A 131,628-nucleotide genomic window follows, 5' to 3' on the forward strand; every position below is an offset into this window, starting at 1 on the left:
TCCAGCTCATCAGACACAATATGGGCCATTATAAGATTCAAAATTTGATATGACGGATCACCTAGAAATCTTAATAACATTTTCTCTATCTAAGAAACCATTTGAGTCCATTAAATATTCCCATTTTGTAAAATTTTTCAATTAATATATAAGCCGAATTTTACAATCGAAATGATGAATATAACCTTTGAAGATAAATATATTTCCTTATAGGGTAGAAGAGCTTTACAATCGAAAAAGTGTGTGCGTGTGTGTCTTTTCTTTAACCTATTTAAAAGCGGTCCTGATCATTGAATCGTTTCAATGGTTTAAAACATTGTCAAAAACCGACTAGTCTAGCCAATTTGGTTGAGGCCATGTCACTTGAACCTATTAGGGGCCCTGAAGAAACACTAAGTGACCCCGGCAGATTACGGATAATCTTAGGGTTAAGTAGATGTTTCCCACGAGGGTTAGGTCCGGCAAAGATGGTTATTCTTCTTAACCTGCAAAACAGACACCGTGAGCTCGTCACTGAGAAGGGGGGGGGGGTTCCTCCTTGTGACCACCCTCCGGCGTGAGAATCAGACTAGGTTGCTCTGAATATAAGTGTATATTAAGAGAAATAGCTAGAGAAGATAAGATGATGATACCGTTCCAAGGTGTTGGAGTATTTATAGCCGAAGGTAGGTTTCCAAGCAGGTACGGCCAGCTGTATAATATTCATTTTCCACCAACTACGGGCTATGTACGTGCCACGATGGGAGTTGGTGGGTAGGCAGCGGCTGATAGTGACATGGCCGACTGTATACTGTTCCTTTTCCACCAACTACGGGCTATGTACGTACCACGATGGGAGTTGGTGGGTAGGCAGCGGCTGATAGTGACATTTTGTACTAGAGCGTGCTCCTCCTCGTACTTTTGTCGGTGAGCTGTCACCCTGTGATTGGTTTATGGGCTGCTTTGGTCAGATCTTGTCTATTTTGTCCATACCTTGGCAGGTATAGTACAAAAGATCTTCCAGAAACGAACGGACTGGCTCTTTTGGGCGGGAATATTCCCGCCTTGCTCATTCCTTCTTCAGGTGACATTGCTGAAGTATGAGTTAGTGCCTTATGCGTGTAGCCTTACCGTTAGTGTGGGTAGCCTTCCTTCTTGGCTTGTACCCATAGCTTGCGGGAACAGGCAGGGTACTGTACCAAGGGAGGCTTTCCTGCGGGAACAGCTGGCTTACTGCGTGTAAGGTCTTCATCTCTGAGCATGGTGGGTCCTGCGTTACCAGTTAGTCTTTGCGCAGACGTACCTCTTCAAGGTGTGCCTTGCGGGTCCAACTGGGCTTTGCAGGGACCTACCTCTTCAAGTCCCCCCAGTCCATTGTTCTTCTCATGAATTGTTAATGAGGTGAACTTTTGGACTTTAAGCGAGGGGTTTTAAAGAGGTTTTTGTTTAAGGTTTTCCGTGGGGATTCTTCCCGCGGATTTCCTAATGTCACTTGCAGAAATTCCCGACTTCTGCCTGGTCTTTGGTTATGATGCGGATAGGTGTTTAACCTCTTCGCAAGTCGGGAGCGTTGAATTTCACTTGTATAGACTCTTCACGAGGTTTTGGTAGTTTTGGACATAGTGATCAGTTATGTTAAACTACCAATTCCACCTTGAAGTTTCAATCTAGTTCTCAACGTTCCCGGCATGCGGAGGTGTTATTTCCCTTTCCGCAAGCATGGCCCATAAGATCCTTCTTGGCTTCAATTCCCTGCAAGTGCTAAGTATGTGAAGGGTTTCGCCTTGACACTGTACCCGCACTTGTCTTATGGTTTTTTGTTTCCCAAGGTAAGGGGGTATATTCCCTCTTATTTTTGAATCTTTTTAAATCTTTTTGAATCTTTTTGAAATTCGAAAAGTTGGTGAAAGGATAAGAACAGTCCAAACGGCTGAAGGGACGTCAGCGTCTTCTGACGGTTTCAGGACGTGCAGGAAGTTATGGCGACGTGACAGTATATGGTCATTCCAGACGCTTTTTCAGGCGCGTGGGGGCGAGTTTTCGGGCGCGTGGGCGCGAATTTTACGGCACGCGTCCTTTCGACAGCTATTGCCAGCTTGCGCTTTCCACGTGTCGCCATTTCATTGCACCTGCGCTCCCTCTCTCATCCGCATTAAATTCATCGCATTCATTGCGATGAGTATATAAAGGGGGGGAGAGGGTGCATTTCAATTCACACCTTCACTTCACTCTTCTTCTTCTAAGCGATTTCCGGCGAATACTCTAACTTCTCTGTCGAGCATTCTCCTAAAATCGTTCTCTTTTCTACCTTAAAACATGTCTTCCGTTCATGATCCTGAGGTTACTGCCGAAGAGTCCGACGTATATCCTGAGAACCCGATGTCCACGTCTGACAAGGACGACAAGAGTACTGCTGGCGAGTGCCAGTGTGCTCTTTCTGTCGATTTGTATCACTACATCGTCAAGAAGTTCATGCTCGAGCCCTACGAGCCTGAGTTTCCAGAGCCTCACCAGACGGTGTATGATGCCCCCAAGGGCAAGATAGGGGTTTATGCCTCATTCTTCATGTATGGGAATCTCAGATTCCCATTAACGAAGTTTTTATACCGTGTTTTGGAGAAACACGGTGTACACTTGACGGAGGTACACCCAATGGCGATCGCTAAGGTCCGCCATTTTGAATGGGTGTGCCACATTCTGGGCATTGAGCCCCGTGTCGACCGCCTGATGACCTTCTACTCCTGGAGGTGCATCCAGGGCTGGTATACCTTGGTCACTCGGATTAAGGGTTTGAAGATCTGCGCTACCGAGCGCAGTCTTCGGTCTTGGAAACGGGAGTTCTTCTACATCTCTGCCCGCGTCGTCCCCATTGCGATGGCGTCAAGAACGGGAGAGCACTCCCCAACCTTCACGCCTCCAACTATCAGGAGACGGAATGGTTTACCAAGATCTCCCAGATCCAGACTCTGGTTTACCGCTTTGCGGAGTCGGGGATGGTGATGCTCGGGATGAGCCGGGTATGGAAGGATGCCGGTTCTGGGACGCCGCAAGTACCTATCATCCTCGAATACGGTTTGAATTCTACTCCCTACGGTATGCTCCGTCTTTTTTGCTGATTTAGGGTTTTTCTTCTAACTGTTTCTTTCTTTTTATTTTCAGAAGGAAACAACTTACAATCGCTTCTGCAACCGCGGAATACTGGTGGTCCCGCTCGACTGGGTACTCGTGATCTTGATGAGAACGAGTTGCACATTTTGGAGCAAACGGCGGATAGGTTCGCGGAGGTCTATCCGCCGGGCCACGAGATTTTGAGCGCCACGCGGCCAGGTAAGGGGTTCTTTAATCCTCGCCCTCTGCATGCTCAGACTTCTGCTGGAGTTCCTCTAATTTTGTCATCTTCTGAGGAATCCGCAGATAGGCCTGTCTTCGTGAGGAAGAAGAAAGCTGCCGCCGTGAAGGGCAAGACGAAGATTACCTCCGCCGTCGACCTAGGAGATCAGTCTGACTCTGAGACTGAAAGCGAGGGGGCGGCGGGGAACCCTGGTGGTGGTGAGACAATTGTCTCGGAGGTTGAGACAGCTGTCACCTCTGAGCAACCAAGTTCTACGATGGTGGCTGGCGTGAAGAGGCCACTTCCATCAGGTTCATCCCCGCCCGTCAGAACTTTCAAGATTAAGAAAACCCGTAAGTATACTTTTTATTTATCTTTCCCGCATTTCTTTCCGCCACTGTTTTTATATTTTATTCTTCATGCAGGCGTGGATGCAACCGCATTCCAAAGTGGTGCTGGAAGGAGCAGTTCTGGACCCACGACGGTAGGCTTGGTCAACTTACCCGAGGCGATGACCCAGGCGGCTACGCCTGTTTGCAGTATTGGTTCAGTTGTTCATCCTGTTGAGCAACTGTTCCAATTGTGACGTCATCTCCGCCGGCTGTCAGTGCCATCTTCACTGCATCCTTCACCGAGCTGGCGGTGATTTTTTCTGCGGGCTCCTCCGCAGCGGCGGCCACGGTTGTGAGTTCACCTCTAGTGAGTTCACCTCCGATGGTCTCTACCGCAGCGGCTTCTACCATGCCTCCTCCGGCACCGGCGACTGCCTCGTCCATGGCCGGTTCCTCAGGTATGTCCAGGGTTGGGGCTTCTAGCCAATCTTTGCCTCCTTCCCATCTCTTTGACCTCTTGGATGGATATCCCTTAGGTTCAGGTGATGAGTTTGGTGGCTACCGGCCTGTTACCGACCCTACAGGTGCGTGGGGTTATTTTGGCCTATCATTTATTTTTATCATTTTTTCTTAACTGTTTTTTGCTTTTGCAGTTTCAGATTCCAATGAGGTGTATGTTCCACGGTGGAACATCCGCCGGGGAACAACCCTTCGAACGGCTGTGGACTGCGTCGAATGGGCGCGCCACGCCGCCCCAAGCGGTGCGTTGGGGGAGGCAATGGCTAGCTACCAGGAGGGTAGGCTAACCAATGAGCTTCGGATTCTCCTTGCTCAAATGCAGCCGCGCGTCGAGTTGCTTTGTCGTGAAAACGACAACTTAAAGACGGCGCGTAGCCTGGAAGTGGTTCAGGCGTGTGCATTGCGGGAGGAGAACAAAAGGCTTGCCATGATTGCTGCGGAGAAGGAGAAGGCCTTCAAGGACCTTGAGGTCGAGGTCCAGGCCAGGCATGAGGCCCGTTCCAAGGCTACCCAAGCTGTTAACGAACAACTTAGTAAGGAAACTGCGCGGAACGCGACCGAGAGGGCCACCAAAGCTGAAGCCATTGCTGAGCCTCTGCGCGCCGAGAATGAGGAGCTTAAAGCCAAACTAGAGAGGCTTCAGCAGGCTCATGATGCTTTGGCCTTAGAAGATGCCAAGAAACTCCAAGAGCTCCTGGACCAGAAGGGTATGCTTGACCGCACTGAGCGTAAACTGAAGGGCGTTGAAGAGGCTGCTGCTAAGGATGTGCTGCTTGCCAACCTTAACAAAAATGAAGCCGAACGCGCCCGTGATCAAGCTCAAGCTGCCCTCCAGGAAGCTCTGATCACCAAAGAATGGCTTCTACGAGAAGCGTTGTCGCAGGTATGCGTAATTCCGTAATTTCTTTACGCTTTTCTTCATACTTAGAAAAGTTTTTGATACATACATTTTTATTTTGTAGGTTGTGCGTCGGATTTTCACGAACACATCATATGACGATGCTATGAGCGCAGCCCTCAACGCTTCTCATGAGGATGGGGGCTGGTTTCCTGCTTGGTCTGGGGTTTGTTGAGAAAGGCATCCCGCCTTCCAACTTCCCTCTTTATGACGTGGACACTGAAGCTGCTTACGACCAAGCAGTGAACCAGTATGCTGCCTTCTCACATCCGGTGGTGGAGAAGGTGAACGAGATTGTTGCTGCTGATGATGGGCTAACTATTCTCAAGGCTTTCCTTGAACCGCCACAGCCAACTGATGGTGCGGGTTCAAGTGGGTTTGGAGGGAGTGGTCCTGAAGTTTGAACCTTGAGATCCCTTCCCATCATTAGGATAGATTTATATATTTGTAGGCGGGTAGATACCTAGCCATTCTTGTAATGTTTGAATTTTTATGGAATATAAATGTTTTGTTAATGCTTTGCCTTGTAAACCTTATATGTTGTGCTCATGCATATTTTAGTTTAACTTAGCAATTTTCTAAGTGTTTTGGATAAGTTAACCTGTCAACGTGGTAGATAATAAGTTCAAGTTTTGCTTCCTCTATCATGATTGTGCGGGTAAGACCGTCACTTTCACTTAATAGGATGGCCAAGCTTTACCTATATCTAACCTTCGTGAAGGTTTTCCTCATATTTTCCTTCGAAATTTTTACCGTTTTTATGTTTATGCGGGTTCTGCCGCCTTCCACACGCAACGACTTACTTCTTTCCACACTTATTTATGCGGTGAATACCGGCATATCAGTCTGGAAAGTTCATAAGTATAAAGGTAAGGCTATCAACACAATGTGATAGAGGAGAATCATTTCCATTAGAAGTGGCTCTAGGCCTTTTCTTTACAAGTTTGGAATTGATCTACATGTAACATTTGCGTAATTGAGCTCCATTCCATGTTCTTGGGATGGGGGTGCCATCGAGCCTTTCGAGCCAGTATGCGCCTTTTCCCAAAACTTCTTTGATAATGTATGGCCCTTCCCAGACCGGGGCCAGCTTTCCTGGGCGCTCTTGGTTCGAAGCCTCGTTGTTACGCAGTATGTAGTCTCCGATATTGAAGCTGCAGAGTTTTACTCGCGTGTTGTAGTATTTTTGCATTTGTCGCTTGTAATTCTCTTCACGCGCTGCGGCTAAGTCTCTGCGTTCTTCAGTTAGCATAAGGTCTAACCGTCTTTCCGCATCATTGTCTTCTGGTTGAGTCAAGACCCTTGGTGAGGGTAGACCAATTTCGACCGGGACCATGGCTTCAGTGCCGTAGGTGAGGCTGAACGGGGTTTCTCCCGTACTTGCCTTTTTCAGCGTTCTGTTTGCCCAAAGGACGTGTGGAACTTCGTCCACCCAGTCGGATCTATGTTCCAAGAGTCTTTTCTTTATGCCGTCGACGATGCTCTTATTTGGCTTTTCCACCTCACCATTACCCTGCGGGTGCGCCACTGAGGTAAAGGTGTGGGTGATTTGAAGTTCTTCCAGCCACTTTTGTAGCTTCTTGTCAGCAAAGTTGGTGCCGTTATCGCTCACCAAGTTCTGTGGAAGTCCAAAACGACAAATAATAAATTCCCAAATAAATTTTTTGATATGTTTTGCGGTTGTTTGTGCTAAGGGTTTTGCTTCTATCCACTTGGTGAAGTAATCTATAGCTACCACTAAGAACTGAACGTTCCCTGCTGCTGTGGGAAATGGGCCCGTCAGATCGATGACCCACTTCTGAAATGGCCATGAAGAAGTAACTGGAACGAGTTCATTTTTCGGGCGATGCGTGTTGGGTGCGTAGAGCTGACAGTACCTACATTTTCTGATGTATGCCAGCGCATCCGTATGCATCCCCGGCCAAAAGTATCCCGCGTTGTTTAGCTTAGCTACAACAGCGCGTGGGCCTGCGTGTACTCCACAGATGCCTTCGTGTACTTCCTTTAGGAGGTAATCAGCATCTTGGTCGTCCACGCATCTTAGGAGTGGGCCAAGAAAATTACGCCTGTAAAGTATGTCATCAACGAGTTGATAGTTCAGTGCTTTACAGCGTATCTTTCTTGCCTGTGTTTTTGACTCTGGTAGTATACCCGCCGCAAGGTAATTTATGATTGGTGTCATCCACGTTTCCGTGCCGGTTTGGATGACACAAATTTCCTTGTGCGGGACTGATGGTGTTCCAAGGAGTTCAATGCGGATGTCCTTTCCCAAGTGGGTGAAGGCTAACGATGCAAGCTTGCTTAACGCATCCGCAGATTTGTTTTCGCTTCGCTTGATGTGCATGACTTTACAATCGTTGAAATCGCGCATAAGGGTTTTTGCTTGTGCGAGGTACAGGGCCATTGTGTCGTTCACAGCCGTGTACGTCCCGTTTATTTGGTTGGCTACTAACATGGAATCCACGTGGGCTTCCAAGTTTTTCACTTCCATCTTACGCGCAATTCTCAATCCGGCCAAGAATGCTTCGTACTCCGCTTCGTTATTCGTACTTGGAAAATCCAGTCGAATAGCGTAAGTGTACTCTTGGCCTGCTGGGTTAGTTAGTTTCAACCCTGCCGCCTGAACCCTCGTTGTTGGCTGCTCAATCAGTATAGAGTCGCCAGACATTATCAATGTCTTGTGCTGGAGAGGGTTGAGCCTTTTCCTGGCACTCTTTTTCCCGCGAAGCGGGGACTTCGGCAATAAAGTCGGCCAAGACCTGCCCTTTTATGGCTGGTCTTGGCTTGTACTTTATCGCATGTTCTTCCAATTCTATTGCCCATTTGGCTAGGCGTCCTGACAACTCGGGTTTGCGTAGGACGTCTGCAAGTTTGAAGTTGGTGAGAATGGTGATTGGGTGACCTTGGAAATATCGTCTTAGACTGCGTGAAGCCTGTACGAGCGCTAAGACTAATTTTTCCAAAGTAAAGTACCGGGTTTCTACGTCTGTTAAGACGCGGCTAACATAGTAGATGGGCATCTGGATGCCTTTTCGTTCTACTAGCAGGACTGCCCCGGTTGCTCTATCTGTGGCAGAGATGTATAGGATTAACTCCTCCCCCGCTTCTGGTGCTGTGAGCGTTGGGAGTTCGATCAAGCGTGACCGAATCTCTTGAAAAGCTGCTTCCGCTTCTGGTGTCCAGCGGAAGTGCGTTTTCTTTAAACAATTTCTCAATGTTGACACGAATGGGAACGACCTATCCGCATGATTCGCCAAAAAGCGTTAAGTGCGACTAGTCGTCTATTCAGTGTCTGAGCTTGTTTGATGGTAGTAGGTGATTCCATTTTGATAATGGCTTCGACCTTTTCAGGGTTCGCTCTGAAGCCATCTTTGGTAACGATGACTCCTAAGAACTTCCCTTTTTCCATTCCAAAAGAACACTTGCACGGGTTGAGCTTCATGCTTATCTTTCTGAGCGTGTTGAAAGTTTCCTCGATGTCTTTCAACATCGCTTCAAGCTCAAGGCTTTTGATGACCAGGTCATCCATGTAGACTTCCAAGTTCCTCCCAATTTGGGCATGAAACTCTTTGTCCATCAGGCGTTGGTATGTGGACCCGGCATTCTTAAGTCCGAATGGCATCATTTGATAACAAAACGTGCCATCGGACGTCCGAAATGCGGTTTTGTCCTGATCGTCAATGGCCATGTGGATTTGATGGTATCCCTTATACGCATCAAGGAAGCATTTAAGGCGAAACGGTGCTAACGAATCTACCTTAAGGTCAATTTCGGGTAACGGGTAACAATCTTTGGGGCATGCTTTGTTTAGGTCTTTGAAATCTATGCACATGCGCCATTGTTTGTTAGATTTCGGTACCATGACGGGATTTGCAACCCATGTTTGATATTTACTAACGCGTACGATGCCTGCGTCAAGGAGTTCCTTGACTTGGGTTCTACACGCGTTAGCCTGTTCTGCTCCCATTACTCGACGCTTTTGTATGACCGGCGTAAAAGCCGGGTCACACTTGAGCTTATGCTCTGCCTTACTTCGAGGTACACCAGTCATGTCAGCTAGAGGTGTTCAAAAAAACCGGTTATAGAACCGGTTTGGTCGGTTTAACCGAAAACCGGTTAATAGAAAAACCGGTTATTAAAAAACCGGTTAGACCGGTTATTGAACCGCCGGTTAGTACTTCGGTTACTCATTCGTGGACAAAAACCGGTTATTGAACCGGTTAGTAAAAAAACCGGTTAAATTTAAAAACCGGTTATTAAAAAACCGGTTAACCTAAAAACCGGTTAACCGGTTAACAGTCAAAAACCGGTTAACCTAAAAACCGGTTAACCGGTTTTTAGGTTAACCGGTTTTTGACCGTTATAAAACGGCCATATGACCGTTTGGGTCCTTTTTTGCCCGTTTTTTCTTGATTTCTAGCCGTTTTTTTTAACATTTTACCCCCACAAACAACTATATATAGTTTAGGTTGGGTAGGTTAGCTCACACTCGATTATACAACTCTACTAGCTCTAAACGTTTATTTCATACGCGATTATTTTGTTATCTCACACTCAATTATACCACATTACCACTCCATACGCTCTTATTTCGTAGTCGTTTATTTCATACTCGTACTCGTTTATTTCATACTCGATTATACGCTCTTATTATCATGGCCTCCCAAAGTGCTGCTTCATCCGTCAACATGGGTGCCTCGAACACAGACATAACGGTCGTTCGGATCATCCCCACGAAACGAAACCAAGATGTGTGGCAACATTTCGACCTATGCGAACTATCTAACGGTCGCCAAAAAGCTCGATGCAAGCACTGTTTGAAGTTCTATGCCAAAGATGCAAACTCCACTTTAAAAGCGCATATACAACAACGCTTTTGCAAGGCCTTGAAGGACGAAGCGGGAAGTAGTTCGCAGCCGGAGATGACGAATCAAGGAGGGGTGTTTACGTACGACGTTGAAGCGGTACGTCAACAGTTTTCAAACTTTGTGATTCAACAAACACTTCCTTTCAACCACTTCGACAACCCTCAATTCACGGAGATGATGCAAAACTATGTTCAACCACGCTACCAACACGTAAGTCGTTCGACCCTTAGAAGAGATTGTCTTAAAGCATGGAAAAACGCTAAATCCGAACTAATTTCATACTTTTCAAACTTACAAACTGGTGTAAGATTTACTAACGGTCCAAGCTTCCACGGTAGCTTCGGAGTCTGCTTTTTCTGTTTCTGGCAGGGTTATATCGATTAGGAGGACTCGACTCACTGCACCAGCTATAGAGATGTCGATTTGCTACAAGGATTACTTGGACTCTTTAGATAGGGCACAACATCAACGCTCACTCGAGGGGGAAATGGAGTATGAAGCGGGCTTGTATGAAGACGAGGTCAATGAAGGACACACTCAACCAATGACCGATGAAGAAGCCGCGTACGACGATTACCTAAGAAATAGCTCGGGATCGGGTAGCGAAGAAAATTAGTTAAAGAAACAGCAAACATGGAGGCAAATCATGAGTAAGAAACAGCAAGTTGTTCATGTAATCGTGTCTAAGCATTCTTTTTACTAATATGTGCTCTTATTTACTTGTTGATTTGGATTTTTCTAATTTAGTTAAAGAAACAGCAAACATGGAGGCAAATCATGAACAAACTGCGATTGGGAACAACAGGAGCATCTGCTAGTTCACGATTTAATGTTTGTATTTTTGAGTTAAATCATGAACAACAGTTCTTGGCAGAGATTTCATCAGTGTTAATGATTTAATGTTTGTATTTTTGAGTTACGAATATGCGATAACGATTTAATGTTTGTATTTTTAATGTAAAAACTATAAATGAAAGTTATGTGTTTTTAATCTTTGGTTTGTTGAAAACACATTCACCAACACACACTCATACTCATCTTCCAAGCAAAGAACCCTAACAACGAAAGCAAAGAATGGCTTCGGTCAGTCCGTTTTGCCTTGTAGTTACCGGTTTGCCTTGTAGTTACCGGTTTGTTTATACTGTGAAAAAATAATGGTCTTCATTAAGTACAAAATATAAAAAACAAATATTCGTATTTGAAACCGCGAAATTAAAAAAAAAAAAAACGGTTAATAAAAAAAACCGGTTAATAAAAAAACCGGTTTATTAACCGGTTCTAACCGGTTTCTAAACCGGTCCTAACCGGTTAGACCGGTTAGGGTTTTGACAGAAAAAAACTGGTTATTAACCGGTCCGGTTATTAACCGAACCGGTTTTTTTCCGGGCCAAAAAAAACCGGTCCAGTTAATAACCGAACCGGTTTTTTTAAAAAAACCGGTTTGTGCACCTCTAATGTCAGCCGGTGTCCATGCTAAGATGTCAGCGTTTTTTGCAGTAAGCGTTTGAGTAAGGTGCGTGTGGGGTCGGTGATTGTTGGGCCAATGGTAACAGCCTGGTCAGGGTATTTGCCATTGAAGGCCCATTCTTCTGGTTCGGTAATGGTTGGTTTAGCCATCTTTGGTTTGGGTTTAGATAAGACAGATGCGATGCATACCTGGGGAATACCGGTGATCATTGCTACACCCTCAGCTGTTGTCCACCCCATCATGCCGTTGACTGAAGACACCACGGCATTGAATCTTATCATCCCGTCTCTCCCGAAGAGAATGTCGTATGTGTGGTGTGGCTTCCTCATTACGACGAAGTCCACGTCTTCTGTGCGGGAGTGTTTCCCGTCCGTGAGAGTGACGGGGAAAGATGGGATACCCAAGGGGGTGTTTGTGCTGCCATCGAACCCTTCCATCGAGGTGTAGACTGTTTCCAGGCGTTCTTTGTCTTCGTCGTCTAGCTTGTCGAAGAACTGCCTGTACATGACCGTTGACGAAGCGCCGTTATCAGCAAGAGTGCGGGAAGTGATGTAGTGCCCCAGCTGGCTTTTGATAACTATAGGGCCTTCTTTGTTGGGCCCTCCTGGCACTCGCGGGAAGCGCACTTCGGCTTCCTTCCACGCACACGGTTCTGTCGTTCGTCGTTTTCTTCCTCTGACGTTTCCATGAACCATGTGGATGCTGATGTCGACGGGCTTTCGTCTGTTGCCTTTGTACCGATTATCATTTCTCCCTCCATTCTTGATTGATGCCACAAGGTGTGTAAGTTTTCCATCTTTGACGAATGTTTCGACAATATCCTTTAAAGATGTACACTCCCCAGTGGTGTGGCCCTTTGTCCCGTGGAAGTCACAGGATTTGCTCTGATCTGCATTATGGCGCTGTCGGATCATTGGAGCTTTTGGCCATGGGAGTTTCTCGGTGGCAAATACCTCTGTGACGCTTTTGGTGAGTGGCGTCCATCTAGGGTTCCGGTTTGATGAGTGCGTGTTATCCCTTCCGCCTAATAGAGGGCGAGAGCTGGATGAGGTGTCAAAGTTTACCCTGACTGCCAAATACCAAGCTTCCTCTTTTTATTTTTCCGGGCGGTACGGACGTTGTTTTCTCTGGTCCTCTGCGTGTAGAGGTTTGTACTCTGGGGAAGATTCCTACCCAATTGCTTTTCCGTTTCGACAAAGCGCTTGGCTGCCGTCATGATGGCATCCCATGTGGATGGCATGCCGTCTTTACCCGTCAGCGTGCGGATAAGCTCTGGGTATTCGGTGCCCTGGATGAAAGCGGCGCGAACAAGATCTTCACTTATGGTGCCCAGACTCAGCTTCTTTGAGTTGAAGCGAGTGATGAAGTCTAGCAAAGATTCATCCTCCTCTCTAACGCAGTTGAGGATCGTCAACTGCTCTTCAGTATGTTTTCTCTGTTGACTGAAGTGTTGGCTGAACTTGTGCTGGAAGTCCGCCCAATCGTAGATGTGGTGGACCGGCAGACGATCGAACCACGCCCTGGCCGCTCCGACTAGCGTCATCTGGAACATATAACACCACGTGGGTTCCGTCCAGTTGCTGACGGTTGCCCCCGCTATGAATCTGTTCAAGTGATCGTCTGGGTCGGATATGCCATCATAAGTGCCGATGTTGGACATCTGTTTGGCATTTTTCAGGGCGATTACTTCCGCAATGTCCCTTGCAAACTTGGATGTTCCCGCATTTGCAACAGTTGGCCTGAAGGTTTTGGAGAAGTCACGTGGGTTTCCCCCCGCGTTCCTTGGTTTAAAGGTTTATCCAAAATTTCTTCTCGGCTGGAAGTCCGTTTCTTTACGCTTCTCTTTCGCCCTATGACGAGGGTTTGCGTCGCTGTCGGACTCCTCCCAATCATCGTCTAAGTACTCGCAATCGTTGCTCATGTTTAGCTGTTGTCGAGTGCTTCCGAATTCGTCATTAGCCTGTTGGAGTGAACGTAAACGTTCATCCAACTCAGCTTGGAATTCTTTCTGACGTGCTTCTGCCCACGCTTTAACTTGATCAAGTGTTTGGCGGGGGAGCCTCGTCTGTTGTTTCTCCAACTGGGTATCAATGAATTCCAGGGGAGGATTGTTTACTGCACTTGCCCCGGCTTGGGTAACCGGGGTAGTGTTCGTAAAAATTGTGTACTCGCCGGTGTTCCCCCCAGTAGCTGGGGTTGTGGTTACCGGAGTTTCTTGGTCACTCGTTGGCCTTGGCATCGGAGTAACCTTAACCATCTTTCCAGAGGTTTTGAAAAAACCGAGAAAAAGAATTAGTTCTAGCTTTTATGCACGGATGGCGCCAATGAAGAAACACTAAGTGACCCCGGCAGATTACGGATAATCTTAGGGTTAAGTAGATGTTTCCCACGAGGGTTAGGTCCGGCAAAGATGGTTATTCTTCTTAACCTGCAAAACAGACACCGTGAGCTCGTCACTGAGAAGGGGGGGGGTTCCTCCTTGTGACCACCCTCCGGCGTGAGAATCAGACTAGGTTGCTCTGAATATAAGTGTATATTAAGAGAAATAGCTAGAGAAGATAAGATGATTATACCGTTCCAAGGTGTTGGAGTATTTATAGCCGAAGGTAGGTTTCCAAGCAGGTACGGCCAGCTGTATAATATTCATTTTCCACCAACTACGGGCTATGTACGTGCCACGATGGGAGTTGGTGGGTAGACAGCGGCTGATAGTGACATGGCCAGCTGTATACTGTTCCTTTTCCACCAACTACGGGCTATGTACGTGCCACGATGGGAGTTGGTGGGTAGGCAGCGGCTGATAGCGACATTTTGTACTAGAGCGTGCTCCTCCTCGTACTATTGTCGGTGAGCTGTCACCCTGTGATTGGTTCATGGGCTGCTTTGGTCAGATCTTGTCTATTTTGTCCATACCTTGGCAGGTATAGTACAAAAGATCTTCCAGAAGCGTACGGACTGGCTCTTTTGGGCGAGAATATTCCCGCCTTGCTCATTCCTTCTTCAGGTGACATTGCTGAAGTATGAGTTAGTGCCTTATGCGTGTAGCCTTACCGTTAGTGCGGGTAGCCTTCCTTCTTGGCTTGTACCCATAGCTTGCGGGAACAGGCAGGGTACTGTACCAAGGGAGGCTTTCCTGCGGGAACAGCTGGCTTACTGCGTGTAAGGTCTTCATCTCTGAGCATGGTGGGTCCTGCGTTACCAGTTAGTCTTTGCGCAGACGTACCTCTTCAAGGTGTGTCTTGCGGGTCCAACTGGGCTTTGCGGGGACCTACCTCTTCAGGCCCGTTTCTCAGTCTAATCAACCCGACCGGCTAGTTTTATTCAATTTTAACAATATTATTATATACAACTGATACATAATAATAATCATCGGTATTTAAAGTTTAATGTTAGGGGTCCGTTTCATAGCCTTTTATATTTTAGTTTGCATGTAATAGTATGATACGTTCCTGCCATCTCCACTTTGGTGGGATGGTAAAGGCTTAGGCCTTTGGGTGAGAGGTCCAGGGTTCGATCCCTGGCAATGGCGGTTTATTGTAAATAGTAGGAGGCAAGCTTAAACATTCAAAAAAAAGTATGATACGTTCTTATATATTACAAAGTTTAATGTTATTCTTTGAATAAACGTAGTCTCAGTTTTAAGAAATCGAACAAAGTTTATTTATTTATATTTATTTGTGTCTTTATATATATATTTTTAAATAAATCACTAAAATACGAAACATGATAGATTGATAGAGAACGCGGATTGTAATTATTAGTGCAAAGAATAAAAAATTATCACGTTTTCTTTATAGATAAATTAACTTTATAAAAAGCAATAATCACACAATGATGCATGATCAAATCGATTTTTTTTCTTTTTGTTCCTTTAATAAAACAAACAATATAATAGATAGTGAATATAAGACAAAATGTACAAGGGGACAACACACTAGTGAAGAGGATGTGGATAATTTTAACGTTACCCATGATTTCTATTATGGTATTAGGTGAGAAAATTAATAATTAAACATGTATACATATATAAATAGAGTTAAAAAAACATGGTGTTCGTGTAAATTGATCAAATCGTTTAAAGCTAAGCAGGTCGGCCGGTTCACGGTTCAAATGGTTTGGTTTTGATGGTTTGCCGGTAAAACATTAAAACTTGAAACAAGCCATGTAAACCGAGCCAACAATGTAAACTTTATAACTTTTATTACGAATTATTGTTTTGAAAATAAAGTAAAAAAATTGGTTCAAAACGTTAAACAACTAGGTCTAACTGACTTGACCATCTAGTTTGGGTTGTCGTTCCTTAAATAGTACTACTAATTAGCAGTTCAGTCTAAACTTTTTAATGTAACCGGATCAGACGGCAAACTCAGTTTTTTAACAGATTTGCGATTTAAACACCCAGGCTAATAACTAAAGATACAGAAATACAAAGAAAAATAAGTCTAATTCATGACAAAATGTCGTGTGTGAGCCAGAGTTTTACCATTGTGTGATTTTGGACGGTGAGTTTCTCTTAGAAATTATGGCCAGTCGAGTCATCAGTGTTGTTTGCTATCGCGAACGTGGGTGACCTTTTGATAATGGTGTATCCGGGTGTCCGGACTTTGTTGGTCGTTCAAAAGATTGTAATAGACTAACATCGTCGAATTGTAATTTGTATAAAAAATGTTGTATGGTATTTTTAACTTTTTAAGCCGAGTAATAAAGCTTATGAATTCATGAACAACAGTGAAACAAATGACAACATTTAGAAAATGTTAAAAATATATTAAGTTATTAACATTTTGAGTAATGACTTCAAACATAAAAGCATACCTATAAATATGAGTGAAACAAATAAAAAAAATTAAGAATAAATGTAGTAAAACAGAAAATAAATTATCTCTACGTCAAATCTAATTAATAAATTCATTGACGTAACCACATGGGTTCTGTTGACTAATTATATTTGACATTAATAGGACATCTAACGTTATTTAGTGTAGTTTGAAATTATTGTCACACCAATAGTCAAAACTTAAAAGTTAAAACAATCATATATAACCTTTTTATTGTGGCTTTTGTTAAAAGGTTTAGCTTTCTTGAATTATTTTTTATTTTAATCCCATATTAATTATTTAATAATATTTTTAATGAAGCTTTTGAGGGTCAACGTCACCGCTCTCAACGGTTCTAAACCAAGAACTAATAATACTGAAACTAATTTACATAAACGGTCCTTTGAATATGTACAAGTTTTAAACTAATTTTCTAATTTCTATAAAAAAAGAATTTTACTGGTCTATTCGTTTTTAACATATGCTCTCTGATATTTAATGCGTTTCGGTTCTATATATGTAACTCCTTTTATACATACAAATAAAATATTAAATTGAACGATATTTATTTATCATTGTATTCACACTTTTTAGTAACTGATGTTAAAATGTAGAACTCCAGCTGTCACGAGCTAGCTCGAGTGGTCAGGGGTTTTTAATAAGTTTTCCGTATAGGGAGGTTCTTTTTGTTCTCACCACTGTATGCCACTTACTGGGGAGATTAGAACTGTAAGAGGATTCGAACTCCGATAAAAAAGCGGTTGATATATAAGATTTCTTTTAGGGATTTGTCAGCCATACTAACGCTTTAAAAAAATGTAGAGATCCAAGATCAAAGAGCAGTTTAAATTGCATAAAATATATTTTTCTCTTTAAAATTATTATTTTTTATATATTATCACGCCATTTATGTGATTTAGAATTTAAAACATTGTTTTTAAAAAAAAACAACTGACCTAATTTAAAATTACAGTTTAACGTGAACGTAAGGTTGAAATTCAAGTTTCGAATATCACTTTATCTGATAATAAAACCACTTTCCTAACACAAATTTACGAATCTAATGACCTTCTCTTCATAAATGTTTAAGATTGACCAATTGGTACCAAAATCCATGTATTCAGATTTAAATCCAAATAACAACACGAAAAAGAAATCTTTACATAACCAACAACTTTTAGATCCTGTTAGGCTTAGCCCCCCTCCACCCGAGTAAACCCTCGATCCATCAACACCATACTTACCGAATAACAAAACACCTCATAAATCAAAATCGTGACGAACCAGAAAACACAGTATCATTAACACCCGTTTCCGTAAACAACCAAAAACCACAAGGACTTCACTACAATTTCCAACTTCCTACTTATATAATTTCCATTCCTTATTATTGACACATATATATACGATATATAGATATATCTGGTTTTATTACTCCCATTATTATTATTATTATTATTTCTCTCTCACCTGCAAATAAATACACATTCATATAATCGTAACTCATTACTGATTCTACCTATAGTTTTGCTGTCCGTGAGATTTTACTGGGTATGATTGATTGATTGATTGTAACTCATTACTGATTTGAACAACCACCACGGATCACACCACCAATCAACCAATCTCCGCCACCGGAATGCCATATTCCGGCCACCAATCGGCCACCGGTTCACTCTAAAGTACACTCATCTCACCGGTTCAATTGTTTCTCACTCCAAACCCTAGTTTCTCTCTCTTCTTTACTTTTGAATGTGAAAAGTGATAACAGAATCAGATTCTCTTGTTTTGACTCTGTAATTTCACTCTGTAGTTGCAGCTTTTATCGGATTTATTATCTGATTAATTAATTGATTAATTGTAAAGATTTAGGGTTGGTTTAAGTGGACTGAAATTAGGGCTTTTTTTTGGTTTCAATTGATTTGTTAATGATGCTGTTTTGTCTGTTTGGATGTGTTAATTGAATTATTAAAAAAAATTAGATTTTTTTTGATTTTGTGATTTTTTAGAATTTTTTTTTGGAATCTTAGTTTTAAGTGATGACTGCTTTTGATGTGAGGTTTCATGTGAGTAACTGAATATGCTGGAAGAATCTTGTACTGTGTTGAAGTGTTGTCATTGTTATTTATATTATCTTGCTTTTTAACTTTTGTATTATGACTATTATCCTATCATATTCATGTATTTAACCTTTACTGAATCAGTTGATGTTTATCATGTTATCACCAGGTAGATGTTTTTGAAGTTTTCATTTTTTTTAATTTTTAACTTGATTTGGGATTTGTACTGTTTCTAAATCAAGATACTTGTTAAGATTCTTGATGATTTAACATCATGTTATTCTTTAAAGTTTAAACTTTAAACCTGCTTGTTGTTGATTGATTTGATCTTTCATAAGTCATGTATTCTTCTTGTTTTTTGTGGTTTGTAATTGTAAGTTTGTAACTGTAGAGTGTGATGTTTACAGGTGTAAAAATGAGTTGGATTCAAAATGGGAAAAAGCAGAGTCCTGAAAATCCTGTTTCAGGATGTTTGGGAAGAATGGTGAACTTGTTTGATTTGAATACTAGTGTTGGAGGAAACAAGCTCATTACAGATAAACCGCATCATGATGGTAATTTTTTTACTAACTTTTCACCTTTATTTTATCCTCTTTTCATTGAGATTGCTATTATGAACATGAAGCTATTTAACTTTGATTTACGACAGTTTATATGTAAGTTGTTTATGACAAAATATGAAATTTAGCAGGTTCTTCATTCTCTAGTAGGCAATCGAGTCTAGTTGATGATCAAATGGATGATAAAGTGGTAATTAGTTCAAATTATGATAATCTTGACTAATTTTTTATAAAGTATTAAGTATATACTGATTCAATGTTGGTGTGTGCAGATTGCATCTGACTTAAAAAAGTCTCCAAGTAGAAAGTCAAATGGAACACCTATAAAGATGCTTATTGCTCAGGAAATGTCAAAGGAAGAGGATTCAAAGCAAAGTCCATCTAACTTGGTTGCCAAACTAATGGGCCTTGATGCCCTGCCACATCAGCATCAGCTTGATTCCGCTTCACGCAGGAGCCAATCAGGACCCTTAGAGTTTTTGCAACAAGAACATGGAGGATACAAGGATGTTTATGAAATACAACAAAATGATTCACCACAAAAGGGAAAAAGTCGTGAAAAACAAAAGATGGATCTCGTTCGTGAGAAATTCATGGAAGCAAAACGCTTATCAACCGATGAAAAGCTTCGCCAAACAAAACAGTTTCAAGATGCATTAGAAGTTTTAAGTTCCAATAAAGATATGTTTCTCAAGTTTCTTCAAGAACCCAATTCTTTATTTTCTCAGAATCTTTACAATTTGCAGTCGGTCCCACCACCACCAGAATCTAGAAGGATCACGATTCTTAAACCGTCTAAACTGGTGACTGATGAAAAACAGGTTTGGAACAAAAAAGGTTCTGATATTTTATTTTCACCAGAATGTTGCAAAGTTGATGATACCCCTAACAACCAGCCGACTCGCATTGTGGTACTGAAACCTAATAATATCAAAGTTTCTTCATCGCCTTCAAATTCAATGTCACATGATGATGTTTTGAATGGGGATCAAGAAGAGATTACAAATGAGATTTCTGAAAGTTTAAGTGGGATTAGAAGAGATGAAACGCCAATGTCTTCTGTTTTTTCAAACGGTTATATTGGCGATGATAGTTCGTATTGTAAATCAGAGATTGATTATGCAGCAGGAAATCTTAGTGATTCTGAAGCTGTTTCACCGGCTTCTCGACACTCGTGGGATTATATTAACCGTTTTGATAGTCATTATGGCGCATCATCCAGCCGTACATCTTATTCTCCAGAGTCATCTGTTTGTAGGGAAGCTAAGAAACGACTTTCTGAAAGATGGGCGATGATATCTAATAAGAATGTTCCAGAACAAAGAGAAATACAAAGAAGCTCAAGTACATTAGGTGACATGCTTGCTCTTTCAGATTTGAAGAAACCAGTAAAACCTGTGGAAAATCATGAAACTAGTGATTTGAACCGAGGTGAAGATGCTGATAAAGGTTCCAGAAACCTTTTGAGGTCAAAATCTGTTCCGGCCCGACTTGGTGTAGAAGTTTCTGGTTCCTTAAAAGACAAGGCAGATGATAATACTAAAGATGTTGTGAAGGAGAAGCTTGTGAAATCATCATCTTTCAAGGGGCGAGTGTCAAGTTTGTTTTTTTCCAAGAGTAAGAAGTCTAGTAAAGAGAAGTCTCACCAATCTAACGATGTACCTCAATCTACTGGATGCTCCCCCAAAAATGCTGGTGCCGATGGATCTCTATGTATTAGTGACGTGGTTATTGAAGAAGCATCATGTTCTGGTCTGAAAAAAGGCATAACTTTACCTGAGGTATTGCTTCTTTTCTTAAGTTATATATACTTATTTAGGGTTCTTAAGTTTGATTTGAGTTGATTTTTAACTGTTTATTACAGGCGGGATTTTCTTTTATGAAACCTGACTTCATTGGAAACCACATTACGAATCAGGATCAACCGAGCCCTATTTCGGTTTTGGAACGAAAATTTGAAGATGACCACATGACAAATTGTCTTCAAAATTCCAGACCGAATAAATATGGTAATTTTTATAAACTACTCGCTTGTAGACGTGAAAAAACATGTTTGTAGCTACTTTTCTAGTTTTATAAACTATGATTACATCCTGCATTAATTAACAATTCTTGGGACATAATTAATGTTTTTTTTGTTATAATAACAGGAATGGAGCCTATGAGATACAACTTGATTGATAAATCGCCCCCGATTGGATCCATATCCCGAACTTTATCGTGGGATGATTCTGCAGGGTCAGCCACACCATACTACGGTAAATCCTCATCCACACCTCTAAATCCCGAGGAAGAAGAGCGAGAATGTTTATCCTATGTTCAAGCCTTATTATCAGTCGCGGGTCTCAGTCAAATTCGGTCAAACTCATGTTTAGGCAAATGGCATTCACCTGAAAGCCCGTTAGACCCGTCGTTAAGAGACAAGTACATGAGCCTAAGTCAAAAGGAACCCATACTTAGTCAAACCAAACTAAGACATCAGAAAGCAATATCAAAACTCGTGTTTGACTGCGTCAACGAGTCTTTGATGGATATTGCGGGCCGTGGGCCATACAGCGGGGCCCATAACAATGCGGGTGATATGGCGATGTCATCAACGGTGTTGGAGGACCGAGTGTGGGGTCAGATGAAGGAATGGTTATGGCGGGAGGAGGTGTGTGATTGGGAGGAAGGTGACTGTGGCGGCAGCGTGGCGGTGATGAAGGAGGTGGTGGGGAGGGGGTGGGTGGAGGGGTTGAGAATGGAAACTGTTAATACAAGAATGGAAATTGAGAGGAAGTTGCTAGAGGAGTTGGTGCAAGAGTGTGTGTTGGAGTTGACTGGTAGAGTTTGATGAGGCTTTTGTGTTTTTTTGGCTTCTAGTAATGATTTATAACATGTTCGGATCTATTATGACATAGCCAGGAGGCGCTCAACGGACCTTTTGGATCTTATAAAAGCCTTTCTTTATATTGCTTTATATTGATACAAAAACTCTTTTTTTTGCAACCTAGTCTATTTCAGATATCAATTAAAAGTTCTTAGCTGGAGCTGCTTCATGTTTTTTAGATAGAGTACATGTTTTTTAGATTTAAATAGAGTAATAGTACTCTATTCCAAATCACGCGAGCAGACATTAGCTATTACTAAGAAATTTTGATATATTCATAGTGATTCGAAGCCTTTTTGATTAGTTTTAATAGTCTTTTTTTTATAGAAAAAAAGAACGACAAGAAAAAATATATTTTGTAAGCTATCCATGTATCCTTTAGTCCTACAAAATATCATACGAAATAGAACGCTTAGAAGTTATTTATGTACCATTAATTAAACACTACTATTATAATGTCTTGCTAGTTTCCAAAAATGGTACTTATTTTATTATACTACTACATGATTAGCCTTTTGTTCTTTTCACAAGGGTTGAGTGTCTTCTTTTTTATTACATTAGTTGCGATCTTGTGTGCCATATATGGGACAATACCTAGACTTTTCTACAAGTTGTTGATTAATACGTTAAATTATTTAAACACAATAATAATACTATTAAACTTAGATAGAGTCCATGTGATACACGGGTGATTAAAAAAATACAACAAAAAGTTAAATTTAATAATCGGTTTATTGGATTTTAATAATCCAAACTTTGGTCTATTGGCCGATATTAATCTCAACTTAAGAAATTCTCTAGAATAATCCCAACTTTCACTCTACTGGCCTCAACTGAGCCTTTTCTTAACATGAACTAATCCAGTTAGTTTTAGGGCAAAAGATGTCATTTCTACAAATTGAGGGGGACAAACAAAAAATGTAAATTAACTCAATGACACAGGCGCCACCACCACCGCGGTCGCCGCCACCGACACCACGACCCTCGACACCGACACCGCCACCACCACCACGACCGCCGCCGTCGACACCGCCATTACCACCGCGACCTCCGTCATTGCCTCCACCGCCACCACCGGTGGCGGAGGCCGCAATGGTGGTGGTGACGATGTCGACGACGGCGGTAGTGGTGGTGGTGGTGGCAGTGTCGAGGGTCGCGGTGGCGGGTGGCGGCGACCGCGGTGGTGGTTGCGCCCATTTCGTTGAGTTTTAAGTTAATTTATATTTTTCATTTATCCCCCTAAATTTGTAGAAATGACATATTTTGCCTTAAAACTAACTGGGTTAGTTCCTGTTAAGAAAAGACTCAGTGGAGGCCAACAGAGTGAAAGCTGGGATTATTCTAGGGAATTTCTTAAATTGAGATTAATATCGACCAATAGGCCAAAGTTTGGATTATTACAATCCAATAAACCTTAATAATATACATAATAACAAATCTTATGAATTTATATAAAATATAAATAATTTTCTAAAATATATAAATTATTAAGAATAATTTGTATTTATATTTTAAAAGAAATTAAAATAAAAGGTCGTGAATCTATGTTAATTATGAAAAATAGGTCAACATAATTCAACATAGTTGAAAGAAATATGTATACATCATTGTAGGCTTGTAGCACCCTACTTGTTTATTCATGGTTCACACAGAAACATTATCATATGGTAATGGTTATTAGAGAGAGATGGGTGGATGTTCCATGTGGCTTTTATGCATGTATGGTCCTCCCAAGTCACATTATATTGTTATTGTTAGATGGGTGTTACAAGACTTCAATAAGGCCCTAAATAATACATATATTTTTAGTTGTGCTACTTTTGTTATTTTAATAAAAAAAGATACATCTATTTTGGTTTACGTCTTTCTTTTAGGTGGAGTCTTGCTACAATGATGGTTGATTCGACTCCATCTAAAAGAAAGTTGTTTGACGAATACTCAAGTCCCACCGTGAAACACAATAGATCTAGAAGCCAACTTATAAGCATTTGTACAACTCCACGTATTGTCAATATACTATTCTTGAGCCGCGCATGATAATGAGATATTGAGATTGAAATTTATGCTAAAAAGACCTTAATTCACTTAAACGACTACAAACCACAACTCGTCTATCCACCGACAACTATTAGTCTATTATGTACAATGAATTACTTAATAATTTAATACCATTTTTTAATAATATTGGTTCCCAATCACAATCAAAATGAAATTATCAAAAGAATGAGACCCTACTATATTAATTAGGGGTTGGTATCTTAGATAATAGCCATATATAAAGAATACCAAACAGTCACAACAATGATTTCAAAATACTCTTATTTTAACATGTCAAGATCTAAGTACATCATTACACATCCAAATCAAACAACCTTCTTCCTTATTAAAAATTGACAATGCATACTCTGTTTTGTCCATTAAGGGGTCACTTTTTATCTTGATTTGGCTAAGTGGTGGTGACTATATTGTTTTCATATTAATTGTGAGTGTCTTTCTTCCTTGTTAAGCATTAATTAATAACTCCCTTAATTTCATTTTTAACTTCTAAGAAAACACACACTAGCAAATTGAAACAACAAATAATCCTAAATATAAGTATATATGTATCATGTCCTAAGCATATGATAGATGAAGAGTTATTATTCATTATGAATGTTAATCTAAAATTTTATAGACAATTATTTTTTTTACGATAAACTAACAATTTGAATAACATAACTGAAGAGGTATGCACCCGCCTTAACATCGAGCGGGGCGGGTCAACCCACAAGATATAGACAAGAGGCTTGAAATCAGGATGTCATAAAGACACAAAGCCAAAACCTATGCGCGTGGCGCATATCACATATGTTCACGCATCACATATGCTCACGCGTATCACATATGCTCACGCATCATATATGCTCACGCATATCACATCTGCGCGTGGCGCATCTGCGTGTGGCGCGTATCACATATGCTCACGCATCATATGCTCACGCATATCACATCTGCGCGTGGCGCACCTGCGCGTGGCGCATATCACATATGCTCACGCATATTACATATGCTTGCGCATATCACATCTGCGCATGAAACATCTGCGCGTGAGAATAAAGAGAAGACCCCGCGCATCCCCAGGATAGGCGCATATCACACATGCACATAATCAACCACGTCCTTATCCAAATCAGGATAAGGACAACCATGATTGTGCTCATCAGACAACCTTCCAGAAGGTATCCTTTAAGGAATAAAGAATATGCTGATGTTGACAGCTGCCAATGAAGGGTGGACAACTCAGCAAAACCCATGTGCTACCACGTGATTGCACATGGGTCAGGTGAAAAAAATGTTTGGAGATTATTCACTGATGGAGCTTCAAACAACGAAGGGTCCGGCGCAGGCCTCAAACTGGTGGATCCAGAAAGTCATGAGTATACTTACGCAATCAGGTTGGATTTCAAGAGCACCAACAATGAAGCTGAGTATGAAGCCCTGCTAGCTAGTCTGCGCATCGCGCACAAGTTCGGAGTTAAAAAGCTAGAGGCTCATGTCGATTCATACTTGGTAGCAGCACAGGTCAATGGCCTTTATGATGCCAAGGAGAACACTATGCCTCTGTATTTAGAGCAGGTGAAGAAACTCACCGAGCAATTTGACTTCTTCAGAATCATACATATTCCGTGCAGTGAAAACAAGTCTGCCGACGCGCTGAGCAAGATGGCATCAACCAGCTTCGATCACTTTGGCAAAGATGTCAGGGTGGAAGTAATGAGCAACCCGTCGGTGGGAGCGAAGTCTGTCCTTGTAATTCATACAACACCTTCATCATGGATAACTCCATTAATGGAATTCTTGAAGGAGGGAAAGGTACCGGACGATCGCGCACAGGCGAGGAAGATAAGACACAAGTCGCAGAACTACGAACTGCTTGATGGTACGTTATATCGACGCTCTTATCTTGGACCGCTCATGAAATGCCTGGATGCCGAGGAAGCAAGCTATGTGATCAGAGAGATACACGAAGGAATCTGTGGAATACATGCTGGCCCGCGCATGGTGGTTGCCAAGGCAATGAACGCAGGTTACTATTGGCCAGGCATGTACTTGGACGCGTTAAAAGAGATCCAAAAATGCAAAGCGTGTCAGAGCTATGCGCCAAACACCATGCGGCCAAAGAACAACTTGATTCCGGTGACCTACGCATGGCCTTTCCACAAATGGGCAATCGATATTGTGGGTCCCTTACCACAAGCGCAAGGGCGAGTAAAGTTTTTGGTAGTGGCAGTAGACTATTTCACAAAATGGGTTGAAGCCAAGCCACTAGCAAAAATCACAGCCGAGGCAATGAAGCAATTTATTTGGAGCCACATCATATGCCGTTTTGGCCTGCCAATGGAAATTGTGAGCGACAATGGCAAACAATTCACTGACAGGAAGATATCCAGTTGGCTCAAGGAATTGCGCATCAACCAAGTCTTCACTTCAGTATACCACCCTCAAGGGAATGGCCAAGTGGAGCGCGCGAACCAAAGCTTGCTGAATGGGCTGAAGAAAAGGTTGGAGGGAGAATCCCATGCATGGGTCGAGGAGTTACCTAATGTCCTGTGGGCGCACAGGACATTAAGCAAAACCAGCAATGGCGAGTCCCCGTTCAGCCTAACCTATGGAACGGAGGCTATGATTCTAGCAGAGATTGGATGCCCATCCTATAGAGTGCTCATGATGAGTAAAAAGACAACGAGCAAGAAAGGAGGTTGGATCTCAACTTACTTGAAGGGCGCAGAGAGGCGGCTATCATCAGTGAAGCCAAATACAAGAAAAAACTAGAAAAATATTACAATCAGCGCGTGAAAGAATGCCACTTCAAGAAGAATGATTTTGTCCTTCGGAACAATGAAGCTAGTCGCGCAATACCCCCGGGAAAGATGTCTCCCAACTGGGAGGGACCTTATCAAGTCTCGGAAGAATTGGGAAAAGGCGCATACGCTTTAAAAGATTTGAATGGAAAGAATATCCCGCGCACATGGAACGCAGCACAGCTTAGAAAATGTTTCATGTAAAAGTTGTCAAGTTTGTAATAAAGGCCCTTTAAGCCATTATGAATAATGATGCGCGCTATTTTCTCTTAATGTGTGTTCTATTACCTTTTGCATACATGTTTCACACTTCCCTTTATTAATTTTGAGCAATATGACAACATTGTATTGACATCAAACTAAAAATAAAACGAAGTAAAGCATACATGCGCGAGCTTCAAGCTCAAACGCGTAAACGAGTTTTAACTCTAAAACGTCAGGGCCTTAGCCCAATAATATGAGCCTTAGCTCAGGGCCTTAGCCCAATAATACGAGCCTTAGCTCAAATTACTCACAACATCCATCCTACATGCTGCGCAGCTAAACCATAAAAATACCTAAGCACAGCTAAGGCAAAGCACATGCCAAAACATAGTTGTTAAGGTCTCAGGTCGAGGTCGCGCATGGGATTGTAATGGATATCAGAGTAACACATACTGACACGTAAAGGCTAAAAAACTCATTCATAATTCCCTATAATAAATGCGCGATAACGTGGCGCAAAAGAGGAATAATGAAATGCCAAGGCACGTGTCAGCATATTCAGAATATTGCAAAATAACTTGAAATATGACAAGGATTAAGTAAAATAATTTCCTTACAACCTTGTTCAAGTTTCAATGTGCAAGCATATCTTATATTTAACAAGCTAACACATGCAATATAAAGAGATGAATTGGGAATGCGCAAGATGCGAATAAGGGAAAAACAAAATTTCATTCCAAAACATAGAAGTTTACAAATTTACAAAATGATGAGATAAAAACTACAAACAAAAAAAAAAACATGAAGGGCTTCTCAAGTCTCTATATCAACATCAGCCTCTTCATCACCCTCATCATTACCTCCTCCATCAGCATCTGGCGCAGCCCGCTCCTCGTCATCTCCAAATTTACCATAATCAAGCTGTTCGTCTTGAATGGAGTCGTCTTCTATCACGATAGTGTCAGGAGTAGGTCTTTTGGCCACGCCAGAGCCGCTAGCAGAGGCAGCATTGCCTGCGCCATCATCGCTGCCACCAGTTCCTTCACATTCGTCAAGTAATTTCTTTAGCGCGCCAAGATCGGGCTGGTCAGCAAGCGCGGCTATCTGCAAGTCACAAGGAAAAGTATGAGTACAAAAGATTAGGAAAATAAGTCAAGATAAACTCATTAAGGTTAAAATACCTGCTCAAGGATGGGAATGGGAGTATTCAAATACTTCTCCCCCACCTCGGCCATGTTAGCGCAGACAACGTCGAGCTGATAAGGGTAGTCGGATGGATTCTTCTTCAGCATGCCATATTCATAGCCATCCTTAAACCCTTCAGCTCGACCCACCAAGCGCGACGCAGCATTGCAATCCATCACAAGGGTCTGAAACTCGTCTGAGTATTTCATCGCGTAAGCGCAACGAGTCACACCCTGTGAAACTAGCCATTGACGATCCTGCGCGAGGGAAGAAACAGACGTCTCAAGAGCAGGAATATGAGAGTTTAACAACTCAACAGTTTCCTTGGTTTGTTTTAGCTCTTCTCTGTCAGACGCTGCCGCCGCCAAGGCTTCATTCTTTTCCGCTCACGCAGCATCGAGCTCTTCTCGGCCAGACGCTGCTGCCGCCAAGGCTTCATCCTTTTCTGCTCGCGCAGCTTCGAGCTCTTTCTTCAGGCGCGCAACCTCACTCTCTAATAAAGATTTGTCAGTGTTAGCCTGCACAAGAGTTTGATCACGCGCCTCTGCCTCCAACTCCAAGTCACGCGCTCGCCGCGCGTACCTGGCCGCATCCGCTTCTGCCGCTTGCAGCTTCTCCCGCGCAGCCTGCAGCTCATGCCCGCGCTTCACAAAGGCAGCGTTGGCACTTGCTCGGTTCTCGCTAAGTTCTGCTTGGAGTTTCTCAGCTCTCTCTCGAGCGTCAGAAAGATTCCAAGCAGAAATCTTAGCCTCTTGCTTGGCCTCCACAAGGGCATCACACACTTTTATATAATCATTGCGAAGCTCTTGGGAGGCAGCAAAGAACGCAGACCCAGCAAAAAGGTGGTCGTTGAGCAAGTCCACGCGAGCGCGGTCCTCCTGAAACCTCATTTCAGCCGGAGGCACAGAGTGAGCCCAGAAGTCTTCACACACGCCCATGGATTGAAATGAGCTATCTTCATTAATATTCCAGCTCGGGCGGTATATGTGATTGGCTTCCTGCAAACACAAAACCACGCAAAAGCAACGTTTTAGTCATCTAAACACTAATCTGGAAGTCCGCACAGCGGAGCAAAACAAGCTTATACCTGCGGAGAGCCGGCAGAAAAGTCAGCGCCAGCCCCACGAGAAGAAGGCTGCGCCACGAAATCTCGTGGCGCTATAGGGCTTGCGCGGCCACCATCGGAATCTTCAAAATTGACCTCCTCATCATCCTCTGTAACAGGTCTTTTCTCCTGCGACTTGAAAAATCAAAAACAGTCTCACGAGGAGGGCTGCGCGCAGGAGGAGGTGAGGGAGGTCTTGACGCCGCTAGATCAGCACGTAAAATAGTCTCCTGCTCCTTAGTAATCCCAATGAGAGGAGATTCAGTGCTTGTTGGAGCAGGAGCAGAACTAACGGCAGCTTGTGTGCCAGCGATAATTCCTATGAAAAAACCAAGGAGAAATGATTCATGACTTGATCTAAAGGAAAAAAGTCAGAAAATCAAAGCGCAATAAATACCTTGGCGCACCGCTGTCCGCGAATTGAGCATCGCCATGAAGTCCATTTTCCCCCTTTTCGAGGGTAAACAGGGGACTTCAAAGCAACCTTCGGCGCAGCCTCGGTACCTTGCTGCGCCTGAGGTTGAGCCACCAAAGTCGCCGGCTCTACAAACATTTGAGTGAGCAAAGATTCATTAATAACTCTATCGGAATCACGCTCATAAAACCACAAAATATAAACAAAGTATACCTGTTGGAGAAGATGAAACAGCAGGCGCAGCGCCGCTTCCCTTGTCCGCCGCGCGAAGAGATGAGGTGGCAGCACCATACCTCGTGTGGACAGGAGGATTGCCCACACCTCGAGGCAAAGAAGACGAGGAAAACTTGGAGGTAAATCCCTTGGTTTTCTCAAGTCCCTTCGCTTGGGTAGGAAGATCCTGGGCAACAGGGGCATCATTTTTCTTCTGTTTTTTACTGGCCCCTGCGCCAGTTTTGCCTTTAGCTTTGCGCTTGAGTTGTGGCGCCTCAGCTTCTTCCTCCACCTCCTCTTCCGCAAGCTCCAACTCATAGTTCTCGAGCGCATCTACAATACGTTCAACAGAAATGTTAACCAAATTTGGCATTCTAAAGGCATAAGCATAAGTACAAAGGCTTACCAGGCGCATCGCTGTCAAAGCAAAATTCTAAATCGACAGGGATGAACATATCATCGAAGCGATCGGGGAAAGCAACTTCCCCAGCGCTCAGCGCGACAGAGCCGCCCTCCATATGCTCGTCATAGGCGGCGTGGACGTATTCCTTGCTTACTGCATAAAACAAGACAAATAATATCAGCAAAACGAATTATATTCGCGCAGAAATAATGCAATGAGCTAATAACTCACCTAAGCCATCAACTTGGACGACAGGCTCAGTCGCGCTGTTGGCCCACCTCTTGCTCATACCAACCCCCACCAGCGCCTCCTCGCAAATATTCTTGGCGGGGGATGGTTCAGCAGTTAACTTGTTAACCCATGTGCCCGTTGGGTTCTTAAGAACATTCTCATCCGCGGGCGCAGAAGTGATCGCGCGCATGGTCATGCGGATGGGAATCACACCAGCCTTAATATAAAAAATTTTTTCAGACCAGTCATGAAGGCTTTTGAAGGAAACAGTGCAGCACTTAACCTTCTGACTGCGCGGTATGAATGAGAACCAAGAATCTTGGATTTTTGGCTTGTAAAAATATTGAAAGCGCCGAGGGGTGGGCTCCTCGCGCTGAGCTTTGCACATGAACTCAAAATGAGTCATGCGCACTAGTCCACAAGGATGGACTTGGGATATGTGAATCCCATAAAACTGAAGGAGCGCACCCATAAACCTTGTTATCGGAAGACGAAGGTTACAGTGAGTGAAAAAGTGAGAGTATAAAGAGATATAGCCGGTGGGCGGATCTGCCGCCGTTTGCCCGGCCGCCGGGAGCAGACAGCTGTACTCAGGGAGAAAACCCTGAGAGGCGATGAGATTGTCGAAATCAGACTGTTTCAATTTGCAGGGAATCTCATCCCATCTCTTCACTGTTTTGTTCTTCCCCACCTCCTCCGACGAGGCCTCGGCAGCCCGTTTACCCTTGTCGGTCTTCTTCAAAGTGGACATAACTAATGATTTTACACGGCGTTTGCTGGGGGAAATTGTGGTGTCTGGGTTATCAGACATACAAGGGTGAATCAAACAGCGGTTACTTTAAGCACGGAAATCTGGAAGCAAAAGACAAAGGCTCTTAATCGGAATGAAAATTGAAGGAGAAAGAGCTCTGAAATAACAATGAAGATGAAGAAAAACCACTCAAAAGGCTTGCTTTTATAGGCCCAGGAGAGAGAAAGAAACATGTACTGATCAGAGTTACGCTCACGCGCCCCCACTCGCAGGTGCAGGCCAACATGAGCGCGACACGTGTTCCTGACACTGTATGAGGAGACATGAAAGGCCACTGTAGCACCTCGAGCACACGAAAAGTCTGACACATAACGTCTCCATCCTTGACGCATGTCAGCACCAACCAACCACGTACATGGACGATTCATTTCAACCAAAAGGATAGAATTTCGCGCAACGCACATATGAGAAATAAAAAAGAAAAGACAAACCCTATTAAAAGAGCAAACTATTAAGTCTAATATCTATCTTACCTCGCTCGCGCGAGACATGACACACATTAGACTGGGGGGGCTTGAAGAGGTATGCACCCGCCTTAACATCGAGCGGGGCGGGTCAACCCACAAGATATAGACAAGAGGCTTGAAATCAGGATGTCATAAAGACACAAAGCCAAAACCTATGCGCGTGGCGCATATCACATATGCTCACGCATATCACATATGTTCACGCATCACATATGCTCACGCGTATCACATATGCTCACGCATATCACATCTGCGCGTGGCGCATCTGCGTGTGGCGCGTATCACATATGCTCACGCATATCACATCTGCGCGTGGCGCACCTGCGCGTGGTGCATATCACATATGCTCACGCATATTACATATGCTTGCGCATATCACATCTGCGCATGAAACATCTGCGCGTGAGAATAAAGAGAAGACCCCGCGCATCCCCAGGATAGGCGCATATCACACATGCACATAATCAACCACGTCCTTATCCAAATCAGGATAAGGACAACCATGATTGTGCTCATCAGACAACCTTCCAGAAGGTATCCTTTAAGGAATAAAGAATATGCTGATGTTGACAGCTGCCAATGAAGGGTGGACAACTCAGCAAAACCCATGTGCTACCACGTGATTGCACATGGGTCAGGTGAAATACCTTGGTCAGAGAATAATCAATGAAAAAGCACCAGGTGTCCTAAGGACACGTGGCGCGAAGCAATAGGAGGAGGCCAAAAAGGCCCTAATTGGGTCTGAGCCCAATCATTGGAAACCCTAACACTATAAATACCACAATACCTACACAAGGGGAGGTAAGCAAGAAAATACATTCTAAATCCTTACTCACTTTTAGATTATTATCTTCTCCTACAATATCTTATTCTCACACCGGAGGGTTACCCCAAAGAGGACCCCTCTGTCCCTTTCTGAGGGGTAAGTTCACGGTGCTGCTCGTTTTGTAGGTGGAAGAATTCATACTCCGGAAAACCATCGGTGATATAGCACACTCATACCCGAGGAAAGTTGATCGTCTACTAGTAAGTCGATCCACGTTTCTTCAATAACATTAGAATTTGATAAATGTTCTGAATGAAACAAAGTCTTAATATAACTATAAGTGCACAAAATAGCAATAAACTTACAAAATAAATAACGAACTTATATGGTAATACAAGTGCGAAAAATAACAGCAAACTTTTAATATAATAAAAAGTAGTTACTTGTTTTTAATTCAATTTAGCAACATAATGAACGGTTAGCATTATGTCTCAGAAAAACTCACTCGGATATTAGAGATAGTTTCAAACGTCTTTAAACATAACGATGGTAACAATTTATATCCTAAGCAGGTGACTAGTCAAGCTTTAAACCAATGAAACCTTTACCTTTTACCTTTTAATAAAAAAATATATTAACCCCAAAAGGCAAAAAGATCAAACAGAAAGTGCCAAAGTTGAAAAATTACAATTTCAAATCACAAGGAAAGCAAAGGTAAAAGATTCTTCCATAAAGTGTAGTAACTGGTTACTAGTGATGATGAACATTGAGTAAAAAGATAGCAAACATCAGAAAATATTCCTGGCATCTTACATGTAATTTGGGATTAGGAAAGAGCCAAAATAGTATGAAGTGCAAGGACTAAAAACACATAGAAAACAGATCTTGTGACAAAATTCAAAATAATATTGATAATTGAGTGCACTTAAGTTTTTCAAACAATAAATAGTAGAGGGTGGGGCTTGGGAGGATCAGTGAAGTGGGCTGGGCTATCAGTTGAACTTCAGGTTGAAATGGGCCACTGTTAACATGAACGGAGATGGGCCGTTACCGGAACTAATACCCATATTCATTTTTATAGTTTTTCATTGACGTAAAACATGGATCTAGAGGTGCACAAAAAACCCGAATCCGGAACCGGACCCGAAATAAAAACCCGGAATCGGTTTTTTTAATACCCGGGTTTTTAATACCCGAACTCGTACCCGGCCCTACCCGTAGGGTACGGATATGGTATGCATTTCGGTACTAGAACCCGAATCCGAACCGGACCCGATTTTGTACCCGGTAATACCCGAAAACCCAAACTGGTTCCATACCCGGAACCGGGTTTTTCCAATATGATCGATGTCGAAAGGTTAATTAAAAATACTTATAAATACCTTTACTAGCTAGGGCATGTAATGTGTCGAATCCACATGAAACAGTGGAAAGTGCAAGTGAAACTCAATTTTAATTATAAAAATACTTAAAAGTGGACATGCGATGTCAAGCGGTTTAGTTGATTAGTTTGTAAACAATTATGTAAAATTAACCAAACTTCAGGGTTCGGGTTTTGCAGCAATTAAGGAATTGATAAACTTCTTTGGATGGTTTCTTATAAAATATGTAAATCAAAAGACTGTGTTGATCATCAGAACTGAATCCGAACAATTGACACAACTAAATGAAAATCTAATTGATAATCGGTTTTATTTGTTGAAACACAAAATCAATAATATGGTTAACGATAAACGGGTCAATGACGAAAGAACTTAATCCTAATTGTTGATGACCACAAATCAATTAACTGACAAAAGATTAAGTAATCAATTAATAAAAATCGTTCAAGCATAAAAGCAAACACAAAGAATTGATTAACCGAATGATTAATCAATTACAAATCCAAAGTTAAAGTATAGAATAACAAAACCTAACACGCAACTCAACCCTACACCCGGAGATGGTTATTGTAAGGCCCCGTTACCGGTAGCCCAACTTTCGTGTTGGATTTACTCATAAACGCAGTTCTAAATATCAGAGTTAATTAAAACATTCGCGGAATATAAAAGCTTTCATAAAACATTTCATAATAAAACACATCTTGTCTTAAAACGTCATCTTGTCTTTCAAAATAAACAAAACATTAAACTTAAACGTCTTGAGCCTTTCGATGCCAGCCTCTTATTCAGTGCCACGTGTCTCCTCAAGCGAGCTGCCTCATCCTACTCACCTGCGTGCATACTAAAAGTCAGCTACGCTGAATGAGTTCTAGTTAATCACATAATCATACAATACCTTCTTATATTTCATACTTAACCTCTTAACTTTCTTTCATACACACGTAAGTGTATATACTTTCATTCTTACCTTCATACTTTCTTTACATACATAATCATACGTTTTAAAGAGCCTTTCGCCCTATAACCTCACAGATATTATAAGGGTCTGGTCCCTAACATCACAGATATTATAAGGGTCTGGTCCCTAACATCACAGATATTATTAGGGTCTGGTCCTTAACATCACAGATATTATTAGGGTCTGGTCCTTTTGTTTCGTGTAACTGTACCGTACCTGTTCATACATACTTTCCTTGACAATACGTGCAATCTCCGAAGAGTGTTCACGTACCATCATCTTAACATACATACATTATGCATACATCATATATTCATACATACATCTTATCTTTCATCATACTTATCAATCATATCTTAACTACCACCTGAGGGTACATGCAATATCCGAAGATCGTTCACGCACCTTCAAACAATCATCATACATAAATCATACAAGGCATACACTTACCACTTAAGATAAGTGTATTAACTATCACATCGAGTATGCACACAGTCCCGAAAACATAACAAGGAAGTGGGGCTAGAAACTCACCTCAAGGCGGTTGCGTTCACCGTTTACGGTTATCCCCTTCTTTAGCTGTGCGCGACTAACTGTATAATAATTATACGTATCAATAACTATCACCACACATATCGTCTTTCTAGTTTAATTATTACCCTCAACGAACGGGGGTCTGGGGGCAGCGCCCCTGGCAGCGGGGTTCTAGGGGCGGCAGCCCCTAGCGGGGTCCAAGGGGCAGAGCCCCTGGCTGGGGTTAAGCTGCCAGGTCAGCTTGAAAAAATTTTATTTTCATTAACTGTCTTAACACATTTTCCATTAGCATTTCGAATCATTAAATAATATGCTACTTAAAAATTCAAGGGCTTATTTGTAATTAAATCATTCTTTTCTAAGTCCAGGGACCATTCTGTCATTCTGTTAAACTTCTAATTCGTCCCAGTCCTTTAACGAATGAGGTTCATAACGAATGAACCCATTCGTTACCTTATAACGAATCAGGCCTTATTCGTTTGGTCTGTTTAGCGAATCGTACCCTAGGACGAATTGAACTCTTAGCGAATCAGTCCACATAACGAATTAGTCCATATAACGAATTAGACCTTCTAATTCGTTATTTCTTTTAACGAACTAATCATAACGAATCAAGGGTAATTCGTTGCCCTTTTCCCTTAACGAATCAGAGGCGAATCATAGGCGAACTAGAGCTAGTTCGCTGTGCCTCCTTATGCGAGTCAACTAGCGAGTCAACTAGCGAATCACCCTCAGTTCGTTAAGTCCCCATAGCGAACTAGGGTTAGGTCAGGGAATGTCAGAACATTCCCTGACATTCCTTATTCTCGTACTACTATTCCGGCGCCGCCTTTGCCGGAAAGCCGCCGGAAAACCGCGAACACGTCGGAAAAAACGAGTTTTAGCTCGTTTTTCACCGTTTTTCGTCTCGTTCGATCCAGATCTGAGCTAGGGTGATCCCTAAGCTCATCATAGGTTCGGTTTATACCCGATTCCACCCGGATCTCGTGACTTAAACGGTTTAACGGTGTCGGCTCGTCGTTTCGTGACCACAACTAACGGATTTAAGCTCACACAACAAAATACTATCATACCTTGGGTCGGGATCCATTTCTCCTTCTATATTTCGGCTAGAGTGAGAAAGAAACTAGAGAGAGAATCTTAAGTGTGTGTTTTGGATGGTGTAAGGGATATGTGTAAATGAATTAAATGGAGGATTAAGGGTATATATATTTTTGATCATGGGCTTAAGCCCATGGTCTTTCCTTCATTCCCCCATAACCCAAGTCCATAACCCATATCCATTTACCCAACACAAGTCCATCTCGTATTCTATTCAACTAAACCGATAACGACTCGCTATAAAATAAACGAACTTTATTTTATTAATATAACCGAAAGTAGGACGTTACAGTTATGAAGTCTTTAGGCTTGCATCTTGATCTTCATGCTCTTGATTATGGTGTGGAAGAAGGTGTTCATAGATCAATTGTGTGATTAAGATGTGTTATGATGGTGTAAGATGGCCTCTAAGAAGTCCCAAAACTGATAATAATTGAATAATATCGACCATAGGGTTTAATGGCTTTATACATGGAAGAAAATCACCAAAATCCCCTTTTCCATCAGACCAGACCGTAAGCTACGGTCCCCAACCGTAGCTTACGGTATGTGAACCGTAGCTTACGGTTAAGCCGTAAGCTACGGTTTGTTTACTCTGCTTTACGGGCATCAGCAGGCCGTAAGCTACGGCCTGGAGAGCGTAGCTTACGGGTGGTCCTTCTCCAAAACCTTGTTTTCTCGTTCTTATTGATTCTCGAACGTCTGGTTAAGCTCCCGATCGCCTCTCTTCGTATAATCTCGATTCTTTCATCCTTAAATACTCCAAATGAGCTCTGATTAAGATCCTTTAAGCTCCGCACACCTGTAACCATAAACACACTCAAAGTAATCGTGTTCACAATATATAACTAATCAAAACACACGGATTTGCACACTTAACACACATATTTTTACCCACACATCACAATACCTGAAACTGGGTATTTCAAATACCTGATGTATACCCGAAAAATACCTTAAAAATACCGAGAAATACCCTAAAAGGTGCAACCTTTTAAAGAATCCAATCTATACCGAAAAATACCCGAAAAAAAAGCCCGAAAAAAAAGCCACAAATAGGGTTTTTTTTCAATACCCGAAAATGTCTTATATTCGATTTGAATGAATGAATTCCAAAACGAGGTCCCAAGACTTTAATAGTGTTAGCCCAGTGTAATAGGGAGGCTTTCGCTACCGTCACGTTACTGCCACGTAGGCGGAAGAACATTTACTAAATAAACCATAAACAAGCATAATGTTTTAACTAAAACACAATTATTATTTAATGTTTTTTTAATATAAAGATGAGTGAAGGGAATGTGATTGGTTGGATTTGTAGTAGCCCCACACACTTGAGCTTGTCTCGTTAACCGCCGGCGAGAAAAGTGTAACATCCCGTTTAGCGGATTAAATACATATTTGAAATTTATATTTCAAATATTATTAGAAGAGTAACGGATAAAACAACATATTGAAATGTGAAGTGTTTAAATGAGCGTTCGATGATATCTACTATCGTGTAAAAGATATAAAATGGCATTAAATAATAAGAATTAATTAAAAAAAAGCAAGAAAATTGGAATGAAAGTGAATGTGGACGTGAACGTGGTTGGACATGCAAATGAACCCTACTCGTGTAAAAGATATAGAATGCCATTAAAATGTTTCCAAGAAAAACACACTTAGAATGTAAGCTTCGTGGACGTGGCTGGACAGGCAAATAAACCCTACTGGTGTTTAAAAGTTTACTCACCACCCTTTCTCAAACTCATTTATTATATCCTTAGCACAACAAGCCCAATTTCGCAGGGTCGTCTTCGAAAATCATGAGAAAATTTTCTAAAAGTTTTATATTAGTTGAGTAATTGAGTTTAAACATTAAGAATACATAATTTTTTTTTTCAAAAAAACATATACTCTCTTCGTCCCTTTTTAAGTGTCATGGTTTGAAAAATACAAAGTTTAAGGTAGTTTGAATGATTACCTTTTTTGCTTACCAAATGATAATCATGCCCATGAAAATTGGGTCAATCAGTATTGTTTATTAATGTTAGCTGTGTGTGTTTAAGGGTAAACTTGGAAATTGACTAATAAAATTTGAAAGTGGACAAATAAAAAAGAAAACATGGACACTTTTAATGGGACGAATGGAGTATAATTAATAAAAATTCAGGTCTATCGGGGTGTCAGGCTGGAGTTGGTCGACCAACGGACCCGCAAGTCCGAATTGTTAAAAACGAGCAATGTTGAATAGGGAGGTACGGTCCGATCTCGAGGGGTGGAAGGAGGAGATCACTAAAGTTCAAGGGTCATTTAGTTTATTTGTTTTAGATAATGGTCAGATTCAAATTAGTGTTTGAGTTAGGTTCAAATTATTTTTCTTTTCTTGTAGGTCAAGTTAGAAGAAGTCTTTAAATAGTTGGTTATTTTCTTTAGTTTGTATCTTACTTTCTCTGATAATAAAAAGTGTCGAACAAAACAGTTTGTTCAGCCCCTGTGTTCGCGAGTTGTGTACTCGATTAAACTTGATCATCATCTTGCAAATTCAACACGAATATCCATACATTTGCATGTTAACAAGCATCTCGTCGTGCTCTCAGTCCCGGTTTTTGTTAAGTTGGGTGTGAGAATCAACGGTTTTAGACACATCATAGCTTATTTCGAAGCTATCATCAAGAAGAGAGCACAAACCTATAAGTTTGTTACATATAAGTGATCAAAGTTACTGAAATTTTATATTTCTTACATCACAAAATTGTATATTATTTATTAAATAAATTTCATTTAAAAGAAATTGTAAACCATGTTTGGGTTTGACATTTCTAAAAATCATGGATCCTTTTTTGTCAATTTAAGGCGTGACTGTATTCTTTGTTCGTGTTGTTAAGGAGTTTACTTCCAAGTCGAGTTGTGACCAAATACATACATGCGAACCATGTGAATAGAAGAATTTTACCAAAAGTCACAGTAGTGGAAGACTTGTGACCACAGATACATTAGCCATGCGAATAAAATAATGTTATCTAATATCAAATAATGATCTAGATCTTTTAGGGTATATGTAGTGGAGAGACTACAAAACAGGGCGCTTTACGCCATGTGGCGGCGTGACGCTTAGTCAGCAAATGATGAGTTTTTGTTTTAAGGGGGTAGTGGTGTTGTATCTCCTATATATGTGTGTACATATAGCACTCACATATTAATATAATAATAATAAAAGTAAAGAAAGAGTGGGTGAGAAAAAACTGCCCCCTCCCTATCACCCCTAAAATCGCCCCGGGGGGTGGGGGGGTGGGGTGGGGGTGGTTGTAGCCCGTCGTCGCCCCTCATCGCCCAAACAATCCGCCCACTACGGATGACCTTGGAAGTTAGCTTTATAACAATTAAAACCATCTAAATCAAATTTGTTAATAACATCAAACTTTATTTTCATAAATCCTATGGCGAATGCTATGGTCGTTATTGAACACTTTAAAAAAATAGACTTAATTTAAGAATTATGAAATAAATTTTTTAATTTATTTGATACATTTAAACTCTATAAAGTTTCCAAAAAAAGTATTAGTGCTTTTCTGTAAAGCATTATATTCCTTATCTATTCATTCATTTTCTTTTAATGGAAATTTCCTTGGAACTTTGTTGACTTGTTCAAAGACTTTGTGTTTCAGTAAGCTTAACGAACAAGAACAAACAGAGTCCGTATCCGTTCAATTGTGTTCGTGAACGTTTGGTAATGTGTTTGTTTTGGTTCATTCCTTAACCTTCGTAAACGCTCGTTCAATTATGTTCGTTTACATATATATTTTTTTAATTACTAGTTTTTATATGTTTGTTTATTATTTACTTTTAATATTTTGATAAATTATGTATATGATTACTATGCTAGGGTCATGTTATTCTAGAAAAGAAGACAAAAATATATAAGATTGTGGCCTTAAAATGAATCCTAAAAAAATAATTAAAAAAATTATGACTCAAAATTAATAAACAAATAAAATAGAAAAAACTAAAAGGTTTCTCCTGTATTCCTCGTTAAAAAAAAGACACGATGTGGAGGAAAAAGATTATTGTGTCTTTTTATTTATTATTGTGTTTTTATTTATTTTCGTCATTGACTGTGTCTTTTTTATTTGACACTGTGTTAAATTTTGCTCGGCATTGTGTTAAATTTTACGGTATTATGTCTTTTTTTATTTATCATTGTGTTTTTTGTTTATTTTCGTCATTATGATTTTTTTCCTCGAAATTGTGTTTTTTTTGAACGAGAAAGGCGGGAATAACATTAAGTTATTTTTTACTTTTTTCGTTTTTTATTTTTATTTTGAGTTATAATTTTTTTATTATTTTTCTTGAAAATTTTTTTGAGGGGTTTTTTAGGTCACAAATCACACTCACATTTCTCACACTTTATTTTGGATATTATATAGCGTATTTATTGGATTTTTGGCTGATTTTGTGTTGTTTTAGCGACTAGCATTCTCAAATTAATACATGTTCATTCGTGTTCGTTTATATTTTGTGTTTGTTAGTGTCTTGTAATGTTCGTTTGTGTCCATTTACAAAATTAATGAATATAGACGGATGAACACGAACAAACTCAATGAACATAGACACAAATTTTCATTCGCAAAGTGTTAATGAATTGTCTTTTTGTCCGACAAAAGCTCAACGGCCTAACATGAACAAGGTCTCGTCTGGTTCAATTCGGTTCGTTTACAGACCAAAATGGAAAAAGTATGTATATGTGGATACAAATTGACGAATTGACTTCCAAGTCTTCCATGGCGTTGATTGCGTTTCTGTTCATTTCTATATCTATAATGAACTAGTCATGTTATTCTAGAAAAGAAGACAAAAATATATAAGATTGTGGCCTTAAAATGAATCCTAAAAAAATAATTAAAAAAATTATGACTCAAAATATAGACAGAATTACAAATTTTGTCCTTTAAAATAAGACGAATTACGGTTCGTGTCCTTTTCTAAGTTTCCTTGCAGGCGGTGTACTTTAAACTTTTTTTTCCTACAAGTTATGTCCTTTACGCTAACTGGGTTAGAAAAACTCTGTTAAATCCCATCACGTGAGAAGCATGTGAGGGTAGTTTTGTCTTTTTGCCTACCCTGCAACTTCTTCTTCTTCTGTTTCTGTGTCTATTAACACACACTTAGATTAACAATCTAGGGTTTCACCAAGGTATCACCACCGCCACCATAGCTCCGCCACCAGCCACCGTCTCCATCTCATCTCAGATTCATCACCACTCTCCCGGCCACCATCACCCCCGCCACCACCTGCAAGGCTGCAAGTCTGCAACACCCAACATCACCACCGCTTATCCCCACCAACAAGTGTCACCATCTCTGTGACCACCATTAGATCCGACCACCACTTATCCCGACCACCCTGCAACACCAAACTGCTTAGAACCCACAAACCCAGATCCAACTCGCCGGAGAACCCATAAACCCAGATTCCGGTCAAACTCGCCGGAGAAGACACAAACCCAGATCCATCTTCCAGATCCAACTCGCCGGAGAACCCACAAACCCAGATCCATCTTCACCGCCGCCACCAACCACTCCGGTGATACCTTGGGTTGAATTAGGGTTGGGTTGAATTAGGAAACCAAAATCAACATTTTGTTCGAACGAAGTTTATAAATAAAATGAACGGTTGACGTCAATACCTTACGAGCGTAGATGTCAGCGAGCATGGCGCCCCAACCGTCATTGCTGAAAATGAGCTGAACAATTGACGATCCAAAGAGGACAAACTGTGGCCTCTGTGGTCCGATCATGGCTGAATTAGAATGACGTAAATGTGGATGTTGATAGATTTATTTATAGATGGAGGTTAGGTGATGGGTGGGTACAGTGGCGTAGGGATAATAGGAGAAGAAGAAGGAGGGAGATGTTTTGATTTTATTATTATTATTATTATTATAAATAATAATAATAATTGTTAATAGATTAACTATTGAATCTGGGTTTGTGGGTTCTCCGAGAAGATGAATTAGGGTTTTCAATGGGAAGATGAAGATGATGATGGAACCATACGGAGGTGTTTGCGGAGATGGCGGTTGGAGATCGGATGGTTGTGGTTTTTTGGTGGTGGTGGAGGTGGTGTTCATGGCTGTTGGTGGTGGATGGAAAGGGAGATTAAAGAAACATAGGGAAAGAGGAAGAAGAAGTTGCAGGTACAGGTGAAAAGACAAAAATGCCCTCACATGCGCCTCACGTGAGGGCATTTAACTGAGTTTTTCTAACCCAATTAACGTAAAGGACATAACGTGTAAAAAAAAAGTTTAAAGTACACCGCCTGCAAGGAAACTTAGAAAAGGACACGAACCGTAATTCGTCTTATTTTAAAGGACAAAATTTGTAATTCTGTCCAAAATATATAAACAAATAAAATAGAAAAAACTAAAATGTTTCTCCTGTATTCCTCGTTAAAAAAAAAGACACGATGTGGAGGAAAAAGATTATTGTGTCTTTTTATTTATTATTGTGTTTTTATTTATTTTCGTCATTGACTGTGTCTTTTTTATTTGATATTGTGTTAAATTTTGCTCGGCATTGTGTTAAATTTTACGGTATTATGTCTTTTTTTATTTATCATTGTGTTTTTTGTTTATTTTCGTCATTATGATTTTTTTCCTCGAAATTGTGTTTTTTTTGAACGAGAAAGGCGGGAATAACATTAAGTTATTTTTTACTTCTTTTGTTTTTTATTTTTATTTTGAGTTATAATTTTTTTATTATTTTTCTTGAAAATTTTTTTGAGGGGTTTTTTAGGTCACAAATCATACTCACATTTCTCACACTTTATTTTGGATATTATATAGCGTATTTATTGGATTTTTGGCTGATTTTGTGTTGTTTTAGCGACTAGCATTCTCAAATTAATACATGTTCATTTGTGTTCGTTTATATTTTGTGTTTGTTAGTGTCTTGTAATGTTCGTTTGTGTCCATTTACAAAATTAATGAATATAGACGGATGAACACGAACAAACTCAATGAACATAGACACAAATTTTCATTCGCAAAGTGTTAATGAATTGTCCTTTTGTCCGACAAAAGCTCAACGGCCTAACATGAACAAGGTCTCGTCTGGTTCAATTCGGTTCGTTTACAGCCCAAAATGGAAAAAGTATGTATATGTGGATACAAATTGACTAATTGACTTCCAAGTCTTCCATGGCGTTGATTGCGTTTCTGTTCATTTCTATATCTATAATGAACTAGTCATGTTATTCTAGAAAAGAAGACAAAAATATATAAGATTGTGGCCTTAAAATGAATCCTAAAAAAATAATTAAAAAAATTATGACTCAAAATATATAAACAAATAAAATAGAAAAAACTAAAATGTTTCTCCTGTATTCCTCGTTAAAAAAAAAAGACACGATGTGGAGGAAAATGATTATTGTCTCTTTTTATTTATTATTGTGTTTTTATTTATTTTCGTTATTGACTGTGTCTTTTTTATTTGATATTGTGTTAAACTTTGCTCGGCATTGTGTTAAATTTTACGGTATTATGTATTTTTTTATTTATCATTGTGTTTTTTGTTTATTTTCGTAATTATGATTTTTTTCCTCGAAATTGTGTTTTTTTTGAACGAGAAAGGCGGGAATAACATTAAGTTATTTTTTACTTTTTTCGTTTTTTATTTTTATTTTGAGTTATAATTTTTTTATTATTTTTCTTGAAATTTTTTTTGAGGGGTTTTTTAGGTCACAAATCATACTCACATTTCTCACACTTTATTTTGGATATTATATAGCGTATTTATTGGATTTTTGGCTGATTTTGTGTTGTTTTAGCGACTAGCATTCTCAAATTAATACATGTTCATTCGTGTTCGTTTATATTTTGTGTTTGTTAGTGTCTTGTAATGTTCGTTTGTGTCCATTTACAAAATTAATGAATATAGACGGATGAACACGAACAAACTCAATGAACATAGACACAAATTTTCATTCGCAAATTGTTAATGAATTGTCCTTTTGTCCGACAAAAGCTCAACGGCCTAACATGAACAAGGTCTCGTCTGGTTCAATTCGGTTCGTTTACAGCCCAAAATGGAAAAAGTATGTATATGTGGATACAAATTGACGAATTGACTTCCAAGTCTTCCATGGCGTTGATTGCGTTTCTGTTCATTTCTATATCTATAATGAGCTAGTCATGTTATTCTAGAAAAGAAGACAAAAATATATAAGATTGTGGCCTTAAAATGAATCCTAAAAAAATAATTAAAAAAATTATGACTCAAAATATATAAACAAATAAAATAGAAAAATTAAAATGTTTCTCCTGTATTCCTCGTTAAAAAAAAAGACACGATGTGGAGGAAAAAGATTATTGTGTCTTTTTATTTATTATTGTGTTTTTATTTATTTTCGTCATTGACTGTGTCTTTTTTATTTGATATTGTGTTAAATTTTGCTCGGCATTGTGTTAAATTTTACGGTATTATGTCTTTTTTTATTTATCATTGTGTTTTTTGTTTATTTTCGTCATTATGATTTTTTTCCTCGAAATTGTGTTTTTTTTTTAAACGAGAAAGGCGGGAATAACATTAAGTTATTTTTTACTTTTTTCGTTTTTTATTTTTATTTTGAGTTATAATTTTTTTATTATTTTTCTTGAAATTTTTTTGAGGGGTTTGTTAGGTCACAAATCATACTCACATTTCTCACACTTTATTTTGGATATTATATAGTGTATTTATTGGATTTTTGGTTGATTTTGTGTTGTTTTAGCGACTAGCATTCTCAAATTAATACATGTTCATTCGTGTTCGTTTATATTTTGTGTTTGTTAGTGTCTTGTAATGTTCGTTTGTGTCCATTTACAAAATTAATGAATATAGACGGATGAACACGAACAAACTCAATGAACATAGACACAAATTTTCATTCGCAAAGTGTTAATGAATTGTCCTTTTGTCCGACAAAAGCTCAACGGCCTAACATGAACAAGGTCTCGTCTGGTTCAATTCGGTTCGTTTACAGCCCAAAATGGAAAAAGTATGTATATGTGGATACAAATTGACGAATTGACTTCCAAGTCTTCCATGGCGTTGATTGCGTTTCTGTTCATTTCTATATCTATAATGAACTAGTTTTGTTTGTGCAAGAGCCTATCACTTCATTGTAAGAATTCATCTTTACATTCCAACTTTTTTAATTACTTTTTAGTCGGGGTTGTGGGATCAAATAATGGCAAATCACTGGTGTTTGGTGCTCCATTTAATTTCTGTAACTATATTTTTGGTTGCAACCACAAATACTTATTTGGGTGCTCGAAATGCCACGGTTGTTTGCTTTGAGCATGAGCGACTAGCTCTTCTCAAGTTTAAACAAAGTGTCACAAATGACTATGGTATGTTGTCATGGGTTGGAAATGACTGTTGCCGCTGGGAAAGAGTCACGTGTGATAGTGTCAATGGAAATGTTGAAAGCCTTCATCTCAGAGGTAATGATTATTCTTCTGCTTTTTTATCCAAATACCATAAAGAGTTGAGCACTTCTCTAGTAGAGCTGAGCCATCTAAAATACTTGGACTTGAGTAATAATGTTCTTCGTTGGTCGATCCCTGAGTTCATTGGTTCTTTGAAGCAACTTACTTACCTTAACCTGTCCTGTTCATCTTTTTATGATATTATTCCTCATCACATTGGAAATCTTTCCAATTTAAAGGTTCTTGATCTCAGTGCAGACGAATATTCCCAAGGACTAATCGCAGATGATATGACTTGGATTTCTAGCCTTTCATCACTCGAATATCTTGATTTGAGTTACGCAAATCTTAGTGGTGCAAAAAGTCTTGACCTTGTGCTTTACACGATTCCGTCTTTATTAGAGCTCCGTTTGAAAAAATGTAGCCACACAGGGACACATCTATCTCATGCTCCTCACAATTTCACCACCCTTTCTAACATCCAACACTTAGATCTATCTAATAACCAGTTAATGGGCTCAATTCCGGTATTTACCGGGAAGCTTACACAACTTGATCTTTCTTTTAATCACCTTGATGGCTCAATTCCAGAATCCTTAGGAAGATTAAGATTGCTACAAGTATTAGATCTTTCTCATAACGAGCTAACAAGTCTGAAGAGGTAGGTCCCAGCAGAGCCTAGTTGGACCCGCAAGACTCACCTTGAAGAGGGACGTCTGCGCAGAAACCAACTGGATCCGCAGGACCAACCATGCTCAGAGACGTGACGTCCTTACGCGCAGTACGCAAGCTGGTCCCGCAGGAAATGCCTCCCGATGGTGAAGGACTCCGCCTGTCCCCGCAGCCTCGGATACAAGCCATCAGGGAAGGCCACCCGCGCAGCAGGGCTACACGCACAAGACACTTAGCTCTCAATCACTCAGTGTCACCTGAAGGAATGAGCGAAGCCGGGAACTATCCCGCACAAGGGCGGGAGGGGGAATACTCCCGCCCAAATAAGCCAGTCCGTACGATACAGGAAGATCTTCTGTACTGTACCTGACGAGGTATGGGAAAAAGATCTGACTAAAGATACGACAGCTTATTGACAACAGTATGGCGAGCAGCATGCTCCTGCACTGTATGTCACTATTAGCCGCTGCCTACTCACCAACTACTGCCATACCACGTGCGTAGCCGTCAGTTGGTGGAACAGGAATAGTATACAGCAGGCCTGGTCGCTATCAGCCGCTACCTACCCACCAACTACCAGCAGGGCACGTGCGTAGGCTACTGTTGGTGGAACAGGAACACTGTTGCAGCCGGCCATACCTCTTTGGAAACCTACCTTCGGCTATAAATACCACAAATGGTATGACCATCTGATCTTATCATATCTTACTACATTATCATCATATTATACCTGATATCTGCTTTAGCAATCTCTTAATATACATTTATATTTAAAGAGCAATCTAGTCTGATTCTCACGCCGGAGGGTGGTCACAAGGAGGAACCCCCCCCTTCTCAGTGACAAGCTCACGGTGTCTGTTTTGCAGGTTATCAGAAGAACCATCTTCTCAGGGTCTCACCCCTCGTGGCCAAAGCCTCCAATAATCCGACATCGTCACGATGCTGATCGGAGCAAATACTGTGACTTTCACAAGACAAAAGGCCACAACACTGAAGAATGCACAGATGTAAGACATGGTTGAAGCATTCGTCAGAGATGGGACGCTCGCGCACCTCGTGGCGCAATAAAGGCTGAGCAGGCGGGTGCGTGTAGAACCTCAGCTGGGGAAAACATGAATAAAAGTTACAGCTTCAATGTCGAGACTACATGCTGCGTAAAGAACGAGATCCCGAACCAGGTGCGTATCGGCTCGATGGCACTCCCATCCCAACATGGAAGGGAGCTCATTTACACAATTTGCATGTAAATCAATTCCAATTTGTAAAGAAAAGGCCAAGAGCCACTTCTAATGGAAATGATTCTCTTTAAGAACATCGAAGCTGATGATTTTACATTTATACTTTTCTGAACACTAATATGCCGGTTTTCACCGCATAATTACGTGAAGTCATTGCGTGGGAAGGCGGTCCTACCCGCACGAACCCAATAACGTGACAAACCTTCACGCAGGTCAGTTGAAGGGGATAAAAGTTCAGCACCCAAAAATGAAAGTTCCGGTCTATCCGCACCAATCATAACGAGGAAACTGAATAAAAACCTATCAACAACTGCGCGTCGAACGGTTAAACTATGCAACACTGGCGACGGCACACATTACGTGAAGTCGTTGCGTGGGAAGGCGGTCCTACCCGCACGAACCCAATAACGTGGCAAACCTTCACGCAGGTCAGTTGAAGGGGAAGAGTTCAATTATCCCATTAAATGAAAGTGCCGGTCTATCCGCATGAATCATTAAAGGAAACTGAACACTAACCTATTGACAACCGCGCGTCGAACGGTTCAAAACAATTCTTAAAAAGGATGAGGAAAACCTACACGCAGGTCAGATAAGGGTAAAGTTTTGCCATCCTACTAAGTGCAAGTGACGGTTCTACCCGCACAATCACGAAAGAGGAAACAAAACTTCACACCTATTATCAACCACGTTCAAAGGTTAACTTATCCTCAGGATGAGGAAAACCTACACGCAGGTCAGATAAGGGTAAAGTTTTGCCATCCTACTAAGTGCAAGTGACGGTTCTACCCGCACAATCACGAAAGAGGAAGCAAAACTTCACACCTATTATCAACCACGTTCAAAGGTTAACTTATCCTCAAAAGATGAGGAAAACCTACACGCAGGTCAGATGAAGGTTAAAGTTTAGCCATCCTACTAAGTGCAAGTGACGGTTCTACCCGCACAATCACGAAAGAGGAAGCAAAACTTTAACCCATTATCAACCACGTTCAACAGGTTAACTTATTCTAGACACTTGGAAAATTGCTAATCTAAACTAAGTATGCAAGTCATAAGTTTATAAAGCAAGGAACCCAAAGAAGGAAATAACAATCTCATACGCAAAAAGATTAATATTTCACAAATGAATTATTACAAGAATGGCCGGGTAACTACCCGCCTACGAAAAGAAAAATAAATACATCCGTACAAGACTATCCTAGCAATGGGAAGGGATCTTCAGGATCAAGCCTCAGGGCCGCCTCCACTTGGACCCGCTCCATCAGAAGAACGAGGCGGTTCGAGGAAGGCTTTAAGGACAGCTAACCCATCATCAGCAGCAGCTACTTGGTTCACCTTCTCCACCACTGGATGCGGGAAGGCGGCGTATTGATTTACTGCCTGGTCATATATGGCTTCAGTATCAACATTGTACAAAGGGAAGTTGGAAGGCGGGAAGCCTTTCTCAACGAACCCTAGACCAAGCAGGAAGCCAGCCCGTTCCCCATCCTCGTGAGAAGCATTGAGGGCTGCACTCATAGCATCGTCGTAGGATGTCTCTGAGAAGACCCGATGCACAACCTACAAAGAAAATACAAGTGTCAAACACCTTTTCTATGTACAAAGGAAAGCGTGAAGACGTAAAGCTAAAATACCTGAGGCAACGCTTCTCGAAGAAGCCATTCCTTGGCAACCAGGGCTTGGGTGCAGGCGCGTTCGGCTTCGCTTTTATTGAGGTTGGCAAGTTGCACTTCCTTTGCAGCAGCCTCTTCAACGCCTTTAAGCTTCCGCTCGGTGTGGTCAAGCACGCCCCTCTGGTCCAGGATCTCTTGGAGCTTCTTGGCATCTTCCATGGCCAAGGCATCATGAGCACGTTGGAGAGCCTCTAATTTGGCCTTGAGCTCCTCGTTCTCCACGCGTAAAGGCTCAGCAACGGCCTCAGCCTTGGTGGCCCTCTCAGTTGCGTTCCTCGCAGTCTCCTTAGCCAGCCGAAGCTGTTCGTTAACAGCTTGGGCAGCCTTGGAGCGGGCCTCGAGTCGCGCTTGAACTTCAACCTCGAGGGCCTTGAAGGCCTTCTCCTTCTCCGCAGCAGCTGCGGCCAACCGTTGGTTCTCCTCCCGAAGAGCCCGCGCCTGAGATACGTCCTTGGCGCGAGCTGCTTTCAACTTGTCGTTTTCACGACAAAGCAGCTCGACGCGCGGCTGCATCCGGGCTTGGAGAACCCGAAGCTCATTGGTTAGCCTACCCTCCTGGTAGCTAGCCATGGCTTCCCCCAACGCACCATGGGGAGCAGCGTGGCGAGCCCATTCCACGCACTCCACAGGGGTACGAAGGGTTGTTCCTCGGCGTATGTTCCATCGCGGAACATACACTTCATTGGAATCCGACACTGCAAAAAACAAAAAAGCAGTTAGGAAAAGATGATAAAAATAAAAGTGAAAAAAGGCTAAAGGAACCCTACGCACCTGTAGGGTCTATAACAGGCCGATAGCCGCCGAACCCATCACCTGAACCCAAAGGAAACCCATCCAAAAGGTCAGGCAGATGGGAAGGTGGCAAGGATTGGCGAGTACTCCCATGCGTACCTGATGAGCCGGCCGTCGGTGCCGGTGGCGGGGGCATGGTGGCAGCCGCCGCAGTCGCTGCCGCAGAATCCGCAGCAATCGTAACCGCCGGCTCGGTGAAGGACGCCGTAAAAATCGCACTCACGGCCGGCGGTGGCGTAAACTCGGCTGGAACAGTCGGCTCAGAGTGAGCAACTGAACCAGCGGGACCAGGCGCAGGCGCCTGGGTCGACGCCTCAGGTAGGCTGACCAAGCCTACCGTCATCGGCGGAGAGGTACTAGGTACTTCACCCTGGAATGCGTCAACATCCACGCCTGCACAAGAAGATAAGTGTTTAAATAAATTTAGTAAAATCTACAAAGATAAGGATGTTTGTACTTACGGGTTTTCTTGAGCCTGAACGTACGGACGGGCGGGGACAAGCCCGATGGGGCCGGTCTCTTGACGCCGGTCACCGTCGTCGTTGGTTCTCCGGAGGTAACAGTCGTAGCCTCCGGAGCAGTGGTCTTCTCACCACCGGGGTTCCCCGCCACCTCTTCACTATCTGACTCGGTGTCAGATAGAAGCACCGGATCAGCTGTGGAGGCCACCTTCTCCTTCCCTTTCCCGCCGGCAGCCTTCTTCTTCCGCACCAGCGGAGGACCATCTGCGGATTCCTCAGAAGAAGACAGGATGTAAGGAAATCCAACAGCAGGTACAACATTGAGGGGTTGAGGATAGAATATCGCCTTACCTGGCCGCCGGTGGCTCAGGATCTCTTGGCCCGGCGGATAGACCTCCACAAACCGATCCGCCGTTTGCTCCAGGATGAGCAACTCATTCTCGTCTAAAGCACGAGTGCCCACCCGCACGGGACGGTCAGCTTCCCGCGGGTACAGGAGCGACTCCAAGTCATTCCCCTCTGAAAGAAAAGAAACAGTTAGAAGACAAACTAATATCAGCAAGAAAGACAAGACATACCATAAGGAATAGAGTTCAAACCGTATTCGAGAAGGATGGGAAACCGAGACGCCTCCTTCCATACCCGGCTCATCCCCAGCATCACCATCCCGGACTCCGCAAACCGGTAAACCGGAGATTGGACCCGGGATATCTTCGCGAACCATTCCGCCTCCTGGTAACTGGAAGCGTGAAGGCTCGGAAGCGCTTGACCCTTCTTAAACTTCATGGCAATGGGGATGGCGCGGGCAGAGATGTAGAAGAACTCCCGCTTCCACGATCGGAGACTGCGCTCGGTCACGCAGATCTTCAAACCCTTAATACGGGTTGTCAGGGTGTACCACCCCTGGACGCACCTCCAAGTATAGAAGGTCATCAGGCGGTCCACGTAGGGCTCAATACCCAGAATCCGGCACACCCACTCGAAGTGCCGGACCTTGGCAATCGCCATCGGATGCACCTCGGTCAGGTGCACACCGTGCCTCTCCAGGACACGGTACACAAACTTTGTCAATGGGAACCTAAGGTTCCCATAAACAAAGAATGCAGCATATACCCCGATCTTGCCACTGGGGGCATCGTACACAGTCTGGTGGGATTCAGGAAACTCAGGCTCAAGAGACTCAAGCATGAATTTCCTCACGATATACTGGTACTGATCGACAGGTAGAGCACACTGGCACTCGCCAGCAGTACTCCTATCGTCGGCTACAGCTTCAGCATCATGGGAAGACATTTTGCAGAAAGAAGAAAGTGATTTCGGGAAAATGCTTGCCTGAAAAGGGGAGTATTTGCCGGAAATCACTAAGAAGAAGAAGAAAGGTGAAAGTGTGGATTACAAAGAGGCCTCTCCCCCTTTATATACTAATCGCAATTAATGCGGTGAATTTAATGCGGAGGAGAGAGAAATCGAAGGTGCAATAAAACTATGACACGTGGCAAAAAGCAGGCTGTCAACAGCTGTTGACAGGACGTGTGCCAGTAATTTCGCGGCCACGCGCCCGAAAAATCGCGCCCACGCGCCGTAAAAAGCGTCTGGAATGACCATATAATGTCACGTCACCATAACTTCCTGCACGTCCTGACACAGTCAGAAGAAACTGTCGCACGACGTTTCAGAGGTTTGGACTGTTCCTATCTTTCCACCAACCTTTCGAATTTCAAAATTCAAAATTTAAAAAAATTAAAAAGTAAGCGGGAAAATACCCCCTTACCTTGGCAAACAAGTAACCGTAAGACGGATGCGGGTACAGTGTAAAGGCAAAACCCTTCACATACCTAGCACCCGCAGGGAATTGAAGCCAAGTAAACCTTGGCAAACAAGTAACCGTAAGACGGATGCGGGTACAGTGTAAAGGCAAAACCCTTCACATACCTAGCACCCGCAGGGAATTGAAGCCAAGTAAACCTTGGCAAACAAGTAACCGTAAGACGGATGCGGGTACAGTGTAAAGGCAAAACCCTTCACATACCTAGCACCCGCGGGGAATTGAAGCCAAGTAAACCTTGGCGAACAAGTAACCATAAGGCGGATGCGGGTACAGTGTTAAGGCAAAACCCTTCACATACCTAGCACCCGCAGGGAATTGAAGCCAAATATTCCTCGGCAGCCAAGTAACTATAAGACGGGTGCGGGTACAGTGTAAAGGCAAAACCCTTCACATACCTAGCACCCGCAGGGAATTGACGCCAGGAATACCTTGGAAGTAAAGTAACCGTAAGACGAACGCAGGTACAGTGTTAAGGCAAAACCCTTCACATACCTAGCGCTCCGCTGGGAATTGAAACCAAGAAGGATCTTCTGGGCAATGCTTGCGGAAACGGAAATAACATCCCCGCATAGCGGGAACGTCGGGAACTACGTTGTTTGAAGCTCCAGGATGGAATTGGTGGTTTTAACATAATTGATCACTATGTTCAAAACTACCAAAACCTCATGGAGAATCCACACAAGTGGGACTCAACGCTCCTGACTTGCGAGGAGGTTACAGACCTGCCCGCATCATACCCAAAGACCAAGCAGGAAACTCGGGAATTTCTGCAAGTGGCAAGGACTTCCGCGGGAAGAATCCCCATGGAAAACCTTAAAAAACCCTTTTCAAAACCCTCTGCTTAAAGTCCAAAAGTTCACCTCACTTTATTAAACACTCATGAGAAGAACATTGGACTGGGGGGACTTGAAGAGGTAGGTCCCAGCAGAGCCTAGTTGGACCCGCAAGACTCACCTTGAAGAGGGACGTCTGCGCAGAAACCAACTGGATCCGCAGGACCAACCATGCTCAGAGACGTGACGTCCTTACGCGCAGTACGCAAGCTGGTCCCGCAGGAAATGCCTCCCGATGGTGAAGGACTCCGCCTGTCCCCGCAGCCTCGGATACAAGCCATCAGGGAAGGCCACCCGCGCAGCAGGGCTACACGCACAAGGCACTTAGCTCTCAATCACTCAGTGTCACCTGAAGGAATGAGCGAAGCCGGGAACTATCCCGCACAAGGGCGGGAGGGGGAATACTCCCGCCCAAATAAGCTAGTCCGTACGATACAGGAAGATCTTCTGTACTGTACCTGACGAGGTATGGGAAAAAGATCTGACTAAAGATACGACAGCTTATTGACAACAGTATGGCGAGCAGCATGCTCCTGCACTGTATGTCACTATTAGCCGCTGCCTACTCACCAACTACTGCCATACCACGTGCGTAGCCGTCAGTTGGTGGAACAGGAATAGTATACAGCAGGCCTGGTCGCTATCAGCCGCTACCTACCCACCAACTACCAGCAGGGCACGTGCGTAGGCTACTGTTGGTGGAACAGGAACACTGTTGCAGCCGGCCATACCTCTTTGGAAACCTACCTTCGGCTATAAATACCACAAATGGTATGACCATCTGATCTTATCATATCTTACTACATTATCATCATATTATACCTGATATCTGCTCTAGCAATCTCTTAATATACATTTATATTTAAAGAGCAATCTAGTCTGATTCTCACGCCGGAGGGTGGTCACAAGGAGGAACCCCCCCCCCTTCTCAGTGACAAGCTCACGGTGTCTGTTTTGCAGGTTATCAGAAGAACCATCTTCTCAGGGTCTCACCCCTCGTGGGAAACATCTATCTAACCCCCAGGTTACCAGTAATCTGCCCGGGGTCCGGTTAGTGTTTCTTCAAAGTCCCATTCCGACATTCAATGGAAAGCTTAGGGAACTTGATATTTCTTATAATCACCTGAACGGTTCAATTCCAGAATCATTTGGAAGATTAGCAAATTTAACATCGTTGTCTGTAGAAAACAATGAGTTAACGGGCCCCATCCCAACGTCTATTGGAAGACTTATTTCATTACATTCATTTTCAGTGTCTTCAAACTTCTTAACTGGGCCTGTTCCGATTTCAATTGGGCAACTCTCTAATCTTCGTTCTCTATTAATCTCTCACAATTCTTTGGACGGAGTAGTTTTTGAAGCCCATTTTGCTAACCTTTCAATGTTGGAGTACTTGAATGCAGCTTATAACACTAAGTTAGTATTCAATGTTTCACGTGAGTGGCTTCCCCCATTCCAATTGGTCACCGTTGATCTCACCTCTTGCAAGATCACAAACGGATTTCCGCAGTGGCTTCGAAATCAGAGAAAAGTTATTAGTTTAGTGTTGTCTAATACATCCATTTCAGGACCTCTTCCCACATGGTTGCGAAAGATGCATATCATTCCTTTCATAAATCTCTCTCACAACCGCCTCAGCGGACCTTTGACCAATCTTCCCATTGGTGGAACTTATGACGGTGAAGAACTTACGGCTTTATTTTTGCAAAACAACCTTTTCAATGAGTCAATTCCAACGTCACTGTGCAAAAGGACGGATTTGGAATATCTTAATCTTTCTAGGAATAGGTTAACGGAAAAATTCCTAACTGTCTTCAGAATATGAAAAGCTTGCTTGTCATTATGTTAAGCTCAAATGGGCTGAGTGGAAGCATTCCAAGTTTTATAGGGGAAATTTATCAATTGGTATTGCTAAACTTGAACGACAACAACTTTAGTGGTGAAATTCCTACAGAATTAAGTAATTTAGTTCAGTTAGGCATCTTAGACTTGGGTGACAATGCGTTCTCTGGAACAATACCAGAACGGATTGGAGAACATGTTTCATCATTGGTGGTTTTTAGGTTACACAAAAACAACTTCACCGGAGGAATTCCTCGATCTTTATGCAAAAACTTGAAGCTTCAAATTTTGGATGTTGCACACAACAACTTCACAGGAACCATCCCTCATTGTCTAGGAGAATTGTTTGTCAAGGCTCACTCTCTTGATATTTATGGACCTAATGAATCTGAATTGACGTTGATTCAAGTATTGAATGGTGTTCCTCGTGAATTTACGAAAACGTTGCAATTTGTCATTAACATGGACCTCTCAAGCAATAAACTTGTTGGAGAAATACCTGTAGAGTTAACTGCACTTCAGGAATTGGTGGGTCTCAATTTGTCCAACAATCATCTTAGCAGAGGCATTCCAGACAACATTGGAAACATGACAGCATTAAATTCTCTCGATCTCTCAAGAAACAACTTGAACGGGTCAATCCCTTCAAGCATTGCAGCTTTGACTTTCTTGAGCCATTTGAATTTGTCAAACAACAACTTATCAGGACGAATTCCAACAGGAAATCAATTGCAGACCCTCACAGATCCATCAATATATGCTGGGAACAAAGACCTATGCGGGACCCCGTTGAACCTCTGTGGACCTCCATTGCCTAAGAATTTTTCCCATCATAAAGACAGAGCTGCAACGCCCAAGAACAAATATGGAGCAACTGATGAACACAACAAGGTATGGTTTTATGAGGACATAACATTTGGTTTTGTAACAGGGTTTTGGGGTGTTATTGTGGTTTTGATGTTGAGGAAACAATGGAGACATAAGCTTTTTTTGTTTGTTGAGGGGATCATGGACAAGATACATGTTGTTGTCGCGGTAAGAGTTAACAAGATGAAGAGAGGAAGAGAAGCCATATAGGTCCTCTTGAATGCAAATAATTCACATATATATTATCATTAATTGTTTTCCATTTTAATACTGGTTTCAGGATCTTTTTTTTCTTTCTTCCACTGGTAATAAGGCATTTGTTATATGGTGTCGGCGTGTGCATGTGTTTGTATTGTACTTATCCCATCGTATTTATATAATTTTAATTGTTTCCAATGGTATCATTCATTCACATTAATATTAATGTATCACAATTAATTATGTTTCAGAAAGAAATTAACAAACTGTAAAAATATTTTCAATGAACAAAATATAATAGCACGACAAAAAATAAAAATAAAAGAGGAACCAGATCGAACGATTTTATCAGGTGCTCTGTTAGAGTTACCAGCTTCATCAAATTAGTTAGAAACTTAGAAAGGGTGATGATGGTGGTGATTGTTTTTGGATATGGTTGATTTGTTGCTTCTCATATCTTAGCATGCTAGTATTAGTTTAATTTCAATAAGTGCCTTCTGCTCTACCATTCATATTGTGAATCCTTTTTATTAAAACTTCTCATTTCAACCCAAACCCATTTTCATTAAACTCGGTTTTGATCCAAACTAAACCCGTTTCTGACTGATCAACCTGTATGACCCGTTACATGATCCTACCCGACCCACTCATATTGCCACGCTTAGTTTAAACCAATTCTTATCTCGAGAAGCCTCAAAATAAGACTTGGTTAGTTTAAGCAATAAAATTTCTAAGCTTAAATTTAAGTTAATTACAAGTCTTTACCATATAATATGAAACCAAATATTCTTTTTGGATAATGAATAGTAGAGATGATGTGTGACACCAACCTACTTGAAAATTAAAAATCATAGACCTGGTTAGTGATTTCAACTCTCAAGGTCTTGTCTACACTTAGAAAACAAAAATGTTAATATATATATATATATAGATTAGAAAAAAGAATGCCAAAAATAAGTCCCTTAATAGTTAATTTAAGCTCAAATATTATTGTTCTAACGATTTTCCACACATAACAAATAGCATAATAGTGCTAGAATTCACCGTTTAATATCCAGTTTCAGAAAGCTGGAAACAATTTGAGTAACATTCGTTTGCTATAATCAAGAATTTTTAATTAAGTAATAATGTTATAGTAACACACATACGGATGGATTCTAGGATTTTATTTCGTGAAGTAAAAATTTATATGATTTGTAAAGCGCCGTATTAATTATCCACGGGCCATCCTGTCTTACTTTTGTGTATTGGTATTAAAATCACTGTGTGGACAGTGGACTTATGGAAAAAAGATATAAAGATATTTAGCATTGACGGTACTCACAAGTTGCGGTATTGACTTGTGTGTTCGACTTATGCAACATATAATTCAACTACATTAATTTTCGAAAGAAAAATAATCCGAGCGGGACACATCATAACCCATCTATAAATGAACTTGTTTGTTAATCTTATGAACCCATCAAAATAATCCATCTTTATACTTTACATTATACACCAAATTAAACAGAGTTGTGGGGTTGAATAATGGGAATTCAGTGGGGTTTCGGGACTTATTTGATATTTGTTGTAACTACTTTTTTGGTTGCAACCACAAATATTTGTTTGGACGCTCGAAATATCACTGTAACTTGCTTCGAGCATGAGCGACTAGCTCTTCTTGAGTTCAAACGTAGTGTCAAAGACGTGTTGATCAGTTCTTCATGTAAGTAATAGAAAACATGATAAATATTAAACCTATGAACATGTTACAGCAGGGAGAGTAGTAACCGCAGCAGGGTATGATGTAGTCGACATGCTTGTCATCTTGATCGAGTTCCCCTTTAGGATGTATAGTTAAGGATGGTTAGGGTTCTTGAGAGGAACCCGATTTAGAAGAGAGAGAAGACACATGATTTTTTTATGTGTGTTAGATTAGGTTATGATGTTAATTTATTCTCTCTCTATATATACACCCAAGGGGAAACCCTTTATTAGTTATTAAGAGTAATATGGCCCATCAACAATTACCAAGCTAATATATAATAAGGTATAATTAATTATTTTGATCTATTATTATATAAATGATAACGATGACCATATAAATAAATATATATAAAATATATTTATTCTTACATTCTCCCACTTGGCCGAGTAATCATTTATTATGAGTATTAGAAAGCCTGATCAGGAGTTAACACTCATTTAAGCTTTAAACTTAAACTGGAGCAGAGAAATATAGTCATTGAATTGAACATCAGCTAAGCCCTTTAAACGTTTGATTTGTATAATAATTGTCTATATGTCATTATGCATGCAAAACATATTAAGAGACATACAAATCAAAACTGATGAGGAAATTTAATAGTTAATCATTCATAGTTTGATATGCAGTTGCGCATAGTCATCAATAACCCGTCATTATTATAAGCGCTTTTATAATATTTGTGGGTGAGACTTTTATTTATCAGATCCTTAAGCATATCATGAGCGAATAATTAATTTCATATTAAAATTTAATGCAGCACCTCTCAAACTGTTACTGTTTGAGAAAACATGGTAGCTGACTTTATCACAATAAGTTTTCAATATATAATTTATATGGAGTTTAATAAAAACTTATGAGTCCACTAATAAATGTTCAACAACATTTATTAACAACAACGTTGTAATTAATCAACATATTATGTCGTTATGACTTAGGTTGTTGTTATCAGTTCATTATGACTCCTCCATGAAATAGATTTGTCTACTGACAAAAGAATATATTCCGAAAATTACATTTTCTTATCTTTGAATATTACAAAGTTTAGAGTAATCTATCGGTTTGAATTCTCACTTCTTCTTTTAAATTAAGTCTTTCGTTTCTTTTAAAGATATCTTAGTACTCTTTTAGATGCTTCACATTAATCTAGACATATCTAGTGTGTTGCAATTTTGAGTAATATCTGAACGAGCATAGATCTAAACGAGTATAGACTTGAACTTATATAAGGCTTCTACTTAATGAAGCATAAGGAAATAATTTATGTGTTCCTATTATCCTCTAAAGTAGAGCAATATTGTTTATTACATGTGTAAGGAATATCTCTGAGATCTATAATATCAAAGTATGTGTGAAAATGCTCTGACTCATGTAACATATACTTGTCAGAAGAATGTCATCTATATAAGGACAAGTTTGTTTTTAGTTGCTCCCACTCATCTTGAGGTAGGTACATTAATCCACTTGTTTTTGATGAAAATAATTGTATAAATATTTCATCATATTTTGATGTTTGCATTAACCCATATATATAAATATGGATTTTATTGACTTATAAACTAAATGTTCTTTGACCTTCAGTTTATAACTTTTAGGTTGTTTTATGAACAAATAAGTATGTAAGCCGATTTTTAGGGAAAGTTGTTTTAATGCTCATCTAATGTAGCTCTTAATTATTATAAGCTACTAGAACAATAATGATACTTAAAGAAATCTTTTGTAATAAAGGTAAGAAGATTTTTTATAATTGTTTCTCCTTGAAGATAACCTTTAACAATCAATCGTGCTTCTTACTGTCTTAACGTTTCGTATTGTAATTTAGTTTAGTTATGAACACTCTTAGGTGATTCAAACAAATCTTAAAACATTAGCCTGATTTATGGAGTCAATTATGATTGATGCTAATTGTTTAATTATAAGGGGTAGTATCATTAAACTTTCCAACATCCATTTCAACTTTAGTTAGGGAGGTTACATAATCATCAATTTTTGTAGGCTTTAAAACTTAGATGGTCTCCTGAGTTGATTATTGGGTAATTTTAAAAGTCTCGGTTTTAAGGATTAGCTCTTGGTTAGGTTGCTATCATTTTCAGGATTCTAAGTGTGTAAGAGTTGGTGCAGTGTGGTGTATAAGAGGTGTAATTGGAGTTAAATTTGGAGTAAAATTTAATGACTCTCTTCTCCCCGCATCTTGTACTTTTAACAACTCATGATAAGGATTTTTACTGCTTCCACTAACCTTAGAAACCTTTGGGAAATTAGCATGCTTAGGGTCGATATTTAAAGACCAATAGATTCTAGTAGAGAAAACGTTAATGATGTAACTCGTCGTAGTTTCTCTTGTGAGGATTATTTTAGTAAGAAATCTGAATTTTCCCACGTTTAAGCAACAATGAAACTTTTGTAATGTTGTGATTAGCAAATCAAACATAAGGAGTTTCTAAAGAGATAAGTTTTGATGAAATAATGTTGTGATGGGGTCGTGTCTTGTACAAGAGGTGCAATTGAGATAATATCAAGTTTTCACTTCCCCACCTCTTGCAAATCTTGTAAGTTATGATTGAGACACTTAAGGGTCCCACTAATCTTTAATATCTCTAGAAAAACTACATAAGGAGTTTCAATGATGTACGTGATGTGGGAATTTCTCATATATATGTTAGACTTGATTTGATTTCATTAACGTTCATATGTCATAATAAACTTAAGGACATATTTAGAAGAAATCTATGTATATATGAATGGATCTCTTTAAAACCATGGACTATAGAAGTCAGATTAAATACAAGTAAATAGCTTTTTAAATGATAAAAGAATTATGTCTGAATATTCCGTTTGAATAAGTTCCACGAATGTACGTGAAATATAACTTCTGGTGGACCCATATATATTTCTTAAGCCAAGTAATGTTTAGGACATCTAACACATGATTTAAAATCACTAAGAATGAGATTATGAAAAATCACCCTCATCAACCATGTCATGATTTCTCATGAAATTTGGTTTTAATGGATGAATTTTATTGGTCTTATTTGTCTTTTGTTAAATTTGTATTTGCATGATAACAAAAGTTATGAAGTACATAGTATCATCCTGTTCTATTTTATAAATGTTTCAATCTGGATATTGATAACCAATAATATGAGAGTTTAAGGTAAGAGTGACTTTATGTTGGCTATGCAAACCTCATAACGGTCATAATGTAGCTTAAGTATTGATACTAAATTCGGATTAATCTCCAAAATATTTAAGGTATCATAAAGCGTAATTAGAAGACAGTTAATCATGGTTCTAATAACATTAACATTTAAATTTGTCACTAACACTCATGTTAGTTATGTGTTGATTTCGGGTAAACATGTAGAACTAGACTCAACCAATCATGTGTTAATGGGAATATTAGGATTAGCAGACTTAAATATAATTAATATACAACTATCAATTTTAGCCAGTTATTCTTTTTAATTATGGATAGTCTTGTTGCTTATGCCTAATCTAATGACAGATTTTTTGAAATGAGACTTCTCCTTAGAGAACTTAGAGCTAGAAGTAATACTTGTATTTTGTCTATGAACCTTAGAATTATCATCTTTTTGGTTTTAGTGGTAGTGAGTTGAATAACATCTTATTTTCAGTACCAGACGTTTCTTTTCTTGTACACATGTTGCTAATCAACACACTCATTTTCCTTTGGTACTTCTGAGTGTTATAGTTGATTCCTAAGGCACCAAATTGTACTATTGAAAATTTAAGTATGCAATGTACTAGAATATTGTACTTAATATCATGTGTAAGCCCTTAATATATGGGTCATGATTGTATATTATGATGTATTCAATAATACCATTAACCTTATAGTTAGAATTTTTAAGGAGTGCATGAATCTTGGGAGTTATTTTGATTAATCTTAGGAAAAACTAAATCAAGAATAAATCTAGTGATAGCATTTATTTATATAAGTTCTTGATTATCATTATCGAAATAGACATTATGATTGACTCATTTAATTTGTTAGGCTCTAGTTTTTAATGGAATAATTGTTATTAAAAAGAGCAGTAGGATAGTCATATCATGTCTTAATGGATAATTAAAATTGAGAAGAGCTAAATGTTATTAAAACTCTTTATGAGACAAAATTCAATTGTGTTTTAAGATTAGAGTGGATGATTTGGATGGGATAGCTATTTATAGAAGAAAATTATAGTGAGTAATGATTATGGGATATTAAGATAATACATATTAAAATTTATGATCATTAGATTAATGAATGATCATTAATGTAAGAATCATTATATTTTATTGAAGATGTGATATGTCTATTATTAACATCAAACTAATAGACTATAATTAAAAGTTCTACTTAAACAAAAAATAAATCACCTTTGGGCAGAATTAAATTTATTTAAGTATGTGTGCAAAATAATTGTAACACATCACCTTTGGGCAGAAGTGAGACAATTATTTTAATTATGCACATGCTAGTATTGCTGAATAAAAATGTAACACATCACCTTTGGGCAGAAGTGAGACATTTATATTATGTTAGGGGGAGATATGGTAAATATAACTCATCACCTTTGGGCAGAAGTGATACATTAAAAGTTCATTCAAGTTAAGCCTTTATGTTTTGTAAAATTTTAATATATATAAGTATCTACAAAACATTTTAATGGGTTAATAGTAAAAACTTTTTGGGTAAAATTAAGGATTTCGAGAAATAACGTTTTCGGGTAAATTATAGTTTTCGGATGACATGGGTTCTTGGTTAATATGTTTTAGAGTATTATGGGTTTTTTGGTAAAGTAATGAGTTTTCGGAAAATTAGCGTGTTTACGGGAAGAAGATTGGAAAACCATTCCAAAAAAACCCGTATAAAGCGATATAATTTAAAATCCGAGAACTCTAAAATCCAAAAATTAATATTATCCTAATTAAACTGAAAACACAAAAAAAATATTAAAACCCATACAAATAATTCCGTAAACTAGTTGATCCCTAAACAGACTTCGAAAACTAAAAGGATAATAATAAGATTTGGTTCAATCATTTAAGGATTAACAGTTAAATCTATTTCCAATTTTAATGGGATTCAAATTTTTTAAGAATATACCAAAACTTTTAATTAATTCAAGATTTGAAAAATTATATCCCTAAATTAACTTTAACAGATTTTAATCCAAATTTGAACCAAAATATGCTATAATTTTCAAAAAATTATGATGAACACGAAGAACATCGTTGAAAATTTTAATTATTAAACATATACAAAAACTGGAATCGAAACCTTTAAACATGATTTTAACAGATTTCAAAAATATTAGGGTTTATTAAATATGAATTTTAGCGATTTTAAACAATTTCATATATTATTTTCGTAAGAAAAAATTAGTGTTTATCAAGTTTTAGTGCATGCCTTCTGTATCAATTCCAGATTTAGGGAAAACATGAAGAACTGATTAATCAGCATCACTCTGATGCCACATGTTGATCAGTTCTTCATGTAAGTAAGAGAAAACATGATAAATATTAAACCTATAAACATGTTACAGCAGGGAGAGTAGTAACCGCAGCAGGGTATGATGTAGTCGACATGCTTGTCATCTTGATCGAGTTCCTCTTTAGGATGTATAGTTAAGGATGGTTAGGGTTCTTGAGAGGAACCCGGTTTAGAAGAGATAGAAGACACATGATTTTTTTATGTGTGTTAGATTAGGTTATGATGTTAATTTATTCTCTCTCTATATATACACCCAAGGGGAAACCCTTTATTAGCTATTAAGAGTAATATGGCCCATCAACAATTACCAAGCTAATATATAATAAGGTATAATTAATTATTTTGATCTATTATTATATAAATGATAACGATGACCATATAAATAAATATATATAAAATATATTTATTCTTACAAGACTCGCATGGTATGTTGTCATCATGGGTTGGCAAAGATTGTTGCATATGGGAAAGAGTCTCGTGTGATGGTGTCACTGGAAATGTTGGAAGTCTTCATCTCAAAGGTGCTCTTGGTATTCCAATATTTCCTTATCATATCGAACGCCGTCTTTCTTATTCTCAAGACTTATTAGTTAGTAATGAGTTGAGCACTTCTTTAAGAGAGTTGAGGCATCTAAAATACTTGAATTTGAGTGAGAATGATTTTCAAGGAAGCGGGATCCCTGAGTTTATTGGATCACTGAAACAATTGACTTATCTCAATCTCTCATTCGCATCCTTATCTGGTATGATTCCTCACCGCATTGGAAATCTTTCTTATTTACGTAACCTTGATCTATCTGGTAATGAGTTATCGAGCTTAATTCTAGATTCTATAGGAAGATTAAGAGTATTAGAAGTATTAGATCTATCTAGTAACGAGTTAACGGGTCCAATTCCAACATTTGCTAGGAAACTTACTAAACTTGACCTTTCTTTTAATTACTTGAATGGGTCAATTCCTGGATCTCTTAGAAAACTAATTGTATTAGATGTATTAGATCTATCTAGTAATGAGTTAACGGGTCCCATTCCTACATTTGATGGAAAACTTACCAAACTTGGCCTTTCTTATAATTACTTGAACGGCTCAATACCAGAATCCATTGGAAGGTTAGATGCTTTAACAGATTTGTCTCTATGGGGCAATAAGTTGAGTGGGACTATTCCGATCACAATTGGGCAACTCTATAAACTTCGTTCTCTTGATATCTCTGAAAACTCTTTGGAAGGAGTTGTTTCTGAAGTCCACTTTGCTAACCTCTCGATGTTAGAGTACTTGGTTGCAAATTCTAACAGTAATTTGACATTTGATTTTTCACCTGAGTGGCTGCCTCCATTCCAAGCCATAAGGATTGATCTCAGTTCTTGTAAGATTACAAACGGATTTCCGCAATGGCTTCGAAATCAGAAGAAACTTATTAGTTTGGTGTTGTCTAGCACTACCATTTCAGGGCCTCTGCCCACATGGTTGCGAAATATGCCCATCATTCCTTCCTTATATCTCTCTCACAACTACCTTAGCGGACCTTTAACCAACCTTCCTAGTCGGGGAAGTTATCTTGGTAAGACATTAGTTTTACGAAATAACCTTTTCAATGAGTCAATTCCAAGGTCATTGTGCAAGAGGTCAGATTTGTATTACCGGAAAACTTCCCAACTGTTTAAAGAATCAGCAAAAGTTACGTGTCTTGAGTTTAAGCTCAAATAGGTTGAATGGTGCCATTCCAAGTTTTATAGGACACCTTTCGTCATTGGAATTGTTAAAACTGAATGACAATAACTTTAATGGTGAGCTTCCTCAAGAATTTTGGAACTTAAGTAGTTTAATTATCTTAGATTTGGGTGATAATGCAATCTGCGGGAAATTGCCTGAATGGATTGGAGAAAAATTTAAATTATTGCGGATTTTCAGGTTACACAAAAATAACTTCACAGGAGAAATTCCTCGATCTCTATGCTCAAATGTAGATCTTCGAATTTTGGATGTCGCGCACAACAATTTAACAGGAACAATCCCTCGTTGTCTAGGAGAATTGCAAGGTATGGTTAAGGATCATACATATATATCATTTGGTGATAGTGAGGGGGTGATTCAGGTAATGAACGGAATTGCTATGGAATATACCAAAACATTGCAATTTGTCTTTAACATAGACATTTCAAGCAATAAACTTATTGGAGACATACCCGTAGAGTTAACTGCGCTTTATGCAGTGGTGGGTCTTAACTTGTCCAATAATCATCTTAGTGGAGGGATTCCAGTCAATATTGGAAACATGAAGGCGTTAAATTCTCTTGATTTCTCGGGAAACAAGTTGAGTGGGTTGATCCCTCCTAGCATTGCAGCTTTGAATTTTTTGAGCCATTTGAATTTGTCAAACAACTTGTCGGGACAAATTCCAACAGGATATCAATTGCAGACCCTCATGGATCCATCAATATATGCTGGGAACAAAGATCTATGTGAAGCTCCATTGCCAAATAATTGCTCCAATCATGAAGACCCAACTGTAACTACTAAAAACAAAACTGAAACATGCGGTGAGCCCAACAAGGTGTGGTTTTATGCGGACATAACTTGTGGTTTTGCAACGGGGTTTTGGGGTGTTTTTGTGGTTTTGGTGTTGAAGAAGGAGTGGAGACATAAACTTTTCATGTTTGCGGAAAAGACTATGGGCAAGATACACATTGCAATCATGGTAAGAGTTAACAAGATGAGGAGAGTAATAGAAGCCTAGCCATATAGATCCATTCAAATGCATGTAACTCCAATAAATATTATTTTGCTTGTTTTTCACTTTAATGTTGTGACTAGGATTTTTATATTAATTTGGCGTTTGTAAGACCCTTATGTACTTTTATGTTTTTATTCATGATATGATAGGAATAATAGAAAGCAATTCATCTTCTTGATTGCATCATGATTTTTCAACTAACCATTAAGACTTGTGATATTGATTAGTCTCAAACTGTATCGCTTGCCTAATTATGATTAAATAGTAGTATTTCAGGCTAAGACTGATGTATTCTTATCAGTATTTCAATTGTAATTATGGTATTTTAGGAACTAAGGATAGTTGTCCCAAAACTCCTTTGGAGATAATTTCTCCGTTCATGACAGTGAATTATTGTTTCAAGTTCTTACTCGCGCGTTTGATCATACTGGAGTCATGGCTGGATTACAAATTTTTACCCTATGTTTTAAGTTAGTGATTGTGGAACTACATTTACCCTATGTCTTACTTGCGAATCCAACTTTACTTAAATTTTAAAAAGCTTATATTAAATTTTAGGTAACGCATGCTTGATCTATTATTTCATTTCATTTCATTTCATTTCATTAAAGAGGCATGTGCTTTTATCAAGAGGGCTAGCTCCTCCTTTGCATAACTATCTATAAACATTACTTGATAGCTTCATGATAGATAATCATAAACTGGAATTGCTTATTTTTATTTTTAAACTATTTCAAGATAATCAATTTTTGGTTTTTGTAAATAGCTTGTCTTTGATAATCAGATAATCTGGTCAGTTACGGATGCCCTATCATCAACGAAAACGCTCAATTAATGAATTTAAAGTTGGCAGATCTCATTAAAACATTAGATATTAAAAAAACCTACAATTTGGTCTTTAGTTTCAAAGTCATGTCCATAAATCATAGACAAATAATTTAGTTTGAAATCTGAAAGATCTGATTAAAACATTTTAAATTATCTAAATACTTGCCATTTGGTCTTTAGTTCTTCAAAGTCATGTGCCCCTCCAAAAAATTTGGCCATTTGTGTACTATATAACCAATTCTTATGGTTTTTATTCTTTGATTTTATATTAGATTAAGATGAATACTAAATTCAAATCCTAAAGCTCAACTATGGTTCTAACTATATGTCAAGGATTACATGTTATAATAATGCTAGAATCTTATACGCATGTTGGTGTGCAGTTTTCTCTTTAGAAAATGAGGTTTTTAACAATCGGTTTAATGGAAAAGGCGATCAAAAAGCTACTCCCTCCGTCCCATTATAAGTGTCCTATTTTGATTTTTTAAGTTTTTCTTGTTTAACTTTGACCGACAATATTTTTGTTTGTGTTATATAATATTTGATGTAAAATATATGAATGGATTGGGTTTTAAATGTATTTTACATTGATATAATTTTCATCAAATATTATATGACACGAACAAAAATATTTACGGTCAACGTTGCAAAAGAAAGACTTAAAAAGTCAAATTATGACACTTATAATGGGACGGAGAGAGTATTACCATAGATTTATCATAAATTTTTTAATGTTAGAAACACACATATTGCTTTCAAGCGTGGTTGTAAAAATTCTGCCTAGGCGTCAATTAAATCCCGATTAAGACTAGTCGTCTATTTATCACCATTGGGTCAAATTTGATATTTTATATATAAAATTTAGTGTGTGTATATATGCGTATTTAAAAAACTACATATAAAATTCAATTCGATTAATCCGGATTAATCGTTAGTGAATATCCTATCCTATCGCCTAACTAGCAAATGATGATTTTCTATAGCACTGCTTTATGGTTTTTGTATCTTGTTTCAATTTATTTATTAGAATGTATTTCCAATCCATGGGCCATCATGTCATTACTTTTATGTTGGTATTCAAAAAGAGACTATTGTGTTGCCTTCAAAGTCGTTGTGTGGACTTAGAGCATTCACACTCCATCTTCCATTCCCATCCTCATCTTCATAATGCTTAAAAGGTCACCTCATTCCACCCCCAACCCATTATTTATGTCTCATATTTGAGGGCAACTTTTTATTTATCATATCCACTTTTTTATTATTTTTGTGAGTGGAACCAAGAGAAAAAGATAATTAAAAATGCATAAACAAGTATTGTTTAATCAAATAAAGTTAAATATGAGGATTGGGATGTGATGGGTTCGTGTAAAATAAGAGAGAAATTTAATAATCTGTTTTTGTTAACTAAATTACAAGAAAAAGGATAGAGGATGGAGTGTGAATGCGCTTATGACAACATACATCTAGAGTTGACTATACGGCTATACACACCTATCTGAAGAATCCATCTTTTGCCTCATTGATTTCCAATTTTCTTTCCATTTATAGATCTATAAAATCTATAAATTATCAGGCTTGCTAATCATTAGAACATATCATAACACTTCACTTTTTTTAACTAGCTAAACTGAGTTGGTTGAATAATGGGGAACCGATGGAGTTTTGGGGCTCCATTTTGTATTTCTAGTCATATTTTGGGTTGCAACCACAAATCCTTGTTTGGTTGCTCAAAATACAACGATGGCATGCTTTGAGCATGAGCGACTAGCTCTTCTCAAGTTCAAACACAGTGTTAAAGATGCTCATGATATGTTGTCATCATGGGTTGGCAATGACTGTTGCCACTGGGGTAGAGTCGTGTGTAATGGTGCCACTGGACATGTTGAAAATCTCCATCTCAGAGCTGCGCTGCGGTTTTAAATGATGAGGATGAGTGGTTAGTTAGTAATGAGTTGAGCACTTCATTAAGAGAACTGAGGCATCTAAAACACTTGGACTTGAGTGGTAATGATTTTCAAGGAAGTCGAATCCCTGATTTCATTGGATCCTTTAAAAAGCTGAATTACCTCAATTTGTCGCACGCATCTTATTCTGGTATTATTCCTTATCACATTGGAAATCTTTCTAATCTAAAGAATCTTGATCTCAGTTCAAATACAAAGTTGATGACAAATGATATGTCATGGATTTCTGGTCTTTTGTCACTCGAGAATCTTAACTTGAGTTTTGCGCTTCTTAATGGAGCAAAAAACCTTGACATGGTGCTTTACATGGTTCCTTCGTTAAAAGCATTAAGTTTGTCAAATTGTGGTCTCTCCAATGCTGATCTTGGTTCGTTTCATAATTCGAGCACTACACTTTCCAACATCAAACACATGGATCTTAGCAACAATTATCTCAGAGGTCAGCTTTTTCATTTTTTTCAAAATATGACATCCCTACAATCTCTGGATGTTTCATTTTTTAATTTTAGTTTGGCATGGAACTTTGTAAACTTACTAAGGACTATCCCTACTTTTTTAGAGCTTCATTTGTCATCATGTAACCTTAATGAGAGGCATCTATCTCATACCCATCATAATTTCACTATCTTTTCTAACATTCAATACTTGGATCTTAGCCAAAATTTCTTCCCTATTAGATTTCCATCCATTTTAGCAAACATGACCTCCCTACGAGTCCTTGACCTTTCTAGTAATCTTTTGAATTCATGGGTTCCTAATATGCCTAACCTTCTAGAGCTTGATCTTTCTATTAATGACTTTCAAACGTTTGATGATTTGGGAATCTGGAGACATTGTCACCTGAAACACCTAAGAGTGGTGTCCAATAATTTCAATATGGACTTTTCCAACTCACCAACAAATGTCTCGAAATGCTCGAAATATGCTTTGGAAAGCTTGGATTTATCTGCGAGTTTAAATGGTACAATTCCGGTATCCCTCGGACGAATGACCAATTTAAGAGCGCTACACCTATCCTTTGAACTAACGGGACCCCTGCCAAGATGTCTTGGAAGTTTAAGATTCTTACAAGTATTAGACCTGTCGGGAAACAAGCTAATGGGTTCAATTCCTGAATCTATCGGAAGTTTAAGATTACTACAAGTGTTAGATCTATCTTTTAATTGGTTAACGGGTTCCATTCCGATATTCCTCGGCAAACTTACAAAACTTGACCTTTCTTTTAATCACTTGAACGGTTCAATTCCAGAAACCTTTGGAAGATTAGCAGATTTAACATATTTAGTTTTACAAAACAAGTTAACAGGTCCCATCCCAAACTCTCTAGGTGAAGAGGTAGGTCCCAGCAGAGCCCAGTTGGACACGCAAGACTCACCTTGAAGAGGGACGTCTGCGCAAAGACCAACTGGTTCCGCAGGACCCACCATGCTCAGAGAGATGAAGACCTTACGTGCAGTACGACCAGCTGTTCCCGCAGGAAAAACCTACCAATGGTGAAGTACCCCGCCTGTTCCCGCAGCTGCGGATACAAGCCATCAGGGAAGGCTACCTGCTAAAGCCTCTCTAGTTTGGCTTTAAGCTCCTCATTCTCAGCGCGCAAAGGCTCAGCAATGGCTTCAGCTCTGGTGGCCCTCTCGGTCGCGTTCCGCGCAGTTTCCTTAGCCAACCTAAGCTGTTCGTTAACAGCTTGGGTAGCCTTGGAACGGGCCTCGAGCCGGGCCTGAACTTCAACCTCGAGGGCCTTGAAGGCCTTTTCCTTCTCCGCAGCAATGGCGGCAAGTCTCCTGTTCTCCTCCCGGATAGCCCGCGCCTGAGCCACTTCCTGGCTACGCGCCGCCTTTAACTTGTCGTTTTCACGACAAAGCAACTCGACGCGCGGCTGCATCCGGGCAAGGAGAATCCGAAGCTCATTCGTCAGCCTACCCTCCTGGTAGCTAGACATGGCTTCCCCCAACGCACCACTTGGGGCTGCGTGACGCGCCCACTCGACGCAGTCCACAGCCGTTCGAAGGGTTGTTCCCCGGCGGATGTTCCACCGTGGAACATACAGCTCATTGGAATCCGAAACTGCAAAAACAAAAAGCGGTTAGGAAAAAATGATAAAAAAAAGAAAAAAAAAAGATAATAGGCCAAAATAACCCTACGCACCTGTAGGGTCGACAACAGGCCGGTAGCCGAAACCCATCACCCGAACCTAAGGGATATCCATCCAAGAGGTCAGGCAGATGGGAATGAGGCAGAGATTGGCTAGAAGCCCCAACCCTGAACATACCTGATGAACCGGCCGGAGACGAGGTAGTCGCTGGTGCCGGAGGCACGGTTGAAGCCGCCGCGGTAGAGACCATCGGAGGTGAACTCACTGGAGGTGAACTCACAACCGAGGCCGCCGCTGCAGAGGAGCCCGCAAAAAAAATCACCGCCGGCTCAGTGAATGATGCAGTAAAGATGGCACTGACAGCCGGCGGAGATGACGTCACAATTGGAACAGTTGCCTCAACGGGATGAGCAACTGAACCAACACTGCAAACAGGCGCAGCCGCCTGGGTCATTGCCTCGGGTAGATTGACCAAACCTACCGTCATGGGTCCAGAGATGCTCCTTCCCGCTCCACTCTGGAATGCGGTCGCATCCACGCCTGCATGAAGATTAACAATATTAAAAACAATGGCGGAAAGAATTGCGGGTAAGATAAAAAGTATACTTACGGGTTTTCTTAATCTTGAAGGTTCTGACGGGCGGGGACGAACCCGATGGAACTGGCCTCTTCATGCCAGTCACCGTCGTAACGCTTGGCTGCTCGGAGGTGACAGCTGTCCCAACCCCCGTGACAATGGTCTCACCAGGGTTCTCCGCCGCCTCCTCACTTTCGGTCTCCGACTCGGACCGACTTCCCTGATCGGCGGTAGAGGCGACCTTCGCCTTGCCCTTCACGCCGGCAGCTTTCTTCTTCCTCACGAAGAAAGGCCCATCTGCGGATCCCTCATCAGAAGATGATAAAATTAGGGAAACTCCAGCAGAGGTTTGAGCATGAAGAGGGCGAGGGTTAAAGAATCCCTTACCTGGCCGCGTGGCGCTCAAAATCTCGTGGCCCGGCGGGTAGACCTCCACGAACCTATCCGCCGTTTGCTCCAAAATGGGCAACTCGTTCTCATCAAGAGCACGAGTACCCAGCCGAGCGGGACCACCGCTCTCACGCGGTTGTAGAAGCGACTGCAAGTTGTTCCCCTCTGAAAATAAACAGAAAAACAGTTAGAAGAAAAACCCTAAATCAGCAAAAAGAGATGGAGCATACCATAGGGAATAGAATTCGAACCGTATTCAAGGATGATAGGTACTTGCGGCGTCCCAGAACCGGCATCCTTCCATACCCGACTCATACCGAGCATCACCATCCCAGACTCCGCAAAGCGGTAAACCGGAGTCTGGATCCGGGAGATCTTGGTAAACCATTCAGTCTCCTGGTAGTTGGAAGCGTGAAGGATGGGGAGTGCTCTCCCGTTCTTGAACGTCATCGCGATGGGGACGACGCGAGCGGAGATATAGAAAAACTCCCGCTTCCAAGACCGAAGACTGCGCTCGGTAGCACAGATCTTCAAACCCTTGATCCGAGTGACCAAGGTATACCAGCCCTGGATGCACCTCCAGGAGTAGAAGGTCATCAGGCGGTCGACGCGAGGCTCAACGCCAGAGTGTGGCACACCCATTCAAAGTGGCGAACCTTAGCGATCGCTATTGGATGTACCTCCGTCAAGTGTACACCGTGTTTCTCCAACACACGGTATACAAACTTCGTCAATGGGAATCTCAGATTCCCATACATGAAGAAGGAGACATAAACCCCTATCTTGCCCTTGGGGGCATCATACACCATCTGGTGAGGCTCAGGAAACTCAGGCTCGAAAGGCTCGAGCATGAACTTCTTGACGATGTACTGATAAAGGTCGACGGAAAGAGCACACTGGCACTCGCCAGCAGTACTCTTATCGTCTTTGTCAGACGTGGACATCGGGTTCTCAGGGTATACGTCGGACTCTTCGGCAGTAACCTCAGGATCATGAGTAGAAGACATGTTGAGGATGGAAAGAAGAACGATTTCAGGAGAATGCTCGAAAAAAGTTAGAGTATTCGCCGGAAATCGCTTAGAAGAAGAAGTGAAAGTGTGAGTTGAGATGCATCCTCTTCCCCCTTTATATACCCATCGCAATGAATGCGATGAATTTAATGCGGGGGAGAGGGAAAAGCGCAGGCACAATGAGACGATGACACGTGGAAAGCAAGCTGGCAACAGCTGTCGACAGGACGCGTGCCGTAAAATTCGCGCCCACGCGCCCGAAAACTCGCGCCCACGCGCCTGAAAAAGTGTCTGGAATGACCATATACTGTCACGTCGCCATAACTTCCTGCACGTCCTGAAACTGTTAGAAGAAACCGTCAGACGACGCTAACGTCCCTTCAACAGTTTGGACTGTTCTTATCCCTTCACCAACTCTTCGAATTTCAAAAAGATTCAAAGATTCAAAAATGAGGGAATATACCCCCTCACCTTGGCAACCAAGAAACCGTAAGACAAGTGCGGGTACAGTGTCAAGGCGAAACCCTTCACATACTTAGCACCTGCAGGGAATTGAAGCCAAGAATACCTTGGTAACCAAGAAACCATAAGACAAGTGCGGGTACAGTGTCAAGGCAAAACCCTTCACATACCTAGCACCTGCAGGGAATTGAAGCCAAGAATACCTTGGTAACCAAGAAACCGTAAGACAAGTGCGGGTACAGTGTCAAGGCGAAACCCTTCACATACCTAGCACCTGCAGGGAATTGAAGCCAAGAATACATTGGTAACCAAGAAACCGTAAGACAAGTGCGGGTACAGTGTCAAGGCGAAACCCTTCACATACTTAGCACCTGCAGGGAATTGAAGCCAAGAATACCTTGGAAGTCAAATAACTATAAGACGAGTGCGGGTACAGTGTCAAGGTGAAACCCTTCACATACTTAGCACTTGCAGGGAATTAAAACCAAGAAGCATCTTCTGGGCCATGCTTGTGGAAAGGGAAATAACATCCCCGCATAGCGGGAACGTTGAGAACTAGATTGTTTGAAGCTCCAAGATGGAATTGGTTGTTTAACATAATTGATCACTATGTCTAAAACTACCAAAACCTCGTGGAGAATCTACACAAGTGAAACTCAATGCTCCTGACTTGCGAGGAGGTTACATACCTACCCGCATCATACCCAAAGATCAAGCAGAAAAGTCGGGAATTTCTGCACGTGACATTAGGAAACCCGCGGGAAGAATCCCCACGGAGAACCTTAAAACTAAAAACCCTTTTCAAAACCCCTTGCTTAAGTCCAAAAGTTCACCTCACTTATTAACAATTCATGAGAAGAACATTGGACTGGGGTGACTTGAAGAGGTAGGTCCCAGCAGAGCCCAGTTGGACCCGCAAGACTCACCTTGAAGGGGGACGTCTGCGCAAAGACCAACTGGTTCCGCAGGACCCACCATGCTCAGAGAGATGAAGACCTTACGCGAAGTACGACCAGCTGTTCCCGCAGGAAAAGTCTCCCAATGGTGAAGTACCCCGCCTGTTCCCGCAGCTGCGGATACAAGCCATCAGGGAAGGCTACCCGCACTAATAGTAAGGCTACACGCACAAGGCACTAACTCTCAATAATTCAGTAATGTCACCTGAAGAAGGAATGGGCAAGGCGGGAATACTCCCGCCCAAATGAGCCAGTCCGTACGCTTCTGGAGGATCTTTTGTACTATACCTGCCAAGGTATGGACAAGATCTGACCAAAGCAGTGACAGCTCACTGACAACAGTACGACGAGGAGCACGCTCTAGTACAAAATGTCACTATCAGCCGCTGCCTACTCACCAACCCTCATCGTGGCACGTACATAGCCTGCAGTTGGTGGAAAAGGAATAGTACACAGCCGGCCATGTCACTATCAGCCGCTGCCTACCCACCAACCACCAGCATGGCACGTGCGTAGCCCACAGTTGGTAGAAAAGGAATATTATACAGCTGGCTGTACCTGCTTGGAAACCTACCTTCGGCTATAAATACTCCAACACCTTGGAACTGTATCATCATCATATACTCTCATATATCATCTGATACTATCTTATCTAGCTATTTCTCTTAATATACACTTATATTCAGAGCAATCTAGTCTGATTCTCACGCCGGAGGGTGGTCACAAGGAGGTACCCCCCCCTTCTCAGTGACGAGCTCACGGTGTCTGTTTTGCAGGTTGAGAAGAATAACCATCTTTGCCGGACCTAACCCTCGTGGGAAACATCTACCTGACCCTAAGATTATCCGTAATCTGCCGGGGTCGATTAGTGTTTCTTCATTAGGGAAACTCACTAAACTGACTTATATTGATGTATCTAACAATTCTTTGGAAGGAGTAGTTTTTGAAGCCCATTTTGCTAACCTTTCGATGTTTAAGGGTTTGAATACAGCTTCTAACAATAAGTTGACGTTCAATGTATCACGTGAGTGGCTACCACCATTCCAATTGAGAATCGTTGATCTTCATTCTTGCAAGATTGATAACGGAATTCCACATTGGCTTCAAAATTAGAGGAAACTTTTGAAATTAGACTTGTCTAATACAACCATTCTCAACGATTCTCAAAATGAAGAATGAACACAACAACCTCAGCGGACCTTTGACTAATCTTCCTGGTGGGGGTACTAATATTGATGATGATTGGGCGTTTTTTTCATCAAGTTTATTTCTTCAAAATAACAATTTCAATAAGTCAATTCCAAGGTCCTTGTGTAAGATGACAGATTTATATTATCTTGATCTTTCTAAAAATAGGTTATCCGGGGAGATTCCCAAGTGTTTTAAGAATATGCAAAATGTGGGTTTATTGAAGTTAAACTCAAATGGGTTTAGTGGCTGTAACATCACGTAAAATTCGGGCCAAAAATGTTAATTTTCAAAGTCGAGGGACCAATTCTGCCAATTTCCAAACCCCATGGACCAAAATGAAATTTCTGGTTTTCCTGACCTATCGCGGTACACGATGGGTCAGAGGAGACACCCATCGCGTACCGCGATAGGGTTGTTTGACACGAGTGACACGTGTGCCACGTGGCACACGGTGGCAGCGCCTGCCGCCACGTGTTACCACGTGGCAACACGTCCGCCACGTGTCGCCACGTGGAACGGTGGCCTGCCACTTGTCGACACGTGGCTGGTCTAGGCACTGATTCAGCAAGCCTACATCGCGGTACGCGATGGGCTTGCCAGGTGACCCGTCACGTACCGCGATGGGGTCCGAGATCAACCCTATAAATAGCGAGTTCCGGCTCTTCACATTTGCACATCAAATTCACACCCATACTCTCTCACTACTCTCTCTCTAAAACCTTGTAATACGTGCCAACGATCCGTCTCGATAAACGTGCCCCGAAACCTCGTTTTCCGTGCCCATTACCTCGATTTCCGTGCTACTTTCCGTCAACGTTCCGAGTTAAGAGGAGGTGTTGTCCGACGTTCCGGCATTTACCTCGAAGTACGTGCCAAGGGTGTTGATGGCTTGATAAGCGTGTCAAGGATAGATCAATCGAGTGTTGATAACAAGGATAGAGTCGAAGTGCTGCCCGAGTGAAAAGGGTATTTCTAAACCGACGAAGGGAGGTATAATGCCCGACCAAAAATATAATAAAATATTGAAAGGGCTTAATACCCTAAGTCGATATTATTCTCGATAACAAAGAAAAGTATAAAAAAGAAAATGAAGAAAAGAAAGATGAAATATATATGTGAATATATATATATATAATTACTCTTTGTATAGATATATTATTTAGGTATAATGAGTATACTTAAATAATAAAAGAAATACGTTTCTTAAAGAAGAAGAAACGTCGGGTTTTTAAATATAAACTAAAGGTTTATAAAGTTTACTTTTTAACTAAAGGTTTTAAAGTAAAAGAAAATGAACTAAAGGTTCATCGAGATGATAAGACTAAAGGTCTTAAGCCGGATCGTGTATCCGACTAATGAATGTTATACTCGTACTATAGGTGCGAGATAGCGAAGAAAGACTAACGGACGGTGTTGGAAGCCGATCCCATTGAAAAGGTGAATACGCCCCACTTTTATAAACTTGTTTTCAAACAAACAAATTTTTTATGTGTAAAACTTTACATGAGGCTTCGTGTCTCTAAAAACATTGTAAATAAGAGTATAAACTTAGCCCTCAGGCTGTGGTATATGTTTGTCTGGATCCTTACTTATGTGGTATGCGGTGGGCACATCGCACCACGCCTGGTCACAACCTCCAGCCACGATGGGTCGGACCAAAGTATGTCCGAGTGAGAATGAATTTGTGTATATTTATGGTACCTAAGTATGTCGAAACACTGCGGTGTTTTGCTGAGGTGACCTAGAGTAGAGACTCGAGTTTATGATGACTGTTTTAATTTGATTATTCCTAAGCCAAGATGGGCCGAGACTGACGTGGTCTCGAGGGGTGATTAAGTAAAGAAAATATTTTTAGCGTCAGCATATTCACCAGCATTCGTTGCTGACGTATTTTATTAACGTTTTGCAGGTAATCAAGAATAGAGCTTGAGGACGAAGAAAGCTCAAGTATCCGATGGCTCGGATAAATTTTGTGTAAATATTAAAATACGGTGGTTTTTTAAAACATATAAACAAGTAAACTAAACGAGACTTCCGTCTCATCTTTTGTATTGTAAATATTTTATAATATCGATCCTTAAGTTTTTATAAGTCTTCCGCATTAACCCGCTACTCTGATTTATTTACAAATACGATACCAACTATGGCTCACACTCCTAGGCCTAGAATGGGGGTGTGACGGGTTGGTATCAGAGCCATCGATCTTAGCGAATTGGGTATCATAAAACAATACCCAAGCTTCGATCCAAGCATAGGAAATATTATTTGTTTATTTGAATAGGGATAAGATTGGTTGGTAACCTTTTGTTTCCCTCTCCTCAATCTAAACTACCTATCAAGATGTCTTATGAGAAGTTAATGGAATACTATGATAATGAAGCAAGAAGAGCAAGGAAATATTACAAATTCCCACAAGGCATCATGAGCAAGGATTACTTTGAATCATTTTTCAACTCCAACGAGGAACTTAACCAAAACCCCAATCCAAGTCTAATCTACCACCTAGATAACACTCCACATCAAGTGTATCAAGCACCAAGACACTCCAGCTATCATCCAACAAGCCTTCCAATGTACCAACCATCCGAAATACCGACATATCATCCTACTGAGATTCCCACTTATCAGCTATCTGGAGGTTCAACGTATTACCCACCAAATCCACATCCTTCATACGCTTTCCTCTCCAACTTACCAATCAAGGAGGAACCGAAATCTTCTTCATCCGACTGGATGCAATGCCACTCCGATCAACGAAGGTGGCATACCGGCACTTCAACTATGGATACTGCTAATTCCCGTGTCAACAAGGAAGGACCCTCTCACAAACCGAAGATAAGAGTGACGATGCCATACGAGAAGATACATATGCCGGAAAAGACCGAGGAAGAACCAGAAGAGGAACCAGAAGAAGAATCAGAAGAGGAACCGGAAGAGGAAACCGACCCCGAGGAAGAATATCCGGACAATCCAAATGAAGTAACCACACCGGAAGAAGAACAACACTCCACCCCAAGCTATGTTTCTGTCAATCCATACATGAAATTTCTCCACGAACTCAAGGGAAAAGCGTTATCAAGTTTCCCACCATACCAAGGCGAGATTCCATCCATTGAAGAACAGGCTAATGAAATCCGTGAGCAAAATGAAGCAGCCGAAGCATTCTTCAATTATACTTCTGAAGAGAGTGCAACTCCATACCCTGATCCCAAGAACCACTATGATATTGTGATGATGGGTTACCGCGACCCACCTCTAAGATATGGGTGTCCGACTGACATGCCTCAGTCCCAAGAGGAGCATTTGGACCGAGCCTTACACGAAACTGATGACCTTAAGAAGAAGATTGATGTGGATGAGAAGAAAAAGAAGAAGATAGGAGAAAAGCTTCTTCGCAAATGCAACAAGTTGACAAGGGTAGTGAAGAAATTTATGAAGGACTAAGTGGATAGTAATGATGGTGTGTTCGAAGAATGAAGTTTATATTTGTAATATAGTTTGTATGTTATGTGTGAAGTATGTATAATATGTAATAAGGATAGGACTTTATATATCGCTTAAACGATATACAAATTGTAACGATTCCGGCAGAATCAGGTATACCCTAACCGGAATATACTATTTATGTGTTATTTAATAATGACTATGTGAATTATGATGCGTTTATACGAGTATGTATGATTCATGGTACGAATCATACTCGATTATACAGTTAATCGTATTGGAAATACGATTAACCGATTAACGGTTATTGAAGCCCGAACGAATCGGGGATACATTATAGACGAGATACATAATATTTAGTGATGTTTACGAAGTGTTAAAGCTTCGGGATAAGTGATTAAAGCACAGAAAAAGAAATTTCGATTAATGGTACATCGGTACGTTAAACGAAACCTTTAATACCAAACCGAGCAAGAGACGATCGATCAAGCCGAAAAAGATGCATAATTATTAATAATATGATGTTCTAAGATAATAAATGTCATGGTTTAAGTTTTTAAAGTTTTTAAATCGGTTTTATATAAATTTCATTTTTTAGCCGAAAAACGACCGTTTTAGCCTCGTTTTAAGCCAAATTAGACATTTAACCGAAAAACGAACTGAACCAGATTATCCAAAACATTATCCAGATTACAGAATCCAAATATGTGGCTTAGAATGGAGAGGTGGGTCCCACCCCACCTCCCCCTTTATGTTCCGATCGGCTAGGGGGGTTACCCCAAGCCTTATCATTTCTTTTTTCTAAACCAAACAATTGAAGATCTTCAACTCTCTCCAAACATTGAACTAAAAACCGACAATTGTAGCAAGAACAACGAGGTAAAGATCGGGTTATATTCGTTTGCATCTTCCTTTCTCGAGTTTAATTACAAGAAAATGAGGTTTCAAGTGAAAAAAGGGTGAAAACCCGAGATGAAACCGATTCTTGCATGATCAAGTGATGTATACGGGTTATACAAGGGATCTTGGTCCAAGAAAGGAGTTAAACGAACCAAAAACGAATTTTTACGGTGAAATCTTTGTTTTTATATCATAACCGAAACCATGAAAGAAATGGCTTGATTGTGGGTGTAACTTGCTTGGTGTGGTGTTATTGTGCTTTTAGGTGTTGTATCTAGTTGATAGCAAAGGCTAGAAAGCGAGATCCTTGCGATTTGAAGCTAGAAACACAAGGTAGTTCGGTTTTTGTGTGATGATTAAGTTTTGGACAGATTGTGACTCGTTTAGAGTTAGGTCATGAAATTTTACAGAGGTGCTAAATATATGAAAATATGTGTTATGTGAATTTTTGGTAATTTTTGGACAAAGGATGAATATTTGGTGAATTTAATGCTCGGTTTTGGCCAAAAATGGTGACAAATAGTTAAATATCATGAAAAATTCTGGAAAATTTCAGATAAGCTTTTTATAACATGTATAAGTCACACACAAAATTTGGGGTTAGTTGGAGAAGTCTAAGTAGGCTTTTCGGTTAAACGAGTTCTAGGGTTTTCTAGCTCGGTTTTAGTGAAAATGGCATGTAAAATGAGATTTTGGTTCTGGAAAAATTACAGGGGACTATGTGGATGGCAGGGGTCATCCAGGAAAAATTTGGGATTTTTCTAAGATCGTTTGGTATTTACGACATATTTAGTGTTTAAATGGTGTTTAAAAATAGATAAATAAATTTTAAATATAAAAATTAATTCTGGAAATATTTTTATTAAAATCCCCAATGTCAAAAAGTGATTTGTGCAAAATTTCAAGATCCGAGATTAAACGGATATTTATTTGTGCTAAAAAGAAGATAAAAACAAACTTTTAAAGCTTAAAACGCGTAAACCGGTAAAGTTCGCATAAGCGAGCTGACTGGTGTATAAAAACCCTAAAAATGGACTATTTTCATATAACTAAGCTAAACAAGTAAAAATAAATCATCCGAAAATAATTCGGATGATTTGAGTAATTTTTACCCGATTTAACAGTTTCCGGTGCGCTAAAGACGGAAACGGGTCCCGCGGCCAATCGGGGCGCCTAAACCGAGCTCTAATTTCACAACTTTAAATAAAATATCAGTCAACCACTATTTTCGGGTCGTGTGTGACCAAACTCATTTTTTGAAACGTAAAAACGGATAACCGTGCTAGGCACGCAAAACGGGGAAAACAAAATAATAGTAATTTTGACTGTTAAACTCTAAACGAATCACAATCTGAGTCCGGAAAAGTGTTTCTGGGTTAAAGTTGTATTAATAGTGATTGTATAGTAACGAACTTAGGGATCGTATTACAGATCCGGGCTAATAGCTGGTGTACTGTGATACCTACTTGTTGCGATAAGGTGAGTTTCACGAGCCCCTTTTTCCTAAATTGTTTTTAAATATTTTCCCGGGGCGGAAAGCATGTTGTTACTAAAATGTTTAAGTACATACTGAACGCATGGATTTGCGTGTATTTATATATGTTTTATTGTACGGGAATCGTAAGGAAATGTACTAAGATGGTAATTGTCTGAGTTACTAACATTGTAAGGCCCCGCAACACGAGTGATTAACTGAAAGCCGGTAGAGTGTGGATAGTACTATTGGTCTGACAAACCCAACTGGTCCGGCATGGAATTGCTGATGTTTCCCAGCCAGTTGCACATGTCTATATTGGGTGTTATATTTATTTTGCTATGTAATGTTAGGCATAGCGGTTTGGGGCAGGTTCGTGGGCGGAGTATGCCACGGGGTTGTGTGTGATAGTCAGAGATTTCACTTGTGGGCTCAGCATAATTACATCGCTGATATATGATTTATCATAATGATTTGTCAATGTTTATTTACATTAGTGAAACTCACCAACTATTCGTAGTTGACCCGTTTTCTTTCCATGCTTTCTAGGTACTCCCAAACTGGAATAAGTGCTACATACTTGATGATGCGTGCTTTTTGTGGAAGCTTAGTGATCATTTTGTATTAATTATGTTAATGTAATGTTGGTAAAACTTATGTGCTATCGCCTAGACGGTAACTAAACTCGGAACAATGTAACATGATGTAAATTAATGTAGTGGTGTTTTCTTTATAAGCAATGCTGTTGATATCAGATGTGTCTGTTGCATCCCGTTTACGTTTCCGCTGCGGTTACGGGGTGTTACACAAATTAAAAAAAATAATATACATATCGTTTATGATATGTATATGAATGTAAAATAAATAAATTAGTATATTAAGAAAAGAAATCTGTTAAATTTCAGATAAAAAGAATAAAAAGATAAAAGAATGTCTAGACAAAGCGATAATCGCGAGGTTTCCCGAAAGGAAGCCGAATGACGAGAAGTAAGAGGAAAAGGTCCCGAGAAAGAGGAACCAATTCCCGACAAATATATGAATCAAATTCAGCAAATGATCAGAAAAGCTGTTCAGGAAGAATCTGAAAATAGATCCCGATCTAGACAAACAAAACATACTCAATCTGAAAATCCTTCTCGAAAATCTGTTTCTAAACCCCGTACTCGACCTTCACGTGAGGAAGAGAGTGATCATGATTCAAACGACGATAAGGGTCTTAGAAAAGAATTAAAGAAACTTAAGATAGGAGGATGCTCGTTCAAAGATTTTAAGTACTATGGGCCAAGAGAATTATGGCGACAAGGGAGCCATCACAACGGTGAGGTGGCTCGAAGAGATGGAAACAATTGTGATTACGAGCAAGTGTTCCGATGAAGAGAAGATTTAATACTCCGCCCTGATGTTCAAGGGCGAAGCACTGGAATGGTGGAACACACTGATGATGAGTAGAGGAAGGGAGGTGATGTACAAATTGACCTGGAACGAATTCAAGGAGTTGTTAATGTCGAAGTTCTGTCCGATGCATGAGACGGACCAGATACAAACCAAGTTCTTGGCTCACAAGGTTGTCGGAACAAACCTTCGTGAGTACAACACGAAATTCCACGAGTACTGTCGTTTAGTTCCCCAGCTAGTCACACCCGAGTTTACATTTGGGGACTGCCACGAAAGATTCGTGACATGGTGAGGTCACACTTGCCACAAACCACTGACTCCGCGATGGAGTTGGCTGGATACCTGATGGGCTGAATGATCCGCAATAAAGAAGAAGACAAGAAGGGTGCAACATTGCAAGACCCGAAGAAGGAAGGGAATACCCATTTCAAGGGTAAGGTAACTGACCAACGAAGGTCTGGCTTCAACCCCGGCATCCCACAATGCAAAATCTGAAAAAAATATCACCGGGGTAGATGTCTTCTAGCTCCACGACTTTGTGAATCATGTCACAAACCCGGCCACGCTGCGGCTGATTGTTGGAAGAAGAAGATGACCTGCTATACTGCTATAACTGTAAAGAGATGGGACATCTTAGCTTCGAGTGTCCCAAGAATAAGCCGGCGACTGGTGGTGCGGGTGGTAGCGGCCAAAAGAACGAGCCCAAGAAGGGCAATGCAAGAGTCTTCGTCCTAGACACGAAGAAAGCGGCCGACACAAGAGAAACTATCACCGGTACGTTTCTTGTTAACAACGCTTATGCTAGAGTCTTGTTTGATTCAGGTGCCAACTTAAGTTTTATAGATTATAAGTTTTGTAGTCTATTAAGCGAACCTTTAATCAAACTCAATAAAACTCTAAGCGTCGAGACCGCTAATGGCGAAACTGTAAAAATTACCGAAGCCTTAGAAAATGGAACAATTTTTCTAGCCGGTTACGTTTTGCCTATTCATTTGTTACCCATGACTCTTGCCGGTTTTGATGTTGTATTGGGTATGGATTGGCTATCCGACAACCATGCTCGTATCCTTTGCAACAGCAAGACCGTTGAACTTCAAGCCCCTGACAAATGTACTATACAAATTGAAGGGGATAAAGACGCAGGCCGAGTTACCCTAATCTCCATGATAAGGGCTAACAAATGTTTAAATCAAGGATGCTTAGCATTCATGGCCTACGTCACCGAAGAATCAAAACCTAAAGAAATCAAAGACGTTCCTATTGTTTCTGATTATGCCGATGTATTTCCCGACGAACTCCCTGGCATTCCTCCCGATTGTGAAGTAGAATTTAGAATTGATCTAATTCCTGGAACTGCTCCGATCGCTAAAGCTCCATATCGCCTCGCACCAACTGAGATGAAGGAATTGAAGAAACAATTGGACGAACTTCTCGAGAAAGGCTTTATACGACCAAGTTCATCGCCATGGGGAGCGCCGATACTATTTGTTAAGAAGAAAGATGGATCCATGCGGATGTGTATTGACTACCGAGCTCTCAACAAAGTCACAATCAAGAACCGTTATCCACTTCCACGTATCGATGACCTATTCGATCAGCTTCAAGGTGCTAGCTACTTTTCTAAAATCGATCTTCGTTCCGGCTATCATCAACTTAAAGTTCAATCCGAAGATATTCCGAAAACCGCTTTTCGAACAAGGTATGGACATTATGAGTTCACGGTCATGCCGTTTGGACTTACTAATGCGCCAGCCGCATTTTTGGACATGATGAACCGTATATGCAAACCTTACTTGGATAAATTCATTATCGTCTTCATCGACGACATACTTATTTACTCTAAGTCTAAGAATGATCATGAAGTCCACCTTCGAACCCTACTTGAAATCCTTAGAACCGAGAAATTGTACACTAAGTTCTCGAAATGCGAATTCTGGTTGCACGAAGTGCAATTTATTGGTCACGTCATCAATGTCAATGGTATTCAAGTAGATCCCGCTAAGATTAAAGCCATCTCGAAGTGGGAGATCCCAAAGTCGCCAACCGAGATTCGAAGTTTCTTAGGTTTGGCCGGCTAATATCGAAGGTTTATTAAAAACTTTTCACGAATCGATGTTCCCCTAACTTCTTTAACTCGTATGAACATCAAGTATGAATGGGGAACAAAGCAACAAGAGGCGTTTGATATACTTAAACAAAAGCTTACCCAAGCTCCTATACTGGCTTTGCCAGAAGGTACTGAAGACTTTGTTGTCTTTAGTGATACATCTCATTCTGGTTTGGGATGTGTACTAATGCAATCAAAGAAGTTTATCGCTTACGCCTCTCGTCAACTCAAGGTGCACGAAAAGAACTACACGACTCACGATTTAGAGTTAGGCGCCATAATCTTTGCACTTAAGATATGGAGGCACTATCTTTATGGAGTTAGATTTATCGTATACACCGATCATAAAAGCTTGAAACACATCTTTGAGCAAAAAGAGCTTAACATGCGCCAACGACGCTGGATGGAAACTCTTAACGACTATGACTGTGAAATCGTTTATCACGAAGGTAAAGCCAACGTTGTGGCTGATGCCTTAAGTCGTAAAGAGCACGAAAAGCCAAAAAGAGTCCGAGCGTTAAGGCTAGAACTTTAAATTGATCTTATCGACCAAATAAAATCTGCTCAAACTCAAGCTATTCATGAAAACAAGATCTCCGATGAAAAGCGTAACGGCACCGTTGACTCGTTAGTCAAAGGTGACGATGGTATCCTTAGAATGGGGAACCGAATTTGGGTACCGATTGTTGGAAACTTCCGTGAGAAGATTCTGAACGAAGCTCATAAGTCTAAGTATATGATGCACCCCGGTAGTGACAAAATGTACCAAAATCTTAAAGCAAACTACTGGTGGAATTGAATGAAAATGAACATCGCTTCGCACGTTGCGAAATGTCTAACTTGTTTGAAAGTCAAGGCTGAACATCAAAAGCCTTCGGGATTGCTTCAGCAACCCGAACTTCCCGTTTGGAAGTGGGAATTAATCACTATGGACTTCATAACCAAACTCCCGAAGACGACTCGACAACATAATGCTATATGGGTGATTGTGGATCGTTTAACAAAATCCGCACACTTCATTCCTATCAACGAGTCATACTCAATGGATAGATTAGCACGTATTTATGTGAACAACATCGTTGCTTTGCATGGAGTACCGCTATCAATAATTTCCGATCGAGACAGTCGTTTCACGTCTCACTTCTGGAAAAGCTTCCAACAAGCACTCGGTACAAAGTTAAACCTTAGCACCGCCTATCATCCACAAATTGATGGGCAAAGCGAAAGGACAATTCAAACGTTGGAAGATATGCTCCGCGCTTGTGTGATAGACTTAGGTGGAAGTTGGGACGACCACTTACCCCTAATGGAATTTTCGTATAACAATAGTTATCACTCGAGCATTCAAGCCGCACCATTCGAGGCGTTATATGGTCGTAAATGTAGGACGCCCGTGTGCTGGTCTGAAACTGGAGACAATCAATTGTCTGGACCCGAAATAGTCCAAGAAACTACCGACAAGGTTCTTCAAATCCGAGAAGGACTTAAAATGGCACGTGACCGCCAAAAGAGTTACGCCGATGTCCGTCGTAAGCCATTAGAATTCAATGTTGGTGACAAAGTTCTTTTGAAAGTCTCGCCGTGGAAAGGCGTAGTCCGATTCGGCAAGAAAGGCAAACTAAGTCCTCGATTCGTTGGACCCTTCGAGGTACTCGAACGAATTGGTATCATCGCATACCGTTTGCAACTACCCGAGGAAATGCAAGGAATACACGATGTATTCCATGTTTCAAACCTACGAAAATGTCTAGCCGATGAATCTCTAACAATGCCCTTAGAAGACGTAGAAATCAATGAGAATTTAATTTGTAGAACGTCCCATCCAAATTAAAGATTCAAAAACTAAGAAACTTAAAAGACGAACTTTGAAAATTGTGAAGGTTAGATGGGATTCCCGACGAGGACCTGAGTATACTTGGGAACTCAAATCAGAAATGAAAAAGAAATACCCCCACTTGTTCTCGTAAGCAATCTCGATGACGAGATTTATTTCAAGGTGGGAAGGATGTAACATCACGTAAAATTCGGGCCAAAAATGTCAATTTTCAAAGTCGAGGGACCAATTCTGCCAATTTCAAAACCCAGGGACCAAAATGTAATTTCTGGTTTTCAAAAATATTTTAAAGTTTACTAGAGAGTTATTGAGTAACTTTCTTTATAAAGTAACAAATCCATTGTCTTTTCCCTTCATGTTAAAAATTATACTTTTCATTAGTTTATTTACCAACCTAATCGAAGTTTTATTTTTCGTAAAAACCCCAAAATAATTAACGATCTAATGGACAATTTTTTATATTTCACATGGGAGTTACCATTCTTAACGTGTATGCGTGGTTTAACGTTTTCAAGGCTGCTTTTGGTGCGGTTTAATGTTATCGCTACAACTTTTCTTATCGATACCTAACCTTTAGGATCATTAAAAAAAACTTGCTTATTTATGAACATAACATGTAAGCTTTGTGTCAAAATATGATTGAATGTTTATTAATCTAATGACTAGGGCATTGCATTGCTAAAACTAGGTTGCTATGTTTTATATCAAAATGATTTTTTTCACAGTTTACCCCGCCGCAGCGCGGGGGTCACATTACTAGTTATTAACTAATTATTAATCCATGATAAGAGCAAGTGATCGAGATATTATATAACTCAAATTTTGAGCTTTTTGATATGTTTTGTCATAAAATCGATTCTAAAAGAACCTCATATGCTAAAGAAAAAACTGCACATCGATATGTATTTAAGATTATAGTACTATCAATATAGCTATTATAAGATGTAATCATTGACATAAAATAGAGTTCATAAAAAAATATAAAACTCAAAAACCCATACAAATAGGTTAAGAATTGTACCCAAATTGAAGCAAAGAAATATACGAACCGCTTAAGTTTATTCATCATAAATTATGAAATTCGGTGATAGAAGTTTAGAAATGTTTTGGGTAACATGACTTTGAAGAACTAAAGACCAAATGGGAAGTTTTATAATATTTAATGTTTTAAATTTTAGTCAGATTTCAAACTAAGTTTATATGTTCCAAATTTTGAACAAGACTTTGAAACTAAGGACCAAATATTAAGTTTTTAATATTTAATGTTTTAATCAATTTGAATTCATTGAACGTTTTAGTTAATGTTAATTGACTTGAGCAATGTGTAGCAATATAATTTATTGTGTACACTCTCAAAATAATCACCCATTGCCTCTTTTAGCAGGTGAAAACAACATAAGATCCCTAAATGGTGACATCTTGAAAGAGCATATCATGACTTGGAAGAAAATCTAATTTTTGGTTAACTGATTTAAGTTTTTTTTTTTTTTCCGTTAAATAAAAAGCATAAATTATTTTACTAAGAGTGATCGGGGAAAAATTAATGTTATCCAAGTTAAGATTGAGGGATGTTGTGATTAAATTATAACTTGAATATATATAGCTTTGAATAAAGTTATGTAACCGTTAATGGAGTTTATGGAGCTAGATTTTTTTTACTCTTCACACACACACAATACTTTTCGCCATGGTGACACCATCCATTTGTCACCTTGGGAGCTCCATAACTTTGTTCTATGACCGCATCACTTAATTTCCTCTAAGAAATCCACATTTAAAATTAACTAGTGTCTAAAAACAGCATTAACATGAACAGTGATTTTTAAGCATACTCGTATAACTCACATTATCTCTTCCACAATACTATTTATAATAAGTAATAATTAGTAGAATACAACATGACAACAATGTTTCTACATTATGTTTGTAACAGAACTAGATTCGAGAAAATGATTGTCTCACAAAATAGTAACTAACTTTTAGACTATATAAAGACCAAAACTCGTAGGATAGGTTATTGATTTGTATATGTGGATAATTTGATATTTGACTCGAGTTTCGTTATGCCAAGGCAAAAGAAACCATGTTTATTCCCTAACGATTTGAAACCATGACTGTTTAAAAAGCATGATCCATGGATTATCTTCTTAAACTGTTTTAACTCAATAATGTTATCAATCACAGCTTTAAAAATTCTCTGAGTTATACTTGCTTATTAATATTAACTTTACAGAATCGTAATCTAATTTTATAGCATAGTTCACAAAATTTTGTTCCATAAATTCAAACCGTACCATGCCCCTTTAAATAAATTCAACCCTAATTAATACATCATGTGTGAAAATGTTAAAAATACTGCTTGTTTGAATGCATTGATTCCATATCAATTCATATCATATATAACACCTGTAAACTTTGGTGCCGTAAAGCTTTTATTAGGCCACTTTACGGAACTTTATCGGTGCAAGTATATTTTCTATTTTATTTTAGTTTTTGGCCTGTAACGAACATAACAAAACCAAACGAATGCCAATTTTGTTTTTGTTTTGTTTTGTTTTGTTTTGGTTCCGGTATAGTAACCGTAACGAAAGTGATGAAAACCGACCGAATTCCCGAACATTAAAACCGACCGAATACTGATTTTGTTATTTTTTTTAGTTTTATTTTTTTGACTGTAACAAACGTGAAGGAAACCGATACATTTGCGTAGACTGACCATCTCAACGCCCGGAATCGACAACGGCCGGGTTTTACTAGCGACCTATCAACCAACACCATCCATTGGTCCACCTCAATTTTTATAATTTTGTTTGTTTTATTTTTGCTTTAATTCCGGTACAATAACGCGTGTAACCGAAATTGGCTTAATTTGCGTCGATTTGCCGCCCCAACGCTTGGGACTGATAGCACTTGAGTTTTATCATCATCCGGGTCTTACCAACCTACTTGGCGCAACACGCTGAATAAAACACTAGTTTATTATAAAGGTAATTATAAAAACAAAAGAATAAAAAAAATTGTGTGAAATGAAAACAACGTGTTTTTAAATTCCTGAAAAGAAATATATAGAGGGGTCCAAAGAATAAATGTTTGTGAATACAAATGGCCCCCGAATTGACTTTCAAGTCTTCAATAACAAGAAGTTTCTCTTCATTAATTAATCAATAGATTAATTATGTTTATCAATTCAAATGCGTATAACCACCAATTTGATTCGGTGACAAAAGTGTATTCTTTATAACCAAATGCTTATCGATTTTATTCTTCCTTGAGACATGAGGTGGAATGGGTGGAAAAAAAATAGCTGTAAAAATAAAAAAAAATAAAATTTATATAACTGGAAAGTTTTGTCACTTTGTGTGGAGAATTAGAAAACAGAGCATGACCCAGATGTTATGTGTTTGTGGACACCTATCGCTGTATTGACTTCCAAGTCTTCTAGATCTATAAATGATGGTGAAGTTAATCTCAAGAACACATCACTTCATTATAAGAATCCACCTTTACAGTTCAATATTTTACTAGCTTAATTAATCAGGGCTGTGGGATTAAATTATGGGGAATAAGTGGGGTTTGCGGCTCTATTTCATTTTTGTAACTATATTTTTGGTTACAGCCACAAACACCGGTTTGAGTACTTGTAATACCACTGTGGCTTGCTTTGAGCATGAGCGACTAGCTCTCCTCAAGTTCAAACAAAGTGTCACAGACTGTAATGGTATGTTGTCATCTTGGGTTGGAACTGACTGTTGCCGCTGGGAAAGAGTCACGTGTGATGGTGTGTAACAGGAAATGTTGAAAGTCTTCATCTCAGAGGTGATATCGGTACCTCTTATAGAGAATACTTGGTTAGTAAAGAGCTTGGCACTTCTTTAAGAGAGTTGAAGCATCTGAAATACATGGACTTGAGTGGGAATGATTTTTATGGAAGTCGATTCCTTGAGTTCATTGGATCCTTGAAACAACTGACCTACCTCAATCTCTCCAATTAAGGTTTTTCGGGTATCGTTTCTCATCACTTAGGAAATCTTTCCAATTTAAAGACTCTTGATCTTAGTTCATATGATCCAATAGGAAAGCTGTTCGCTCATGATGTGACATGGATTTCCAGGCTTTCGTTGCTTGAGCATCTTGACTTAAGTTCTGTGAATCTTATGGAAGCGAAAATCCTGGACGTGGTGTTTTACCAAACTCCATCGTTAAAAGTATTAAGTTTGTCAAGTTGTGGTCTTGTAATTGACGACCTTGACGCGCTTCATAATTTGAGCATTACGCTTTCCAACATCGAACACCTGGATCTTAGTAGGAATTATTTCACAGGTCAACTCCCTTACTTTTTTCAAAACATGACATCCTTACAATCCCTAGATCTTTCATTCATTCCTCTTGGTGCAATATCAAACTTTGCATCAAACTTTGAGAACTTGCTAAACATGATTCCTTCTTTATTAGAGCTCCACTTGTCATCTATTAACCACCAAGAGACACATCTGTCTCATATTCTTCATAATTTAACAACCCTTATCCAACACTTAGATCTATCTTCAAACAACTTAACAGGTCCAATTCCAGGATCTGTGAGAAAATTAAAATCATTACAAGTATTTGATCTATCGAATAACAAGTTAACAGGTCCTGTTCCGACATTCCCTCGGAAACTTACTGAAATTTACCTTTCTTATAATGACTTGAATGGTTCAATTCCAGTTTCTATTGGCCAACTCCCTAAACTCCGTTCTCTTGACGTCTCTCATTATTCTTTGGAGGGAGTTGTTTTTGACCATTTTGCTAACCTTTCGATGTTAAAGGACTTGAAAGCAGCTTTTAACAGTAAGTTGATAATCAACGTTTCACACAAGTGGCTTCCTCCATTCCAGTTAATACAAATTGATCTCACATCTTGCCAGATTGTAAACGGATTTCCACAGTGACTTCGAAGTCAGAGGGAACTTCATAGATTAATATTGTCTAATACAACCATGTCAGGACCTCTGCCCACATGGTTGCGAAAGACACCTGTCATTCCTATCTTAGATCTCTCCTACAACAACCTTAGTGGGCCTTTAACCAACCTTCCTAGCGGGGTTCCTAATATTGATGATGATAGAGATTTCGTTCAACTGAGATTATTTCTTCAAAACAACAATTTCAATGAGTCGATTCCGTGGTCCTTGTGCAAGAGGACAGATTTAGTTAATCTTGATCTTTCCAAAAACAAGTTAACTGGGGAAATTCCCAATTGTTTAATGAATCTGCAAGAATTGCAGTTCTTGAGATTAAACTCAAATGAGTTAAGTGGCATCCTTCCAAGTTTTATAGGGAATTTTTCATCATTGAGATCGTTAAACTTGAATGATAATAACTTTAGTGGTGAGCTTCCCATAGGAAATTGGAATTTAACTTGGCTAGAGGTTTTAGATGTGGGTGATAATGCATTTTGTGGAAAAATACCCGAATGGATTGGAGAAAAAATTAAAGGTTTGTGGGTTTTTAGGTTACACAACAATAACTTCACGGGAGATATTCCTCAAACTTTGTGCACAAATTCAGAGATTCAAATTTTGGATGTTGCGAATAACAACTTAAGAGGAACAATCCCTCATTGTTTAGGAGAATTGCAAGGTATGGGTAATAAAAATTACCGTCCTTACTTTGGTGAAGGCACTGAGGAGGTGTTGACTCAGATAATCAAAGGCATCTCTCTTGAATATACGAGCAATTGGTATTATTTCAGTAACATAGACCTTTCAAGCAATAAACTTGTCGGAGAGATACCCGTAGAATTAACTGCACTAAGTGTATTGGTGGGTCTCAATTTCTCCAATAATCATCTTAGTGGAGGCATTCCAGAAAACATTGGAAACATGACAGCATTAAACTCTCTCGATTTATCAGGAAACGAGTAATTGGACGGGCCGATCCCTGAGTATTTCAAAATTGACATTTTTAAGCCATTTGAATTTGTCAAACAGCAACTTGTCGGGCAGAATTCCAACAGGAAATCAATTGCAGACCCTCATCGATCCATCAATATATGCTGGGAACAAAGATCTATGTGGAGCTCCGTTGCCAACGAATTGCTCCAACCATGAAGACCCAACCGCAACAGCCAAGAAGACACAGGGAGCAGCTTATGAGCCCAACAAGGTATGGTTTTATCTGAACATAACTTGTGGTTTTGCAACAGGGTTTTTGGGTGTTGTGATAGTTTTGGTGTTGAAGAAGAAGTGGAGACATAAGATTTTCATGTTTGCTGAAAAGACTATAGACAAGATACACATTGCAATCATGGGAAGCGTTTACAATATGAAGAGAGTAAGAGAAGACATATAGATCCACTAAAATGCAAGTAGTTTACTTATATATTGTCATTGTTAATTCGTTTTTCATTTCAATACTGCTTTTAGGATTTTATAATCGTAAGTCATATACGTGTTGTATGTTGTGAGTGTGCTTCTTATCCCATGGTATATCTATGATTTTTATTTGTTTCCCTGTTACCTGAAAAAGAGAAGTTTCTAACTGAAAAGTATAATTTTACTTAGTAAACAAAATTATGCAGCACGTATGCGACCGCTACTTCTTATCTAGGAGCTGATACATTCACGGGTCTTTTCTATTCAAACATAGTACTGAAATGCAATGAACAAAGTGTTAATCTTGTTTCAAAACTAGTAACAAGAGAAAGAGAAAAAAACAAAGAAAAAAATATATCGTATACTAAATTAAATCGAGTTGTTAGGAACTAGGAATATTATCGGGTATAATATACCGCTGTTACTAAAAATAAAGCAAATCATGTCAAGTATATAATTGGGTAATTAAGCAAGTATGTGTTATCGTGTAATCCGGTCGGGTAGACGTGCATATCAACCAATTCCATACCCATAGGGCGTGTTCGTTTCACGGAATGGAATGGATTGGAATTGGAATTTGCATCGGATTTGGAATTTGAATGAATTGGATTTGGAATCTGAACATTCCAATAGAAATTGGAATTGGGGGGAATTGAAATCCAAATACATTCTTAATGTGTTCGTTTGACAATTGAATAGACATCAAGTTGTTTTTTTTACAATGACACCAGCGAAAACATTCACTACTAGAAAATATACCTTTAGTGACGCGTATTGCGCGTCATTAAAGGGGTAGATGACACGTAAAATCGTGTCAAGGAAGGCCATGTCATAAAGAAAAGCTGACATGCATTTCTTTATCATCTGTTTTTGACACGCATTTATGACACGTTTTTTTACATGCAATTTATGACACGTTTTGGGTCTGCCCGCCAGGTGTTCGATAAAATGTCTCAATGAGTTAATCGGTTTTTTTGGGTTTACGGAGGGGAGAGCAACTGGCGATTGCTCTCCTTTCTCCTCTTAGTTCGGGTTTTTACTCCCAAAACTCAGCTCGAGTTTGTTTGTTAGCCTTTTTGTCGTGAGGGGTTATGACAAGGGCTCGGATTGTCAAAGGAGCCCCATCGGGGGAGGTGGGCACGGGAGGTGGACATGGTTGTCGGTTCGACATCATTTCTCGTGGTGGATTAATTGATAAGGGTGCTATGTCTAAGACCCTAGAAAATAGTGTGGGTTCGGTAGGTGTTTGGCCATGTCCTTTTAGGGGGGTCCATTGTTGCCCGGATGGACGGGCGGGGTCAAGGGGGATCTCTCGGTTAATGGCGCATATCAAACGACTTCATTTGTCGTCGGATGAGCGGAAAGGGACCCTACGGGACGCCATTTCCATGGATTGTGATTTATTTATTTCGGTTGGGGAGGCTTTTAAGGCCTCGGACCAGTGGCTATGTGGGGTGTGTATGCGTCCAAATGCTCTTAAACGGACGTGTCATCATGCTGATGGAGTCACCAAGTACAACGAGGGTGTGGGAGCTGTGGAGGAGTTTATTGTGGGGATTGATAAACCACATGTTATGAGGGATGTTGCTCCCTTGGGAGGGATAGTGGTGGATGAGGTTCTCCTTGACCGCGTCTTCTCTCTTCCTATCACAACTGTTAAGAGCATCCCTCATAGTTGTCGTGTTGCTCAAGCGTTAACTGCGGCTCTGGGTAAGGTGGTTGCTATGCCAAACTTTGTTGAGGCATGGGTGAAACTTTTCTTGTTACCGCGGTGCACGCTGCGTGTTTTCAGACCTTCTAAACGTCAGGAGCGCAGGTCCGGTAATAGAAAGTCTTTGCAATGTCAGAGTATTCAACAAGCACTAGCAAGTTGGGGTGCTAAGGATGGTTTTGATGCGCTCATTTTATCCTTTTTTGCCACACCTATAGGGGTGAACTCGAGTCATGGGGAGCCTCTCGCTAAGCACGATGATGTTGTGGTATGCGCCAATGTGAAACAATGTTTACGATAAGTGGCGGACGGGCATTTTACTGCCGCCATTAAAGTATTATGCTCTTCAGGGGTTGCACCTTTCGGCAATGACACTTTGAAAGCGTTAGTGGCTAAGCATCCCAATTTGCCCCCGCCGGTTATGCCTGCTTCATTGCTTTCTGAGCCTCCTCTTGTTGTTGATGAGGATTGTGTGCTTGGATGCATTAAATCCTTCCCTAAAGGGACGTCATGCGGACGAAATGGATTGAGGGCACAACATATTTTGGATGCATTTTGTGGAGAGGGGTCGCCGATCGCTGTTGGGTTACTAAAGGCTACTACTGTGATGGTTAATTTATGTTTGGGGGGGGGGGAGATGCCTAAGGGTTTTGGCAGAGTTCATTGCGTCGGCTCCTCTCACACCGTTGCTCAAACCGGACAATGGGATTAGACCCATTGCCGTAGGTGCCATTTGGAGAAGATTGATCTCTAAGGTGGCTATGAGGGGTGTTGGGAAAGACATTACTAAATACCTGTGCGACTTTCAGTTTGGGGTGGGTGTACCTAGTGGTGCAGAGGCCGTTCTTCATAGCGCGAACAGGTTTTTAAGTAAGTTCCATTCTGATGGGTCATTGGCTATGCTTACTATTGATTTTTGTAATGCCTTCAACTTGGTGGATAGGACTGCCCTTCTGAATGAGGTTCGAGCCCGATGTCCATCTATTTCCTTATGGGTGAACTTTTTATATGGGGAACCGGCCGGGCTATATGTGGGGGATGACCACATTTGGTCCACCACTGGCGTTCAGCAGGAAAACCTTTGAAACCTCTTCTTTTCGCCTTAGTTCTGCACCCACTTATTCATCTAGTCCAGAGTTCCTATAAGCTTCTCTTTCATGCTTGGTACCTAGATGATGGTACAATTATTGGGGACTCTAAAGAGGTTGCCAAAGCTTTAGATATTATCAGGTCGGAGGGTCCCCGCCTGGGCCTTGAACTTAATATTAAGAAAATCGAAGTATTTTGCCCGTCGTGCAATGGGGTTAAGGTGCAGGAGGGGGTGTTTCCCTGTGAGATTGGAAGACCGGTGCTAGGTGTGAAACTCCTCAGGGGAGCCGTTAGCCGGGATGCCGGGTTCATCAGTGAACTTGCTATGAAAAGGGCTTCGCGAGCTGTGGAGTTGATGAGCTATCTCCCGCATTTGCGGGACCCTCAATGCGAGCTCCTTTTGCTCTGCTCATGTATGGGAGTTGGAAAGTTGTTGTTTGGTCTCAGAACATGCCAACCTGTGTATGTAGGGGAAACAGTTTCTGTGTTTGACAATGGCCTTCGGGGGGCGATTGAGGACATCGTGGTTTGTGGTGGTCCCTTCTTTGGAGATTTTCATTGGAGGTTGGCATCACTTCCGACTCGTTTTGGAGGTTTGGGTTTATGTTCAGCTTCAGACGTTTCTACTTATGCGTTTGTGGCCTCGAGGGCGCAATCTTGGGAATTACAAGACCACATTCTTCGAGGTTGTGGTATTGATGGGTTTGACTCCGATTATAAGAGTGCGATAGATCGGTTGCACATTTCACTTCCCGATTTTGAAATTAGCGATTTCTCTAATAAAGACACCGCCCCCCCTAAAGCCCAACATGCTTTGGCGAGTGCTCTTTATAGTGGAATCATCAAGAGTTTGGAAATGAAGTTTGATTTATCCCCTAGTCAGAAAGCGGTGTTTGAGTGTCTTTGGGCTCCTCGGGCTCAAGATTTCTTAAGTGTTCTCCCTATTGAAGGATTGGGCCAACATATGTCGGCTTTGGAGTACCGGGCCATCCTGAAGTATCGGTTAATGATCCCTTTGTTTCCGGTAGATGAGCCGTGCCCGGTTTGCCGTAAGGTTTGTTTAGATTCTTTTGGCGAGTATGCGGTTTACTGCAAAGAGTTGCAAGGGTTTAAGTACAGGCATGATTTGGTGAGGGATGTTCTATGCGATGTTCTTAAACGAGCCGGAATTTCGGCTAAAAATGAAGCCCCCGTAAACTTTCTTACGGATCCTCAAGAAGGAAGATCTACATTACGACCGGCCGATATACTTGTTTTTGGGTGGGTAGGGGGAAAACACGCTTGTGTCGACCTCACAGGAGTGTCCCCTCTTGTTGGGATTAGGGACACTGGATTTGTAGCAGGCCAGACAGCATTGAAGGCGGCATCGGGCAAGGTTGCTAAACACGAGAGAGCTTGTTTGGAGAATTAACACGTGTTTATCCCCTTCGCCTTTGACACTTTTGGTTTCTTAGCTCCGGATGCCGTGGACCTTTTGAATAGGGTTCAGAAAGTTGTGTATAGTAACGTATCATCCCATAAGAATCAAAACTTTGTTTTTAGTAGGATTGGGTTTGCTATCCAAAAGGGGGTTGCGGCGCAGCTTGTTGCCCGCTTACCTGCCACTTCATTGTAAATCGTTTGGATGTTTCTATGAAATATAAAAGGAGCCAATTTTTTACACGCATTTGCGTGTCATGTTTTTAGGTGTTTTATAATAATATTTTTTTTTGATGAATTACTAATTTTCACATTAAATGACAATTAACATCTCAAAATATACAATAAAACAAATACATTGAACATTACAATACATTTCATACAATATTTCATAAAATACAAATTACAAACATCTCAAAATTAACAATATCAATGTCAATGCAAAATTTCACCGGAATATGAAGTTTGCCACAAAAGTCTATCATTCTTCACAAATTCCATCAATATCAACATCGATGCATCTGTCTTCCCTTTTCCCAACCTGAGAAAAAATTTAGGTAACAAGTTGTTTTCACTAAGTAACTAGCAAGAAGATAATTCTTATTAATTCTGGTAACAAAATCTATTTCACTAACTAGCACAAAGATAATATGGTAACAAGTTGTTTTCATGTAAAATTTATTAAAAAGGATGATTGATAACTCACCAGCATGTTGAAACATACTCGGTGTAAGGTGGTTATGAACGATTTCTCGTGCAAATCCAAAATCATATATTTTTATTACATCCTTGGTAACAGAAAGTTATCTGCAACATGATATAGAATTTGCCAACATTCATCCAAAAGAAAGTAGAAATATACTAATACTACCAAACATTAACAGATATCCACATTGATAGTTAAAACGCCATAATAATTACCTTTAAAAGAAGAGATCAGATGTGTTTCCCATTTATTTTTCTTGAACCAGCAAGAATGCCATAACAAGCAATTTCTTTTGCAATGTTTAACAACGCCTGAAGAAAAAAGTTTAAAAAATAAATTTGAGCATGAAAAGAAAACGTATAATTAAAGTGACAATTGTGAAGCTAACCTGGATCTCAAGTTCAGCGACAACAAGGTCACATAAACTGAGCAAAAGCGTCTTCCCTTACAAGAAACTACAGATCAAAAGTAAATTTACATATCAGTCAAAAGATTTCAAATGATATATAATGGAAAATCGGTAGTTAAATACCTGAATTATTGGACTTGAAATTCTATTTGGTTATAAACACCACACAATGCGTCTGTTTCCACCTTGACTATGAATCTTATTAGTAACAAACAAATAGGTATTGCTAAGCAGCAAAAACTTGTGTTGCAGTGAATTATAAACTCAAAAAATAAGAACAGTTTGTTTAGAGATGAAATGATATTAAGAGAAATATAAAAGTACCTTGTCATGTATTTAACAAGGCCTGAAAATGAAGTCTTTATTGAGTGCCTCGCATAACATCTGTTAACACTATCCTCATCAAGAAAATCTTATTTTCTAATGGATGACAAATAAATGTCTGATTTCAAGAAAATAAACTAACATTAAGTAACGAATGTGCCATATGCTTCAACACATAGATCAAAATGCAGGTTTAGAGTGTCCTTACATGAAAAATAACATAACAAAATGATCATCTCATGGCCATTTTTCAACTGGCAAAACAACGGAACTGTGGTGTGCAGTGTGCTAAGTCAGTTGTAGGGGGCTGAAGTCCAGGCCTAGAAATCTTTTGGTCCCTATACGCTTTAAGATCCTAACAGTATAAAATTTAAAATAAATAAAAAGAATAAAATGGCAATACATCATTAGTATGAAAAATTCAAGTACTCACAGTGTTTTAAAAGATGTGTTACCAAAAGGTGAACAAAGTGAGTCTGCTCCTCCCAAGTCACTAATTATCAATTACCACAACTAATCATAATTTCAAGCAAATTAACTAATGTGATATTTAAGATACTACTCACAAGTCTGATAAGTTTGGCAAAAGTGTAATGCTAGAAGGGACTGGCCTGTTCAATCCCACTAGCTTAGATCCATCTGTTATCCAGAAATTCTAATTAAATATGACGGTAAGCAAATGTCTCACAAGCTTTTGAAACTTTGCCATCACCATATGTAATCAGCGATCTTCACATGCACATGCTACTGCCAGACGTCTACATATATATTCATTTGTCAACATAATGAATCATCACAAAACTATATATAACATATTATAGCAAAATAAGGGATGACACATCACAAAACTATATATAACAGATTGTTTTTAGATCATAGTGACCTTGAAACAACAAAATGGTTGCTATTATATATATATATTAAAAAGCCTCCTTCGGTTATCTCACTAATTTTACTATTCATCGGAGGGGCCACTTACGTTTTCACACGTATGAAACCAATCACAAACTTCAAAGTGGGTAGTTAGTTACTAAAGTGATTTCTAGGCAAAACTCCGGCCACCAGCTTTGTAGGAAACATCCACTCCTTCACCCCTCATAACTCACAACCCTTCACTTCTTCCTCCCATCTCGGCCTTACCTTCGTTCTAAGCAGAGACCCTTGGCAGCAACAACACCATGATGGCATTTATGGCGACTTGGTTTGGTTTCGATGGTGTCACGCTGCACTTCTGTCGACTGTCACGGTATTTGCAAGTTTCACCTTTGATTCCGGTCCGTTGAATATATTACAAGTTCCACCTTTAATTTCACCCCTAACTAAAAACTAGGGTTAAGGATATTGATTGCAATTTTCCTTACCATCTCTACACAAGTCACAAAGCAGCTGCAGGTACATGTTTATCTTTGATTATTATGTATGATTTTAAATTTAATTTGAATTTGTGATATCCCATTATGTGAAGTCAAATTATTTGCCATCGGTGTTATGAAAGATATGTGCTTGCAATTTTTAAAATAGTTGTAAGTCCACTAATTATTCTTTTTAGCCGTTTGGTGTAACAGTTTGATTATGTGTTTTGAGTCATGACCGCAAGTAATTGAGTAGTACCCACAAGCCATGCCATCGGCACCATCTAATATGCTAATTTTTTTACCATCTTCATGTCATAGGATCTTATTAACAAACAACGACTTTTACTGAACTTACTATTATTTGTATGCCTCAAGTGTTGTAATGGCTGCATTCTCAACAACTTATACATGTTGAAATGAACAACACTAACAATTCTCTTTAAGCAGAGTGCTGCACACTAAATATTATATCACCATATTTGACTTTTACATTGAACCATATGTACTAAAAAAGGTCAACTTATTAACTCCAAACTGCAGTTTGACTTTATACAGTCAAAATTAAATTGTATTAACCCGTAACACAAATTGATCAGACCGAGAATGTAGTAACAAAAACGAACACAATTAAATACAGACCGAGAATGTAGTAGCAGACCCGAACACAAATAAATAACAAAAATATTGCAGTAAATTACTTTAGAAACTGCAGCTTGACTTTCAAGTAATCAAAAAACGAATTTAACTGCTTGTCATTGACTTAATATGCATTGTTGGAATTTTTCAAAGCCTTTTGTGTGAAGAAAAAGATAAAACATAGCATGGCCAAAAGATTATGTAATTGTGGAGTTATTTGAAAATTATTTATCAAAATGGATGTTTTATTGAAAACTAGAATTTCTTACTCCTAGTTTTATTGGATAAGAATCATTTCTATTATCATTTTCCTATTTAAGTAAAATATAAAAGAAAACGTATTGAAAATAATAAAACTCACTTTTTCTTTGCATCTGGTTTTAAAAAATGATTTAGAAATTGTTTAATATTAGATTTTATTACATAACAAAACCGATCTGAAAAAAAGTTTTATATTTCTGTTTTTGAGTTTTTTATTACCTTTATTATTTTTATTAAGGGGTATTGCTTTTATTTCTACTTAATATCGATAACGGTAACGAAGTTAATCGGTCGAAATTGGTCTTGGGATATGGTTGGTTGGCTTATACAGATCAAATTAACTTGCTAGTATGAGCTTAATTTAAATAATTTCCTACTAATCTACTATTCATACTGTGATCAAAACCGTTTTAACCTAAACCAAACTTTCGTTTCTGACTGACCCTGACTGGCCCGTTACATGGCCCCACCCAACTTACCCATTTTTCCAGGCCTAGATTTCTCATCTTGAGAAACCTCCAAATAAGACTTGGACTCTACACATTTAGTTTGGTTAAACAATAAGTTTCTAAACTTGAATAATTACAACTCTTTCAACCTCATTCTTATCACATAGTCTTTTTGGTAAAGTAGTAGTCCTGTTATATCTTCTCAAATATTATGTAGCTTTCTTAAGATAATATTTACTACTATCTTGTTAAAATAAAAAAGTATTTTTTTTTATATAAAGTATAGTGATTTAAGGGGTGTAGAAACCAATATATATCTAATGGTGGCATAAGCACGAGTTCATGATCTTCTCCAGTTGCCAAACTCAGTTGGTTGACATCCCTTCTTGATGAAAGGATTAAGGCTTAATGTGAGGGGGATGAGTAAATGAGGCTTCTCCAATGTCAGTTCCTTATTCTATTGGCCAAGTTCTATTTGGGAAATAATAGTTTCCTAAAAGTGCCAGGTATGATGATTTTATATTTTAAACCTACAGCAGGATGATCAAACTTGAAAGACTGAATCGATCCCGCTCGAGAACGAAAAAGTTGTATAAGTCATGAGACTATTTTGTTTGTACGTACAGCCATTTGAATGCTAAGGTTATTTATTCATAATGAATTACATCTCTCAGTAAAAGTTATAAATAGTTAGATTTATAAACTTTTAAACATGTAATTAAATTTGTAAATAGCATATCAAACTTTATTTACATAAATCTTTTGGGCAAAAACTAAGGTCTTTTTACAAAACACTTTTAAAAATAGGCTAAATTTAAGAAGTATGAAAGAAAAATTAAATTTATTTTATACATTTTAAAGTTTTGTACTATTTTGTGGAATGTTCAAAAAAATTTAGTGTTTGTTTGTAAAGCATCGTTTTCCGATCAATTCATATATCGTGTGGAGAAAAGAAACACAGAGTAGAACCCAAAGATTACTAGTTTGTGGATATAAAATGCCTCATTGACTTCCAACTTCCAAGTCTTCCATGGCATAATTTTCTGTTCATTTCTATTATCTATAAATGAACAGTTTAGATAATCTCAAGAGCCCATCACTTCATTATAATAATCCACCTTCAAAGTTCAGTATTATACTAGCTTAATCAGGGTTGTGGGATCAAATAATGGGGAATAAGTGGGGTTTGAGGCTCCATTTCATTTTTGTAACTATATTTTTGGTTACAGCCACAAATATCAGTTTGAGTGCTCATAATACCACTGTGGCTTGCTTTGAACATGAGCGACTAGCTCTCATCAAGTTCAAACAAAGTGTCACAGACCGTGATGGTATGTTGTCATCATGGGTTGGAAATGACTGTTGCCGCTGGGAAAGAGTCACGTGTGATGGTGTAACCACCAAGAGACAGATCTATCTCATATTTTTCATAATTTTACAACCCTATCTAACATCCAACACTTGCATCTATCTTCCAACGAGTTAACAGGCACAATTCCAAGATCTGTGAGAAAATTAAAATCGTTACAAGTATTAGATCTGTCGTCTAACAAGTTAATTGGTCCTGTTCCGACATTCCCTAGGAAACTTACTAAACTTCACCTTTCTGGTAATGACTTGAATGGTTCAATTCCAGAATCAATTGGAAGATTAGCTTCTTTAACAACTTTGCTTCTAGCAGGCAATAAGTTAAGTGGGACTATTCCAGTTTCAATTGGGCAACTCTCTAAACTTATTTCCCTTGATGTCTCTCATAATTCCTTGGAGGGAGTTGTTTTCGAATGCCATTTTGCAAACCTTTCGATGTTAAAGGACTTGAATGCAGGTTTTAACAATAAATTGATAATCAACGTTTCACATGAGTGGCTTCCTTCATTCCAGTTAATACAAATTGATCTCACATCTTGCCAGATTGTAAACGGATTTCCACAGTGGCTTCGAAGTCAGAGGGAACTTTATACATTAATACTGTCCAATACAACCATTTCAGGACCTCTGCCCACATGGTTGCGAAAGATGCCCATCATTCCTCTCTTAGATCTCTCCCACAACAACCTTAGTGGGCGTTTAACCAACATTGCTAGCGGGGTTACTAATATTGATGATGATGATGATGATGATGATGATGATGGAGATTTCGTTCAACCGATATTATTACTTCAAAATAATATTTTTAGTGAGTCAATTCCATGGTTCTTGTGCAAGAGGACAGATTTAGTTTATATTGATCTTTCCAATAACAAGTTAACCTTGGAAATTCCAAAATGTTTTAAAAATCTACAAAAATTGTGGTTCCTAAGATTAAGTTCAAATGAGTTACATGGTGTCATTCCGAGTTTTATAGGGAATATGTCATCATTAGTCTTTTTAAACTTAAATAAAAATAAATTTAGTGGTGAGCTTCTCGTTGGAATTTGGAATTTAACTAGGCTAGAGGTTTTAGATCTGGGAGATAATGCATTCTGCGGAAAATTACCCGAATACCTTGGAAAAAAAATTAAATCTTTGCGGTTTTTTAGGTTACACAACAACAACTTTACAGGAGAAATTCCTCGATCTTTGTGCACAAATTTAGGGTTTCGAATATTAGATGTAGCACATAACAACTTAAGAGGAACACTCCCTCATTGTTTAGGAGAGCTAGAAGGTATGATTCACGTTGATATGGGTATCATTATTGACTATGGTATCGAGGAGGGGTTGACTCAGGTAATGAAAGGCATTGCTCTTGAATATACAAAAACATGGTATTTAGTTATAAACATGGACCTTTCAAGCAATAATTTTGTCGGAGAAATACCTGTAGAGTTGACGGCACTTCGTGCATTGGGGGGTCTCAATTTGTCCATTAATCATCTTAATGGAGGCATTCCAAAGAGCATTGGAAACATGACAGCATTAAACTCTCTTGATTTATCAGGAAACGAGTTAGACGGCCCGATCCCTCCAAGTATTTCAAAATTGACATTTTTAAGCCATTTGAATTTGTCAAACAACAACTTGTCGGGACGAATTCCAACAGGAAATCAATTACAGACCCTCATCGATCCATCAATATATGGTGGGAACAAAGATCTATGTGGAGTTCCGTTGCCAAAGAATTGCTCCAACCATGAAGACCCAACTGCAACGGCGAAGAACAAATATGAAGCAGCTGATGAGCCAAACAAGGTATGGTTGTTTTTGGACATAACGTGTGGGTTTGCAACAGGGTTTTGGGGTGCTATTGTAGTCTTGGTGCTGAAGAAGAAGTGGAAACATAAGATATTCGTGTTTGTTGAGGAGACCTTGGACAAGATGCACGTTGCAGTCATGGTAAGAGTTAACAAGATCATGAGGAGAGGAAGAGAAGCCACATAGTTAACAAGATCACGTTGCAATCATGGTATGAGTTAAATGATCTGAGACGAAAGAGAAAAGAACCAAGAAAGAATCAAAACGAAAGAATTGATCAAACAATCTTACTCTCCGGTATTAGATATCGTATATACCAAAATTAAATCGAGTTGTTAGGAACTAGGAATAATATACCGCTCATACTAAAAACAAAGAAAATCAAGTCGAGTATTTAATTGGGTAAACATGTATGTGTTATCGCGTAATCCAGTTTAGTAAATAGGTATATCACCCAATTCCATACCCATCCAAAACGGTAAAAAATTTCAAATGTAATCATATACACATACAAGTCCCATATGTTTCCTTGTCATCTCTGATTCTACCCTTAATTCACTCATCTATCTTTTCCCAATCCTGGAGAAACCAATCTCGCCACCATCAAATTCAAAACCACCAGCATTGCGTATATACGCTTGCAAATCAATCCCCAGAATGGTCTATATATGTTTTTGAATGAATGCCCACCACGTGGTCGTGGGTTCGAGTCCCACGGATGGCGCCAATGAAGAAACACGGATCCGCTCCCCGGGTATGGGTCCTGGATCCAATGAGTCCACATGGTACAATATGATAACTACTACCACGATATGAGTAAGACTTCCCAAAGTTCAGTGACCGGAACTTGCAAAACAGACACCGTGAGTCTCGTTATAGGAAGGACAAGAGGGGGGGGGTCTTCCTGTAACCACCCTCTGGCGTGAGAATCAGTAACGTTCGTTATGAAGAGGGTACTGAAGTAAATAGACTAAGTGTAGTCAGAATGTAGGTGAGTGAATGAATACCGCATACCTTTTGACAAGGTATTTATAGCCGAATGATGAAGGAAGATCATTGGGCAGCTGTCCTCTTCTAGAAGATCTCTGATAACCGTCTGGACAAGTGTCCTCTTGTGATAGGTTGAGCTATACGTCTCATGTGCATGAGTATAACAACCTGGACACTTGTTACCAAATGATAGGACGGATCGCACCCCGGCCATGTGCACGGTTATAACAACCTGGCCAGGTGTCCTTTATTCATTGGTTAGTATGTCACGTATTCCCCAAGTTAGAATCGTAAACCTTCTTCTAGAGAGTACTTGAGTGATGACAGATGTCCCGCTGGCACTGTCTTCCGGTTGTTTAGGCGGACAGATGTCCTGTCTTGCGGATGACTTTTGAGGATGCCAGGATGCTTCTGCGTGTGTTATGAGGACGTTCCTCCTCAATCGTGATATGTGGGTGATCCATGTGTCCCGCGGGTGTCCTACAAGAGGATTTTCTATGACCCACGGGTGGTACTTAAGGGTATTTGGGTCTTTTTGGTACCCTACCTCTACAATGATTATAAAACACTGAATAGTCTCCACATTTTACTAAAGACAATGTCAGCATATGTAGATGTTGTTTGCTAAGAATACTATCATCTGCAACTTAGATTTGATTAATATATATGGTGCTACGGAAAAGACACGATTATAGAACTAGCTTTAGACCTCCAAAAATGTCGAGTCACCCTGGCCGAAAACTTATTGTTTTCCACCACTCTGTCTTCCATTAGTCGGTTTTCCTTCGTCCATAGTTGCTTTGTTTTCGATGATTTTAAGATGAAAATACCGACTTTAACAGAATGACTTCCCACTAAGTCGGAATTTTACCATCACTCTACCATTAACGACCATCATCTTGGTTGTTAATCCACTTTAACTCTATTTTGGACAAATCATGGCTCCTTACAAAGCTCATGAATAGCACAAACCCATAAGTGAAGCAGCTCATGAGCCCAACAAGGTATGGTTTTATCTGGATATAACATGTGGTTTTGCAACAGGGTTTTGGGGTGTTATCATAGTTTTGATGTTGAACAAGCAGCAGAGACGTAAGCTTTTCATGTTTGCTGAGGATATGACGGACGAGATGCACGTTGCTGTCATTGTAAGAGTTAACAAGATGAAGAGATCTATAGAAACCATATAGATCCTTTCGAATGGAAGTAATTCCACATATATATTAGGGATTTGTTATATGGTGTGGAACTGTGGGCTTGTGAATGTATTAATATGTAAACAATTATTTTTCACAAAAAACCTAACTATAAAAAAATATTCCAGGCAGAAAATACGTGCTTCTGTTAATCTGGTTTTAAAACCCATAGGACTTTTATTTTCTTGAAGGCATCAAATGGCCTGACGAAAAAAAAATTAAAAGAAATAAAAGAGGAACCATACCGAACGATTTTACCAGGTGTTCATTTAGAATCATCAGCCTCAGCAAATTAGTTAGAAAGGGTGATGGTGGTGGGTGGTGTTGATTGTCTTGGGATATGGTTGATTAGCTGCTGCTCATCATTTTACTATGTTGGCATGCTAGTATGAGCTAAATTGCAATAATTTTCTTCTACTCCATTGTGACTTTCTTTTTATTAAAACTTCTCATTTCAATCCGAACCCATTTTGATTAAACTCGATTTTGACACAAACCAAACTGACCCGTTTCCGACTGAGCATGCCTGCCTGACCTGTTACATGACCCTACCCTACCCACTCGTTTTGCCTCGCTTAGTTTAGACCAATTCTTATCTCGAGAAGTCTCAAAATAAGACTTGGATTCGACAATTTTATATGGGTTAAACAAAAAGTGTGTTAGTTAAATTTGAGTAATTAACGAGTCTTTCAGCCTTCTTAGTTAGAATGATTCCTAAGGTTAAGTATAGTGGGGCGGCAATTTAGGCGACAAAGGGGTGACTTTGGCAAGGAACACCGCCCAGGGGTGAAAAGTAGGTGGGTGGGGGAGGGGGGGCATATATTTGTCGCCAGCTTGTTTGATGGCCGGACTTGGTGATGTGGCGAGCAAGTAATGGAGGGTGAGGCGATTTGTGGGCTACAACCCACCACCTGGGCTACATATCGCCCCCATGGCCACGTTTCAAAAATTCTCCAATTTTGTAGTCCATTCACTACACACAGCCTAATATATATAAGCTGCAAAACATTTTAGTGTGTGACTGACTATGTTCCTCTATCAAGTGTTATACGTTGGCGAAGTTTACTTAGGGCTGGATGCCCCCCCCCCCCTTGTTTGTTTGTGGAGTATTGTAAATCTACCCTCTTTCGGCTGAGATTTATTACACGTAGTGTAAATTTAGCTATGTATGGTCGAAAACTTGAGCCCGACCCTCTTGTTTGTGAAATTTTGTATACATTTTGAGTTCGGCCCTCCCGGTGTCTTAGTCCAAGCTTCGACACTGGTGTTATACATATCATATCATAACATGCGATGAATGGTTGTTTAATTACTGATGCTTGAAATCAAGTAACAAGTATTAAATTCTAGCTAAAAATTTTGGGCTGATCAAATTACATTTACAATGGGCTGGCAACGGGTTGGAATGTTGGATAATGAGTCAAAATGGCTCCTATTATAATATTATTTTGAAGAATTTCTATTATTATCATCTCATATAACAAGTTATTTTAAGCATAATTATGTTTGGTATTTTTTTTTTATTAATAACGGGTCACATTCATGGTGTCCGGTTCCATAAAAAGACTAGGTCATGTAAAATAGTGACTGGTCATGCAACCAACTCTTATTATTCTTCTAACTGGACTTCCCGGAATATAGCCCAGTTTTAATTTGACCGGTTTTATTACAATTTTAACCGGGCTATATTGACCAGAGTGTAGTACTGATTAGAAGCATAAATAGGAGATAGTATTTAAAAAAAAATGTTATGAAAAACTATATAAAGACCAAAACTCGTTGGATAAGTTATTCATTTGTATATGTGGATGATTTGATATTAGACTCGAGTTTCGTTATGCCAAGCCAAGTTAAAAACTATTTTAACTTTATAATGTTATCAATCACAGTAATAAAAATTCTCCGAGTTATACTTATTAATATTTACTTTATATAATCATAATATATATTTTATAGTTCACAAATTTCGTTTCATTAACTCAAACCGTACCAATGTTTAATTAAAGACATAATTACAAATTTTGTCATTTAAACATATGCAATTTATGGATCAGGTTATTTAAACAGTTTATTTGCAGGCAGTGTCATTTACATTGCATGTTTGTTTGATTTTTGTTATTTTGACTAACTGGCATCCAAAAACCTCTTTAAGTCTTGGCATGTGAGGGCATTTAAGTCTTTTTACGCATACTATTTAAGTGTTTATAATTAAAAAACAAGATAAATATATTATTAAAAAGAAACTAAATAAAATATGTTAAAAAAAACCTGTCAAGTTTTGGAATGTTTGGATTTAACTGAGTTATTAGATGACAACTAATGTAAAGGACAAAAAGCAAATGCATTGTGATCCATATATCGCATATATTTTAAAGACAAAATTTGTAATTCTATCTTAAATAAATTCAAACTTAATTAATACATTATATGTGTGAAAACTGTTTGTTTGAATGCATTGATTCCATATCATATTACATTTATTATAAATATAAATATAAAAAAAAAGATTAAAAAATTTGTGAAATGAAATCATTCCTACCTTGGTGATGGAGTATGATAATTAGAGTGTTAAATAGGAGGTCAAAGGTTCAAACCTATAGATTACAAATATAAATATAAAAAATAATCGTGTTCTTCAATTCCAGAAAAGAAATATAGATAGAGGGGCCCAAAGAATACATGTCTATGACTACAATGGTTGAATTGACTTGAAAAGTCTTCAATAACAACACGTTTCTCTTCATTAATCAGTATATTAATGTGTTGTTATCAATACAAACTTTTATATACAATCACTAACTTGGTTTAATAACAAAGATGTATGTTTTACAACTACACGATTATCGATTCTAGTCTCACTTGAAATATGGGATGAAATTGATTGAAAAAAATTAGTTGTTAAAATAAAAAACCAAATATTTGTATAACCGGAAATATCTAGGAGACAACTGACTTTTAACTTTAAAGTTTTATGGGGAGAAAAAGAAAACAGAGTAGGACCCAAAGAACATGTGTTTGTGGACCAAATATTTGTATAACCGGAAATATCGCTGTATTGATTTCCAGTCTCCACGTCAATAGTTGTCATAGTTTCTGTTCATTTCGAGATCTATAAATGACAGTGAAGTTAATCTCACCCATCACTTCATTATAAGAATCCACCTTCAAAGTTCAACATTTTACTAGCTTAATTAATCAGGGCTGTGGGATCAAATAATGGGGAATAAGTGGGGTTTGAGGCTCCATTTCATTTTTGTAACTATATTTTTGGTTACAGCCACAAATACCGGTTTGAGTGCTCGCAATACCACTGTGGCTTGCTTTGAACATGAGCGACTAGCTCTCATCAAGTTCAAACAAAGTGTCACAGACCGTAATGGTATGTTGTCTTCATGGGTTGGAAATGACTGCTGCCGCTGGAAAAGAGTCATGTGTGATGGTGTAACTGGAAATGTTGACAGTCTTCATCTCAGGGGTGATTTTTCAGTTTCTTTTGGAGAATACTTGGTTAGTAAAGCGCTAGGCACTTCTTTAAGAGAGTTGAAGCATCTGAAATACATGGACTTGAGTGGGAATGTTTTTTATGGAAGCCGATTCCCCAAGTTCATTGGATCCTTGAAACAACTGACCTACCTCAATCTCTCCAATGCAGGTTTTTCTGGGATCATTTCTCATCACATTGGAAATCTTTCCAATTTAAAGACTCTTGATCTTAGTTCAGACATCTATAATGTACATGACCTAATTGCACATGATGTGTCATCGATTTCCAGGCTTTCGTCGCTTGAGCATCTTGACTTAAGTTACGCAAATCTTAGTCAAACGAAAATCCTTGACGTGGTGCTTTATCAGACTCTATCGTTAAAAGTGTTAAGTTTGTCACGTTGTGGTCTTGTAATTGATGAACGTGACCTGCTTCGTAATTTGAGCACTACACTTTCCAACATCGAACACCTGGATCTTAGTTGGAATTATTTCACAAGCCAACTCCCTCACTTTTTTCAAAACATGACATCTCTACAATCCCTAGAGCTTTCATTCATTCCTCTTAGTGCAACATCAAACTTTGTGAACTTGCTAAACATGATCCCTTCTTCATTAGAGCTCCACTTGTCATATTGTAACAATCAAGAGACACATCTGTCTCATGTTTTTCATAATTTAACAACCCTTTCTAACATCCAACACTTAGACCTATCTTCAAACAACTTACCAGGTTCAATTCCATTATCTGTGAGAAAATTAAAATCATTACAAGTATTAGATCTATCGTCTAACAAGTTAACAGGTCATGTTCCGACATTCCCTCAGAAACTTACTGAACTTCACCTTTCTGGTAATGACTTGAATGGTTCAATTCCAGTTTCTATTGGCCAACTCTCTAAACTCCGTTCTCTTGACGTCTCTCATAATTCTTTGGAGGGAGTTGTTTTCGAATCCCATTTTGCAAACCTTTCAATGTTAAAGGACTTGAATGCAGCTTTTAACAATAAGTTGATAATCAACGTTTCACATGAGTGGCTTCCTCCATTCCAGTTAATACAAATTGATCTCACATCTTGCCAGATTGTAAACGGATTTCCACAGTGGCTTCGAAGTCAGAGGGAACTTCATAGATTAATATTGTATAATACAACCATTTCAGGACCTTTGCCCACATGGTTGAGAAAGATGCCCAACATTCCTTTCTTAGATCTCTCCCACAACAACATCAGTGGACCTTTAACCAACCTTCCTAGTGGGGTTACTAATATTGATGATGATTGGTATTTTTTTAACCAAAGATTATTTCTTCAAAATAACACTTTTTATGAGTCGATTCCGTGGTCCTTGTGCAAGAGGACAGATTTACTTTATCTTGATCTGTCCAATAACAAGTTAACTGGGGAAATTCCCAAATGTTTCAAGAATCTGCATGGATTGCAATTCTTGAGATTAAACTCAAATGAGTTAAGTGGCATCCTTCCAAGTTTTATAGGGAATTTTTCAATGTTGAAATTGTTAAACTTGAACGATAATAACTTTAGTGGTGAGCCTCCTGAAGATATTTGGAGGTTAAGTTGGCTAAATGTCTTAGATTTGGGTGATAATGCATTATGTGGAAAAATACCCAAATGGATTGGAGAGAAAATGAAAGGTTTGTGGGTTTTTAGGTTACACAACAATAATTTTACAGGAGAAATTCCTCGATCTTTGTGCACGAATTCAGAGCTTCAAATTTTGGATGTTGCGCATAACAACTTAAGAGGAGCAATCCCTCATTGCTTAGGAGAATTGCAAGGTATGGTTAACGATCATTACCTTGTTGACTTTGGTGAAGGTACTGAGGAGGCGTTGACTCAGATAGTTAAAGGCATTGCTCTTGAATATACGAGCAATTGGTATTATTTCACTAACATGGACCTTTCAAGCAATAAACTTTCCGGAGAGATACCCGTACAATTAACTGCACTAAGTGGATTGGTGGGTCTCAATTTCTCCAATAATCATCTTAGTGGAGGCATTCCAGACAACATTGGAAACATGACCGCGTTAATATCTCTCGATTTTTCAGGAAACGAGTTGAGTGGGTGGATTCCTCCAAGCATTGCAGCTTTGACTTTTTTAAGCCATTTAAATTTGTCAAACAACAACTTGTCGGGCCGAATTCCAACAGGAAATCAATTGCAGACCCTCATCGATCCATCAATATATGGTGGGAACAAATATCTATGTGGGGATCCATTGCCAAATAATTGCTCCAATCAACAAGACCCCACTGCAATTGCAAAGAAAAAATATGAAACAGCTAATGAGCCGAACATGGTATGGTTTTATATGGACATAACGTGGGGTTTTGCAATAGGGTTTTGGGGTGTTATCATAGTTTTGATGTTGAAGAAGCAGTGGAGACGTAAGCTTTTTGTATTTGCTGAGGAGACCATGGACAAGATACACGTTGCGGTCAAAACAAGATCATGACGAGAGGAAGAGAAGCCATATAGATCCACTCAAATGGAAGTAATTAATTCACCTATATGTTATCATCACGTGTGTTTTTTTTAATGTTAGCTGCTTAATTTAGGATTTTATACATGTAAGCATATGTGTTGTGTCACTGTATTTTTATGATTTTAATTGTTTCCAACGTTATTACCACAAAAATTATAAATTCTTTAAATATATAGTTGTTTAACTTGTTTTTCACTTTTTACTTAAATAACTTTTATATATATATGATTTAAAGTTCAAATATTTAACATTTATTTATTTTATTTTATTTAGAGTTCAGTTTTTTAACAAAATGCAACTTAAATTTTAAATAGTATGTGAAAAAAAGGATTAATTCTTTTTCATGTGTCCCAAAAGTTTATTCCGCTCTAGGGCTTCAAAAATGTTTGCCGGCTCATTCTCTTTGACCCGACCTATTTTTTACCCGGTCCATTTGTGCCCCCCGTAATGAAAATTTCTAGATCCGCCTCTGTATGTAGCTTCTAACACTAAGTTGACATTTAATATTTCACGTGAGTGGCTGCCTCCGTTCCAGTTGATAGCTATAAATCTCAGTTATTGCAAGATTGCAAACACATTTCCACGATAGCTTCGAAATCAGAGGAAACTTACTATTTTAGACTTGTCTAATGCTTACATTTCGGGACCTCTGCCCACATGGTTGCGAAAGATGCCCATTATTCGTTTCATAAATCTTTCTCACAACAACCTGAGCGGACGCATTACCAACCTTCCTAGTGGGGGAACTGAGCATGGTATAAGTTACCCGTTATTATCTCTGAACAATAACATTTTTAATGGGTCAATTCCAAGGTCATTGTGCAAGTGGAAACATTTATATGAACTTAATCTTTCCAAAAATAAGTTAACTGGGAAAATTCCCGACTGTCTTAAGAATCTGCGAAACTTGTATGTCATGATGCTAAGCTTAGATGGGCTGAGTGGCGTCATTCCAAGTTTTATCATGAATCTTTCATCCCTGGGAACGTTACACTTGAATGACAATAACTTTCATGGTGAGCTTCCTCAAGATCTCTGGAATTTAAGCGAGTTAATGGTTTTAGATTTGGGTGATAATGTATTATGTGGAGAAATACCAGAATGGATCGGAGAGAAACTTAAATCGTTGCGTGTGTTTAGGCTACACAAAAATAACTTCACTGGAGAAATTCCTCAATCTTTGTGCTCGAATGAAAATGTTCGAATTTTGGATGTTGCACACAACAAGTTAACAGGAACCATCCCTCGTTGTCTAGGGCAATTGCAAGGCATGGTTTATTATAATGAACATGTGCCGCTGACATTTGATGGCACAGAGGAGGTATTGGTTCAGGAAATGAAAGGCAGTTTTCTTGAATACACGAAAACATGGCAATTTGTTATTAACATGGACCTGTCAAGCAATAAACTTATCGGAGAATTACCTGTACAGTTAACTGCACTTTGTGCACTCATGGGTCTGAATATTTCCAATAATCATCTTACTGGAGGCATTCCAGGCGACATTGGAAACATGAAAGCGTTAATGTCACTCGATCTTTCAGGAAACGAGTTGAGCGGGTTGATCCCTCTAAGCATTGCATCTTTGAATCTTTTGAGCCATTTGAATTTGTCAAACAACAACTTGTCCGGAAGAATTCCAACAGGAAATCAATTGCAAACCCTTCTCGATCCATCAATATATGCCGGAAATAAATATCTATGTGGGACTCCATTGCCTAAGAATTGCTCTTATTCTGAAGACCGAAACACGACGTCCAAGAACAAATATGGAGCAGCTGATGAGCCGAACAAGGTATGGTTTTATGTAGACTTAATGTGTGGTTTTGCAACAGGGTTTTGGGGTGTCATTACAGTTTTGGTGTGGAAGAAACAATGGAGACATAAGCTTTTCGTGTTTGCTGAGAAGACCATGGACAAGATACACGTCGTAGTCATGGTAAGAATTAACAAGATGAAGAGAGGAAGAAAAGCTATATAGATCAAGTATTCTACATCTATATCATCAATGCATGTTTTTCCTTTTAAGACATTTGTTACTTGGTGTTTCTGGTGTGTATAACTGTGTCATGTTTAGTACAACGAATGTTAATCCCCTACAAATGCTATATGTGCAGCAGAACATGTACAATATGTTTCGTTATATATTGGTATATATGTGCAGCAGAATATGTTTCATTATATATGTTTCGCTATAGAGGGGAGGAGGGGCAGAGGACGACCGAAATTGACTTGGGATGAGAGGATTAGGCATGATTTGATAGACCTAAACCTCTCCGAGGACATGGTTGAGGATAGGAATTCGTGGAGAAGTAGAATTAAAGTTAAGGATTTTTAGAGAGAATTGAATACCTTAGGGCTTAGACTTAACTTATTTAGGTCACATACCATAATGGTATTTCCCTTACATACTTTATTATTATTATTATTAGCTTTTATATTGCGGTTAAACTGTGATCTTTTTATTAATATTATTATAATTAGTAGTAGTTTTTTATATAACTGTTAAACTTTGATTTCCTTTTTTGCTTCATACACATGTTCTTAGAGCCGAGGGTCTCTCTGGAAGCCACCTCTTTATTCTTTTGGATAGAGGTACGGTGTGCCTACATCCCACCCTCCCCAGACCCTACCTATAGCTCTGCTGTCGGTGGGATTTTACTGGGTATGATTGATTGATTGATTGATATATATTGGTATACATATTTGACAATTATAATTACTTCATGAAAGTTTCCATTTTCCAAATTTTTTTTGTAATTACTTCATTGAAATGAGAAACTATTTCACTCTCTAGATGAACAGTGGGCAAGATCTATGGTTCTGATTCAATATTGTTACGAGCTTTCTTTGTTCTCTAGATCTACGCTTCTAATTCAATATTGTTGCCAGGTTTACTTTGGTGGATTATGGCAATGAGGATTTGTGTCGGGCCTTTTGCACGTTTGTCGGGCCTTGTGGCTGATTGTCGGTTCGAATCCTGAGTCCACCTGGGTTTTCGTCCCACCGTGTGTTATGCAAGAGATCGAGTTCTGCTCTTATGATCGACGGCACAAACTATCAAGTGGTAGCCGGCGGTATATGCTTCTAAGGAACGCCCGAGTCAAACTCTGAAGTCAGCGTGGACCCGGTTAAAACAACATAGTCTGGCGGGTGTGGGGCAACGGGACTCTCCAAATTTAAAGAGTGCGATAGCTTAAACACAAGAAAGTCGATGCTCTTAAACAAAAAATGTTTTGAGATTGTATATGTCAATACAATTTTAACTATTTCTGTTGATTCTAACATTTACAAGAATGATAAAGTTACTTGAAAATTTTCCTTTATTATTGTTAATATTATAATTATGTTACTTTCTCTCTATTCTTCCTAGTGATGACGGGTTTTGTACAAGTTTAAATAATAACCTCATACCCGTCCCAGTCGCCAATGACGAACCCAGGAATTTTTTTAATGTGGGCAATGGAGGGGCTTAACACTAATTTAAGGTGTGCAATCGGGGTTCTCACATACGAATAACACTAAAATATATATCATACCGTTTATACTTTACCATAAATCATGTATATTATATAACGCATATACTTGACATAATTTGTGTTGGTCGGAACTATGAATATCATTTGGTATATTAAATACCCGAGTTTCTTTATGTCAAGGCAAATGAAACCATGTTTACTTTTTAACAATTTCAGTCGAAGAAACCAAGACTGTTTAAAAAGCATGATTCATGGATTATCTTCATAAACTCTTTTAACTCTTACATATTATCAGTCAGTAATAAATGTTCTTCTGAGTTATATACTCTTATTAAATATATGAGCTAATACTAAGTAACTAACTTTAAAGAATCATAATACAAGTTTTAAAGCATAATTTGTTCACAAACTTTCATTTCATACAAACCGTAGGACACTAGGACGCATGTTTGAATATAGTCAAGTTTAATTAATACATTAGACTATGTGTGAAAAATTTTAGAAATACTAATGCCTGTTTGAAACCATTGCATTCCATACCAATACGTATTTATTATAAATGTAAACACAAAAAAATGTGGGAAATTGCAATCCATATCAATTTGTATTTATTATAATTTTATAAATGTAAACATAAACAAAACAAAAAAACAAATTGTGTGAAATGTACAAAGGGGTCTGTTGACCAAGAATACATATTTGTGAATACAAATGGCCGAACTGATTTTCCAAGTCTTCAACAATAACACGTTTCTCATCATTTATGGATATATAAATAAACTACATCCTTAATCTAATGAAGCCATCAATTCATCAAAAAAAAATCATTTTTAGTGAGTTCTGGCTGAATAATGGGGAATAAGTGGGGTTTGGGGTTCTACCTCATTTTTGTAACTATTTATTTGGTTGCAACAATAAACACTTGTTTGTCTTGCTTTGAGCACGAGCGACTAGCTCTTCTCAAGTTCAAAGACAATGTCACTGATGCCTATGATATGTTGTCATCATGGGTTGGCGATGATTGTTGCAGGTGGGATAGAGTCATGTGTGATGATGTCACTAAAAATGTTGTAAGTCTTAATCTGAGAGCTTATCTTTTTGGTGGTGATGAGTACTTAGTTAGTAACGAGGTGAGCGCCTCTTTGGGAGAGTTACGGAGTCTGAAATACTTGGACTTGAGTGGGAATGATTTTCAAGATAGCCCGATCCCTGAGTTCATTGGATCCTTGAAACAACTAAGATACCTCAATCTTTCTCTAGCAAAATTCTCAGGTATTATTCCTCATCACATTGGAAATCTTTCTAATTTAAAGAAGCTTGACTTCTATGCAAACTCATTCGAGGTACATGATATGGCATGGATTTCTGGTCTTTCATCGCTCGAGTATCTTGATTTGGGTTATGTGCCTCTTAGTGGAGCGAAAAACCTTGATATGGTGTTTTACATGATTCCTTCGTTGAAAGAGTTGCATTTGTCAAAATGTGATCTTGTCAATTCTGATTTTGGTCTTCTTCGTAACTCGAGCACTACACTTTCCAAAATTAGACATTTAGATCTTAGCTCCAATTTTTTCGAAGGTCAACTTCCTCCCTTTTTTCTAAACATGACATCCTTACAATACCTAGATCTTTCATCCTTTAATCTTAGTCTCACACGGAACCTTGCAAACTTTCTTAGCATGATCCCTTCTTTGTCAGAGCTTCATTTGTCATCATGTAACCTCAAAGAGGCCCATCTGTCTCATATCCATCATAACTTCACTAGCCTTTCTAATATCCAACACTTAAATCTTAGCAAAAATTTCTTCCCATGGAGATTTCCATCCATTTTAGCAAACATGACTTCCTTACGAATCCTTGACCTTTCTGGTAGCGTTTTGAATTCATCTGTTCCAATCATGCCTAAACTTCAAAAACTTGACCTTTCGAATAATCAATTTAAGCACGTCGAGGATGTGGGAATATGGAGACAATGTTATCTAAAACAATTGAGGGTGTCTTCAAATTATATCCGAATGCAATCTCTTGACTCGCCAACAAACTCATCACAATGCTACCAATATGATTTGGAAAGTTTGGATTTAGCTGGGAGTTTAAATGGTACATTTCCAGAATCCCTAGGAAGAATGTCCAATTTAAGAGGCTTATATTTATCTCGTAACAAGTTAGAGGGTTCTATACCTGAATCGCTAGGAAGATTAAGATTATTACAAGTATTAGATTTACATGAAAACGACTTAACGGGACCCATTCCAACATTTCCCGAGAAACTTATAAAACTTGACCTTTCTTTTAATCATTTGAATGGTTCAATTCCAGAATCTATAGGAAGACTTGTTTCATTAGAATCATTTTCAGTGTCTTCAAATTTCTTAAGTGGGGCACTTCCGATTTCAATTGGCCGACTCTCCAAACTTCGTTCTCTTGATATGTCTCGTAATTCTTTGGAAGGAGTAGTCATTGAAGCTCATTTTGCTAAACTTTTGATGTTGAAAGACTTGAATGCAGATTCTAACAGTAAGTTGGCATTCAACTTTTCACGTGAGTGGATACCTCCATTCCAGTTGATCACCGTTGATCTTAGCTCTTGCAATCTTGCAAATGGATTTCCAGAGTGGCTTCGAAATCAAAGGAAACTTGATAAATTCGACTTGTCTCATGCAAACATTTCAGGACCTCTACCCACATGGTTGCGAAAGTTGCCCATCATTCGTTCCTTGGATCTCTCTAATAACAACCTTAGTGGGCCTTTAACAAACCTTCCTAGCGGGAGACCTTATATTGGTTTTGGTGATTTTTATAATCAACCGGAACTGCGTTTGCAAAACAACCTTTTCAATGAGTCGATTCCATGGTCATTGTGCACGAGGATAGATCTGGAACTACTTGATCTTTCTAGAAATAAGTTAACAGGAAATATTCCTAAATGTCTTAGGAATATGCAAAGGTTGAATTTCTTGATGCTAAGCTCAAATGGACTAAGCGGCGTCATTCCAAGTTTTGTAGGGCCAACTTCCACGTTGGTATGGTTACGCTTGAATGACAATAACTTAAGTGGTGAGCTTCCTCAAGAAATTTGGAATTTAAGTGCATTAATGTTCTTAGATTTGGGTAATAATGCATTCAGCGGAAAAATACCAGAATGGATTGGAGAAAAAGAAAGTATGTTGTTGGTTTTCAGGTTACACAAAAATAACTTCACTGGAGGAATTCCTCGATCTCTGTGTAAAAATGCATATCTTCGAATTTTGGATGTTGCACACAACAATTTAACAGGAACCATCCCTCGTTGTCTAGGAGAATTGTATGGTATGGCTAGCTCTCCTGATGGTGGACCTAGAAGTATTGAGGAGGGGGTGACTCAGGTAATGAAAGGTGTTGATCTTGACTATACAAAAACACTGGACCTTGTCATAAACATAGACCTTTCAAGCAATAAACTTGTGGGAGAAATACCTACAGAGTTAACTGCACTTCATGCATTGGTGGGTCTTAACTTGTCTAATAATCATCTTAGTGGAGGCATTCCAGATCACATTGGAAACATGAAAGCGTTAAATTCTCTCGATTTATCAGGAAACAACTTGAGCGGGCCGATATCTCCAAGCATTACAGATTTGAATTTTTTGAGCCATTTGAATTTGTCAAACAACAACTTGTCAGGACGAATTCCAACAGGGAATCAGTTGCAGACCCTCATCGATCCATCAATATATGTTGGGAACAAAGGTCTATGTGGGGCTCCATTGCCAAAGAGTTGCTCCAATCATGAAAACCCAATCACAATTGCCAAGAAGATATATGAAGCAACTAATGAGCCCAACAAGGTATGGTTTTATGTGGACGTAGCATGTGGTTTTGCAACAGGGTTTTGGGGTGTTATTGTAGTTTTGGTGCTGAAGAAGCAATGGAGACAAAAGCTTTTCATGTTTGCTGAGAAGACCATGGACAAGATACACGTTGCGATAATGGTAAGAGTTAATAAGATGAAGAGAGGAAGAGAAGCCATATAAAGTTAGTGTGTCTTGTCATTATATGTTGCAAATGATTTTTTGTATTTTCCTTGTTTATTTCTCCATGGCATTGTTAAATTTTCTTTCTATGAAACTATGTAGAAAAGAATGTTTTTTTCTGATAAGAAATTGATCTAATACTCATCTCTATAAACAATCTAAACATCTAAATCATGTTTCTTTAACATTAAGTTATATATTTAAAAAGTAGTGGTTACATCGAAACAAAATGCAAACGAGCAATAATCATGTTTGTTAATAATTCGAACTTTCTTCCATAAATAGTAAATATGTGCAATGACTTTAATAAAATGGCAAAATGATTCGAGCATGATTATTGTGTATATATGGTTGTGGCAATTTCAACCTTACACTTGAGCATGGCCATTGTGTATTTATAGCTTTGGCAATTTTAGTCTTTTTCATATATAAACCGGTTGATTTGCTTGTGTATTTTGTGATTAACTAGTTTTTCTACCCGGCGCGTTGCGTCGGGCAGCTGGCAAAACCCCAGCGTTGAAACCCGGGCGTTGGTAAAATTTGAGCGTTACAATTATGAGTCGACACGAATTCGATCAGTACCAGCTGCGTTCGTTACGACATTGGTAACATTGAAGGGTTAAAACACAAAAAAATAATTTGTCAAATTAACATATAAAACATTAAATATAAGAAAACAAAATATATAAGATTATGTTTATTTGGTTGGCAAACCCGAGCGGTGGCAAAACTCTTGTTGGCGGTCCCGAGCATTGAGGCGATAACTTGACACGAATTTGGTCGGTTTTAATTACATACGTTACGATACTGGGACTAAAAAACGGAAAAAATATAAAAATTGAGATTGACCAACGACCATTTTTTTAATGGGGGGGGTTTCGGTTGGTAAACTTGTCCATTGGTAAAGTGGAGCGTTGTCGGTCATGGGCTTTAAATAAGGTCGCAAGTCTATATGAACTCAGTTGGTTTCTATAGGTTTGTTATGGTATTAGAACTAAAACAAAAAAATGAAGTTTGGTCGATTTTCATTACATTTGTAATGGTAACTGAACTAAAAAAACAAACAAACAAAATGTACTGATCAATAGGGTGCCGCCAAGTGGCTCAATAGGCCACTTGCGGCACCAAACTTTTAAATTATATATAGTAATAATTGTAATTGATTAAAAAGCTTAAGATTAACAACTTTAACTAAAAGAAAATAGTTAAATGGGTTGAAAGTGGCCAAATTTAGAAAAATTAATTTTCCTGTAAAGCCCATGCACAACGACGTAATTATCAGGGGCACACTCTACCACTGAGCTAATAGTCCGTCGTGCTAGCCCCCATCGGAGCCCACTATGCCAAAAGCGAGAGAAACCCCATCCCTCTCTTTCCATTTTTCGTCCTCATGTCGCCAGTATGGTGACATGGGGACAAAAAAGGGGGTCTTATCAACTTGTTCCGACCTGAAATAATAAACTCATGAGTTTGGTCTTACTTCACTATCTAGAAACGAAAGAAGACACCTCCAAGTTTAAATCAAATGCATCTCCCTTCTTTTTGGTTGTGAAGCAGTGTCAAACCAAAATACCCAATAAGCATTGCTCTCACTGAAAATGAGGTGATCCAACCGTACGTACCAACCCCAATTTTGTGCACAAGATAAAGTTTGAACTAATTAATATCTTTGCTAATACTAAGTTTCACTGTAAACATTGTTAACAACGTAAAATAGGCTTAGTATACCTTACTTAGACATAGCCTTCTCTTTCGATAGAAAATCCTCCATTGGGATTGGATTTTAATAAAAGCATTATACCAAGACCCTTCAATTATGTGATTATGGGGGCTTAACCATAACAATAACCATAACTATAAGACCCATTCACATTTTAACTCACAACATTTAATGCTCCTTAACTCATGAAGGGAGTGATATACCACTCGTTAACTCTTACCAACTCAACTTTAACGTTTTGAGCGTTAAGGTATACCCCTGAACAACTTACGAAATGCGAGTATACCATTGTTAGGGATAAAAGTGCACAAAAAACCCGAACCCGGAACCGAACCCCAAAAAGAACCTGGAACCAGTTTTTTTTATACCCAATTTTTTAATACCCGAACCCGTACCCGTACCAGACCCTACCCGTATGGTACGAATAGGGTATGCATTTCGGTACTAAAACCTGAAAACCTGAACTGGTTCCATACCCGGGTTATTTCTATACCCGATCTATACCCGAAAAATACCTATAAAATACCCGAAAAATACCTCTAAAAAGTGCAACCTTTTAAAAAATCCACTATATACTCGAAAAATACATGGAAAAAATCCTGAAAATAGGGTTCTTTCAATACCCGAAAATAGGGTATTCAAATACCCGGTTCTATAGCCGACCCGAACCCGATGCATAGGATATGGTTTTTAGAGACAATACCCGAACCCGAACCCGACCCGGGTAATATCAAAACCCGATTTTTCTGTACCCAGTCATACCTGAACCCCAATTCATATCCAAAACCGGGTATTTGAAAAACCCGAATTGTTAGGGAAATAACATAAGTAGGGCTGTAGGGCCGAAAAGTATTTGTTTCAGGGCAGGCCCAATAACTTTTTCGGGTCGGATCATCAACCCAACCCGATAACTCAAGCTGGCATCCGGGTCATCGTAAAACCCTAAACCCAATCTGAACTACTGCTTCTGGATCCTTCTCTCTCTCGTTATATTATTATTAATATTAATAATATTCTCCACATAGTCTCAACTCATTCTACACTCTTCGACTAATCTAATAATAATCTCAACAACCGCCGCCGCAATGTACCGTGTCGCCGCCAACCTCGCATCCAAATCAAGGATCGCAAGAGCCAATGCTCAGCAGGTAATATTATTATTATTATTAATATTATTGTGTTATTGTATATATGTATAATAATATGTTATACGTGTTTGTGATATATTTGTAATTGTGTGGTGGTTCAGGTGAGTTCAAATTTAAGCTGGAGGAGAAACTATGCAGCTAAAGATATTAAGTTTGGAGTGGATGCAAGGGCTTTGATGCTTAGAGGTGCTGAAGAGCTTGCTGATGCTGTTAAAGTTACTATGGGACCCAAGGTTGTTTATAGATCTGTTTATTAAATCACAATACATTTCTTATTTGATGGTGTTATGATAAATGATAAAATGATAATTAACTTGATTTGCATAGGAGTTTTAGCTTCTTATAATAATAAAAATCTTATTTTTATCACAATAATGTTCTTTCAATAGCTCATTTGTTAACCTTTTGTGTAGGTTCCCTGGATGGATCTGCACGGGATATCTTGATCTACACAGGTGCGGAATCCCTGCGTAAGTCGTTACGAGCGTAGAACACGACTCAAACAAACACACGATACGAATAAACGAACACACGTTATATTATAACCGAAACACGTGATATAATCACTGAATACAGACTCAATACTCTCTGGTTCTCACGTCTCTCGACTCACACACGTCTGTATACTATTACCTTCAACAACTCTAAACAAGTCGTATAAATACACGACAACTTCGCCTGATATGTTCAGGCGAAGTTGTTGCTAACTTCGCTTGACTAACAAGTTCGCCTGATAAGCGAACTTGTCAGTAACTTCGCTTAAACATAAACAAAACACAATTAACATTACAGACTAGATTACAGACACTAGACTATGAACTACTGACATTATGCACCAACAGACTCTCCCTTGGCAGTAGCTTCATATCTTTATCTTTAAGCACTTGTCTTGTAATCTTCATGCATGCACTCCCTCTCTTACACAGACCGTGACTACTCGCTGATATTTCCTCGCTTCGTCTTTCCAAGCAGGAATATAGAATATCTTCTTCTCGTTTAACACCTGCAGATCAGCTTTAGATAAATTAACAAGATGCATCGGATCATACACTCTTAGCACTTCTTGTTCGTCTTCGTCTTCCATCACGGCTTCAGCAGTCTGGCAATCCACATACCACCATTTCAGATCTTTCAGCACATCTTAAGGCATAGTCTTCATTGGAACCTCTTTCAAACACCGAATCGGCTGATATTTCATCACCATCCAAGGTTTGCCATCTGCTCTCATTCCTCTTTCAGTATCTTCAACTAATTTTTCTTTCTATGGTTTTAACAACTCAAACTTTTTCTCTTTAATACTTTCTTTCCATACTATCTTCCCGATAACTCTGGCCATATTATCATCACTTCTATTAATCAACCCAAGTCTGGCCAAATCCTTTACCTCACACTCAGGTAAGGTATTTAGAGATCTCAACGTCCTCTTAAAGTATTGGATCCCATCATATCTTTTCACCACGAACACTTTTAGCTGTTCATCATATAACCAACAGATAATGCCTTTCTTTGACTCAGCGTACCCTTTAATATTATAACTTTTCTTGAACATTGTAGGTACCACTGGCTTCTTCGTTTTGATAAACCAATGAGCATAGCCTTCCTTCCATCTAGGCTGCTCCTCTCATTCTGTATCATCAACTACTGTATCTTCACATACATTCGACTTCTCAACGGTTGGAAGCTCGTGTTCAACATTCTCCTCTACAATTTCACCTTCTTCAACATCATCTTCTATCACTATCTGTGCACCAATCTTCTCAATTTCTTCTAATGGCAGCACATCATCATCACACACATCATCATCATCTAACATATCATCATCCAACTCCTTCAAGGCATCGATCACATCATCTCCCATCTCCTCGTCATCTACCATCACCACCTCATCACCACCAGAACCGCCAGCTGCACCTGCAGACTCCCCCTGAGCTGTGGTTGTCCCAAGAGCTTGAGTAGTTCTTGGCAACTCACCACCTGCACCTTTCGATGCATTGGGATCATCGTCTCTGTCATTCTTCTTCTTTGTCCTGAGCTCGTCGCCTTTACAGCTCGTCTCCCCCTGAGATGCCAAGAACTCCTTCATAGCATCTATAATTTTTCCATGTTCAACCAGGAGGAACGACTATAGTTGATTTTCTGCTACTAGGCGCTGAATAGCCTGGGTCTGGATAAGATTCACCCTTGATTGTTCTACCACGACCCGTTCAAGTGCAACTATTCTTTCCGAGTCTGATAGGGTTGCATCGAAATCGAACCTCATGTGAGATATGGCTTGAGAAATCCTCAATGTTGGGCAAGGAAATCGGCAGAGTTGTCGTAATGGCGTGGAATATCCGCGAGCGTAGCAGGAATGTGATGATTTCGCGGAAATCATCTACTCCACTCGCGTCTGGGTCAAGTGTGATATACATGTTGTGACCCGGGAAGAACTGTCTTTGTTGATCACCTCCGTCATCACCGCCTGCACCACCTGCTCCAGCAACAGCAGCCATATCTGCAACAAACGAACCAAGTTAGATAAACGTTAAGGCATAACACAAGTTCGCTTGTTACCATGAGCGAAGTTGTGATAAAATCTGTATAGGCGAAGTTAAAGGTGGGGCGAAGTTGGGAACAACTTCGCTTCATCTTTAAGTTCGTCTAATAACTAATAAGTAAAAAGGTCCAGGCGAAGTTAATGATAACTTCGCCTCACTACAACATCGCCTCAGGCGAAGTTAAACCTCAGGCGAAGTTACGGATAACTTCGCCCAAACTGTAAGTTCGCCTGAATCTGAATCGGCGACAGTAAGGCGATTCGAACGACGTGCAGTTGGCGATTTTGGAGATCGAGGACTCAAAAACGCAAGATTTTAAGAACCTCTGGACGATTAGTTTGTTCATGACCACGTAAAAACAATGTTTGAAATCGGTTTTAAGGTCCGACCAACCGAGGTCACGACAGAGATCGAAACGACCGTCGATAAACAAGAATGAACATATAACACGAAGTACCGACACCACATACCGTGAATCGATAATCGAAACTGAGAAAGAAAAAAAAAAGAAGGATTCGAAAATTTTATCGATAAGTTCGCCGGTTGACAGGGAGTTAAGTTCGCTGGGTTTTTGAAATTATAATCCTGTTTGACCTTAAAACTTCTTTATATAGGGTCAAAGTTAGTACAGGCGAAGTTATCGACAACTTCGCCTATTCCAGGCGAAGTTATCAACAAGTTCGCCTGTATTTACAAAACACACCCCTATACTTTTAATAATTTTCAATAAAGTTTTAAAAACATCCTTTAAAGCGTTAAATGATACGATCAAGACCAAGTAACCAGGTATAAAATCAAACAATTTCAAAAGTAACAAAAATTTGAAAAATTAAAGTACACGGGATCAAATTTCAGTCTCGACAGGGACTACCTTGTTTTAGAAAAGATCCGAACAGGAATCATACTAATTTCGTGACTGTCACACAGATCCGTGTTCAGCTGTATTATGACATAAAGAAACAGGTTGTAAGCAGGTAATCTACTTAGAATAGTTTTCATCGTTTCTGTTATACGAGTTAGGTTCAATTAAGCTCAAAACTTAAGTGGGCAACAACTCAGAGATTATGATGCCTCCTATCTATTCTCAAAGCGTATTTGGCTTTCCCCAAGTCACCCCGAATTGACTTCAACCCATAGTGTCTGATTAAGTTTGTAAGTACTCTTCATCTGCTTCCCGTTCTCTTTCTTACTCCATGATTGAGAAGTCTTGACATTGTCAGCTCTAGAATGTTTCAATAACTCATAAGGTTTTTTTTTTTTTTTTTTTTTTTTTTTTTTTTTTTACGATAAACATGTACATAGACTTCAGAGTAGTAAACAACTGCAAGTCCCGAAACTGGATCACTGCAGTTTCTTCACACACTATCTTTACGGGAATCAGAACACTTACGGGCTCGTGTATGACTGGGTAATCGCTTTTCTGCCTATCATTCGGAAAGATATATATGAAGACATGCAAAACTCTTAAGGAGTTTCCACGTAAAATCGAGTAGATTTAGTTAGTATCACTTCTACTTTTACGCACCATAAAAAGCTACCATGACATACAATGATTGTTCTAAAGCCTTTTACGCCTAATAACTTCACTAGTTAAGCACACAGAATCAGTAAATCTATCATTTTCCAAGGTTGGATCAATTTTCTGTTAAAACATAGTAACAGAACTTCTTACGAAGTAGTAGACTTGAAAAATAATTTCATTTCCCTGGAAAAATTTTTGACTTCAATCGCCCCGATCAGTTCAAAGTCTTCAGGTAAACGGTTATCCTGAGGATCCAATGGATCCGCTGGACCGACCACATACAAGTATGTGTCCTTCTAACTAAGTATGAACGACTAATTTTCAGCGAAAGAATAAAAACACATCATAAACCGCCCCGGTCACATTCAGTCATCTGGTTAATGGCAACCCTCAAACTCTACAAGTAGAAAATGAGGACCAAACATATCCGAGGATATGTCCTTCAAACTGAGGTAACCGACATAATTTTAAGCGATAGTGACATTTTTTTTTATATATATGCACAAAAAGCATGGTTACTCGGGATTGATCATCCCATTCAACTCAACAAGGTTTTGAAATCTTGATTTTTCAAATGCTTTAGTATATAAATCAGAGAAATTATCAAGCGTATCCACCTTTTCAAGCACAATCAGTTTCTTCTCAGCACAATCCCGTATAAAATGATGACGTATGTCAATATGTTTAATTTTACTGTGCTTTACGGGATTATTAGTTACTGAGATCGCAGCAGTGTTATCAATACAAATTGGAGTAAGTGAAAAATTCAGACCATAGTCGCGTAACTGTTGTTGAATCCACAGAACCTGGGAGCAGCAGTTGGATGCTGCCATGTATTCTGCCTCACATGTTGAAATGGCGACTGATGTTTGCTTCTTGCATTGCCAGGACACTAATCTGCCTCCTAGAAACTGACATCCTCCAGTAGTTGACTTCCGACTCTGATTGCACCCTCCATAATCAGAATCTGTGTAAGCTACCAACTCCAAGTCTCCTCCCTTCGCGTACCACAACCCCAGCTTAGGTTTGCCTTTGAGATATCGCAAGATCCTCTTCACACCCTTCATGTGAGATTCCTTTGGGTTTGCCTGAAAACGAGCACAAAGACAAACTGCAAACATAATATCAGGCCTAGAAGCAGTTAAGTACATTAAAGAACCTATAATAGCCCGATACTGAGTTGGGTCCACATCTGCGTCATTGTCTGTCTCAGCACCCAATTTATGGTTGACGCAGATTGGAGTATCGAATGGAGTGCTGTCCTCCATCTTGAAGCGTTTGAGCACATCATGGACATACTTGGTCTGATGAATGAACATCCCATCCTTCTTCTGATCAACCTGCAATCCTAAAAAGAAAGTTAGTTCACCCATACCACTCATTTCAAACCTTTTCTTCATGACGGCCTCAAACTCCTGACACATGGAGACTTTTGATGCAGCAAAGATAATGTCATCCACGTAGACTTGCACCAGCAGGAAGTCGCTTCCTTCTCTCTTGAAGAACAACGTGCTATCTATCTTCCCTCTTTCAAACCCATTTTCAAGCAAGTAATCTGATAAGGTTGAGTACCAGGCACGAGGTGCCTGATGTAGTCCATACAACGCCTTGCTTAACTTGTACACGTGGTCTGGAAAGTCTAGGTCAGGAAAACCCGGAGGTTGCTCAACGTACACAACCTCATCAACTTTCCCATTTAGGAACGCACTTTTCACGTCTAACTGAAATACCTTCATCTTCTTATAAGCAGCAAATGCCAAAAACAATCTAATGGCTTCCAATCTTGCCACAGGAGCGAACACTTCATTATAATCAATCCCCTCTTGTTGATTAAAACCTTTAACGACTAGCCTCGCCTTGTTTCTTATAATAATCCCTTTCTCATCTCTCTTGCACTTAAAAACCCATTTTGTGCCTATCGCATGCACATTCTTTGGTTTTTCAACCAAAGTCCAAACTTCCATTTTCTTGAATTGAGCCAGCTCTTCTTGCATGGCTTCGACCCACGAGCTGTCCTTTAGAGCCATTTGATAATTCTTTGGTTCAATCTGGCTGATAAAGCAGGTGTACAAGCATTCGTTGATTATGCCTGTCTCCTTAATGCTTGTGTAAACACAGGTGTGCTCATTCAAGCTACGTCTTGTTTGTACACCGGAGGACACATCACCAATCACATTCTCCAAAGGGTGATCTCTATGAATTCTCGTGGTCGGAACCGAACCGACATGCAAATTGTCTTCCAAGTTAGAAGAGAGCTCGTCAATTGTTGTTTCTTGCTGAGAGTGAAACGGATTGAAAAATTCTTCTTCAGGAGAGGCAGCAGGGGTATCGATAGCATTTGATGAGGAAGGTTGACATTTATCAAACAGCTGTCTTTGCACTAGATTTTCTTCCTCATCAAGGATCATCTTCGTAGCAACTCTTTCTTCTACTTCTGCACTATCCAAATAAGGTATGTTAAAAGACTTAAAAAGTCTATCATAGTCGAAAAACTCAGCAGGTCCGTTGCTTGGTTTTGGCGGTTTGTAACTTGTGATATCGGTGTTACACACCACCTCAACCTTGCCGGTCGATGTATTAAAGACACGTCTGTTGGGAGTCCCAACAACATAACCGACTAAGATTCCTTCATCGGCTACTTCACCAAATTTAGAATTTTTCTTTAAAATCGAACAAGGGGACCCGAATGGTTCAAGACCACTCAAGTTGGGCTTCCTCCCATGCATAAGCTCATAACACGTTTTATTAAGTCTTTTAACAGTCAAGACTCTATTCAGGATATAACAGGCTGTAGCAACAGCTTCAGCCCAGAACACCACAGGAAGCTTCGAATCAGCCAGCATAGTTCTGGCTCCTTCAATTAACGTTCTATTCTTCCTCTCAGCCACTCCATTCTGTTGCGGAGTATACGAAGCGCTGTACTGGTGCTCAATCCCTTTCTGAAGGCAGAAGATCTCCATTTCAAAATTCTTGAACTCCGTTCCATTGTCACTCCTGATGAACTTAACCCTTTTATCCATAACGTTCTCAACTTTGGTAATCAAATTCTTCACCATCTGAGCCGTTTCATCTTTTGATTTCAGGAAATATACCCACGAATATCGTGAGTAATCATCAGTGATCACCAAGCAATAAGAAGTACCTCCTAGACTTTTAGCATTCACGGGACCGAAGAGATCCATGTGAAGCAATTCTAGAGTACTGACAATAGAATTGACCTTCTTGGTGTGATGGGATTTCTTGTGCTGCTTTCCCTTCTTGCACGCTAGATATTTGTCTTCAAAGTTGAAACTTTTCAAGGGAACGCCCAGCACAAGTCCATTCTTGACAATGTGGTTCATCTTCCGAAGATGAATGTGCCCCATTCTCCTATGCCACAATTCGGACTCCGATTCGCTCGCTTTTGTCATAAGGCATGATTCTTCCGTGGCCATTTCAGTCGACCTCATATCCATAATATACGTATTCCTCTCACGTGGAGCCTTCATCACAATCCACTCCTCTGGTATCTGAAAACCAGGATGCAACACAATCGCCTCATTCTTTGTAAAATGTACGGTGTACTCCTTATCACAGATCTGCGACACACTCAGCAGATTGTGCTTCAATTCTTCGACAAAGTTTACTTTCTCTAGAGTCATCTTTCCATTAGACACCGTTCCCATTCCTGTAATCTTGCCTCCACTTTCTCCAGCAAAGCTCACTCTTCCTCCTTGAACAGGTTTCAAATCGTGTAACAAGATTTTGTTACTCGTCATGTGCCGGGAACAGCCGCTATCCACAACCCAAAGATTATTGGCAGCCCTGTTCAACTGTTCCTGCACGATTAAAGCAAAAGATTAGAATCTAGGGACCCAAGACCAATTGGTCTTGGATCTATACATCCCGAACTTTGGCTTTCCAAAGTTAGTCTCTGTATAATTCATGTAAGTCCTATTAGTATGCCTCCTTGTAGATTGATTGTGAGGCCTTCCAAACCTTTGTGAATTGAAAGAATTATAACTTACTGTTTGGTTATCAGCAGTGTGAAACTGAGATTGGTTTCTTTGAAAACCTGAATTAGTCTGATTTCTAAATTTTAAATGGTTTTCACTTTTACCAGTATTATAATTACCATTAGGCTTAGTCTCAGTTTTGGTATGCCTCACACCTCTGAATCGCTGCTTCAGAGGGCAATCTGCAACTAGGTGCCCTAATTGATTACACCTAAAACAACACCTATGCTCAACTTTCTTTTCAACAGTTGTTTTGGTTGTCGAGGCTGTACTACCGCCCGTTCGTCTCACATATGGTGGGACATAAGGGTTTAGCGGAGAACTCTTTTTAGTTGTTTTATCTTTCTCTCCACTATTTGGTAATACAACCTCCTC

The 131,628-nt window shown here is 39.5% G+C and overlaps 6 protein-coding genes, 1 long non-coding RNA gene and 2 pseudogenes across 8 annotated transcripts; 8 read left to right on the forward strand and 1 right to left on the reverse strand.

The window, feature by feature from the left end:
- Positions 1 to 19,112: 19,112 nt before the first annotated feature.
- LOC143565003 (uncharacterized) lies at positions 19,113 to 21,679 on the forward strand. The gene is made up of 3 exons (XM_077052116.1): positions 19,113 to 20,613; positions 20,697 to 20,841; positions 20,983 to 21,679. Exons 1-3 carry the CDS (start codon positions 19,162 to 19,164, stop codon positions 21,663 to 21,665), a joined length of 2,280 nt encoding a protein of 759 aa, XP_076908231.1. The 5' UTR covers positions 19,113 to 19,161; the 3' UTR covers positions 21,666 to 21,679.
- A 23,846-nt stretch (positions 21,680 to 45,525) lies between these two features.
- On the forward strand, positions 45,526 to 56,182 carry LOC143565028 (uncharacterized; annotated as a pseudogene).
- A 1,470-nt stretch (positions 56,183 to 57,652) lies between these two features.
- Positions 57,653 to 70,318, forward strand: LOC143565000 (receptor like protein 24-like). Its single transcript, XM_077052114.1, has 2 exons — positions 57,653 to 57,713; positions 68,635 to 70,318. Exon 2 carries the CDS (start codon positions 69,140 to 69,142, stop codon positions 70,316 to 70,318), a length of 1,179 nt encoding a protein of 392 aa, XP_076908229.1. The 5' UTR covers positions 57,653 to 57,713; positions 68,635 to 69,139.
- LOC143565029 (uncharacterized) lies at positions 63,834 to 75,881 on the forward strand. Its single transcript, XM_077052134.1, has 2 exons — positions 63,834 to 65,022; positions 75,734 to 75,881. Exons 1-2 carry the CDS (start codon positions 63,839 to 63,841, stop codon positions 75,879 to 75,881), a joined length of 1,332 nt encoding a protein of 443 aa, XP_076908249.1. The 5' UTR covers positions 63,834 to 63,838.
- A 14,395-nt stretch (positions 75,882 to 90,276) lies between these two features.
- Positions 90,277 to 93,106, forward strand: LOC143565030 (receptor-like protein EIX1; annotated as a pseudogene).
- A 4,531-nt stretch (positions 93,107 to 97,637) lies between these two features.
- LOC143564998 (uncharacterized) lies at positions 97,638 to 98,954 on the reverse strand. Of its 2 annotated transcripts, XR_013140982.1 has the most exons (4): positions 98,443 to 98,954; positions 98,270 to 98,365; positions 98,055 to 98,155; positions 97,638 to 97,889 (listed from the first exon to the last, which is right to left on the reverse strand). It is a non-coding gene; the product is annotated as an uncharacterized LOC143564998 (long non-coding RNA). The 2 variants fall into 2 exon arrangements; XR_013140981.1 differs by having other exon boundaries at positions 97,638 to 98,155; positions 98,443 to 98,943.
- Positions 98,955 to 102,656: 3,702 nt separating this feature from the next.
- LOC143565031 (uncharacterized) lies at positions 102,657 to 104,848 on the forward strand. The gene is made up of 2 exons (XM_077052135.1): positions 102,657 to 102,819; positions 102,894 to 104,848. The coding sequence occupies exons 1-2, from the start codon at positions 102,657 to 102,659 to the stop codon at positions 104,846 to 104,848; spliced, it is 2,118 nt and encodes a 705-aa protein (XP_076908250.1).
- A 5,149-nt stretch (positions 104,849 to 109,997) lies between these two features.
- On the forward strand, positions 109,998 to 112,846 carry LOC143565024 (receptor-like protein EIX1). The gene has a single exon (XM_077052131.1). It carries the CDS (start codon positions 110,065 to 110,067, stop codon positions 112,807 to 112,809), a length of 2,745 nt encoding a protein of 914 aa, XP_076908246.1. The 5' UTR covers positions 109,998 to 110,064; the 3' UTR covers positions 112,810 to 112,846.
- Positions 112,847 to 117,168: 4,322 nt separating this feature from the next.
- LOC143564999 (uncharacterized) lies at positions 117,169 to 120,331 on the forward strand. The gene is made up of 2 exons (XM_077052113.1): positions 117,169 to 120,145; positions 120,224 to 120,331. The coding sequence occupies exons 1-2, from the start codon at positions 117,170 to 117,172 to the stop codon at positions 120,329 to 120,331; spliced, it is 3,084 nt and encodes a 1,027-aa protein (XP_076908228.1). The 5' UTR covers position 117,169.
- The last annotated feature ends 11,297 nt before the right edge of the window (positions 120,332 to 131,628 follow it).

This window comes from Bidens hawaiensis, unplaced genomic scaffold (assembly GCF_021521415.1).
Source record: "Bidens hawaiensis isolate Kalapana, Puna unplaced genomic scaffold, B.hawaiensis_p1.1 tig00022235_1, whole genome shotgun sequence".
NCBI classification, from domain to species: domain Eukaryota; kingdom Viridiplantae; phylum Streptophyta; class Magnoliopsida; order Asterales; family Asteraceae; genus Bidens; species Bidens hawaiensis.

Coding starts and splice junctions, on each gene's coding strand:
- LOC143565031 (XM_077052135.1), top strand. CDS start 102,657: ATGGGGAATAAGTGGGGTTTGAGGCTCCATTTCATTTTTGTAACTATA. Junction 102,820..102,893: donor AAGTGTCACAGACCGTGATG/GTATGTTGTCAT, acceptor GTAACCACCAAG/AGACAGATCTATCTCATATT.
- LOC143564999 (XM_077052113.1), top strand. CDS start 117,170: ATGGGGAATAAGTGGGGTTTGGGGTTCTACCTCATTTTTGTAACTATT. Junction 120,146..120,223: donor CAACTAATGAGCCCAACAAG/GTATGGTTTTAT, acceptor GTGCTGAAGAAG/CAATGGAGACAAAAGCTTTT.
- LOC143565029 (XM_077052134.1), top strand. CDS start 63,839: ATGTTGTCATCATGGGTTGGCAAAGATTGTTGCATATGGGAAAGAGTC. Junction 65,023..75,733: donor TTCAATGAGTCAATTCCAAG/GTCATTGTGCAA, acceptor GTCAATTCCAAG/GTCCTTGTGTAAGATGACAG.
- LOC143565003 (XM_077052116.1), top strand. CDS start 19,162: ATGCTTATTGCTCAGGAAATGTCAAAGGAAGAGGATTCAAAGCAAAGT. Junction 20,614..20,696: donor AAGGCATAACTTTACCTGAG/GTATTGCTTCTT, acceptor TGTTTATTACAG/GCGGGATTTTCTTTTATGAA. Junction 20,842..20,982: donor TTCCAGACCGAATAAATATG/GTAATTTTTATA, acceptor TTATAATAACAG/GAATGGAGCCTATGAGATAC.
- LOC143565000 (XM_077052114.1), top strand. CDS start 69,140: ATGACAAATGATATGTCATGGATTTCTGGTCTTTTGTCACTCGAGAAT.
- LOC143565024 (XM_077052131.1), top strand. CDS start 110,065: ATGGGGAATAAGTGGGGTTTGAGGCTCCATTTCATTTTTGTAACTATA.